At 42.0% G+C, this 144,179-nt stretch overlaps 1 protein-coding gene and 1 pseudogene across 4 annotated transcripts; one reads left to right on the forward strand and one right to left on the reverse strand.

Annotated features, from left to right (window-relative positions):
• Positions 1-9,942: 9,942 nt before the first annotated feature.
• LOC148024925 (uncharacterized) lies at positions 9,943-101,029 on the reverse strand. Of its 4 annotated transcripts, none has more exons than XM_087694606.1 (14): positions 100,775-101,029; positions 99,000-100,197; positions 98,025-98,844; positions 79,906-80,371; positions 79,660-79,817; positions 75,886-79,557; positions 75,524-75,754; positions 75,177-75,380; positions 61,191-61,394; positions 60,907-61,029; positions 60,007-60,354; positions 49,172-49,544; positions 14,356-14,443; positions 9,943-10,330 (listed from the first exon to the last, which is right to left on the reverse strand). In XM_087694606.1, exons 1-14 carry the CDS (start codon positions 100,971-100,973, stop codon positions 10,084-10,086), a joined length of 8,331 nt encoding a protein of 2,776 aa, XP_087550732.1. In that variant the 5' UTR covers positions 100,974-101,029; the 3' UTR covers positions 9,943-10,083. The 4 variants fall into 4 exon arrangements, with proteins under 4 accessions (XP_087550732.1, XP_087550730.1, XP_087550731.1 ...); XM_087694604.1 differs by having other exon boundaries at positions 14,356-14,440; positions 60,907-61,068; XM_087694605.1 differs by having other exon boundaries at positions 9,944-10,330; positions 60,907-61,068; positions 75,898-79,557.
• Positions 66,547-69,236, forward strand: LOC148024926 (uncharacterized; annotated as a pseudogene).
• Positions 101,030-144,179: the final 43,150 nt, after the last annotated feature.

Genomic DNA, 144,179 nt, shown 5'->3' on the forward strand with positions numbered 1-144,179 from the left:
CGGTGTTATGTTCTTTTCTCCGAGTAAGGCCATATCATGTTTCATCCGACTTGTTCCTGCATTGTTCCCCTTGTGCCGTATGAAATGTGATATGGTGTTGAGTTCCCTATGTCTTCAAGGCCTACTCGCATTTCATATGCCCTTGTGCCGTATGAAACGCGATATGATGTTGAGTTCCCTTTGTCTTCAAGGCCTACTCGTGTTTCATAAGTCTTTGTACTATTTTATTGAGATTGTATTTAGACTTTGTGATTATTGTTTGCCTACTGCTTCGTGATTGTAGATATATTGATATAAGAGATTAGGAGATCTTTCCTAATTTATTAGTATTATTTGGCTTTTTTTATGCTCCAGATGGCTAGAACTAATTCCACTGCAAGGAAGCAGAAAGTTGATTCTAGAGGTCTTGCTTCAAAGATACATCAGTCCGCCAAGCCTTCCAAACTTTCAAGGAAATCAAAGCCAAGAAGAAGGTTCTCACAACATGTGAGGTGCCTTAAGGAGATAAGAAGTGCAATGAAGGCTCTGAATAATGCAATTCCAAAGCTGTCTTTTCAGAGGCTTGTCAAAGAAATCTGTGAGACAAGCATAGTCTACAAAGTTTTAGATGGACTAGGGCATGTCTCAACTGTATTCAGGAGGCTACGGAGGATTTTTTGATCGAGTTTTTTCAAGATTATTATATATGTGCGGCTTGTGCACATAGGCTTATGCTTATGGATAAAGACATGATTATTCTCAGGAGATGGAGATACAGGTTTTCAAAGGTCCTTAAGCCAATCCCTCTTTCTGATATTAAGTCTTTCAATATTTTAAATGTGCCTCCATAGAGAAAGAAGAAAAATGATATTGGTCTGAAGGTTGAAGATGTTACACATGAGAAGGACACAAGACAACATGAGAAAGAGGAAAAGGCCACAGTAGAGCAGGGAGATAAATGGAAGGAGTTTAAAAGAAAGAAGGAAGAAGAAAAGGTAGCAGAAAATCTCCCATCTTTTGAAGAGGAGTTATCTACCCTTCTTGAAAGGGCTGACCCTAAGGGCTTCAATGTTTCTTGCTTTTTACATATTGATATTAACAAGAGATCTGATATGGCATTTTTGTACTCTAATTGTATTCAAATTCTTCAAAATAAAGTGAGAGAAATGACTCAATTCTTCTTGTTGGGATGAGGTATAGTTTGCTAAAATTTATCTAAACTCACCATATTTTTCTAGCAATAGACATTCATGTTGATGCTTACTATCTTCATTCTTTTGCTAGATGTGTAATGCATGAGCTCCCCTTCGATATACAACAAAAGATTGAGGTTCTTGATCCATCTATCTCATACTATATGAGGAGTGCCCTTGATGCAAGTGCTTTTGACCATTTGTTCAATTCAATTGACTTTGAATCTTTGGAGCTTCTTCTAATTCCATACAATGAAAAGTAAGTAATTTGATATTTTTTAAGATTTTATGAGATCTTGTTTTACTAGATTATTGAAATATTTTTGTTTTCAGTTCTCATTGGAGCCTAATTGGAATAGACTGTGTGGAGAGGCAATGGTTCCTCATCAATTCTATAAAAGGAAGCCATGGAAATGCCAAGTTGTAAGTTATATAATCTAGGGTCTCCTTGATATTTTGATCTTTTTGTTGCAGGTAATCTAAATATTTTGATCTTTCTTTTGTAATAACTCTAAATTTTATTGCATTTTTGGTACACAGTTTGCAAAAGATTGAAGTGCTAGAGAAAAGGCCTCCCATGCCTTCTGACTTACTTACAACAATGCAATATAGATAAGTTGCGGTAAGTTCTTGATTAATATGGTTGGAGCATACTAAGAAAATTTATTCTAAAAACTACCATAAACAAGTTACTCTTGTTGATTGCACTGTCCTCATCAATATGATAGTTACTCTTGTGGCTAGCGAGTAATTGTAAATGCCAAAAGATTAGTTCAGTTTATTTATCTCAATGATGATAACTTATAAAGGTAATGTGAAACATATTAAACTTTACGATAGAGTCTTATTACAAATTAGTCCATTGTAAAAAATAATAATGAACTAAAAATATTTTTTTACAAATGTATGATAGTTTTCAAGGAATTGCTATACAAGTGAGCACGTTTGGTATATAAGAGCAAAGCTCTTGAAGTACATAATGACCAATTATATACAACCGACAAGAAGTGGGGGCTTGGACATTAAAGGAGAGGAGGTGCATGTAGCTACAGCAGATGAAGCTATGCCTTCAACAACCAAAGCATCAAAGATAGGCAAAAGTACTCCTAGAAAGGATGTTCCTTCTCAAAAAAAGTAGCTTTGCCTCAAATTGTAAGCCCTTGTGTATAAGTCATGGAGATGGCTTACAAATATTTGTACATGTATTTTATATTGATAGTAAAGAGATCTTTTCTTCAATATCTTTGCATTGTATATTCTTCTCTCTCCTCATTCATATCTGTAAAAAAAATATGTTACAAATGTTTATTAATCAGAAAATGAAATTAGATATACATCTAAATGAATATAATATAAGCAAATACGTACTCGTTTGTTATTAAGTTGGAACACAAATGAGTATGGTAGTTCAATATCTTCATTCTGTAAATCCATCCTCACTTGATGTAGCATACATGATAATCTAACCTTTAGGATTTCAATAATATCCTCATTGTACCAAACATTAAGATCCACTATAGGATCTTTGCTAAAATTATCAAGATTTTGGTCTAAAGCAACCAGACTACCACCAACATAATGCCATCTACTATAATAAAAGCTAAGGATGAAATTTTGAGTAGCAATCATATATTTACAAGCTATAGAGTCTTCATCTATCTTACATATAATTTTCCCTTGTGTCGTAGTGTCCTATCCCTCATCAACAAATTGTATAACATGATCATGTGTTAGTCTCTTCACTGAAAGCATAGCCTTTGATTTTCTCATCTCAGCATTAGAAAAGAAGTCAACAAATATATTAATAGGCATGAACAAAGTAACTTTGCTTAGCCTACTTGAGATACTAGGTTTTAATGCTCTCTGTATCTCAAAAAATATTTTACCCCATTGGCTACGCTGCATGGGGACAATATAAGAATGGTCGTAGAAGAATATTCCATTCTCTGCAAGCTCTGTCTTCTTTCTACCTTTGTACATCTCTTCTCCAATTAAGCCATGCATCACATCAATCACATAAACAATAGACTCGACCGATTGCTATTCCTCAAGATTAGAGGGACAGACATCTACAAGACAAATGAACAAATGTTATAATGGAAAACCTTAAACCAAGTTCAAGAAAAGAAAGACTTTCATAATTAAATCCTTACAATTTGGTTTATGCATTGGAAGATTTGAACTTCCAGGTTCCAAATATAGCTCTCTATGCATAAACACATATTGCACCAAAACCTCTTTTATACTATTCTTACTTACTCCAAGCTTGAAATCTTAGATTCTACCCTTCCAAGCAGAGATGAACGAGCTATCATATCTTCACCTTTTCCCACATTTCGCCTGTTGCATGGTGATCCAAGTGCCTTTGCTAATGATCGTAGGAACCCATCTTCCATCTTTTTGGAATGAGTTAAATACTGATATGGATGTGATTTGAGAGCTTGGACGCCTTGTTGAAGGTCGAATTCTATATCCATAGCACAAAGAGAGAGAGAGAGAGAGAGAGAGAGAGAGAGAGAGAGAGAGAGAGAGAGAGAGAGAGAGAGAGAGAGAGAAGACTAGGCTACTACGAGAGGGACAAAAGAAAGGAGGGAAAAAAATATGTGCCAAGCTTTTTACTGATTTGAATTTAGAGTAAACATATCATTATCATTAATTCAGACATATCATTAAATAAAAGAGGCTGGGACTGTATATCATTAATGCAAAGATCATACATTATGTATTAAAATCTTTTAGTCTAGCTTTGCAACAATTAACCACCACAAATCAATAGTTTTTTGTAAAATAATTTTTTGTATTTTTTAAAATAGAAGTTCCGTTACGAAGGCTTTGCTCCTACTAGTCTACAGCACTCTCTTTCTATCTCCTAAAAGGCATTTTCGAGACCTCAACACTCCCCTAATGTGGGGGGTTTGGTGGGTATCTCATCCTCAGACAACTAGGAGGTTTACAAGATTTTCTTCTCCTACACTACCAATATTGTGCATGGTTGGCCATGTGAAGATCAGAAACTCATGAGTGGAAAGTCCATAGGAATCCTTGTGATTAGCCCAAAAAGATGCACTTCATTGATTTTTGTTCTAACTTGCTGCATTTTTCTTTTGGCACATGCACATAAGCTTCACAGCCAAATACTCTAAGTGATCATAAGAGGGCTTCTTTCCCCACCATGCCTCTTCAGGAATGCCATCATCTAAAGTAGTTTAGGTGACTTGGTTATCAAATGTACAACAACTACCATAGCCTCAACCCAAAATCCTTGATTAAAACTAGCATTAAATAGCATACTTAGCATTCTTTAATTTATCGCCTTGTTCATCTGCTTTGCAATAGCATTTTGGGAAAGATTGCCACCTAAAATGAGTTCCCTTTTTATCTTATATGCTTCATAAAAATTTCAAAACTCATGAGAGACATATTCTCCACACTTTAGCAATTTATATGTCAAAAGAATATGAAATCAACACATTTTTTTAAAGTTAGGGGATTCATTCTTGTGGCTTCTGCCTCTCTATAATGAAAGAATGAGAGAGAAAGACATAAAGAAAGAAGGGAAATACAATTATTTTAGTGTCCATTAAGATACCTCAAGATATCCAATACTATCGAATGCCACTTACACACAAGAACGTGATTGGTAATGCTAAAAGATTTACAACATTAATTAATGGCCGTGAAATAGTCTAATGCATTGGGTTTTTGGATTCTTACATGATGGGTTTTTCATCTCAATAAATTCCTCATTTGCTTTGTCTCCTAACTACCTTTATGTTGGCAGTCAGCCTACATGCTTTGAGTTTATGGTGTAAGTTCTTTTGTGATCCATTGGGGTGTGTGTGTGTGTGTGTGTGTGTGTGTGTGTGTGTGTGTGTGTGTGTGTGTGTGTGTGTGTGTGTGTGTGTGAGGGAGAGTTGCATTAATATATATTTAGTTCCCTCAAAGGCTTACAAGATGCCAAGGCACACTTCAATATTTAAGTTATTGTCCACTTTGGGTTGCCATGGTCACGAAAGGAAATGCACTTTGAGGTGCCATTGGGTCAGAATAGCTCATGAACTTAGAGAGAGAGAGAGAGAGAGAGAGAGAGAGAGAGAGAGAGAGAGAGAGAGAGAGAGAGAGAGAGTGTGTGTGTGTGTGTGTGTGTGTGTGTGTGTGTGTGTGTGTGAGGCTGCATTAACATTGTTTTAGACACCTCAAAGACTTATAGGACACATTGGCACACACTCGTGAGCTTAGAGAGAGAGAGAGAGAGAGAGAGAGAGAGAGAGAGAGAGAGAGAGAGAGAGAGAGAGAGAGAGAGAGAGAGAGAGAGAGAGAGAGAGAGGTTGCATTAACACTTTTTTAGATGCCTCAAAGGCTTATAGAACAAATAGGCACACATCAAAATTTTAGTTATTGTCCACTTTGAGTTGCTATGGGAACCAAAAAGAAATTACTGTGAGGTGTTGTTGGCACAAGACATTTAGTTTAAGATTCTCTCTCTCTCTCTCTCTCTCTCTCTCTCTCTCTCTCTCTCTCTCTCTCTCTCTCAAAATAGCAAGATCCAACCAACAACTAATCTCATTCTCTTCACTTTGCCATGAGTTCATGGCATTTAATCAAAGGGACAACGTTTAGGTTATCATGTGTCAAGTTCAATGGTAATGAGAAAGTTATGGCTATGTAAATGGAGGAAGATGCCCTCCCATAGATGAAACCACACTATTGGTATATCAATACTTTAAGCATCTTGTGTCAACTTTTGATTGAGGTCCAAGACGAGCTATTTGCTAGTTTGAGATATGATACATTGTAAATTTATGTTTACTATTTAAGTAAACTTCAAATTATATGGATGGGCATCTTGAGACTTGTATTTAGAAACCTTACCATGAACATCATCAATGATGACTGAGTGCATTTTGTACCAGGGATTAACAAAAGTCTTATTGACAAGCCAAAGTGGGGCTTCCTTTTACTAGTCGTGCAAGAGTCCTCACAAAGTTATCCCCCTTCCATACTCAAGAGGATAGGTGATTGTAGGTGGCATTAGCATTAATACATGACAAGGCAAAATACAATAATAGCATGGTTACTTTAAACAGTATGCATCCAAAAAGACTTTCGCAAGACCTTCCCAATTATGTTTTTTAAAAAAAGCAATCTCTGAGACAACAAAAAGTTGGTTAAAACAACCTTATCACACATTCACTCGAGAACTTGTTACTATGAGCACAAGCATCCCCAATAAAGAATTGTATTGTTGAAATGTAAATAAATACTGCAAAGTTTAGACTTTGACAATAACTCACATATTCTTGCTATACAATACAAAAATAGTGTTTATAGCCAAAATTGTATCACGTGTCCAACCAAGCATGGTACACAATTGAAATATGAATGGACAAACCTACAAAAAAGGGAAATCACCTTCAAATGAGTATTTTCACATACACAAGTGAAAGAATAAATATTATGCATATAATTTGTGCACATCCAAAGATCATCTATATGTATGTAGAAGTGATCACAAGCACATAGTATGCATCAAAAACGTATAAATTGCCTTATTGGAAGGAAGCATTAATATGATGTACTAAAAACCTCTTTAATTTTTAGAAAGGCATTAAGGTTGTATTAAAGTAAGGTAAAAAGTAATATGTACAAGCTTTTGGGATCCAAAAGCTAGCAATACGGATGAGCCAAGTTATCACTAGAGTAGGCATATTTCTAGCCAAGTAGGCCAAAAGGTGGATTGATGTATACATAGCTTTTATGGGATACATTGTAACATTTCGGATCCTATGGGAGTAGCAAAGAGCGCTTTGCATTAGAGTGGGACCCATTAGCATTAGACGGCCACATAAACTAGTAGCGGTGAGCTATGTCTCACATCGTGGTAAAACTGGATCCAACTCCTCAACTTTGGTCTGAGTTACTTTTTCCTCCATTTCTTGGTCAGAGTGGGGTGGTTCCTTGCCCTTGTTCTATTGCACTCGGTTCTCAACTTGGATCACAAGCCCATAGTGCTTGGTGGATAGCTATAAAATAAATCATGTTTTAGAGCAAGTGAGGAAGCTTTGAAATTACCTTTACATATTGAATCATTGCGCTGACACCAAATGGCCCCATAGGCAATGGACTCTTATGAAGGCCCAAAAATATCATAGGCTGCCCATTGGATTCACCCAAGAGGATTTCCTTCCAAGTGAATGCTTTCCAATGAAAGGCTTTGACAATGCCTGGAAATAATTGTTGGATTTCCTTAAGTACATGTCATGAATGAACAAGTGAGCAATAGTTTCTAGTTCTACCTTACGTCTGGGGCATTTCCCATCCCCCTTGCGAATCTTAAGAGCATTTTTACCTATCCATACCACCTTATGGATTATCAATCAAAGCAATACTAATTATTATGGGGAGATGACCGAGGACCAAATCTGCGACATACAAAACTCCCATTGGTATTTATCCCATGACAAATGTCACCAATCGTTAAGTTTATTTATGAGTTTAGCATTAGGTTTGCGACATACAAAACTCCCATTGGTATTTATCCCATGACAAATGTCACCAATCGTTAAGTTTATTTATGAGTTTAGCATTAGGTTTGCTCAGGTTTGGAAGGATTAGAAGAGGGTTGCCATTTCCCCAAACTAATGCTTTGTAATTCAATTTATTTCCAAGTTGGATCAATTTGACGAAATGGGGATTCCATTGGTTGATCCTTTGGAGGACCAAGGATATTTCATTTGTAATTAGCTGAAACTCTTGTTTGATTTTTGTTGGGACCATACATATTCTATTTTCATAGCCCTAGATGTCCTCCCATACTCACATTCCTTTTTTGTAAATTTTGAGACCCATGGACAACTAGTGAGCAGGAGCGGTCCCACACCAAAAGCTAAACCAAATTGAGTCAACTGCAATTCGTGGTACAGTGAGGTCAAGTTTTTTCACTAGTTTATGGGCTTGCATTTTAACCATGCTTGGCAAAGGCTTTTGGCCAAGGGAGTACTTTGGCCCACTTGTAACTCTATCTATGCAAAGGTGACAACTAGGACAAATAGGTGTTTCATCTAGGACAATCTTTTGGAGATAACTATTCTACATGCCTATGAAGGAGAACTGCCTAATTGTTAGAGGGGTGTATTATGCTTCTAGTGATCCACTTGGCAACGAGTTTATCCAAGACTTGTTCTAGATCTAGTAGGCCTAGACCTCCTTTTTTTTGGGTAGGGTACAAGAGCATGAAGCAACGTCAAGGACTTTGTTTTTGCCATTGGAACTCTAAAGGAAAGTACGTCAAACCACTTCCAACTTCTTAATAACTGTTTTTGGGAGTTTCCAACATGAAAGAAAGTAGATGGTGGTGACTATCGTGATATATTTTAGGACTATAAACTTACTAGCTGGGTTGCTTTTGAACACTTTCCAAAATTCAAGTTTTTTTTTTAGTTTGGCCATCATTACCCACTGCCATCTTTGGTTCAAACTGTCCATGAAGTCAATAGGGATTCCTAAACGTCTAAAGATTTTGCCGTCAAGTATTATTTCACACCCTTCTCTTATCAACCATTCAAAAGAGGTTTTTATCATACTCTTAATCCCTATTTTCTTTGGGTTTACAATGGAGTCTAAAGCTACGCAAAAATCTTTGATGCATTGCCAGAAGGCTTTGAACAATGAGTCCTCATTTTTAATAATGTTGTTGGTATCGTCTACGAACTAGTTGAGGACCATTTATTTGTGGTCATTGAGGGGCATACATTTCAAGAATCCTTGCTCCGCCTCTGATAAATGGACTTTCTAAGAACATGTGGCATTAGAACTTCGTTAACTAAGACTCTTGAGGCAGTGTTACCAAATAGGGTGGTGATGAACTTGATAAACAATTTCCCAAAGCCCATGTCATGTAATGATTGGAATCCCATTCAAGCCAAGGTCATAAGCTTTGTCAAAGTATCTCCAAGAAAACGAAATCATGCTTAGTTTCTTGGACATAGTCCATTCCCTCCCATTGAGTAATGATGGCATCTAGAGTGAACCTCCTATTGATAAAGCCTTTCCATTCTTTGTGAACCCATTGGTCCAAGTGTCCCATAACCCTTCTAGCCAAGGCTTTAGTGTATATTTTGTAAGCCGATATGAGACGAAGTGCTTGGGTGTCAATTGCTCAAAATGGTTTTGTTATCCCTTGTGGATTAGTTTTATGAACCCTCCATTAATGCAATTGATCAATGTGTTGATACTTGCCTTGATCAATGTGTGCGCCCACCACCAAGTAGGCTAACACTAGCCCTCCATGGCATTCATAGCATCCATCAAAACAATGAACTCCCCTTCAGACTCCAAAATGGACATTATAATGCAATTAAACACAACCACACAAATAATGAATCTATTCAACATCCAATAAGATTTATGCTAGTGTTCGACATCAGTCTCACCATTGAACAGCATTCATTCACTCGAGAACAATGTATTTCTATTGCATTGCTTAAGGCTACTAGCCACTGTGAATCTCAAGCAATCTCAACTCTGAATTTTGATATCCAGAAAGATAATTTTGCCAAGAGCAAACCACTAAGATGCAAGTGGCAGCAAAGCTTCTGCAAAGAACTCCTCAGCCACTCATACGAACTCCACTGATGCAAGCAAGATGCCATCTGAACTGATGCTGATAATACTCTTAACACAAGTTTCGTGCTGTTGTTCACAATGCGTACTTGTGCAAGCAAGAGCACTGTAATTCAATCCTGCTAGCAACATAACTTCTGGGACTTCAATTCAGAAAAAGCACACCCCCCTCCTAATTACATCATAAACAGATAGCATACTATAAATAGATAGCATATGCATGTGGAAAGTGTGAAGAAACAACTGGCAAGAACAATACACCTCAGACAAGAATACTACTCATAAACAATTAACAAACACCAAATATCTGGTTGATATCCTCTCTAAAAGCATCTAACTCAGGTTCATCAATCAAGTTTAAGCCAAACGCATCACAGAAATTGACCAAAGAATGATATTCACTCCTAAGAGTGCCAAGCATTGATGATAACTCATTAGGTGTTTGTGTATACAACAATTTCTGGAACAACACAATCAGCAGCATGCAAGCTTCAAACTCGCACTTTGAGAGATTAACCACTACATTCCACGGCTTCCTGCACAAAGAATAGTAGCTTGTCAGGGACAATCTTGAGTTTCAAAAGGGCCTGGAAACACTCAACAAAATTAAGGAAAGCACCATATTTCCACATGTAGAAAACATGAGGGTAGTTGTGGGGCAGATTCTCATCAAGAAAACAACTCTTGACCTTAGTAGCTGCTTGTGTGCAAAGATCCAGTGTATCATGAGATATGGGGAAAAAGAGGCAGATCACTCCTCAAGATTATGTATATGCACTTCAACAAGAAGGTAAAACCCATCCTCATTACCTTCTTCAGAAATGTTTCTTTCATTTTTGAAATTCTCCAACTCTTTTCAGCATGTATGGCTTCTAGGCATATCTCAGTCAACCCTCTCTAAGGTTCCAACAAACTTGTGCTTAAAGTACAAACACAAAAATGAGCACCTGTTTCTAAATGCATATCACATGATACATCAATACTGTCCAGATTCACATTTCTACTGCTTCCAAGCTCACATTTTGTACCTTTTGTGTTTTAATGCTCCCTGGTGTACTTCATTTTGTACCTTCATTGGTATTCCAAAGCTCCATTCAACCAGTGACACATGAAAGATGTTCATTCACCATAAATCAATTTGATTATTGGAAGATTGCTAAAGCTTGGGGCATTTATGTGCAACTAGCTTTGACTTTGGTACTCCAAGGCTCAACTTGAAAGAAGATTGTGCATGGTCCAACCCGCCAAATTTTGAACTTGTGGTTCTATTTTGGAGCATGAACTCAGTATTTGGGCTAAGAGACATGGAGTGAGAGCGAGGGGGGCAAGCATCCAGCAAGACTTCTCTACACTTAATCACATCTTCACCCTTCGGCACATCATCAAGGAGGTAGGGCACATGGGAGGGGGATCTATTGTTGCTTTGTGGATTTTGCAAAACTTTTGACATTGTATCAAGAGCCAGACTTACCAAAAGGCTGAAAGACTTGGGAAACCCTTATGAGACGCTTGGAGGCATCATATCCACCTACGACGAGGTAACAGGCAAGGCCTAGGCTCAAGATGGCAATTCCAAGGAGATTGCCAGTACTACAAAAGTGAAGGTTGTCTACTTTCACCCACACTAGTTGAATCATATAATGACAGAATGGAGTACATTGGTCACAGAGGAGGCCATAGAGTTGCCCTGTATGATACCTTGATCTTAATCCTCCTATAACCAGCAATATCATCTTACGGCCTAGAATGTCACCTTGATGCAGCACATGAGTTTTTGCAGACCTAGACCTCAAGGCAGATCAAGGCAATGGTCTTTAACATCATCGTCTTGGATCACCATACTTGAATTACAGTTGCAATACATGGGGCAGGAGAGATCCACAAAGCTAGTCACTCACACCCCACGAGGCGAGACGGAGACTGCTACCATGGATCCACGTCATGACATACAATTGCCCACTTCAGCCTGTTTCTCCTCACGGTCCCATTGGCATTGTTGTGCTCTCTCATAAGATATTTGCACATGTACCCTACTAATGCCTATCATGATTCTAGATCTAGGGTAGTCCAGTATGCTTTTGTCAGTTTCAGCACTTTTGCTCTAGTTTAGGTAACTTTTGATGTATTTTATCCAGGTGACATACGTATTGGAATTGTGACATTGTATCTACAGGGTCTCACAGGCCACTTTCGCCTGTTTAGAAATGCTAAAATAATCCATTTTTCACCTACACTTTTCCCATCCCAGCTGATATATTTATCGGACTTATGGCTTGTATCTATTGGGTCTCATGGACCACTTTGGCCTCTTTAGAGATGTTGACAGAATCCATATATCTATTTATCTCCGTCCCTCTTGCTCTGCCCTTAGGTGGGATTGAAATGCCACATAGGATGCATTGGGTAATTTGCACACAGAGAGGGCTCTTAGTGAACCTTGGGAAAACCAAGATCAAGGCCTTTCACACATCCAGACAGGTTATAAGAGACAGTGATCACTTACAGCAACAGCCAGGTGGAGGTGACATGCATACGTACACTCAGGCATCTCCAGGATGATTTGTGGTAAACTGTCAGTATACATGAGATCAACAAAGCAGACCTTGCAGCACACCCCATGATCCTGGAGGATCTATTTTCTTGCCCATTAGTTACATCAAATATATCACATCCATGAGCCTAGATAAGTTGCCACACCACGCTCTACAGGCATCATACAGCATTGCCATGCATGGACACCACTTAGCATGGTATGCTACAACTACTCCATTGGTTTGCCAAACATGAAGACAGACAGATTACCTTCCGGTATGATGAGCACCCCCCATACTCTAGGCCCTCCCAAGAAGAGCGCAATACAACTTTGAGAAAAGAACTGATACAAGTGCATACTTGAGACACTTGGTTAGGACCACTACTCACCAAGATGCAGCACTAAAATTATTTCCTTCTTCTCAAAGATGGTGGGTATAGACGACCAGGTTATATGGATGAGATCGAGAGGCACTTCTACACAGACAGAGATAGAGATCCCAGCCACAGAATACCAGCTTCTTCAGGCCTGCCAACAGACCATAGCCATTTCCTCCCCTATCATCCACTTCACGCCAGGGTCTCACAGTACAGTACAGAGAGCATCAACTATAAGGTAGCTACAAGGCCCAGACTGCCCAGATGGAGACCACCACAGCCCTATCAAGAGTCAAGGTCAGTCTGAACTGCTGATGAGGTCAATGCCAAAGTCACAAGGGGACAAATCAGACCAACACATAGCATGAAACTGACACTCACAGTCAAAATGAAGTGTAACACATGGAAAAGCATGCTGAAATGATATTGCAGCAGGCAGGTAAGTGATCATCTTACTGGCAAGATTTTAGACAGCAAACACAGCATGTAATAACTAAAGGGTATACAGCAAATGGTTCAAAATAGAGCAAAAAAGATGGCAAAATGCAAGCAATGGCAGCCTATTGGGAATCTGCATAGACCAGAACTGGAGCCAGTATCCACTTGGCACATTCAGGCTCACTTAACATATAGCTCCTGGCTGTGAAGGAAACTATCTTATACAGACTTCCTGCCCTTAACTACCCACTCAAAGGGCGCATGGCCTCCTACCTAGACCAGTGGATTGACCAACTACCTAGAAGTGCCCTCTAGACTAAGGTTTAGAAGACTGTTATAGAACCCCATTCCAACAAGAATTTACAAGATCTAAGCATACCTAAACAGAACCTTAATTCCCACTCACGACGTTTACACAGTTGGATACTAAACTGTCGATATTTGAAGTAAATTGGTTTCGTAAGCATTCCGCCAGCTGGGCGAATAGAGAAAGATCAAAGTCTAGGAATAGAAAAGACTCTGGAACCGTTGGCAAGGACTTGAAAGAAGTCCTCTTTGATGCACACACAAGACACATCACTGAAAGGGCGATCCTTGCAGAGGATACGGAATCTTGTACAAACAAATCCGTATCAATGAAATGAACTTATACGAGACAAGCCTCACTGGCTCTCTGAGACCGGACAAAGAATTGGTTGGTATTGGGGAGAAATTACTAAGGATCCACAAACTAGTTATTGAATCACATGATAACGTGCATTCTCACTAAGTTGGCTATAGTCATGACAAATCAATTGTTGAATGTAGGGGCACAATTCATTCAGTTTCTGAACAAGGTGTATTACCCCTTCTTCTCTTGTTACCGTTCAGTTTATCGCATATTACAATACACCCCGTGAGGGCGTCCTGTTCTGGTCATACGTTACAATCAAATATAACCACCTGCTCGGTCGGTAGGTCTCTACTTGTACCTAAACAGCACTGAATGTGAGGCAATCATGTTGCAGTGACGAGAACGTGCATGGTGCACATAATACAACACCATATAAATATCCTTGAGAAACTTATGAGCTGCACAGTGTGCTTATAAACTGCAAGAGCCTGAAGCAAAAATCTAAAATTTGAACATACCGGCTTCAACATAAAAATATGACATAATGCAAGATACAAATGTTACTGCACTTTGGAATGGCTCCAGAAAGAATAATTTTACCATCGCCAAGACCCATCTGCTTTGTATGGCCAGGAAACTTGCAAAAGTAACCGCTCCATCAACACACGCAACTCCTTTGGAAGAGCTTCTATCAAAGATCATTGAAGGAGAACAATTCAGGCTTGATAACATGACGGCATATAAAACACAAGGAAACTAAAACAATGAACAGCAATCCAGTTAGACAACCAAATAAATGAAACAATAGAAACCATTCATCCACAACAAAGCTATAGCGCAAGATAATCTCTTAAATGGGAAACTTGGAAGAACTAGAGAATCCAAAGGCAGGACTGATCCTCCTATTCATATATAAATTCTTGCTGTCATGCTCAGCTGAATACAAGTTCAACGCTAGAGCAAAGATTTAGCCTTTTGACCTCCAATCAGGTGCCACAGGCCCACCAATTCAAGGGAGTTGAGGGTATCTTAGCAATGGAACCTTGAGGCCATCTTCCCTCCTCGGATAAGGTGGTAAATAACCTGATTTAAGACTAATTACAGCAAGTAAATACTTCACATAAACTGAAATGCCCACATTACCACTTTCATCTTGGACAATGGATAGCCTATTGGCCCCATAGTTGGCGCCCCTTCCTATATTTCTTATTCTTTTATTGCAAATGGATGGAATACAACTAAGATTCTCTAACCTCCTTCACTAGTCCAAGTGCTATTCTCTATCGTAAATGACAAGCAAGCCTTCAAACCAAATTGCCCTTTAATTTGCTTAGGGAATTGGCCTTCACCCTACTCCTTGCAAGACAAATTTAGCCCCAAATTAAAATTGGCTAGCTAGCCTCTTGAATCTCCTCGAAATTCTTCAATTTCAGCTGTTGGAATTTAAGTCTTAGACCTTCAATTTTGAGCACACAACTGTGAAACCCTAATTTCTGCTATAAATTAGGATTTACAATAGAGATTTTCCAATATCTCGACCTCTAATGACTCAAATGGCTAGATTTTGCTACCGTTACTTGAGAAATGATTGTAGAGAGAATGCTATAGAGAGAGATAAATTTAAGAGTTTCATCGCAAGAGACGCTTGAAAACTGTTGCTGCCTTGCTCAAATAGACAAGGAAGCTCTACAACTTAGGACCACCAAAAAGGTTGTTGACCCTTATCACCTGCACTAAAAGAACCTTGGGCTACTATCACCTGCGTTTGGAGGGCTTCAATCTACAATCACCTACTATAGGATTGGTCCCTAGTGGCTGCAAATCACATCAGCAGCATCTCCTTGCTCTATAACAGCCCTCTTCTCTCTCACAATGGTTGGAATAGACTTCCACCAGTCCCCAAAAAACATCTTTTACACTAGTATGGGCAAATTTTGCCAAGAGGCAACCTTCGATTTCAACATTATCTAGCTTATTAAATTAATTTACAAAATATAATTTTGAAAATTAATTTAATAATTATTTTTGTGCCTAAAAAATCATTTCACCAGTCAATATTTAAATTGGCTAGGCCAATTTGTCTTCCAAGTATCTCTAAGGAGTTATTAGCCCTTAGACCGGAATTAATTAATTGATTAATGCCTAGTCTCTAATGTCATCACTGACATTAGCACTCAATAAATTGAACTTGGCCCAAATTTGACACTAGGTACCATCTAGTATCTATCAAGCATAACTTATTACAGCTTCTGCCTTTGCCACCAATTGACATTTCGAGGTCCTAGGTCCCACACTATGAAATAATTAACTTGCACCCCACATGTGCAAGTCACATTAGCACGTTTGATTAACTTTTAATTAAATGCTAAGCAAAGCAATAAAATTTCACATCCTTGTGGCATTAGCTCTATGGCTAGGAGGTGAGTCTAATGTCCAATACTCATATGAATCGTGGATATAGCTTGTATCGTGTCTCGTGTGCATGTTGGATCCTAGATGGATGTTTCATTCAACATGTCCTTGCATCTCTCCAAATTGTCCAATTGGCAAATCGATAGTCACATTTCAATTGCTATTACTCTACACTCTTGCCGTACCACTTCCCATATCATCAATCTGCCACACCATTGCCCATCGATGGATGATTATTTTGATATGAGTTGTACCGTCCATTACATTCCCCCATGACTCTTACTAGAAGCACGGCATCCTTGTAGACCCAAAAAAACTGCAAAAGAGCCATGGTCAGGGCAAAATAGCCCTTGAATTTCAGCAAATATTACTGATCCTTTTAGCCATCTTAGACCTATGAACTAATAGTAGCTCCAACAGCACAACTTCTAAAGCCCATCACATCCACTAACTATGGCTCCTAACGATCTAGGGTCACAATAGGTATAGGACAATCATGCTTCTTAACTCGACTAACATGAAAAGCCCAATGCATCTTCCAATTAGAAGTTAACTCTGACTAATAAGTAATAACACTTAGCTTCTTACCAATGGGGAAAGGGTAGAGCTAACCTTGGCAAAACCTCCCGAACTACACCACTTGCTAGTTCTGTTATATGAAGATAACACTCCTCACCTTCAAAGAACGTAACTCAAACTAACACTCCTCTTGGTTCAAGCAAATATTGTTATCTTGCAAAACTATGACTACTTTCCACAAGTGACCATAATGCTACTCTTAAGACTTAACATAAACCAAGATACTATAAAGGAAAACAATGACATGCTTTCCTAGGAGTGGTTCTTGCACTTGTGCCAAGATCCTTAAAAAGTATGCTTGTGCATTGAAGAGCCCAAAAGGTACTCAAACAATCCAAAGATTTTTGGAACATTGTCTTGGGAGTGTCCTTTGCAACAATCCTAATCTAGTGGTCACTAGACTTCAAGTCTAGCTTGCTGAAAATCACTACCTTATCCAACTACTCTAACAACTCATTGATCTACAGTTAGGAACAACTAGTCTTGGATGGTGAGTTTATTGAGAGCCTTGTAGTGTGCATAACACATAAGCTCTCGCAATTCCTTTTTACTAACAATACCAAAGCAGAACCTTGTACTCTACATACAACATGAGCTCTTGTCATCCTTTTTTACTAACAATACCAGAGCATCAAATGGGCTAGAGCTGCTCAAACCAATTCCAAGCTCTAAGAGAATCTTCAATATATTCTCAAAGCTCATCAAACTCTTTTTTCCTCTCAAGTAATAGGGTTCCTTTTATGGATGTTTCACTCTCGGAACTAGCTCATGGTGGCATCCTCTAATAGAGATGTAGGTAACACTAAGGGCAACTCCACCATGAAAAGAGAGTTGAACTCTAGCTTCTTCAAGAAAGAGATTCAAACTCTTGCAACAATGCAAAGTCAAGCCTCATTCCCATTGCCCAAGAGAGAGTCATCCTCGTGAGGCAACACATTATAGTAGAAGCCGTGATGGAAGAGGTTGAGGCTACATTCATGCTTTTCACTCATACCTTTGAAGTTGAGACTCCAGTTGTCATGAAGACATGTATTTTTTGAAACCTCACTTATCCTCCTGCGTTTTGAGCCCTGCTTAGCCAGATCCGACTTGACCGCACACGCCTGCCAAAGCCTTTTGTGTTGGCCCTCTCTGGCCCGATCTATCTCAGCAATGCGCAAGTAAATGCAAAGGCCATTGCTACAAGGTTGCCATACTGCGCCGGCTTGCAATAAGAGGCCCCACTTGGCCAGATTGAGTTGGGTCACCTGCATGTAAGTTAGATGGACTGGATGAAAGCCATCAAATCGTCTAGCTTGCAACACGAGGGCCATCTCTCTCGCTGTGTCCACCTCGAAATTGCCCCGAATGGCCTGATTTTGCAAGTAAGAACAGAATAGCTTGTACAAGTCGAAACGCGGGGTTGCCGCATACTGTCTTGCCCTCACAACCAAGTCCATTTCTTTGGTTGTAAGCATTGGCCTTCTCCCGCCGAGATAAACCTTATAGGCACCATGTTGAGACCAAGCCTTCACACTTGAGTTAGGCTCCTTGCTGAGCCGAATCTGTCTCTGATCCTCTGGAGGGTGAAGCCTCCGCGCAACTTGCTTGGTTCGATCATGAAGCCATCCGACCACGATTCTGTCTCTGATCCTCTGGAGGGTGAAGCCTCCGCGCAACTTGCTTGGTTCGATCATGAAGCCATCCGACCACGATGACGTCACCAAGTAGGTTGCAATCCTTTGGCCCCGAGACCGGAATGGGCTTGAATGCGCAAGTAGACTTCAAGTTTGAAGCAGACTCCTTGAAAGACACTCTCATCCAGAGTACAAGGTCCCCAGCCTCGTGCACCTCCGCAACTTGAGTCCCATTCCAGAAGATCCACTCGCCACTATCTGTCCACACGAGGGGCACCCCAGTACCCCTATCTTCTTTGCTGCATGAGGGCTCGCTTCCCTCGCAATCAGCCACTTGAGCGCACTCTCTGACCTCATCAGTTTCGTAAGAGAATAAATGTAGCTCATTGCTGAAGTGTACATGCCTTCCCTTGGTAACTGACTTGGTTTGTTTTAGCTCCGAGGTCGACTCAGCTGTCTCACCCTTTGCCTTGTGTTTTGAAGTATCATCAGATTTGACCCACTCCCCAGCGTGGGTTTCATCCTCTGTCTGCTTCTCCGTACATCTCCTCTCCTTTCCATCCTGCTCTTCCCTACACTCGGCCATTCGTTTATCCTCGCGGCTCACAAGTACTGTGCCTTTCCCTTCAACCTTCTCTCCACACCCGGCCGTTTCTTTATCCTCGCGGCTCACGAGTATTGTGCCTTCTCCTCCACTCTCCACTCCACACACGGCCGTGTCTTTATCATCGCGGCTTACGAGTATTATGCCGGGGATTAGTTTATCCTCGCGGCTCACGAGTAGTATGCCTTCTCCATCCCTTTCTCCACACATGGCCGTTTCTTTATCCTCGCGGCTCACGAGTATTGTGCCGGCCGTTAGTTTATCCTCGCGGCTCACGAGTACTATGCCTTCTCCTTTATCCCTTTCTCCACACACGGCCGTTTCTTTATCCTCGCGGCTCACGAGTATTGTGCCGTCCGTTAGTTTATCCTCGCAGCTCACGAGTATTGTGCCTTCACCTCCATCCTGCTCTCCACATCTGGCCGTTTCTTTAGACTCGCGGCTCACGAGTTCTTCCACAAGCTCATCATTTTTTGCCATTCGTTTATACTCGCGGCTCACGAGTTCTTCCACAAGCTCCTCATTTTCGGCCATTCATTTATTCTCGCAGCTCACGAGTTCTTCCAGAGTTGGCCATTCGGCCTCTTCCTTTACTAAAAGGGCCTCTCGCCCCGTTCCGCTCCTTTCCACTTCCCCTACCATCTCTTCAACAACATAATCGGGCTCAACCCGCTCTTCAATACCAAACGGTTCCACCTGTCCCAGATTATTTATACTCCCCCCAGGTGCAAGAGTTTCGGTACCTGTCCCGATTTCTTTATCCTCCCTCCAGGTACAGGAGTCTTCCCCTTCATCCCCGCCAACATCTTCGATCTCCTCATCACCCAATCTATCCACTGTATGTTCCGAAGTATCATCTGCTTGGGGCTTTTTTTCCTTTGCCTCGCCCCTCATTGTGCACTCCTCAAGAACCACCCCTTCCGGTAACAGATCTGACCCGCACGTCCTCTTCTCTTCCGCGCACTCCTCCACCAGCACTCCATCAAACATAAAACTGGACTCATTTGCCCATACTGGTTGTTTTGAATAAAACCTGTGGTTATTCTCTTCATAATACAGCCCGTAGACCTCCTCGTTTCCACCTTGCCACTCGTCCGCATCCGCTTCATACCATGGTTTGAAAGGTTGGTCATAATGATCTTGGTAGCATCCGCTCTCTTCCCAGGTCAACTTTTCATGCGCATAATTGGCTTCATATTCTAGATCAAACGATTGTTCTCCATAGCCTTCCAACTGTTGTTCACTCTCTTCCCATGTGTAGTCTTCGTATCTGGCATACTGATCTTCAAAAGGCTCCTCATACATGTAGTTTCCTTCAGGTTCGTCACAATGATCATGATATGGCGCATTTGCCACCCACTCCTCTCTTTCATCCCATGACTCCCTTCACACCCTTCTTTCATCACTGCATCATCAAACTGGCCTGAATCTTCATCTAGCATGGCCCTTTCTCTTTCCCTTTGATTTGCTTCTTCTATCATCTGGTCGCGGATTTTCAGTTCGGCCTCCCAATCTATTTCCTCATCTAACCATGGCTCCTCTTCATATGTATCCGGTTTCCCGGCCTCTGAATCTTTGTCTCCCGAGTCGCTCATGGCCTCTGGTAGCTTGGCCTTTTCTCCATGTTGAACTTTACGCTCCATCAGCCCCTTCTTCAATGTATTCATCACCTGTATAAATGCACTGCGTTGTTCTCCACTCAGTTTTCCACTAGATAATGCCTCTTCAACCATAGCCAACTGACTTTCTACAGTAGCATAGTCGATATTGTCTCCTCCATCATCCCTCATCTTACTCTTACTACTAGGATTTTTCCTTTGGGCACATGACTTCGCTTGCACTACTTGGGGTTTCACCGCTTTTCCTTTCTTATCTAGCACATTGTCTCCAGCATAGATATTGCTACCTCCATCATTCCTCATTTCACTCTTACTACTCGGATTTGACTTTTGAGCACATGTCTTTGCTTGAACTACTTGGGGTTTTGCAGCTTTTCCTTTTTCATCTGGCATATTATCTCCAGCTACCCCCTCCCCATACTCCTCAACGATTTCCATTCTTAATTCCCGCTCTATAAGTAGCAAATCAATTCTTGCGTTGCCTCTATGTTCTTCGACCCATTCATTGATTTTTCCATTCAACGGTCGGAGTAGTGTTTTGATGTCGCCCTGTTTGTCTCTCACTCTAGATAATCTATTTTTCAAATCACGTTCTTCTTCTTTAGAAAAAATGTACCCTTTCTGCACCCAATTCACCTTTGTAGCCCATAAGATTCTCCGTTCATCTTCGCAATCAAACCACTGAGCCAAAACCTTGTTTTTTAAAGCATACAAATTTTCAATCCTCAACTTCTCAGCTTCATTACGTGCTTTTTCTTCTTCTTTTTGGTCATTTTTCACTTTTTTCCACTTTTCTTGCTTTTTCCCATTTTTTGAATTTTTGAATTTTTTATGCTTTTTTCGGAATTTTTTTGAATTTTTTCCTTTTTTGTCCCTCCCCCGCCTCAGGACATCTCCGATGTGTCACGGGGGTCCGGCTCAGATACCAAGTGTGATAAACTCCAAAAACCATAACAACATGCCTCGGCACCATAACACAACATAACACGGCGTATCACGCCCCTTGGGACTCAACATGGCACCATAACATGACATATCACCATAACTCAACATGGTTCCCCAACATAACACGGCACCTCAGCACGACTTGTCACCACATCACAGCATGGCACCATAACACGGCATGGTTCCTCAACTCAGCACGGCGCCTCAGTGCGACACCGCACGGTAACGCGACACGGTTCCACAGTCCACCATGACATCTCCCCCCTACGGGCAAGGAGCTTTTCCTCAAGGCACTTGAAAGTTTCTGGTGCTTACGCAGGGGCTCATGCATGAAACCATTCACTTCGGGCCAACACCCCACTCACCTCTCGCCCCATGAAAAAAACTACCCCTCCCCCTCACTCTCACTGTTTGCACTCACCATCCCCACTCACCTATTCCTGGGGGAAGCCCCGAGCCACTTAACCATGCCCAAGCGACACGCACTACGGCCCCACGCCGCGACACGCCCAAGGAGAGCCAAGCCTCAAGTAGGGTACCTCCCCTATAGGCTGTGTTTTGATGCTACTCCTGCCACTTGGCAGTCCTAGGCTCTCTGCTGGCTGCATTTTGGAGATTTTTCTCTCCTATCTGTCCGCTGACACTAATCCACCATCACTGTTTGCTGTTGTCTAATATCTAGAAGCTGCCTTGCTGGGTTTTGGGATCCTTAAGGATTGTGGCACTCTCTCCAGCTCACTACCTCTACCTCGGTCCTCGAGACACGAGAATTCAAGTTTTCATTCCCTACATGGTTTGTTTGTTGCATGGGCATTGTATTATATTATTCATTCATTCAAATCATCACTTTGTTCATTGTCTCTCAATTACCCTAACCCTAACTGTGTTCTGTTGAGTTTATGCTTTGTCATACGCTTTCGTTTATGTTTCAGTGTTAGGATATTTCTTTACATGGTATCAAAACTAGGATCTCTCCGACAAAACCTAGGCCTTTGGTGTAAAAGCCCTTCTGAAGAAGTAAGAACAATAGGAGGGCAAGATAACTTCGAACACATCTTCACCACATCATGATGCTCCCGAGCCTAGCACATCAAGAAACAAGACAGAGTGGGCCTCCTAGCTTGCTTCTCCAACTTCCAACATGGTCGGAGAGACATCTAGACTACCATGGAGGCCATAGACCGTATGAGATCTCATAAGCCAAATACGATATCATCCTCATGTATCGGACTCAACAACAAATTGAAGGTAAATTTGATTTTTCCCCTTTAGATTCAGTGAATGGATCTAATGATTTTGCAAGAAGGACCGGCTCCACAAAGGACTAGCTATCTAGACATGGAACCTAGCATGGAGTACAAACCCTTTCTCTCTCCATCTATAGCTACACCCTACTCTTCTTTGCCACTTTCTTCTATGCCATACACATCCATTTTCATTCACTCCTATGTCAAGTGCACAAAACAACACTTCTCAATCTTTTGAATCGACTTCCTCTTTTCCGCAAGATATTAGTGATGGTCAAGATGAAGGAGCTCTTCACAACAAGTATTGGTTCATAAGCCTTGAAGAAGATAGATTTTTTTGCTTGAACTCAAGAGAAGGTAAGCAAAAGTTGCAAGATTCATTGATGAGTAATCCTTCTTATCTTTTCCTTCATCTTTTACATCTCACAGTCAATTTGATTTTGGTGAATCATCTTTTTCACCACTTGCATTTAATTAAAAAAAGGAACCTAACTCATTTTCCATATCTACACAAATAGTAAATCCATTTAATCTCTAACCCATCCCACCCACTAGTTCGGCTACACCTTCCTTTCAACCTCCATTAAGTGCACCTTTCATGACATCACACATCACACATCACACTAGGGGGTCCTTCATCCTTAGGCACTACCTTTAGAACCTCATCTTTTCCTAAGGTGGGTGGTATTTCCATGATGGAGGTTCATCCTCTCATCCACACACTTTCAAGATTTTTACGACCTAAGAATGCCACCCAACCATTACTAGGTGTGGATCAATTGGTTTCACAATTTGCCTCTTAGGGGGTTTCCAATCACACCACATCGTTGATGACAATGGCAATCGGTAAAGACCGATCATCCATCAAGGGGGAGTGTTTATATACATGGGAACTAGATCTATAAGAGTGAATAAAGGCAAGAAAGCATAACGATTGATGAAATGGCACCAAAAAGAGACCAAATGCATTGTACTTCTGCTAAACCTTTGCCTATTTAAAGAGGCATCAACTAATGCAAAATGCGCTATTTCTTGCTTGCATGCATTGCTACTATGAATGGCTCTCTCTCATATCCTCCATAATTTTCATCTATTGCCCACTCCTGACCTAATCGTAGATTCTTCAGCTCCAAGCCCTCGTTACCTCGCTCGTACCAATAGACCATGCAAGATACACAGGTCCTTCCACCGGATTCCACTCCAAAGGGTCCTAGAAGATTTGCTCGGCTTGCACCTGAAGCATCATTTGCATCATTGTCTACAACTGATTCCACAGGGCATTCTAAGCTGACCTTGCTAGATTGTCCAAGCCACAAGAAAGTCATTGGAACAAAGTGGATTTTTAGGACTAAGCTAAAGGCTAAAGAGACTTTAGACAAGTACAAGGCTCGCCTTGTGGTGCAAGGGTTTCAATAGAAGCAACACATTGACTATGAAGAGCCCTTTCTCCTACCGCGTTGTTGGCATCCTTTGGTCTGTTGGTTGCGCTCGCCACTCACCATCATTGACCAATCTATCAGATGGACATTAAGAGTGCATTTCTAAACCATTATCTGGAGCAAGAAGTCTATGTCGAGTAGCCACCCGGACTTTCTTATCCTGACTAGAAAGATAAGGTTTTTCGATTGCAAAAAGCTTTTTATGGACTAAAGCAAGCATCGCGGTCTTGGTTTCCAAGAAGAAATGAGTTCCTTCAAACTCACAGATACCATTCTATCCCTTATAATCTAAACATTTATACACACATACTTCAAAGGGAGTCAATACATCTAACTATACACAAGATTTACTTATCACTAGCTCAAACTCTATTGCCATAGCAAAAATTAAAGCTCAACTTTGCGCTACTTTTGATACAATGGATCTTGGTTTGTTGTCTTATTTTTTAGGAATGCAAATAGTTTGAATTAGGGTAAGTATTTTTGTGTCACAGAAGTACGCTCTTGAGCTAGTGAGATAGTATTGCTTCGATCAGACACAGCCCATAATCACACCACTTGATCCCATTGCCCACTTGTCTAAAGATAACCTAGGATAGCCCTTCGACAAGCACACCTATAGATCTATGGTAAAAAAACTCCTTTGGTTGATTCACACTAGGCCAAATTTAGTTTACTCAACTAGTCAGCTTAGTCAGTAATGACCTAACTTATGGTTCTGGTTTATGTTTGCAAGGGTACACTAACTCTGAGTGGGCAAGAGATTCTAATACCCAACGTTCCCATACTAGCTACCTCTTTACCTTGGGCACAAAACCCATCTCTTAGGCCAATGGTAAGCAAGAGACGGTGGCTGCTTCCACGGCCAAGGCTAAATATAAGGCTCTCTTTGATGGTACCACAAAGGCTATCTACTTGAGGAGCTTACTGGCAGCAGTTCAATTTCCATGTGTTGTACTAGCTATTCTCTACTGTGACAACCAAAGTGCGATTACACTAGCTAGTAACCTCATCATTACCCCTCAAACATAGCATGTTGTAGTTCATTTCCACTTTACCAGAGAGGAAGTTGAGCTACACACCATCTGCCTCTAGAGTTTGTACCCTCATCAAAGAACTTTATAGACATATTGACAAAGGCAATCAATCGACTAGTGCTTTTGTATTTGCTACCAAGATCGCCTTGGATACAACCTCCCCTACTTCAAATTGACAAGGAGAGAGTGATTCCCTCTAGCTTTCCCTTCCAATTTGAGAGGGGGCGGCTTTCTTTTCTCAATGGTAACAAGATGATGTTTATAGTTTCTTCATCCGCATCATCAAGTTAACATGATTGTAAAAGGATGCTTGGCAAGTGAACAATTCCCCTACGAGGGCATTGTCCAAGTGGCACTGTTGCATAGCATTTTACATGAGCATCATGACACTTGCATTGCCTCTTGCATAACTTCAATACATCGGCTTTCTATTCTTGTAAATATGCATCTGTGCGTATTTATTCATTTTCGTTCTTTGAGAGTGGTCGGCTCTGAATCCACCTTGTCTGTAACATTACACATGGTAGTCTCCAAGGCAGTCTCCCTTGCTTGCTTAGCTTTGCTAACTTGCTATCCGCACATCTTTTTTGCCTCTCCACATACTCCCCATATTTGCTTCATCCACCCTTAGCCCATTCCTTCATTATCAACAGCTAGCACTACTAGGAATGACTTGCTTATTTTGTGAAGGCCTTGGGTCTAGCCATTTGTTAGTCTCCCATTTGTTACTTAATCAACCACAACCCATGGATTTTAAACAACACTCCAAGAAAAAAAAAATCAGTGTGGTTCCATCCACATTTCCAAGACTTGGTAGGCCACTGGGCAGCCAACGTGCACCCTTTGTCCGAATGTCTTGGCCTCTCTCGGGTGACCAGTTTGACTCCCTTGGTAAGATTATCATCACCTCTCTAGTTTTGGTAGGCCACTAGGCAACCGATATGCACCCTTTGTCTGATGCTTTGGCTACTTTGGGATAGGATGCCTTGGGGTAAAAATCAAAACAAACAAAACTTTGGGTTGGCTGTCCTTTCTAGCTCTATTTTTGGGCCTAAGAGAGGGTGTTGAGCTAAAATATGCATTACATGCTGAATTAGCCTCTCGAACAACCCCAAAAATGCTTCATTAATGAAAAACCCTCAAACAGGAGCGGTTTGAGAGAGTCAAAACGAGGAGAGATTCAAGGTCCCGAAACTTTCTATAAATAGGCAAGCTACCCCCTCCATTCAATCTAATCTCGTTTTTGCAAGTTTCAGGTGATCTAGCTTCGCAGCCCACATCCCCTTCATGGAGGACATCTCAACCGAGGCTGCCCGACACTATCTACATCTCAACCGAGACTTCTCCCAACTCTCTGACATTGTTTACACCCTCTATTGCTGTTGTCTATTGCCGCCCACACCTCAGGAGGGCAGCATTTCAGCCTAGCAACCAACCTACCTGCTATGTTTGGTATTGTCTATTGTTGCCAACCCCTAATCACACCTCAAAAGGCTGCATTTTGTTGTTGTTGCTGCTGTTCTTCAAGCCCGGCAGTCCCAGGCCCTCTCTTGGCTGCATTTTGCAGATTTCTCTCTCTTGTGCATGTCCATATCCACCCACATCACTATTTTGCTACATTTTCTATCCAACATCTAGAGGCTACCTTGCTGCGTTTCAAGATCCTCAGGAGTACAACACACTCTCCATCTCATTACCTCTGCCTCAGTTCTCAAGACACAAGAGTTCAAGGTACAGTTTTCATTCCCAGAACGGTTTGTTTGTTGCATGAGCATCTTTGTCATATGCTTTCTTTTATGTTTCTACATTACAGTATTTCTTTACAATAGAGCCTTGAGTCCTATAAATAGGACTTGGCTGCACTAAGCCCAAATTGTCATTAGTGCAATCGCACAAAGTCACTTCATAACCACTATGACCAATGCTACGAGCACCCAAGGACATAACAGGAGATGTCAACCCTCGATGCTCCTATGGGTTTTGCTTTCACCCTTGGATCAAGAGCCATCTCATGGATCAGTAACAAGCAGCCTGGCATTATCTCCCACAAAGGTTGAGTACCAAGCCCTTTGTTCTATTGCACACAGGAGGCAATTTGGTTCTATCAAATGTTGGCCGAGATTGGCTTTCCACAGACACAACCCACAGACCTACGTGGATAACCACAACACCCTCAAAAGATCCCTATGTTTCATACTCGTAGGAAGCACATTGAGGTTGAGTACCATTATATTCGGCAATGGATCGTAGACTCTGAGCTAGAGGTGGTTTACTATCCCACGGAGAACAATTCATCAAACCTCTCTACGAAGCCTTATGCACAAATTTCTTCTTCCATTCTCTTCAATATCTCTCTTACCTCCTCGCTCTATGTTCATATCCTTCTTTCATTACGCACTTTCACAAGGATATGCCAGAGAGACTCTGAGAGATTGATCTCATTCCCAAGGGTCATGGGAGCAAATTGGAGATCATATAGTGGAGGCCAATCACTCTGATTGGAATTGCCTATAAGATCTTTGCAGAGGTGATTAGTCTCAAGCGGACCCCATTGATTATGAGCTCATGCAAGTTGGCTCCTAGGCGGCTGCAATTGTCGTTTGGATGCCCATTTGAGTTGTTGCTTAGTGGCTTCGGGTGCATTTGCTGTTGGTTGCGGCCGATTTGTTGTGGTGGGTTGAAATAAGTCACGACCCCCCTCCTTAGACTTGGCACTAAGTTGATCTACCGGTGGCACTACAGCCTTAGATGAAGCCCCGCTGCCTTTGCTAAAAGCAGTCACTATCCGAACATTGCCAATGGTAAGATGAACACGGTGTAAGTCGTAGTTGACATTGCAATGTGCATGTTTCTTGAATGCACGTCCTAGCAGCGATTCCTTACCAACGGCTTTGGTGTTCAGCAGCACGTAGAAGATCATTAGTATACTTTCAATCTCGATAGAGACTGCTACCTTACACTTTCCTAGCAATGAATAAGATTGCCCTCCAAATGGGCTGAGTTTAGCGTTAGTAGGTTGCAATTGGGGCCGACCAATGAGGGTCCAATGATCGTGTATAAGGATATTACAGTAAGCTCCCTCATCAATGAGCGCATCAAAGGCATGTGTCCTATGGCCAGTGATCGATATGCGCAAGTATGCAGGTGCCACTACTTCCTCATCTCCATCTTCTATCTCAATGATGGTGGCTACTCTTACGTTCACATGCAGGTCCAACATTGGAGACTCGTGTAGTGGGTGCGTTGGAAGGTAGTACTTCTTGAGGCGACTGCCATTAAAGAAGCCTATGCTCTCTTCCTCTAGAGTCTCAAGCTCTACGTTCCCGGTTCGACTAATGTCGCGGACCTTGAAAAGTCCCAATCCTCTAAACTTCATCTTTTACTTATAGCCCTTCACAGAGTGCAGGAGCACGAGGTTGCCCTACTCAAAGTCGTGTTGCTTGACATGTTTGTCAAACCAACTCTTATGTCTCGCCTTTTCACACATCAATGCATAGGTTGCTAGGAGTCGAGTTTCAAAGAGGCGTTCTAACTCCACCAGACGTTTCGTCCATGCTTCCTTTCCATCCCATCTCTCTTGTACTGCCACTCTCAAGCTTGGGACGAAGAACTCCACTGGCAGGATTGCTTTGGTCCCATAGGTCAGCTTCAATGGTTTCTACCCTACGGCCGTCTTATAAGCTGTTCTATAGGCCCATAGTGCTGCCATGAGCTTATTGTCCCAGTTAGTGCACGAGGTGGAGACTACCTTAGTTAGGACATTCACTAGGATCTTATTCATAGATTCCGCCTAACCGTTAGCTTGAGGGTAATATAGTGAGGACTTCCTATGGATGATCAAGAAGGTGTATAGTAAATGGGCAATCACTTCATTCATAAAGTGTGTTTCTTGATCACTAACTGGTTTGATGGAGCAGCCGAATCACGAGATCACCTGCTCCCAATGAAACTTAGCCATGGTTCTAGCGTCATTCTTTCTAGTGGTCCGAGCTTCATCCCATTTCGTGAGATGATCCATCACCACAATTATGTACTTCGCTTGTGAGTACTACGTTGCGGGACTGATCGGCCCAATGAAGTCCATTCTCCACTTTTCAAAGGGATATTGTACTATTACCAAAGTCAACTCTATCCTGTCCTTACAAATGGGAACTTTGGTTCTCTGACACTCGTTGTAATGCTTCATGAACTTGGCTGCATCGCGGAATAGGATGGGCCACCACAGTTGAGATTGCAGCACCTTGAGTGCCGTAGTGTCTCCGCTAAAGTGTTCTCCAGCAATTCCACCATGCGCTTCAGCAAGTGCATCATGCATCTTATACTCACACACGCATCTTCATAATAACCCATTCTATCCTAGTCTATAGAGCTAGCTAGCTATTAACCGATAGGGTTGAACCTTGAGAATAAGGCACTTTAGTCTAGCCTTCTGTATAGGTCTCTTAGGCAATCCATGCTCTAAGATTTGGACTATGTCATCTACCCAATACGGGATTAGATCATCTCTGAATAGATCTCTCTCACATTGGACATGCTAAAAAGGTGTGCATCTAGTAAGTTGTCTACGATGCCTTGGTCAACAAATTCTCCTATGGGTATACGGGACATATAGTCTATCATATAGTACTGCTTACCCTTATGTACAACCACGAAGAAGTCAAACTCTAGAAGCAAAAGTAACCATCTAGCTACGTGTCCTATAGCGCAAGGCTTGTTTTCTAAAATAAAGCAAAGCATGACGGTCAACAAAGAAAGTGAAAGACAGCTAAAAGATAATGACGGAACTTCTTCACAGTGAACACCATAGCTAGGCCTTCCCTCTCCGTCATAGAGTAATTCATCTCCATATCCATGAGTTGTTTGCTAGCAAAGCTCACACGATAATCGAGATTATGTTCACCAGGTTGGCACAAAACAGCTCCCACGGCAAACTTTGATGCATCAATATACACGTGGAATGTTATATTCCAAGTTGTGGGGCTCATACGATCAGTGCGGTCGTAAGAGCCTTCTTTAGTTCCTCGTAATCGCATTGGCATTCCTCAGTCCACTCAAATACAATCAACAATTTGTAAAGGGGTCTAGCAATCAATGTATAATCTCAAAACGAATCGTTGATAGTACCTTGTGTGTCCAAGGAAACACTGAACTCCCTTATAGTTCGTGGGTGGTGGTAAATCTACAATGACGCTAACTTTGGGGAAGTCGGTGGCAATGCCGTTCTTAGACACCACATGCCCTAGGATACATCCATATTTTACCCAAAACATGCACTTCAAGGGGTCCAAGGAGAGAATATACAGCCTACACCACTCAAAGACCGCGCGAAGTTTATCTAGGTTTCTTCCAACTAGAGTGGACACATAGATAGTCAACGAATACCTCGAATTCTCCCCTAAGCATGTCTTTGAAGATGGCACACATGAGGTGTTCAAAGATATGGTGCATTCGTCAACCCAAATGGCATGACTATGTAGGCAAGCATGCCCCATTCGGTCACAAATGCTCTCTTATGTCTGTCGCCAAGGAGTACCTACACCTAGTTGTAGCCTGAGAAGCCATCCAAAAAATTGTAGGCTTCCTTCCCCGCTACTCTTTCAAGCATGTGCTCCGTGTAGGGTAGTGGATAGTTGTCCTTGTTAGTTGCAGCATTGACCTTTTTATGATTCACTCACACTCAAATCTTCCTGTTCTTCTTCAAGACAATCACTTTAGGTGACACTTAGTCCGTATGCTCAATTTCGTAGATGAATCCGGCCTTCAACAGCTTATCTATCTCCTCCTTAACGGCGTGTGCATGCTTCGAATTCATCGGGTATAGTTGTTGCTTGATTGGCGTTCCATTAGGAGTCATACAGATGTTATGGGTCACATCCCTCCGGTCTACTCCTTTTAGTTCATCTCAGGACCAAGCAAACACATCTATGTACTCTCGTAGGAGAGCGACGAGATCAGCCTTCTCTTGCTCATTTAGGTCCTTAGCTATAAATACGGATCAATGCTTTTTATCTTCCTCTCCTAAGTTGACCTTCTTAACCTTAGGAAGCCCCTCTATTGATTCCCTTACATATCCTTGCCTCTTAGCTTCCAACAAGATCACCACCCTCTCGCACTCTTTGAACTTCCTGAAGCACTTCGATAGATCATGGGGCTTCCTTTGCTCTTCAGCTTTTGACCCCTTTGACTCCCTCCCCTTTTCCTCCTTCAATCGCCTACACCTTACGTGGACTCGTAGGTCCCCTTTGATGTGTTTGGTCTTACCTGGTCTAGGTGTCTTTGGATCGCTCCTGGAGCTCACTTTCAATTCCGAGTTAAACTCACAACCCTCGCTGGAAGGAGTTCCCCTAGTGGTCGCAACTCTAAGGCTAATTCAATTCTAAAGAGTGGTGCGGTACTTGGTTGAACTAATCCCACTTGCTCATAGTCTATTACATCTAGGTGGTCCAACCAAGCGGTCGCATTCCGTCCTAATGACTCCTCTTTCAATCCTAAAGGCATTGGCTTTCCGTGGCTTGCAATCCACTTGTATCTATTCGATCACTCGGCCGTCCATATCGTATTCTATTGTGTCTGCCTCTTCCTCACTTTCCTTATTCGTAGAGTAGCAATCTTCGTACTCGTTGTCCAAATCATCATATTCTGACTGCTGCTCAACTCCTAGGCTTCTACTCTCAACCTTATTTTTGTCCATGATTAGTACCCAATTATACAATAGGTTCAAGCCATGCACTTTGGTCCATTGCCACTTCGGCTCGTCCATGAGGTCCTTGAGGGTTTTGAGATTGGCAGTCTTACAAGCTAGCTCTCTCGTCAAGTATTCAAGAATCCCCTGGAGTTCGAGTCTGTTAGATGGGACGTAGAAGAGGTTAGGTATTAGTCGACTGCTAGAGCTCGTGGCCATCATGCAAAGTGGTATTGATAGTGGGATCCTACTCTTCAGCAATTGTGTGACTTTGTGGGACTCGCCGGCTACTTTGGCAGCCTACTTATAATACTCTTCAGCAGCTGAGATTGTGTGACTTTGTGGGACTCGCCGGCTACTTTGGCAGCCTACTTATAATCCTCTTCGTCATCTGAGAACAACAGATCAATGGTGGCTAGCACATGCATCCAATCCCACTTGTCCTCAGGGCAAGGGACATAAGATGCTACATGGGAGGCGGATATGTGGGAGCTTTCGCTCGACCACCAAGACCCACGAACCGCTTATTGTTTCAAGCGTTCCAAGCCGGGCACTAATGGCTACCTCTCACATAACCGACGCGCCATCCATACCTACGGTTGTAGTGAGCTTACCTCCATGCCGCTCGAGTTACCTCCTCTCCCGCGCACTCCGGTAGCTCCACGATCCAAGTGCAAGCTTCAAGCAAGCTCCATCTTCAAGCTCCACCCTCCAAGCTCCATTGCCGCGAGCAAGACAAGAGAAGAGAAGAGAAGAGAAGAAGAGAGGAGAAGATGGAGAGCTTCTCCTCCTCGGTCCCTCACCCTCACAGACTCACTCCCTCACACTCTCACACTCCCTCTCTCAAGCACAAGCTCAAGCAAGCAAGAACACAAAGAAGAAAAAGAAGAAGAAGAGAGCTACTTTTGGCCACACACAAGAATGAGCTTCTCATTCACTTTTCAACTTTATATACAAAACCCTAAATCCCTTTTGGGCGGTCATCCCCTTTTCCCCTTTTTACATGGCCAGCCGTAGCCTAGGCCCTTTTTCCCATTGTCCTTCTATCTTCCTAGCTTCCTTTCCACCGCCCGTCTACATTTACAAATTGCACGGGTGAGAGCCCGGCGCTCTTTTACAAGATCTCAGGGTGCGCCTTTTTATTTAAAAATGCGCCTTTCCCCTTTTGCATTTGCCTTGGACTTTTAAGGTTGCCCTTGCGCTTTTGGCCTTTTCTCCTAATCTTTCTTTAGTCGGAACTACCTTTTTTCCACATTTGCCCTGCGTCTTTTTTATTTCCTTTTGCTTTCTTCGTGTAGGAGTTAACATTACCCCTCTCCTAGACGAGTGCCAGTCCCATGGCACTCACCGTCGTAGGTAGCAGGCTGTAGCATGCACCGAAGACATGGGTGACAAGAACGCCTGTGGTTTCCGTAGAGGAGTGTTGGTGGTGGTGTGGCAGAAGGTTCTGGGGGCCTGGTAGTGGCCAAGGTGGCTGGTGGAAGGTGGTTGGAGTTGGTGGTAGGGCTATTCTGTGTTGGGGATTGCATTGATGACCAGCACAAGTGTTGGTTTGTTGGGGATTCTGCACATGACAATTCTTTGCGGGCTTGTCGGATGGTAAGGGATAAGCATTCAGAGTTGAGTGTTGATAGAGAGCGAACAACAACTTATACCTGCAATTGGAAAACCTCGCATGTGGTCTCTCCTTAAGGGGTAGTGCTAGTCTTATATCGTGCACAGAACATATTTTGATTAGTTTGGGAGATAGGTCGAACTCTAAGCAAGCCTAGAGTATTGTCCTGCACTTGAGGACCCAAACTGTGGATATACTTCGCTGCAGATATTATGTGAGTGCTCGTGCATACTTAGATATTACGTAGTTAGAAGACCCTGGGCTAGTTTCTCATAACAATGCGTGGATGAAGCAAAGTTGTCCATGTGGAGAAGAAGTACACGTGAAGATATATGAGATATCCTTTGCATTGTGACTGCACCACGTAGCATAATTGAATACAAGGACACCGCACTTTCAGTAGCTGGAAACTATTGGACTTGCTTGATGAGTACGGTGTACTTTTTATGGCCAATCGTGCGTTGCTTATCACCACTGATTGCAATGGTACTAAGGCAGAGTGCAAGAGAGAATTGTGCAAGTGGGTCAGGGTGACAGGTCTAACCATGGGCGAGACAAGCTCCCCAGGTATATCCTGCCCTTAATGTGCCCTGAACAATTGTGGGTGATGGTAAAGGGCTAGGGGACTAGGGACAAAGCCAGTCGACCAAGGTCACTAGACGTACCTAATTTGAGAACCCCTAGGTGCTGTGCTGTGATCGTGGGTGCCTCTTATCTTTTCATTTGTTTCTTTTCTTTTCTTTTTTTTCTTTTCTTTTTTTTTTGGGACTTGCCTGAGTACAACCATTACAATATGTTGAGGCTATCAACCTCCCAATGGGTTAGAAAATGTCAAGTTTCGAGGGCTCAAGAAATTGATATTATAGTGATGATTGTGCCCTAGCCTCGTTGTTAGAGAAGCAGTTGCCGAGATGGGGAGCTACACTTGAGATATTGCAAACCTCCTTGCGACACACGCGATGTTGGTATGATTGAGGTGACGACTGCCGTGAGCCAACTATAGAGCTTGACCGAGAAAGGGAGCGTGGCCCATGAATGTGCTTTGGACCATGCGATGGGGGAGGTTGGCAAGGGTGCTTTCGGCAGCGTGGCTTTGCCGCGGCTCCTCGTGGGGTTGATGGTCTTGCGGTGATCGGGCATTGAGCACTTTCGCCCAAAGACCTGTCGGATCCTGTATCCACTTCTCGCTTTATGAGAGTACATGCATGGTATATGCCGCAACTATAATAAACCAGTGCAATGCAAGGAGACACCACTTATCTGAATTCTATGGTGTTGACTTAGACATTTATCACCTGCGCTTAATTAGCTTTTTCTTTGCAAAAGACGTGAAATACATTAAACGCAGATATGAAAATTTCGTACAATTCGGGAACATGTCAACACTTAACCATTTAAAGACAAAAAGTTATGGCCAGGTAGCATTTGATGAGCCCTTTATACGACATGGGGCTACTCTATTTGTACGAGACGGGGCGAGTCTGGGTGGCCAGGACATGAACAGTGTAGTCTCGGGCCGCTACCGTTTCCAAAATGTCTTCTTCCCTTTCCTGAGCTGCCCTTGAGCATCTGGGGCCCGAGCGTGAGTTGGGGGTTCGAGCCACTAGTGCTGCCACATGTTGCGCGTTTTGAGTCTCGACTTTCTTGACTCCAGGATTCTTCGGCCTTCGCCCTGGACAGTGTCGCTTAGGGCCTCGCTTCTTGGCATACCTCTTGATGGTGGGCACATAGCACTCCGGTGGAGGGGCGCGTGCCACATGCTCCCGTCTTTTGCGAAGAGCGTCTTTGCATGCCAGATCTCCATGATTCTCCATGCGTTCCGCCAAAAAAGGAAACCTGCAAGACGCAATCCAAGGGTTAGACCTGGGTAGCGGATACAATTGTTTGCATGGAAGGGATTTTATTGTGGTTTATGAAACGCATATGACAAGAAGCGGAGGGATGAGGCGTGCGGTGGTTGTTGTAGAGGAATGGCCCCCATGCTAATGTTCACGTTGCCTCGAGTCATTAGCGGGTATTAGTTTATGCTAAGTCGCGTGGACTAGTTGTCGTGGAGTGGAACAGGGCACATCCTCGAAAGGATAGACCAAGAAGGGAAGCAGGTGTATTGAAAGGGACTGCACCCTGTCTACACCATCAGAGTTGTTGGTCAAGGCTTCCTATGGCGGCAATGTGGGTTGCATGCCGTTCACTTGGAGGTGGGGCTGGTCACACGGTTTTTGAATGTGTGATGAGAGGAGGACTTGAGGAGCTTAGTTTATCTAACCCCACTCTTCTCCCTACGCTTGACTATCATTGCTTGTGTGTGTTGACATTGTTTATACACGGTGACACAAAAAGCAGTGTTTATTTATATACATGTTTATGAATCCATGTCACTTCACGAGAATAAGAACCAAGTATAGAACTCGGGGTTGTACCGGAGCGTGGCACACACATCTAGTATTCGCGGTAGCTTACTTAATACTGATAGATATTTTGCCACGTCGAGTAGCATGGAACCTTGACCGAGTCTACTGGCAATCTGTAACTCCTCCTCAGTGAGAACCTTATCAATCAAAGGGCCCTGTAGCCTAGTTCCAGCTAAGTCCGTACCCCGAATGTCAGTCAGCACTCGAAGGGAAGTTGGTGCCACATAGGTTGGGTCTCTTTGAGACCGCCATTTGGCCAATCGCTCTTCTGAGACCGTCATGATCTGAGCCCCTAGTTCGGCCATTACAGCGCGGCTTTCGCACCAACGTTGCTCAAATTGACTCTGGCCTGCTGACATTCGCTTTAGTTGCACTATGTCTACGAGATTCGGTCGGCAGAGCATTTCATTGAATGTGACGGTTAAGCGCAGTCGTCAGCCTCCTCGTCAGGGATGAGTCGCATGCGTTCATGCAGGAGCCTGTCGTAGTGCCCATTAAGATGTTCTTGTTCTTCCCATGATAGGGAAAAGGTCAAGTAATCTCCAAGCTGCTCCTTGGGGATTGTGCCCATGTCCGCAAGGACGTAGATACGTGCGACCACTTTGAGCTTAGCATCCAACCCAGTTAAGCATTCTGTGACGCTTCTATGTTCAACGAGGGCTTGCTCGGTTGCTATCTCATGCAAAGTTCTAAGAGTTTCCTTAGGCTTTAGCATGGCTGGAGGCTCAAGCCTAGATGAGCAAGATTGGTCAACGCTAGGATTTCTTATGCTCTTGGGGTTCTCACGTTTCTCCTGAGGTTTTGCTGCTATTTCGTCATGGTTCTTTTTGGATGTGACTGGTATAGATTTGTCACCCTGTTGTGACGACGTTGTATCCACTTTTGATTGGTCAATGCAAGTTCCGTTGTCGGTAGATTAAGTGTTGCAAGCAACTATTGATGGTAACAGCTGCTTTGATTTTTCAGAACACACGGATGTGTCTGAGTTTTCACCGCTATTAGGAGAGGCATCAGTGGGCTCACTGGTGGGTGGACTTGATGCTTTATTCCCCAGCTCTCCAGCACTCTTGGTGTCAATGTTTTTGGGATCCACAACCACCTGTGATTGCTGTTGTCTTCGTTGTTTTCTCCTCTTTTTCTTGGTCAGTGAAGGTGCAGAACCCTGGACTAGGTCAACCATTGATATGCTTGGTTGGGCCTCAGCATTCTCTTTCTCTAGTGTGTCCTTATGGGACATGGTCGTGGCCTGCTCAATAGCCTCGCTAGGTTGTGAGGGTACAACTGTCTCCCTTTTGGGAGAGTCTAGCTCTTCATCCAACTCCCTTGTATTTAACTCCTCCAGCCTAGGCTTTAGGCACTTTGAAAGTGCTGGAGTTGTCGAGGAAGTTGGTTGAGACACCTCCTCCACAGTCAAACTATCAAGGACACGTTCCACAAGGGGCATTGTCACGGCCAAGGGCCGTGACTGCTGTGATCCCTGATTGGAAGTAGTAGCAGCTAGTTTAGTGGACTCGCTACCCTTGGTGGATTGCGGTGTCAGGTCCCTAGGGCGATCGGGAGTGGTCACGTCTTTTGTTGCCCTTTGCGCACTCATCTGTGTAGATCGAGCATGAGTTGATCTAGTCACCTTAGGTTGCTCATGTATATCCTTGGGTCGAGAGCTACAGATGGCATCATGTCCCACCTCTTGGACATTTGGAAGCTTAGATGGAGATAGAGATTGGAATTGAGCAGTTTCCCTTATCAACCGCTGTTGTGCTTCCTGCGTCCGTTTGGAAAAAGAGGATGTAGGAGATCTAGGACTCTTAGGTGGACTTGGCACTGGCTGAATGATTTGCTCGAGGCTATTAGACAATTGTGCCATTTGCTTTGTTGAGCAATCAGCCTTGTCTTGAGCAACGTTGTGCCCATGATGCTTGTTCTCCCCTTGGAAAATCAAAGGCTCCTTGGGTACTAATGATTTTTGTGCATGCTCAATGGCTACATATGACATCTGTCTATTTAGCATGCTAGGCTGAGGCTCTTTCTTCCGAACAATGATGTCTGGTTTGTTGCCTCGAGACCTAGAGTTTCTCTCAGATTTCCTCCTGTGCTTCGTTGCTTTGATGCACTCTGGCCTTCAGCTGATGGAGGCGGTTTAGCAAGGGATTTTGGTACCCAAATCCATCGGTTACTTGCGTAGTACCCTTGAGCACGTAGCAACGCTTTGGATATCCATCGCGGCGTTGTGCTGACCCTCCATCGATGCCTGCGTCTATAAGGCTTGGGCTTCTTTTGGGGTCTTCTACGGTATTTGTAAGTCCAAAGCCCGTCCTTGGCATTGTCTCTTGACCTTCTTGGTTCAGGTATGGCCTCACTCACTGGCTCTCGTTGTTCGACATGTGCCTGTATTAACTCTTCCAACAAGTCCTTGCTCTCGTCAGCACTTTGCTTGTCTTTCTCTCGAGGTTTGATGAGGTCACCCTTACTAAAGATTGTGACTATCCTCACACCCGGTAGTGTCAGGTGTATCCTCTGTGCTACATAGTCGGCCTCACACTTGGTCGCCCTTTTGAAGGGTCTTCCTAGGAGGGTTTCTTTCCCGCAACTAGCACTATTTGGAGAAACATGAAATAGAATAGGCAAGCTTTCTGTTTCAATTGTCGCAAGGATTTTGCACTTCCCTATGAGTGCTTGTGGGTGTCCCCCATAAGGGCTAAGAGTTGCACTAGTCGGTGTGAGCTCTGGTCGGCCTAGTAGAGTCCATGATTCATAGGTCAAGATGTTAAAATCTGCTCCTTCATCAATCAGAGCATCAATAGTATACTCTCTTTTCGCGGTGAGTTTGACCCTAAGATAAGCAGGTGGTACTATGTCTTCATCTTCCGGGTCCTGGCTTGTAAATTTAAGCCTTCTGACAGATGCCCTTGAGTCCCCACTTGCGTAACCAGACATGGATTCTCCACCAATGTCTTGGGTCGTTTGTGCAGTGTTGCTCAAGGTACATCTCTCGTCAAGAGTGTCATGTCTAGTCATCTTGGCATTTGTAGCTTGCTGATGTTGCATTTTGCTCTAACTAGACATGGTTTGAACACAATGTCTTTGTGTTCTCGTGGTGTGGCCTTTTTGCCCTTGATGGCTAGATTGGCCCATTGAGATTCTAGGGTCTTTGTTTGTCTCTATTCGGGTATGGGCTTTTGGCTGCTCTTTTGCAAGTGAGAATCCATGCTTGTGTAGAGCCATTACTTCACCAGGGTCCAATTTGGAGGACCTGTCACAGCGCGCGTTTTCTCTCCAACTTACTCGGGGGAGGTACGGAGGGGGCAGAGCCCCCTCTGCGGGGGTCCGAGGGGAGCAGTCCCCCCGGGCCCGCAAAGCCGTCACCGTAAAATCCATGCACAATTTGGAGGACAGTTTATAGCTAACTTTTGAACTATTTGCTCTACGTTTCAGCACAATGATCGATCTATGATATGGTTTCGGCTCTGTATGGTTTCTCAGTTGATTTCCCTGTCTTCAGGTTAAAATTTGAGAAAATCTAAATTTGGCCTAACAGGTCCGAATTGCAGGGTCCGAGTGGGTTACTCGGACGGGCCGAGGGCTAAGTTGGAAGAGCCGAATGTGATTGGTCCGAATGTCAAATTCGGCCAGTCCGAATCTGGATGTCCAAGGGCCGAGTCGGCCGGGCCGAGTCGGCCGGGCCGAGTCGGCCGGGCCGAGTAGGTCGCTCGGACGGGCCAAATGAGTTTTTGGGCCGAGTCAGCCGGGCCGAGGGCTGAATCAGGTGGGACGTGGCCAACGGCCGAATTTGAGTCTCGGACGGGTGTTTCCTCAGACGGTCCGAGGTCGACTAGGATTGGCCGAGTGGACCAAGTGGTACGAGGGCCGAGTCTGGGCCTCGGACCAGAATCGACGTGACTCGGAGGCGCCGAACGCCGCGCGTGTTTTTGGTGCCGCTCGCTAAATTCGACGTGTAGGGCGCTGGGGGTCTTCCCCCTTGTTGTGCAACTCCAAATTGGTCCTACTACTGTAGGGGAAGGTGTAGAATTACCTGGGCCAGCCGACGATCTCCTTGATGCCAAGATCGAAGCGGATTTCCTCGCCAAGCTTTCCTCTTCTCTCCTGCTCTCGTGAAACCCTGCACTGCACAATGTGGCCTTTCTTGCCACTTCTGGCCCTTATACCCTCTTCCAGGTATGGTATTGGCAACCCCAATAGCTCACTTACCGACCTTAGGCATCACAAGTTTTTTACCACTTTTGCACGATTCTTGCCCTGTTTTTGCCCTGTTTTGCGACAGTAACCCTAATGCTTATTTTCTTTGTTTTTCTTTGTTTTCTCCTACTCTAATGCATCCAAATCACAAAGTAAATACCTACACTACTCCATCTCACAACATAAATCTCAAGAAAAACAACAAACCTACTTGCCAAGGAGATCGAATACCATCTTCAATCCCCCCGCTTCCTACCTATCTCAAGCACCGGTTCGGGGAAACCCTTACTTTGATGCTCGATTCAAAGTGCGCAAGCGCTCAAGGCTTGAATCCGTTTGTCCCGGCAACGGAACCAAAATGTGGGAGCTTTCGCTGGACCGCCAAGACCTACGGACCGCTTATTGTTTCAAGCATTCCAAGCCGGGCACTAATGGCTACCTCTCACATAACCGACGCGCCATCCATACCTACAGTTGTAGTGAGCTTACCTCCATGCAGCTCGAGTTACCTCCTCTCCTGCGCACTCCGGTAGCTCTACGATCCAAGTGCAAGCTTCAAGCAAGCTCCATCTTCAAGCTCCACCCTCCAAGCTCCATTGCCGCGAGCAAGACAAGAGAATAGAAGAGAAGAGAAGAAGAGAGGAGAAGATGGAGAGCTTCTTCTCCTCGGTCCCTCACCCTCACACACTCACTCCCTCACACTCTCACACTCCCTCTCTCAAGCACAAGCTCAAGCAAGCAAGAACACAAAGAAGAAAAGAAGAAGAAGAGAGCTACTTTTGGCCACACACAAGAATGAGCTTCTCATTCACTTTTCAACTTTATATACAAAACCCTAAATCCCTTTTGGGCGGTCATCCCCTTTTCCCCTTTTTACATGGCCGGCCGTAGCCTAGGCCCTTTTTCCCATTGTCCTTCTATCTTCCTAGCTTCCTTTCCACCGCCCGTCTACATTTACAAATTGCACGGGTGAGAGCCCGGCGCTCTTTTACAAGATCTCAGGATGCGCCTTTTTATTTAAAAATGCGTCTTTTCCCTTTTGCATTTGCCTTGGACTTTTAAGGTTGCCCTTGCGCTTTTGGCCTTTTCTCCTATTCTTTCTTTAGTCGGACTAACTTTTTTCCACCTTTGCCCTGCGTCTTTTTTATTTCCTTTTGCTTTCTTCGTGTTGGAGTTAACAGGATGCGTCTCTTGATCTTAACTGTGTTGGCAAGACTAATGTGCTCACTCTAGAGAGCTAATTATCTCATCTTCTATGATAAGTTCAGCATCCTTGAGGTGCTCTTGGGCCTCTCTTATCCACTACTTCCAATTGGTGCCTCGAATCGAGATACTTTCCAATCTTGGCACTTCCCTTCTTTGCCATCTTGGAAGCAAATGTTTCTGCTTCTGTGTCCGTGACGTGCTTCCCCTTGGGTAATATGGTGGCACTATCTATCTTAAGCATTACCTTCGTCTCAGCCCTCTTTCTCCCTCTCCTATGGTTCTTCTTTCCTATTGAAGCTATGTCAAGGTTGCTAGGTCCAAGTAATGAGATACCGGCCTATTTCGTTTGTGCTCAGTTCATCACGTTCAACGGAATCCAAATGGCCTCACCATGAAGTATCTCGACTCTGAACAATCCCAAGGGTACAGATGGCACGATTGTTGAACTAGTGGAAGGTCTCCGCCTAGGGCACTCGGCATACAAGTGTGTGATCCCACACTCTAGACATCCCAGGTCGACTTTATCTAGATTGGCTTGCTCCCTTTCGAGGCAACGAGATGAGATATACCCTAGGTGACCACAAATCGGTTCTTGGTTCTGTCCTCCTAGACCTCTACCTCTTTCCCTGCCTAACGCCATCAACGACACTAGTTTGAAATCCATCAAGATGGGGTTACCCTCTTTGTCATATGAGACGTAAGGGTTCACGTATACTTCGTCTTTGTTCCGCTCCTCTATCTAATGTATCGAAGTGTCGATCGGTAGGTGGGTCACGATAGGTTCAGGTGGTCTAGGTATCCTTGTAGGATTAATGTCCATCCTAGGGACGGCTGGTTTTGAGTCATCAGGTGTTGGGAGAGCTGATGGAGCACCCCTCCCGGAGTGCGACAGCCTATTCCCTAGGTAATAAAACTGATTATATGATTGCGGGTATGCAAATCGTCTTGGCAATCTGCAATGCATCGCGTCGTGGCCAAACCTACCGCAATTAGCACATGGTCTTGGCCTAGGATCGAGGCACTCGTCCAAGAGGTGACTTCCACCGCAATGCACGCATTGCACATAAGGTCGTGTGGGCCTTCTCATCATCTCTTGAAGCTTAGCCAACTCTAGCTTCATGTCCACCAACTCCTAGCTCTAGTCGATACCCTTTCCCTTGTCTTGTGTACTCTAGCTAATGGCCGTAGCTCTCTCTGAGGATCTAGTAGTGTCATCTCGAGTCGTGGTTCTGGAGCTTCTTTCCTTGAGCAGGACATCCACGCGTATGGGTTCTTCAAAGACTCTAGCTAGCACGTCCCTTTGCAAATTTGAGTTGCTCACCAAGGCCTTATAGAGCTCTTCGCTTGGAATTCCATTTATAAACACAGTGGAGACCGCTCGTTTGTTAGGTCATTCTACCATTGGGATCCTCTTAAAGAGACTCTGCATGTGGGTGATGTAGTCTCGGATATCCTCCTTATCCTTTTGGCTATCATTCATCAACCTGACGATGAGGTTGTCGAAGTATCTCACTTTGGAGAATCTCCTAATGAAGAGACTCTTGAGGTTATTATAATTATTTCGTTGTCTAGGCTAGTAAACCGCATCCATCCTTTGTCTCCTAGGCAAAGTCCGAAAGCTTGTGCTCATTGAGCAAGGTCCGTTGGGCCGTTCTCCTCGCATACTTGCTCGAACAACTTCAAAAGCTGTACGAATCATTGCCGGGCTGATACTTGTCGGGTTGCTTAGCAACCGCATGTATTTTGTTATGGCTAGTAAACCACATCCATCCTTTGTCTCTTAGGCAAAGTCTGAAAGCTTGTGCTCATTGAGCAAGGTCCGCTAGGCCGTTCTCCTCGCATACTTGCTCGAACCGCTTAAGAAGCTGTACGGGTCATTGCTGGGCTGATACTTGTCGAGTTGCTTAGCAACCGCAGGTATTTTGGTCTAGCTCTTATAGTTTGGCATGATTTCTAGTCATGCTAGCAACGTAGTCGCTAGGGCTGCTCCACTCTGCTCTGCAATTATATTGTCTAAGAGTCACTTCATGAGAAGCTCGTTTAGTGTAAGATCACCCTCTAATGCTCTCTCTCTCTCTCTCTCTCAACATTTGGTCTTACCCTAGTTCTAATGGTGAGAGCCAAGACGCGCTAGACCTTGCACATTTCTTTGTCTTGTCTCAATCTCTGAGCTCGTTGCTCTTGGTTGTAGGCGGCAATGCTTTGAAGTGCTTTTCTTACCAATCTTCTCTCTTCGTTGAGATCGGCTATGATCTGCTCCGCTGGTCTACCATGATGCACCATTTTGATTCACAGGTCGTACTGCTTTTCTTACCAACTTCCTCTCTTACTTGAGATCAGCTATGATCTGCTCTCCTAGTCTACCATGATGCACCATTTTGGTTCACAGGTCGTACTGGTTTACCATTTGTTGAATGTCAACTGGAAATTCTCCCAAGTCGATCTCATCATCTACAAGGTTGGTGCTAGCACCCAACATGTCAGCAGTTTCTTGAGCAACTAGTGCATCGATCAAATTGATCAAATTGGGTAAAGTTGAGTCCCTAATCGTGTCGGCTCTCTTTTCCTTCTCCGTCACTTGACAATTTGCAATTGTTCGTTTCAAGGTCTAGTTCTTAGGTTGTATCCGGCTTCTCGGGGTTTGCTCTTATTAGTGGGTTCATTCCTTACTCAGACCCCGTTAGTGTGTTCATTATTATACAATCAGCTTGCAATGTTATATGAACTAGACACACGAGTGGTGGAGTGGACTTGTGCCAAATCAAGCTTTCTATGTTTCCTTATGTACATAAAGTGTTCATGCGATGAAGTGTATGAGTTCAATCATAATCCATGCAGATCACACTCCCTTCAATTAATTTCGGCTAGTAACAACTCTCCTGTACAAGTGGCAGCCACTCGTAGTGGTCCACTCCAGGTACCTACTACACATTTGAAGCGTGATCTAGGTTCAAGTTGTCAGTTCCGACCTCTATTAGGATATGGTCTCATAGGTCATTTTGGCCTTTTGTAAAGCCCGGCGCCCACGCCCCGCCGGCCCCCGTCCCCGCAGAAGACACTGGTCGAAGATACAAGGGATACTACGCCGCCATCGGAGGGCCCTGCCCCGCCGCTTTACCCTCTCCATGCTAGACCGACCCATGCGGAACATCTTAGGATGAACAACCCAGGAGCAGTTCCACACCACACTGGGAGTACCTCTAGATTGTATCTAGTCCAGATATCATTTTGTACCTACTCAATTTAGTTCAACATAGCATAAATGTTAGCTTCACTGGGACTTTTGAAATCTCCCAGACATTTGTATGCAACATTTTGGTCTCATAGGCCAACTTGGCCTGTTGTAGACGTTAATATAACTCTCTCTCTCTCTCTCTCTCTCTCTCTCTCTCTCTCTCTCTCTCTCTCTCTTTTACCCCGTTTTACAGCAATAACCCTACTGTTTGGTTTCCTTTCCTGAGTTTTTCCTACCTAAATGCATCCAAATCACAAGCAAACACTTCAACTAATCCAACCTATTCGCTAAACCTTAAAAACCAAAAAACTTACTTGCAAAAGAGATCGAATGCCCTCCCACTCTCTTGCTTCCTACCTATCTCAAGCATTGGTTCGGGGTAAAACCTACTTCAATGCTCGATTCAAGCATGCAAGCTTTGAAAGCTTGAATTCATTCGTCCCGATGATGGAACCAAAATGTGGGAGCTCTCACTCAACCGCCAAGATCCACGGTCTGCTTATTATTTCAAGCATTTCAAGCCAAGTGCAATGGCTACCTCTCACATAGCCATGCGCACTCTCACACCTACGAGTATAGTGAGCTTATATTCATGCCTGATCGAGTTACCTCCTTCCACAAGCTCTCCGGTAGCTCCACGATCCAAGGTGCAAGCTCAAGCAAGCTCAATCCTCAAGCTCCAAGCTTCATTGCTGCGCTCGAGACAAGAGAAGAGAAGAGAAGAAGATGAGAGAAGAAAATGGAGAGCTTCTCCACCACGGTTCCTCACCCTCATACACTCACTCCCTCTCTCAAGCACAGGCATAAACAAGAACAAGAAGAAAAAGAAGAAAAAGAAGAAGAGAGCTAGTTTTGGCAACATACAAGAATGAGCTTCTCCATTCACTTTTTGTCTTTTTTACATGTCCTACTCTTCTTTGGACATCCATCCCTTTTCATATGACCAGCCATTTTAGCCTAGGTCCTCTTTCCCTATTCCCTTCTTATTTACATTGTTTCTTCATCCATACCCATCTACAGGTACAAATTGCATAGAAGGAAGCCTAGCACTCTTTTACAAGGATTTAGGGTGCGCTTTTATATTTGAGATGTATCTTTCTCCTTTTGCACTCGCCCTAGACTTTTAAATTTGCTTCTTGTGCTTTTAGCCCTTTTCCTTCTGTTTTTTCGTTGGGTTGTTACTTCATGCGCTTTTGGCCCTTTTCCTCTTGTTTTTCCATTGGGCTACTTCTTTCCACTTTGTCCTATAGTTTTTTTTATTTTCTTTTGCTTTCTTTTCGCTTTCTTTGCACCGGGATTAACAATTATCCACCCCACCCAAATAGGTTTTGTTCGAAATGCACCATTAATAACAATATACTCTTTGGGAGTCCACTACTCTTTTTGGTAAGAACCAAGACCTCATAGTGCTACTTCTAGTCTAGGAGAAGTCATATACTCTTTTTGGTAAGAACCAAGACCTCATAGTGCTACTTCTAGTCTAGGAGAAGGCATATGATCATGTGTGGAATAGTACACCATGCTCAAGTTGGGAGTTTCTAAGTAGTGGGCTAGGAGAGTTATTGCCCTTTATTTCTTACATGAAAGAATGCTGAATACAATGAACCAATCTATCTCTACACACAACCCAAAGCATCAATGAGAGTATAAGGATCAAGCTGATTCACACATGTAAACCAGATCACAAAGAGTTAAAACCAACCTTCCTTCTTCAAATACGTTGTTAAATAACTTGATTAAGCACTTCCTTACAACAATTAATAAATTCACAAAACTAAAAATGCACGCTTTACCACTTTAATCTTGGACATTGGACACCTTGTTGGTCCCAAAACTAGTGCGCGTTTTTTTTACTTATATAATAAATGGATGGAGTACAACTTAGATCCTTTGGTCTCATCCACTAATCCAAGTTCCTCTTGCTATCAAAACTAACTAGCAAGCCTCCAAACCAATTTACCCCCTGGTTTGCTTTAGGATTGGCCTTCACCCTACTCCTTGAAAAACAAATTAAGCACCAAATCTGATATTGGTTGGCTAGCCTCTTAAATCTCCTTGAAATTCCTCAATTTCAGCTACTGGAATTCAAGTCCTAGGTCCTCAATTCCGAGCATGCATCCCAAGGCAGCTGTCAAACCCTAATTTCCGTAAAAATCTAGAATTTACAATAGAGAACTCTTTGTTGTCTACCAAATTTGGCTGAGATCTGCTGAAAATGGTTGAGAAATGCTGAGATCTCCTGACAATGGATTGGAGAAGATAAGAGAAAGCCAAGATCAGAGAGAAATTTCATTTTCTTTGCGAGAAAACCCACAATTCTGCCTTTGGCCTACTCTAGCTTACATTTAATGCAATCAACTACTGTCGGGCACCTCCAAAATGCTGTCACCTGATCAACCCTTGTTATCCCCTACCTACTAAGGCTCCCAAATGTGTGTCTTCTACAGCAAATTGTTGTTCTCTCATCATCAGAAAATGGACCAACAGCTCTCTCTCTCTCTCTCTCTCTCTCTCTCTCTCTCTCTCTCTCTCTCTCCCACCCACAAATTGTAAACTAACGGAATGGTTGAGATCCAATCCCCAAAAACGTTTTCTCAATATGCATGGGCATTTTTACCAAGTAGCAACCTTCTAAACCCATTTTTCAGCATTATCCAACCATCTATTTAATTTTCAGAATTGAATAATCCTAAAAATTAATTTCAACCCTTCTGACCGTGCCCAAAATTAAATGTGCCCATCCATGATTAATTTGGCTAGACCATTTGCAACCTAGAGTGGTCCCCAACCTTTGTTGACCCTTAGACTAGCATTAATTAATTAATTAATGCTAGTTCCTAATGTCACCACAGACACTTATTGGCCAAATAACTGTCCTAGGGTCAAAACTGACACCAATTGGCCCCCAAAGCCCACAGGCATAACTTATCACAACTTTTTCCTTTGACACCCACTACATCCTCGGGGTCCTTGGCTTGGTACCATGAAATAACTTTCATGTGCATCACATGTGCTAAATAACCTTCCACATTTGATTAATAACTTAATCAAATGTTATAAGCAAGATTAAGGCATCTCAAAATTTTACGTCCTCATGACAAAATTGTCACCAGATGTCAAGTGGGATTATAGCATTTCAATGGATCAGCTTAACCAAGAAACATTTCAGCCCTGAAATGTTTCACCCACGAAACAAGTCATTTCACTCGAAAATGTCTCACACTTGGACCTTGGTCAACTTACTGAAGCATCTAATCTAAATGACAATATACACAACACACGTGATATGTATGTAACATATCCATGCACACCCTTTATTGTCAACAAATGACACCTTATTTTTGGACGCATACATACATATGCACATCAAAGAAGAGTAGAGATTTCATCCTTCTCTTGGCAATGTATCTACCATGGTGAGGCTGGATTTTTTTCTTTAGCATATCTTTAAGGTTTCAATGGTAGTTCATAGTGTTCATCCATAATCATGGTTCATATGGTTTCAACACAAGGCTACAGTGCAACCTCTAATTATACAGATGACTAGTACCAGGGTATGCTACATTCACATAAATGGAGCAACACTAGCCCACTTTCAAGTGCCTCACACAAAGGGATAGATTTTTGATACATTAGTGACCCCAGCTATGGTGTATGCAGCACCTGCATGCACTCCTAGTCTCTCTACTTATCACTGGTAATGGATGGAGAGACCTTCCATCATTCTGATATCCAAGATGATTTGCAGTAAACCTTCACTACCATGAGATCATCAAAGAAAACCTTGCAGAACCATGAGCCCAAGTACACTACGACATAGAGCCCCAGAGTCACCACAAACTATTGCCACACACTTTCACCATCTGTCATGGTATCCTGCAATACAGCAATTGTTCTCAGAGCATGGGCTAGATACACACAGATTACTACCCCTCCAGTATAATGAGGACACCTCATAGTTAGCACTTCCGAGAGAACAGGAACATACTTTCTGAGACAGGATCTGATACACCTGCATGCTCAAAAGACTTGGTCAGGTCAGCTATCCCACCACGATGCAGCACTACAGAGATCACTTCCTCAGAAGATACTTCCTCAGATTTACAAATGATGGGTTTATCACACAACAGGCTACACAAATCTAATAATGTCTCCTCTTCCCACCCAGCCCATAAATCAAATATCAATCCTCGTCCCTCCCTCCCTCCCTTTGTCATTGGTGCCTATATGATTCCTTTGCTCAAAATGCCAAAACCTGCCAGTACTTTGCAGCAATGTATAGAAAAGTCATGATACGACACCAATAAGAGCACTTTAAGCCTGGAAACTAAACATGAGTCAAATATAGAAGATGCTAGGACAAAGGTGTATCTATACGCAGCTTGGGCAGACACAGCTATAAAGCGCTAAGCTACACAAAATCATACTTCATGTAGATCTGCAGGAGCCATATTTCAAAGTGTCTAACAGTACCATTAACTTTCACCCAACCATTGCAAAGAAATTATCAAGGACACACAAGTTGCAAACATAAGCACATAAACAATCAAAATACTAATGTCTCGGATGACTTACCAAAATAGTTACTGCAGAAGGTTATTGACGCCATGGTCAATACTACTGGCACTAATGATGCACTTGTTGCTGATATACCCAAAAAGCACTGAAGATTTATGATCAACCTCAGCAAATCTTTATCAAATTGTGTGTCTGGAAATGTGGTATTATTCAACATGCTCAACAAGTCTAAAGCAGTTCGTGGATAATGTACAAGTACACTAGTTTGTAACCTGCCCAAAAGTACTGACTGAGATATCCAACAGAGAAGAGTAACAACAATATCTGTATTGTTGGAGACTATTTCCTCTTGTGCATTGTCAAATATGCCTATGTTTTCAATTACTGAGGTGACTGCCCATCTTCCCACTTTGCAAAGCCATTCCTTGTCCTGAGGAATAACAACAAATTAAATTTTGAACTTGCTTCCTCCTCACTCCCTTCCCTCTATGTTGTAGATACTTGCTCTCCTTCACTCCCACCCGTAATAGTAATGGAACGGGAATGGGAATGGAAGCGTAAGGGGGACAACTTGTATTGTGTACATCATTCATATATTCCAAATTTTGTACATTAGTATATTATTTAAAAGTTCTTAAAGGAATGCATGTACAATAGTTTTTTCCATAGATGAAAGATCGGTTACATTGAAATGGCACATAAGATCCAAAGCAGATGCTAATCTAAGAACGAACTACATAAAAGAGTCAAGAAGCGCCAACTAACATCTACAATGGACAAAATATAGGAGCCTGGAATTTGGAAGTCTCTCAAAGTAACCATTGGACCATACATGGCTGCTACTAGCAGCAAGACGATCAAGAAGACTATCATCCACATTGTCTAAGAAAGACACCAGCATTAACAAGATCCAAAGCAACCTAGTCATCAACAAGACTCATAGGCATAGGTGTCTCCCCATCCTCATCATCTGAGGACTCCACTTCCTCGAGCTATAAACTTTTTTACCTTGAGGGAAGCCACATCTACAAGCAAGCGCAAGTTTGAACTCACAAATATGAAGTCATGAACTTCTTGTCCCAAATCTATTCCCCTTTTTAGATGCAACATGGCCAAATACACTCCACAGTTGCCTGCATCTTGAGATAGAATCCACACTCCCAATCTTTGAAGCTCAAGTCTACATCCCCCAAGGTTAGGCATCCCCAAACATTCCCAACTTGTTCCTATAAAAAGCAAGTTGATCTTTCACTAATCTTCTCTTAGTGTCAATGGAAACCAACCTAGAGAGCACTTTGTCCCAACCTTGCACTACCCCATCATCCTTCTCTTGACCTAATAAACATTCTATCTTGCCTCACAGAATTCTATTGTCTCGGACTTCCTAATACTTTACATCATCCAAACCAAGCTATCCTAGTTTCTTCATATGAGAAAGCCATAGCCAAAGCACATCTCATAGTACTTTAAGAGATCTATGGATGAACCGATGGCTTTAGATGAAAGTGATTATATCCTCACCTTTTTTATGAAAGGATCATTCCATGACAAGCTATCGATGTCTTTCAACAAATTACTCAAACAAGGAGCAAGGCATGGACTCAATGTGATATGTGGTTGTCTCCTCAAGTCTCATACCTACTACCCTATTTGTTGCCTCACCATTAGCAATAAACTGGATGACATTTTTAGACCTTCAACCAATTCCACCACAAGTTGATCTCTCCTTTTTACTATACTTGAGGCATCGTGTGAAGAAATTAATGGCATTTGTCCTCCGGAATAAGCAATCATTCCATGGATAGACTATTTTTCGAATATCACTCCACCTATCTACTATGAGATAGACACCATTATTCACCCAACTTTCTTGCTCACTAGCCAAAGCACACTCAATTGCATCCATTTTCTTTTGCAATGAAGTGATACACAATGTCTCATATGATGAAGGCTTATAGGTTGGACCATACTTTGCAATCTCCTAGACCATCTCAAGGAAATAGGGAGATCTTATAATGCTGAATGCAACATGATCATGGTAGAAAAACCTTGCCGTAGTTGCATCCACCGTCTCTTTTTTACTAGGATGTTTCCAACATTTGTTGCTTACTGCATTTTCCATAACAAGGCTGTGAGGATGCAAAAGTGACAAGCTCCCATATGTGATTCCATCACCCATGACCACATCATCAGCTTGTCCACTAAAAAAAGAGGCATCAATTGCTTGATTTTTCTTTACAAATGTCTTCTTTTCTTCACTTTGATACTTTGCGAAGAGCTGCCTTTGAATTTTCAGCGTGATGTTTGGGCAAAAATTTATTTGGGCTCCAATCTCAACATGGTATACCGTATAAGTGTTGCTTCACATGATCGGATCCTCCTATTTTCAATTGCTCGCATCCTTTGCATTTTCATTTCTTTGCACCTCTCTTTGATGCATAATGGTCTACTTTCTCAACCTCATCCTACTAACTAGACTGAGATCACTTTGTGCCCAAACGCTTTGATCCTGAGGAAGCCATGACTTTTACAAATTCACAAATAAAAGCAAGAGTCGACCCTCCATGAAACTCTGAGAGAGAATGAGAGAGAGCAGCAACAGTAGAAGTTGAGGCTCTCAGCCTATGGGGGGAGAGAGAGAGAGAGAGAGAGAGAGTGTGTGTGTGTGTGTGTGTGTGTGCTATAAAAACAAAGAGCGGATTTAGTGGGAGAGAAGGGGGGGGAGGAATGAATGAATGAATGAATGAAGTATTTGCATCTCCAGAAATCCAAAATGGCCTATGAGACAAAGAAATGAGTGCATCTGACCATGTCATCTTGAATGGAAAACAACAATGAAAATGAAAACGATTGACCATAACCGCTACAAGTATAGGCTACCATCATGTACAAAATGATCTCTCGATGACCCTTCAGCTAACCTGTAGAATCCCACCCTAATCAATATGACTCTCTAGAAACAATGTACCCTCCTAGAGGCAATAATATCTGTCATTGGTGGTCCAAGTCATCAAATCCACTTAAGGGGAGATACTCATCTCTGATGGCAAGCAATGATGGCTAGAATTTGCCAAAGGTAAGGATAACATGCACAACGACAGGATGGTCTAAAGTCTCTTATTCTCATTTTGGGGTAGAGGCGAAAAAAATAAGCAAGTACAAAAGCTAGATCCCCCACAGCTAGATGCCCTTTCATGCATAAATAGGGGCAAAGTGCTCTACAATCCACGAAGTGTGGTTATTTGGTCTATTGTGACCCCTCTGAGTTGTGGATGGTGTGGTGGCATTGTTGTAGCAGTAGCATCTGTAATAGCAGCATGTAGTAAACTAACTTTGGAGCTAGTACTAAAAACTCTGTAAGAACCTGCTCACTCACTAACTCTGCCTCTATTTTTGTCTTGCTCCTTAGAATCTTCTCTCTATATGCCCAAATTTCCAATAAGAACAGTCCTAGGCATCTATGGTCCTCGTACTCCATCATCTTGCAGAGAGGCCCAAATCCCTCTTGAAAAAGGCAATGAAACCTCCCTCTAATCTCATAACATACAATACATCTACAAATAAAGTGCTTCTTAGACTCAACCTCTTGGTGGCATAACTGGCAAATGTGTCCATCCTCAAACATGTATGCATACTTTCCTATCTCAATCTTGAGCTAGTGTGATTATGTCTGTATCTGTCCAATAGCACTATGTATACCATGGGAGAGGTGGACGTCCATGTATGCTAACTTGACAAGGAATCCCTCTACCACATATGTCAAAAATGATGATGATATTGTACCATCTTCATACCAAGGGGCTCTAGGGGGATGCACCATCTACGATTTGTATCAATCTTCACAATATCTGCCCTAAAAACTTGATTCTGATCTATGTGTGATCTAAGTATGGGCAATCCAAACTGTACTGGAGTGGTTTAAGTGCATCCATCACTAATCCATGTGTTCTGAACCATGACCACATCTCCACAAACCATGACCACATCTCCACAAACCAGCAATGTGTATCCCCACTCTCCACCAATTGCTTTATGGGAGACATTGCCAACTAGAGATTTTAATGCACGCACACGTATTGCACACATAGTGATTGAGCTTAGCACACAAACATAGAGACATGGGTATAGAGCACAAGGACAGGCACGCTTCAAAAGAGGGTTCACTATGCTTGATCATATATTGACCCTCGAAGCTATTATAGAGAAAGATAGGACACATGAAAAGAGGATATATTGCTACCTTCTAGGTTTTTGCAAAGCATTCGACACTTTGCCCCAAGCCAAGCTCATGCAGTGACTACATGATATTGGCACTCCACAAGAGCTATAATTGGGGATTTATTCCTTGTATGAGTCAATGACAAGGAGGGGCATGCTCCAAGAGGGCTTTGAATATTCAAAGGCCACTAGTGATGATTGCTCACATGATATGAAGCAAACCATCAATACCTCATGAGATTATTCGAGTAGAGATTAAAGTAGCACCTATGGTCAAGGAGGCATTATTTCTTGTTGTAACTTGCTTACAGAGAATATGGGAGGTCCCTAGATAGAGATATCCGCGATTGGCATTGACTTCCTCCACAAATTGCAACCCATAAAATATCCTCATATAGTCGCATGTAAGGAGACTCCTTTGTTGCATCTTCTAATGATGCATACGTAAAAGTGGCTGATGGAAAGTAGCAAACTGCTATGTATAGATCTCTAAGTCCATCCCTACATACTCGGATCCATAGGTATCGTGCCTTGATATCTCTATGTATGACATGTACTCCATCACAGAGCTCCTTGAATAGCACAACTACTCTTCTAGATCCTCTGGTCCCCCCCAACTCCCATCTATATCCTCGTACCTCTAGCAAATGCCTACTATTGCATTGGTGTACCTCAGTATACATGGCAATATCTACATTTTTTAAAGTAATCTCAACATAACTAGCATCTATTCAAAGAGCTCCATTACAATTCCATACTATAAATCTCAATGTCTCATAGGCCGCACAACGTCATTTGGACCAATGATTGGTGATAATCACCTATCCATCACCATACAATACTCCTTACAAGCTTCAAGGACTTGAAGCATCTGCTCTTTTCTATGTGCCACATGGGCCAAAGTGAGGTCTTTAGCCAAGTATATCTTCTTCTCTCTTAAGGCTCCCCTCTTGGACAAGAAATCCTTCTATTAAGACCTTCATTGTATACACACACCAAATGATCATACAAATAAGGGAAGCCTAGGCTCTAAGAGAGGAAGAGGCTAGAGAAAGAGAGAAAGGGGAGGGGACTTGACAAAGAGAGATGGAGAGGCTTGAGAGAAAAAGAGGGTGTCAGAGGCTTGAGCGAGAGAGAGAGAGAGAGAGAGGCTTGGGGGAGAGAGAGAAGAAAGAAATAAGGAAAAAATAAGGAGAAAGAAAGTAAGTTGTAGACTTGGGGGAGAGTGACCAAAAGTGGCCTACTTTTTTGTACTAAATCGTACAAATACGTATGGTACGATACTGTACAGATCATATCGAATATATGTGAGGTGTAACTAGGGTTAGAGTAAATTTACGAGCCCGGGACCGGAGGGAATCATGAGATGTCAAAGGCAAAAGTTGCTAAAAGTTATGCCGCACAGGTACTTGGTGGTATCTCGTGTCAATTGTTGACCTAGGTCATTCATTTGGCCATAAGTGTCAATTGGTGACATTAGAGAAGTGGTGTTTAATGGTACTTAATGCCAATCTAATGGTCAAAGATGACACGGAAACACTCAGGAATGGAAGTTGCCTAGCCAATTTAATTATTAGCCAGTCTAATTATTTTTTCAAGGCACCGAAAGAGTTATTAGATTAATTTTCAATATTTAAAAACTAAAAATTAATATTTAATTATAAATAATACTGGAAAAACCATTTGGGAAGGCTACCACTTGTCAAAAATGCCCTTTGCAAGACTGAAAAACGTCTTTAGAGGTTGCAAGAAAGAGGGAGGAGATGTTGGTCTGATTTGCAGTCATTAGAGAATCTTCTGAGGCAGCCAAGGGCACAAGAAGACCAATCAACAGCAGGTGACAGCATCTACCAGCTGTTGAGGAAGGACAGCAATAGTAAATGATTGATTTTTTTCAATTCTTTGCATCTACAAGCTGTTAAGACAGAGCAGCAGCAGTAAATGACTGATTTTCTTCAGTTCTTCATGAAGAAAGTCTGAATTTTCTCTCTCCTCAGCACTCTCTCTCATCTCCCAACCTTTCCACAGCCTTGCTTTGAAGATTACAATGTTGAGATCACCAGAGGCTGAGAAATTTCAGATTTCTTTGCTGTAAACCCTAATCTACAGCAGAAATTAGGGTTTAGCAACAACCTCGGGAAGCATGCCAGAAATTGGAAGCTCCAAGACTTGGATTCAACAGGGCTGAAGCTGTTTTCAGCCAAATTCAAGTGGAGGAACCACCAAATCAATGAATTTGGGGCGTTTTCCATCTCCATCAAAGTAGGTGAAGGCCAATTGACTGTCTGAATCAAGGAGCAAATCAGATTGAAGACTTGCTGGTCATTTTAAACAGTAAGGGGAGTTGCAATATCGAAAGGGATTGGGAGAATCCCATTGTATATCAACTTCTTCTTTAATTAAGTTAAAGAAATACCAAAAGGAGTGCCAAATTTGGGGCCAACAGGGTGTCCATTGTCCAAGACTGCTTTAACTAAGTTGTAATCAAGGAATTACCACCCGTCCATGGAAGGAAGGCTAGTTAGATAGAGAGAGAGAGAGAGAGAGAGAGAGAGAGAGATTACAATTGCTAGTGCTTGGAGCCTCGCAGACGCATGCATGTAGGCTGACAACTGGAATCTGCACACACACATGATAATGGCTACTCCCAACATTGTGCACAGATGCCAGCATGGATGCGACAGGTTTTCCTCTACCCAACACGCCCCATATTGGACGGACACTTTTCCCGCATGTTCCACCAAAAGGGAGCAGTAGCCCTCCAAGCTCCCCCCATGTTACCCCTAACAACTGTTCCCTAGTCCCATTGCTGTTTTTTTTTTTAGGGAGGGAGGGGATGGGTGAATGATATGGTGGTGGAATGCGTTCCCATGTCCCCAAGAGCGTGGAATGCCATCCCCTTGCTACTATGCTTCCACTTCCCCTCCCTCCCACATTGCGCCCCCACCCCCAAGGGAGCATTTCTACCCACCCTCCACTTTCCCCCCACGCCACCCCCGCACCCCCTTTTTTTCTCTCCCATTTGGCAAAATACATAGACATAAATGAGAAAACCTCACATAAATCATTGTACTATATTAAATCCCTTAGCTTTCACACTCTTAATTTCAAGATGAGGTTTCTATGGACTCCATAACTACTCTACTAGTATCTCAAGCTTCTAACCTCCTACACCGCTCCCCCTTACCCCTTTGAAAGAAAAAAAAATGTCAATTTCCACCACTCTCCCCCCTTTCCTACTTTACATCATTCCAAAATCTCCCATACTTTACCCCCTCTCACCATCTCCTAGGGCCTATACCGATCTCCCACATGTTGTCTCTCTCTTTTGGCTACCAAAAAATGCAAAAAGAAAATGAAAGAAAAAAAAACATTGCATTTTCCTTAAAGTCATTTTCCTTCTCACGTTTTATTCCTTGGACTAGAGCCATAGGACTAGGACTGGCCTTAGAAAGTAGCTAATTACACAAAGCTAGAGATGAAAATTGAGCACTTGCAACAATTCAAATACCTAAACATTAAAATGAAGCAAAAATAAATGATTACACAAATAATTGATCTAATGCATGTGTCAATGAAGCAAAGCTAGATAGCAATGCTTTGATAAGTGGCCTTGTCACAATTAAAACATAACACCATACATAAAATGACCTAACAGAGTAAATCCTTCACAAATTTTAAGGTATTATTTGTTGCTTAAAGTGCTCATGCTACAAAACCATGTCTGCCTAGTGGAATCTATCCTTTATGTCATTGGCCTAATCTACATTCTCTTTATGTCTCTCCTAAAATTCAAGATCCTTCAATCTTAGACAAAGGTACAATGCAACATACTAGACACACTAATTAAGGTCCTAAGTAACCTTTTAATCCAAAGAGCCTAAGATCTTTGAGATTCAAAATAGATTGGTTATAATTATTAAACCTTGGAAGAGGCACAGAGACTTAAATTTAAAAATTTGGCATTGGATTGCATTCTTATTTCCAAAGAAGAGAAAACTATACTGTCAATGAAAACCTCAAAAAAAAGGTTCCTAAGATATAATTACATAACAAGCCTTATAAAGGAGATTGGATTCCATTTACTTGAGTTTAGGGCTCTTCTTTTAATGTGAGATTGAGAATTGTATTCTTTCATGGAGTGATTGGTTTGCATCCACCTACGCCACCATGTATTGCTCATTTCTAATGATCCGCTTCTTGGAAGAAACTACTAATATAGGAATAACCATTGATCTCTTAACTTTTGCATGAGAATTCATTTGATACAATAATCACGGATCTCTTAGCTTTTGCATGGGGATTTCCTTGCTACAATTTCACGTAAAAAGCTTAGTGTGTTCAAAAGAATTAGGAGACGATGGACCATCAAGGACACTTTCAAAGACAAGGCGGGCCTAGCTACATTGGCTCATCTCCAATCAAGAGAAGGTGCTAAACTTCTCAAAGACTAAGAAGCCCAAGCTAAATTGGCATCGACTTGTTCTTAGGAGATACCTTGCAGCGCACACGATTGAGTATCTTATGGATAGAGAACACATCCAGAGAGGCAAATCTCAAAATTCAGAGTAGGTATAACTCATCTTACATGGGATACTTCTTCTTGCAAGTCATAGGTGCTTTGGTTTGAAAATTATCATACAAGCTCATTTTGCCCCAAAGTTGGGCTTCCCATAGCATCGTGATGACAACTTCCTACAATCAGAGGAATTATACAAATTGATATATGAGAGGGCGATCACTGCCCATATTTGAAACTCCCCTTGGAGAATGCTTTGTATTTCACCCCTCTTGGGTATCATTTTCGGCGTATCTCCTTGCAATAATCTAGTATTGATGCTTACAAGTTACAATGTGAAACATGAGTCAAGTCTTCATATTGGGACATAACTCTACTTTTCAACGTTGCATGATGCTCTAGATGCACTTATAAAACTATTCGATGGTCATATCGAAGCTTTGAGCAAGTTGTACTTTGACTATATTACAGATGACTACTATTTGCGGGGAATTGTTCTCTCATTCCATGCTTCATTCCTGGGGAGTCTTCTTTGTGCTTTTCCTAGGTATATCCAATCTCTATACAACTAGGGTATTTTTAGATTGATTTCTTTGAATCGTTCTCTGTTGCACCTAGTTATTTTTCTCGTCTCATGCTTGAATGCTTCATATTTGAGCAATCTTTGCTTTTTCCTAGGTAAATCCAATATCTACATCTACAATTATTGTACTTTGTTGATTTTGTTGAATCATTGTGTCCTCTTTGTACTTTCAGTTTATAGAGTATCAAGAAGCAGAAGAAAACAGAAGAAAGAGAGAGGGGAGGAGATAAAAGGAGTTTGCACAGAGAAAATGCAAAATGTACAAACACAACTGAAACACAGTAACTCACACAAAAATGCAAAAGGAGGGAAGAGTAGAATGCGATGAATGAATGAATGTTAGATGTTAATAAGTGAAGAAGATATAGCATCAAAGAAACATGTTTCTTTGAGTTTGAAACTTACAAAATGTTTCTTGAAGTAAAAAACGTTTCTAAGATTTAAAAACGTGGAAAAAAAAATTGAGTTTGAACCCAAAAGCACGCCTTTTATGACAAAAACTATCAAGCAATGTTAAACATAATGATGATGATGATGATGATGATGATAAATAATGACTCATGAGGGCTCAAGATTTTGGATGAGAGACTCGTTTTTTTGGGATTTTATTTAGTTATTGAACTTTGTCACTCTATTATCTATTCTTTTCTTGAGAGTTGATTATTATACGGCTTTAATCTTATTTATGAATTATCTATGATATACTATGATTCACTCTGGATTTTAATATTTTGTCAGTTTATTTTGAAATGAGAATCATAATGTTGCAACTTGGCTCAGTCCATATTGCACATAGGCTATTTACATGTTTATTTTAATTTTCTTTGTCTGATATATATGAATCATAATGTTTGAGTTATAAACCATAGTATAGCTTGCTCAAAGTAACTTTGACATAAGTAACAAGTCAATAATGGATCATGGATATGTAACGTATTATTATCAATTGACTCTCATGTATTATCACTCAAGCTCAATTGGCCTTTCTTTGTTTAAGACAGAGTTCCATAGATGTTTAGAACCTCTTTCACTAGTTAAAACTATTAAAAATCCCTATATTTAAAAACCCATGTTTCTTATTTTACCCCCTCTTGAAAGAAACGTACGTTGTTTCTAACGTTTCGTTTCTAAACGTTTCTGGCTGCTATGGAAGAAGATGATTCAAATGTGATGCTCAAGGAGTGAATATGCCCAACCACCACTACTCTCTTGAGAGCAGACTTAAGGGGAGTGCTGAAGAGTATCATTCTCTGTGTATCAAACCCAAGTGCAGCAATACCACAAATTCTAATGTAGGCCGATTAGAGCCGAGATGCTAGGATAATCTAATAAAGAAGTGAGTTATGACCCTTCAACTCATTAGTGACCAAACCTGAGTACTTGCATATATACATGAACAGCAAAGGTTCAAAATCTAGCAAATGCAGCACTTGCTATCGAAGTGCACATAAATTGAGGTATGATGACTTTATGCTGCACTTCGAATAATTAAAATGATAATTGTCAAAAACTAATTATGTGGAGATAATACTGAAGCACAACACTGATCACCATTAACAATTTCAAAAGTACCTGAACAGAACATATTGGCAGTGGTGAGGTCTCCAGAATGGTTTTCAATGCCAGCATTCGCAGTTCAGATATTCTAGGATGTTTCCGCATTTCAACAAAGTTTATAATTCCAACTAGATCTTCTAATGGAAGACTCAGTCGACTCTGGTATCTTTTGCGTGACCTCGAAATGCTGAAAGTGATACCTATAATCCTTAGCAACGATTCTGTTATTACCACATGCTCATGGGAAGACACATGCTTTATGAACTGTAAGTGCAAAGTCACTGCCATGTTTGAGAGCTCCTCAAAACCATCCAAAGTAAGCCAACGCCTGACGCTCTTCCAAGATAGAGCATTCTCTGCAATCTGAATGATTGAAAAGACAATCAGTAAGGTTGGTTCTACAAATGCTAATATCTTAGCATCATTAGATGACTGGTAGGCATGGTAAATGCAGAGACCTGACTAATAACATTAACTTGCCACTTGAAAAGAAATACCAACAATCAAAAAGATAGATGTCTACTGTCTCGAAAACATACAATAAATCTGGTGTACCAAAGGCTACACATAATATCTATATCGATTCCCCCCAAACAGATTCATGATACTAATGTATTGCAGCGGCCCAATGCAGAATGCAAAAGTTTCTCTTTCTTTTCACCCATCCTTAAGCACTTGCAAACTTCTGCTTAATAGAATATACAAATATGGATCCAACAACTTACAAGGAAGAACTGAAAATTTACAGCAGATAATCTAAGTAGATGTGCATCAATATATCAGAACTGATGTACATGAGACATTGAAAGCACCATATCAACTGTCCTAGCCACATTCATGTTCATTTTTCCACCTTTGCTAATAACTGAGAATCCAGTTACTTATACACAAGTTCTTCTAATCAGTAACCTGTACCTGTAAAGCCTTTGCAGCTAGATCAACAGAGATACCAAGACCATATTCACCAGATTTAGTTGCTCCATTGGTTGAAATGACAGACGTCAGCCAAGATAGTAGCCCCGTGTGCTCTATCAAATGCTGCACAAAACTACGTAGCTTTGAGGCTTTATGAATAACCTACGTGAAAACATACAAAAGTCATGTTTAAATCCTAAAATAATGATAAATTTACATCTATAAAGATAATGAAGATAGAAAAGAGAGGCAACCACCAGCACCAATTTGTGAATTGGACCTACCTCTAATATCCATGTCCGTGTGTTATGATCTGCCAAGGGTGAGCTGTAAAAGCTCATGAGAATCTCTAGAATGAAACGGCGACGATAAATTTGAGTATCAAAGGAAGTTTGTAAGCCAAAAGCAAGAAGACGAAGAATCCATACACGATCCGCTCGGAAGTGGACAGACCCACTCCCAAACATAGGATTGAAAAGTGGCACAGCCTGAAAGAACAGCATAATGGACACTTGAGACAAGCCTTCAAATTTAGAGTTCAATTCTACTTGTGAAATAAACAGTGTCTCATAAAAGGGCAATTACAATCCCAATAGCTCAATATCATATACTGGTGTTCAACCACTGAAGCCTTCAAATTAAGAGTTCAACTACTTGTGAAACAAACAATGTCTCATAAAAATGCAATTACAATCCCTATTCTTCCATATTGTGTACTGCTGTTCAATCCCTATTCTTCAGTATCATGTACTGTAGTCTCATAAAAATGCAATTATAATCCCTATTCTTCAACATCATGTACTGCTGTTCAAACACTGAAGATATCCACTTGCTGTAATCCATGTTGCAAAGTGGTGCATGCAGCCTATCTCTCCTAGAATCGGCCTGAATCTGCATATTCATTACATTTTATCTGGAAAAAAAACTGATAGGAAATGGAAATGAGGGGACAATAAAATTAAGACAATTCCTTTAAAAACTAAACAAAGAAAATGCATGTTTTATACTATTGTACAAATTCTAAGTTGTAGTGAAAGAGACTCAAGGGGAAAGCATTACTAGATGTGAAAATGAGCAATGGAAGCGAAAGAAACACAGTTGCCAAACACTTGGAAGTATGACCAATGAAAGAGAAAAAACCAAAAAATCCAAAAGTGCATGAATGGGCAATGGAATCATAACAAAATAAAAGACATATCTCCCCCTCTCCAAGTTGATACAAAAAAGAATTGGACATTGGACATTGTTGGCCCCAAAAATGGCGCCCCTTGTGGTATTTCTTTATCTTATATTGCAAATGGATAGAGTACAACTGAGATCCTCTGACCTCCTCTACTAATCCAAGTTCCTCTTGCTGTCAAAACTGACTAGCAAGCGTCCAAACTAATTTGTCCCTTTGGTTTGCTTAGGGATTAGTCTTCACCCTACTCCTTGAAAGACAAATTCAGCCCCAAATCTAATATTGGCTAGCTAGCCTCTTGAATCTCCCTGAAATTCCTCAATTTCAGCTAATGGAATTCGAGTCCTAAGCTCTCAATTCTAAGCGCGCATCCCAACGCAGCTATCAAAACCCTAATTTCTTTTGCAAATCAAGATTTACAGTAGAGATTGACTGAAATCTCTCCCTCCGATGGCTCAAACTGCTAGAAAATGCTAAGACAACTTGATAGATGGCTGGGGAATGAGAGAGAATGAAACCAACCTTCCTTCCATGGATGGGTGGTAAATCCTTGAATACACCTTAATTATAGCAACAAACAATAAATGCAAATCTAAAAATACAAATTTACCTACTGATATTGGGCAATCCACACCCGATTGGCCCCAAAATTGGCGCCCCTTTCGGTTTTCTTTAGCTTTATTGAAGAAGAAGTTGATTTACAATGGGATTCTCCCAATCCCCTTTGCGATCCAAACTCCCCTTGATGTCCAAAGTGACCAACAAGTCTTCAATCTATTTTGCCCCTTGATTCGGGCACTTAATTGGCCTTCACCCACTTTATAGACAATGGAAATGCCCCAAATTCAATGGTTGGCTAGTCCTCCACCTGAATTTAGCTGAAATTCACCTTCAACCCTAAAAAATCCAAGTCTTGGAGCTTCCAATTTCTGGCATCCTTCCCGACGCTACTGCTAAATCCTAATTTACAACTGCTAAACCCTAATTTTCCATTGTAAATTAGGATTTACATCATAGAAATTTGCAATTTCTCAACCTCCAAGGGTCCAAATGCTGAGATCTTCGGAGCAAGGCTATGAAATGAGGAAGAAAGCTGTAGAGAGAGAAAATTCAAAGTCTTGTCTCGCGAAGAATAACTGAAAATCAGTCAAATGCAGTTGTTGCCCTGCCACAACAGTATTAAATGTTGTCGCCTACTGCTGAGACATCCAAATCAACTATCACCTTGTACCTAGATGCAATCGCCCAGCTGTGGAGAGTCTGAATATGCAACCGCCTCCTCAAAACTCACTCCTGTGGCTGGCTGCAATGGCTGAAAATAGGCTGGCCATGGCTGCTCACAACTCTCCCACATTTGCTACAGCAAGAATGATCTCGTTTTTTCCTCTTCTTTAGCCTTTTACTAGCCTGTATGGGCAAGTTTGCCAAGTGGTAGCCTTTCCAAATGGTTTTTTCAACATTATCCATCATTAAATATTAATTTTCAGCCTTTAATTACTGAAAATTAATAATTATTTCAGTACCCAAAAAAATAATCTAACTCGTCAATAATTAAATTGGCTAGGCATTTTCCACTCCCGAGTCTATCTGTGCCATCTTTGACCATTAGATTGGTATTAGGTACCATTAAACGCCACATCTCTAGTGTCATCAACTGACACTTATAGCCAAATGAATGACCTAGCCAACAATTAACACCAGATACCATCAAGTACTTGTGCAACGTACCCACTTGCATGGCTAAGTTTTGCTAAGAAACAACCTTCTAATTCCATTTTCCAACATTATCCAAGTTATTAAATTGATTTTCAGAATATTAATTTTGAAAAATAGTTTAATAATTATTCTAGTGCTCAAAAAACCAATTTTACCAATCAATAATTAAATTGGTTGAGCCAATTTGTCTTCCAAGTATCTCTAAGCAATTAGTAGCCCTTAGACCGACATTAATTTATTAATTAATGCCTAGTCTCCAATGTCACCACTGACATTACTGGCCAATAAATTGGTCTGGGCCCAAATCTGACACCGAGTGTCACCTAGTAACTGTCAAACATAACTTATTGCAATGTTTGTCTTTGACACCCACTACAACCTTGGATCCTTGGCTTGTTACCATGAAATAACTGCTATATGTATCACATGTGCTAAACAACCTTACACATTTGACCACGGCACCGCAGATAGACCAAGCGAGATGCAATTCCTGACCCAAACGTTGAGAGTCACCAGGTCTAGCATGGCACATAAAGACAACAGCAGACGTGCAAGTGTGGGATAGCAGGCGTTGCATAGGAGTTGAGGCGTAAAGATAACGGGCTAATGGTGTGATTAGCACCAGGTAGGTGTCACGAGGACATGAAATTTTGAGATGCTCTAATCGAGCCGATAACATTTAATAAATGAATATTTGTCTACCCTGTGACACATGGCCCGTCATCTATTAAGCATCATCCTACTCGTTGACTCGTCAACCTGACCCAACACGCATCTGACACTTGCGTAGTCTGCCACATGTAAGTCTCCATCTCTAACATCACACTCAGCAATCCATCTTAGCCACATTATCCAGCCCCACACCTAATAAGATAATATTTCATTATTAAAACCTTGATATAGTAAAGATTTTAAACTTTACTCAAGGAGCTATTTACATGAAATTGGGGATTTCAAATTTTTGGTCAAATTTCACAAATTTTGTCATTAAAATTTTGGGATTTTCAAATCTGAGCTTGCGTTCTTTAAATTGCTTCATCAAAACTTCGTCTTTTTTCAATTCAAGCTCTCTCTATGGCATCTACCATTGCGATGTCAAGATATGCCATCATAATTGAAAAATTTTCGAGCATCGGCTTCTCCATTTAGAATACAAAGATTCAGCTCGTACTTATGCAAGAAGGTGCTTGGAGAGTCATCTCCACGAATGAGCCGGAGCACATTCGGAAATGCACAACTTCATCAAAAATGGCTCGAGCAAAACAAAAGCGTACTCGCCATCATCGAGTTTGGCCTCTTAGCAACCTTCTTCATCACCTTGATCTTACAAAAACGACAAAAGAGGTATGGAATGACCTTCAAACCACATTTGGAGAAGATATTAATAATTCCAAATTAATTGTCAAGCTATAATTGTTTAGTATCCCCCTATAATCCTTCAAAAACTCTAAGTAGCATCTCTATCATTTAAGTCTTATTTACCAACAATTGATGTCATGGGATCATGAAACTTTCAAATGCTTTAATCTTGTCGATAATATTCTATTAGCACATATGATACACATGGCAATTATTTCATCATAACAAGCCAAGGACCGTGAGGATGCATTGGGTATCAAAGACAAAAGTTGTAATAAGTTATGTCTGACAGATACTAGGTTACATCCAAAGTCAGATTTAGGCCTAGAGCAATCTATTAGCTACTAATGTCAGTGGTGACATAAAAAACTAGGCATTAATTAATTAATTAATCCCGGTCTAAGAGTTAATAATTGTTGAGGGATACTTGAAAGACAAATTGGCCATGCCAATTTAATTATTGGCTATTGAAATTAATGTTTTAAGCACTAGAATAATTATAATTTTAAAATTTAATTTAATAAGCTAGACAATGCTAGAAAATGAGATTAGAAGGTTATCACTTGGCAAAACTTACCTATGCAAGTGGAAAAAACGTTTTTAGGGATTGGTGGAAGTCTATTCCAATCATTGTGAGAGAAAAAAAGACTATTAAAGAGCAAGAAGATGCTGTTGATGTGATTTGCAACCACCATAGACCAGTCCTATAGCAAGTGATAACAATTTATAGCCTTCCAAGAGCAAGTGACAACAGCCCAAGGTCCTTCTAATACAAGAGACAGCATATAGAAGGGGGCAACAGCCTTTTTGGTGATCCTAAGCTGTTGGTGACAGCTTCCATGGTTATCTGAGTGAGGCGACAACAGTTTTTTGATATTTCTCACAATGAAACTCTAAAATTTTTCTCCCTACATCATTCTCTCTCATCCCCTAACCATCTCTCAAGTTATCTCAGTATTTTCCAAGAGTTTGACCCATCAAAGGAAGAGATTTCAATCAATCTCTGCTATAAAACCTAATTTGCACTTGCCACTTTAATCTTGGACATTGGATACCCTATTGGCTTCAAAATTGGCGCCCGTTGCGGTATTTCTTTATCTTTTATTGCAAATGGATGGAGTAAAATTGAGATTCTATGACCTTCTACACTAATCCAAGTGCCTCTTGCTGTCAAAACTGACCAACAAGCCTCCAAACCAATTTGCCCCTTGGTTTGGTTTAAGATTGGCCTTCACTATGCTCCTTGAAAGACAAATTCAACCCCAAATCTAATATTGGCTGGCTAGCCTCTTGAATCTCCCTGAAATTTCTCAATTTTAGTTGCTAAAATTCAAGTCCTAGGCCCTCAATTCTGAGCATGCATCTTAAGGCAACTATGTGTTATTAATACGCTGACCCAAGCTAGTTCTCGCACGCGTAGATGGCAGTGCAAGTATTGCAACTTCGAGCTCACGAGCACAATTTCTCGTGTCATGATACACTTGACAAGTATTGGCACCACCAACAATTGTGGTGGGTGCAAGCAGGTGCTGCAAGATACCAAAGACAAGCTCATTGCTAAGAATTCATCAACAGCAAAGGGCTCAAAGAAGGTAAGGGGCAGCCAGCACACTCAAGATGCACTTTATGATGCGCTTGTAGGGGAGATGGGTGATTCTTCCACACAAGATAGCCAGCCTACAAGGGGCAAAAAGAGGGCCCGTGTCATGCAGGAGGTTGATGAGGATGATGATGATGCACATGTGCTGACAGAGTACTTTGCTTTCACATGTGTCATCTCTTTCGTTGGTGAAAGAGAGACAAAAAGTGGTTGAGATGGAGATTGCTCGCACTCTTGTGGAGTGCAACATCTCCTTCAATGTACTGAGGACTCATCAATGGAAGAGAATGGTGAGGGCCATAGCAGAGGTTGGCCACACACACTCGTGGTCCGGGGTGGAGTATAACAAAATGCGTACCATGATGCTTGAAGAGCAGAAAGCCTTGATAGACAAGGCATCGGTACCTATCAAGCCAAGATGGCAGTCTTTTGGGTGCACCATCATATCTGATGGCTGGAGTGATATGCGTAGACGACACATTATCAACATTTTGGTGTCCTCTGTCTTGGCACGTACTTCTTGCGGGCTGTAGATGCAAGAAAGGCAGGAGAATCCATCAGTGCTGAGTTTATTTATCACCACATCAGACAGGCAATTTTGGATGTTGGGCCAGAGAATGTGGTCCAAGTGGTGACAGACAATGCTTCAAATTGCAAGCATATAGGTGAATTGGTCGAGGCAGAGTTTCCTCGCATTGCTTGGACTCCTTGTGCTGCACATTGCTTGGACCTGCTGATGAAGGATATTGGAAAGTTGCCATGGGTGCTACCTCATGTTGCAGATGCCACGAAGATTACTACATTTTTCCGAAAAAAACATCAAGCTCTGGCCATCTTCAGGAGCCATAGTGCACTTGATATGGTGAGACCCTCAAAGACCAGGTTGTCTTATATATTCTTGGTCTTGCAGAGGCTTTTTAGATTGCGGGACCCAATACTACAGACTGGTGGACCCGAAATGGAGATTTATGCACTATGCGCAGACAGAGGCCACTAGATACATTCAGCGGAAAGTGCTTGACAAGGCCTTTTAGACAGAGGTACAGAGCTTGACAGTGGCATTGTAGCCTATCCATGTCCTCCTCCGAGTCACAAATATGGAGGGCTCTACTATTGGACTGGTCTATCATCTCTTCATGGAGATGAAGCGCCATATTGCCGCCTGTACGACATTGACGAAGTCTCGGTGAGTGTACACTTGGATATTGTTCTTGGCTGATTATATTAATATTAAATAATATGCACATTGCAACAATATGTTTAAAGTTATATTATACAATGATTGTTGGAACTTGGAATATTGGCTTGTCAATTTGTAGCCGGGGTGGCATCCTAGCTATTGTAGAGCGGCAATGGACGTTTATGAGCTGTCCCATTCATGGGACAGGATGGCTGCATTGCTTCATCCCTTCTACAAGAAGCTAGAGCTGTTTAGTGAGAGTACTCTCCTCACGCAAAAAGATCAGTACATCAACATAATGTACGACAAGGATGAGCAACTTGAGGTTGATGCAAAGATGGTGAGTTTTATGAACAATCTAGGACTATCCTTTGCTAGAGCGATGGTTTTGAGAGAGGAGGAGATGAAATTTCCTCTCATGTGAAAGCAAAGCTATGGAAGACAAGGCCTTCCAAAGCTGACTCATCTTGCTCTCCGAATCCTCTCGCAGGTACTCTTGACTCTTTCACAATCGCATCTATCTTTAAAGTTTAATTCATTAAGGGTTTTGACTTCAAAATCGTATCGTGATTCGTGATCGTAGGATTGTTCTACTGGTGCTTGTGAGCGCAATTGGAGCGGCTACTCCTTGGTTCACACAAAAATCTGCAATCGACTTAGTACCGCTCAGTTGGAGTGATTAATGTATTGCTGAGCTAACATGAAGCTCGTGCGAGATTATCATGCTTTGGGGACACCCAAGCAAGTATATTTAACTGTCCGATGTTGTACGTCTTTTGACACAATTCAATATAATTAAGTCATTTATTGTGGTTCTGACTTGTCGGATTTTGCTTTTCCACAGGCATATCTGACCCGTGTGAAGATGGTGCCAGCCTCTACTGAGGACGACATAGAGCAGCGTGTCAGAGATGAGCAAGCAGATATTATACGACTCCTTCATAGAGAGTTGGAGAGCATCGATTGCCGTGTCACGAGGTCACGCGCACGAGCTTTGGCGATACCTTTGTGTGAGGAGGCTGCAGATTCAAAGAGCGCTAGATGGAGGAGCATTCGTCGGGGGAAGTTGCATGTTTGTACGCAGCGGACTCTGACGAATGAGGCTGTCACTCTCATTCATACTCAGAGAGATCCAGGAGATGATGATGTAGCACATGCATCTCACGATACATCTTTCACAGCATCACATGTGCCCGTGATGGCAGAGCTTGAGTATGACGAGGGCAATGTCCTGACAGATGGGGACTTGCTCTCTTCTGGTGCATCATCATCATCATCATCTAATGAGGAGTTGACTCTTAGATCACGTTTCATTGTGGATTCTAGACTCTGAACTAGCCCTTATGGGCCTTTTGAGGACATTTCTATGATGTAGTGTTGCATCTTGCTATGTAGTATGTGCATTGTATTCAGTTTGTTTTTATGCATTTGCAACCTTTTAACATGGATGAGAGTCGAGACTTTTGTTGTGTAAGCACTGATTCATTAGTTTATATAGAGCTAAGAGTGGGATTGGTGATTGAAGATTGATCTCTAATTGAAAACTGGTTTTGGTATCTGATGTTTGATTTTGGAAGTAACAAGTTTTACAACGTGTGGCAAGGGTTTTGTGATTACTAATCAAATGCATATTAGCAAAGACCTTATTAGATTGTCTTGTAGGTCTCTCTCACAATTTAAAATGTATTTGGATCTTTTTATGTTTATTTTGATATGAAATGCCATATAGATTGATATTTTTTACAATGGTACGTATTTTTACGTACACAAAAATTTTATCTGTGTACGGAACAACGTACAAATACGTACCGTACATTACATACAGTACGTACACATCAACCTTGTTCCTTGCTAGTTGCATTCTTTGTATCTCAGTTACTACCCAAATATCCCTGGCAGTGGGACCTTGCTTTCTTGGCCATTTGCCCACATTTGGACTGACATATACTGCTGTCTTTATTTCAGCATTGTTGTAATTAAAGTTTTCAGCATTCTTTTGAAGAGCGGACAGTTTGTTTTGGCACTTTTTGATTGCAGTTTATGGACAATTATACCCTCATTTGTTCCTACCCTATTGGATCAGTTTTGGAGCTGTTTTGTTGTAATTACGGTAGCCCATACTCTTGTCATTTGCATGAAAAGAGTTCTCTACTGACAAAAGAAGTAAACATGAAGAATATCGATGCAACCCGCACTCTTCATGCATTGACTATTAGAGCAGAAATGGAGAAAATAGCAATAATAACCATGGTAGAGACTCATAGTGCAACAGGGGTGAGCCTTAGTCTCGTGGGCAATCTCGCAATAAGTCCGCAGATGTAAGTCCCCTTTCACATGTCATTATTGTGGACAGTAGGATCATATTAGGCTGCAATGCCATAAAATGCGCAAAAATAAACACAATGAGAAAGCCAAGGGAAAAGTACATGAAAATGCAAAGTCCATTGATACCCAAGTCCAATGTGAAGAAAGAGGAGATAAATGCATTGGAGTAAAGCTCTAATGATTATACTCTTGTAGCTTCATCTCTTGATGGTACTCAATTGACCATACACTATTTGCTTACTCTCAATGTTAGCTTCTTGATTCGGGGGATTCCTTTCATGTTACCCCACATCGCCATTAGATTCACAACCACCATACTGTTACAATTTCTTTAGACTGGGGGATGACACTGCATTAGATATCATTGGCATAGGTGATATTAGATTGCAGTTTGGTACTGGTGCTTCATTTCTACTTCATGATGTATGCGATGTCTTTACTTTGACGAAAAGCCTTATTTCAACTAGACAGTTGGATGATGCTAGGTACCATGTATGCTTTGGTGGTTCTTCATGGAAGATCATTCGTGGTAGTTTAGTTTTTGTTAGAGGTGCCAAGGTTGGCAACATCTACCCTTTGCTTGTTTCTAGGTCTATTGACCATGTATTGATTGTGACCTATCTTCCGCATGTATCATTATGACATCATCACCTTGGGCACATGTCTTTGAAAGGAATGAAAGTCTTGACCTATTTGCAGTATCTCCCTCCCTTGGATTATTATTGCTTTGACTCATGTGATCATTGTACTTATGGCAGGCAAACTTGTAATTCACATAAGAAGTCTGGTTCTACGGGTATGGGTAAGCCTTTGGCTCTTGTGCATTTGGATATTTGTGGCCCCATGCCCTATTAGCCCTTGGGTGGCACAAAGTATTTTATTACGTTCATAGATGATTTTTCTCATAAGGTTTGGATCTATCCCATTAAGTAGAAATTGGATGTCTTGTCTACCTTTCAGTGCTTTCTTGCCATGGTTGAGAACCAATTTAAGTATAGGCTGAAATGTATCTGGTCTAATAGAGTTGCACAAGTGGTATACTCTAGGAAACCTCCCTTGCGTACACACTTGCAATTCTTTGGATATGAGGCTTTTTGTCATATTCTCAAAGACAAGCGCAATAAGTTGGATCCAAAGTCTTCCAAATGCATCTTTCTTGGATATGGAGATGCAGGTGAGATGGGCTATCGTCTTTTCGGAATCCACACGCTCGAAAGGTTATCCACAGCCATGATGTTAACTTCCAATGCATCTGTAACCAAAGCAGGTGATTAAGGTCCACAGGGTGATCTTTGAGGAGGATCCCCCTATCACCGTACAACCACCTCCAATAAGATAGCCTACTGCAGTTGATGATGTAGTGGCCTACGATTCACCCCTTGTGCACGATCATGCTATTATACACAAAGGGCATGCTGTATAATCCTCCTAATCGCTAGAAGCCCTCTATGGATTATGTCATGATGATAGACTCTACTGAACCACTTACCTATGAGCATGCTATGCGCAGAGATAATTCTCATTCTTAGGAGAGGGCTATACAGTCAAAATCTAATCTGATGCAAAAAAACCATACATGGGACTTAGTTTCCTTGCCTAATGAAAAGCGTGTATTGCCATGCAAGTGGATGTACAAGTTGAATAGTATCCTTGGCCACCCTAAGCCAGCCTATAAGGCCAAATTAGTTGCTAAGGGATTTCAGCAAGAAAAAGAAGTTGATTTTCATGAGATTTTCTCTCTTGTGGTTAAGATGACTACCTTACGCTTGGTTTTGGTCTTGGTTGCTCAATTCAATTTGGATCTTTATCAAATGGACGTCAATATGGCTTTTCTACATGGGAACCTGCATGATGAGATTTATATGCAACAATCTAAGGGCTTTGTGGAGAAAGGCAGGTAACACCTAGTGTGTGAATTGAAGAAGAGTCTTAATGGGCTTAAGCAAGCACCTAGGGAGTGGTACCATAAGTTTGATGCTTTTATGCATTCGCAAGGGTATTCTCGTAGTGAGATGGATCCATGTCTATACACGAAGGCAGCCCGTGATGGTAGCATTGTTAACTTGGTGCTTTATGCTGATGATATGCTTATAACTAAGAGTGCTCATACTGAGTTGGATGCTTTAAAGACTCAACTTAAGAAGAGCTTTGAGATAAAGGACATGGGACAAGCCACACATATACTTGGTATGTGCATTACATACAATCGCTCTAAGGGACTTCTCTACTTGTCCTAAAAGGAGTATATACACAGATATTTTAGCAATTCTATATGCAAGACGGTAAGCCTATTGGTTGTCCTTTACCTTCTCATGTGAAGGTTGGTTAGGCCAATTATCCACAATCAGATGATAGGAGAGCCAATACAACCAAGGTTTCCTATGCATCCACAATGGGTAGTTTGATATATACCATGATAGTCACTTGTCCTGACATAGCGTTTGCAGTAGGAGTTATGACACGTTATATGGCTACACCTAGCAAGAGACATTGGGATGCCATGAAGGATATCATGAGATACCCTAAAGGCACAACAAATATGTGCATTTACTATGGCAGCCAAGATAGAGGAGTCATGGGTTACACTGACTCATATTATGCAAGACATGTAGACAATAGGATGTCCACCTCTTGATATGTTTCTACTTATGTTGAAGGTGCTATCTCTTGGATATCCAAGGTGCAAAAATGCATAACCTTGTCTACTATTGTGGCCGAGTATATTACAACCACTGAGGCTTGCAAGGAGGCCCTATAGTTAGGCCGTTTGGTCGTAGATCTTGATATGACTATGACTCCTACACTACATTGAGATTCAATGAGTGCCATTCACTTGACTCGAAATCCGGTCTTCCATATGAAGACAAAGCACATGGAGGTGCGCAATCACTTTATCAAAGAGGTGGTAAAGGACAAGTCCATTGAGCTTGTCAAGATTCCTATGAAGACGAATGCTATAGATCTACTCAGTAAAAGTCTCCCAAAGGAGCGATATACCTTCCTTAGAAGATTGATGGGCATAAGATGAGATGATGTCTTTCCTTATCCTATTATACTCTATGTACATGTTGCACTTTTCTCTTTTTCTTTTACTCCTCACTAAGGCACATTTGCCTTTAAGTGGGAGGTTGTTGGGGGTTAAAGGCCGCCTATGCCTAGCCACCTTCAAGTGTTATATACGACCCACACACTTGTATACTACAAGTGGTGGGCGCCCATCACTATCACTTTATTCTTTATTCTTTTAATGACAAATAGGATAAGGAAAGGTAGATCGCACAGTGTGACTACTGGAGTTCCCACACACCGGTCTCTCTTCTTCTTACTTAAACCTCCATAGTTATTGCACTCTTCTTGCTTCCACTCGTGCTTCCACCTTCCACTCACCTTTCAATGTGAATTTGAGACGATCCACTACAAGTTATGTTTTCTACCTTGGATCGGGAGCTATCTCCTGGAGCAGTAAGCAGCCGCCTACTATGGCACTTTCTTCTACACACGTAGAGTACCGTGCCCTTTGTTCTATAGCCATCGAGGCAGTTTGGCTCCATCGGATATTAACAAAGATTGGTTTTCCATAGATACGATGCACTCAGTAGCACGAGGATAACCAGAGTTCCTTACCTCTAGCAAAGAACCCCTATTTCATGTTCGCATGAAGCACATAGAGGTTCAGTATCATTATGTATGGGAGTGGATCATGGATTCCGAGTTAGCGGCCTACTATCCTATGGCAAACAATGCGGCAGATCTCTTCATGAAGCCTTTGTCCAAGGCTTCTATGCTTCATCACATGAGATTGTTGGGTCTTCAAACACCATGATCTGAGAGGGGGTATTAGCCTACCTTAATTTGTCAGTCTATCACCTCCTGGTTGTGAGCCCTAGTTAGAGTTTGCTAGGGAATTTGGAGCTCTAACTATGTTTTCTCCTCCATTTAGTGTGCATTTCCAGTATTTGTGTTACCTTGTCAGCTGCTATCCACTCCTTAGACTGCTGCAATTTTTCTTGGCCTGCCACATCATCATCTCACTGCATTTATTGCACTTGGACTGCATTAAATGCAGTCGGCCAGTATTTTCAAGTGGGTCAAATCATCAGTCTGCCAGTTTTTGCTATTTTCTGCTTTTTATAGCAGGTTTGCTAGCTGGGCAGATCATTCTTCTCTGTCTCTTGGAGGTGCTCCGACAATTGGCTGCAGTCTTCTCTATCTCCATCCTGGTCTACAGGCTGCACACTCTCCATCCCTGTCACCATCACTGTCAGAGATGCTGTCATCATGATTCAGCCTGATCTGGTTCCCTCACTGACACCTTGGGCTGTCTATTGGCCACTTTCCCATCGCTTAGCCTAGATTTTGGGCTCTGTAGAATTTCTACACTGCAAAAGGGCACTTGATTTTAGCCTTTAGGTGTTCTCTCTCTGTATCTTTAAGACTCCTTTGATCTTGGAGATCTTCATCAAAATCAGCTAAAATTGTTTCACTATTGCTTCTGAGTCTTGACTATTGGGTGTGTCACCTCCAGAGATCTACCTCTCACAACATTACTATCTCACCTTCAAAAGTTCTCTCTTACTACAGTCTCTTCAAGAATATTTTGATCTGGGAAATCATCCTCGGAATCAGCTACAACCGTTTAACAAGATTCTGCCTTTACCATAGCATATGTGAAACAATCCATAAGACTATGGAGGTAATGGCTATAGTCATAAGCACTTTGACTCTTTTTGTTGCTTGAATGGCATAGCATTTGTAGTTTCTTGCTCAGTCTCATAGATCATTTTGGTCATTAAAGCAAACTCCCTCCTTCCCTGTGTCTGTGTCTGTGTGTGTGTGTGCGTGTGCACATGCACATGCACACGTGTACTTTTATAGCAGGTTAATGAAACAAAAATGGTAAAGGGATAAACCTCAACATTTATGGCAGATGAACGAAACAGAAAACGATTCACTGAAGAATAATGGACATCTGCTGGACTCATCAATATACAAGATGCATCTGCAGCAAACAAGGCAATCGCAAAGGGCAGCCGTTGCCATGGCTCTAATATCGCATTCTTCATGAATGTCAACAGTAATCTGATCTGTGGCTTTCCTTTGAAACTCAGGCCGTCCTGTGAATAAGATCATTCTTGTTATATAGTATCCATAACCAACAAGAGAACAAGCCAGAGCTAATTCTGCAAATTTTGCGGCAAGAAAGACACCCAGAAGGGTGGCCAAAATTGGAACTTAGTCACAGGCAAGGGTAATCTACCTCAAGGGCTGTAGAAAACTTTCCAAGGACTTCATATCCAAGTTTCCGCATCCCCTCTTCTGCAGAAGCTAAACTTGTAAAAGCTAAAGCTAGTAAGCCTTTTCGGACAAAGTCTTCTGCACCCATCAAGCCAGTAGATAAGGTATGTAATGCGAAAGGTAACATAAAAGATGGATCATAGGCTGCCTCTGCCAATGATAAATCATCAAATTCCAACGAGCCATGTGAATGCTGCAGTGCAGGAAAAGATTTAGCACAACAATTGGCACAACACAAAAATGTACAAAAGTATAAAGCACACCATGTAAGTATTTTCCTTTCCCTGTTTGAAGAAATGGGCATCAATAAACACCAGTACAAACTTCAAAAGAGACCTCTTTATCGTGGATTCCTCCTGCCCAATGAGATGTCCCAGATAAAACATTTCTCCTTAGTGGGAAAAACAGTACGCTAACCCCACACATTGTTGCATCCAGTAGTAAATCCTCCTTGAACCGCACTTTCCGAAGTTCTTTAAGTGTTTCTTGGTCCCTGGATTCAAAGGACTCGGACACTTGATCATTGACAGCTGCTTGGCGCCTTTTCAATGCAGCTTCACCCCACACATAATCCATTCCTGCAAGCCCCAAAAACCCCGCTCCTTCACACAACTCTATCTCATGCATTAACATCAAGGTCTCCTTATCAGCTTTGCTCATTGAGGCACCATATGATGCCAGTAACAAAGATAATAGCTGAGTTGAATTTAATGACACTGCAGCCTGGATCCCAGATGCAGCCTTTTGATGAATTTCATGATACAGAAGCCTTAAAAACTTAAGAACCTCCAACTTCTTTTCATTAATGTGAGTATCATCTTCCTTTGACACAGAGATTGCTTTCGACAAATCAGGCTCCACCTGTAACTTGATTGGCTCAGGGCCTTCCAACACACCGAATTGGCCTTCTAAGTTATGCTTGGAAGGAAACCTCAATGAATGTAAAACAGAAGAAAGAGACCTTGCACTCTGATCCTTCAGATTGAAATGCTTAACAAGCAAGTCATGCTTATAAGAAGCCCCAAATGACAAAAGCAATGGAACAAAAGAAGAATGCCCCACTAACAAATCAAATGCATATCTGCTATAACGTCCTGACATAGCAGGAAATTGACTCAATTGCAAAGCCATGAACCGTAACACTTGCATGGGAAATTTTTCTCCATATCTATACTGAAGCACTAGTTTTGTGAACTTTTTTATGACAGAAGTGAATTGGGCTTCACATAGCAAAACACTAGATACATCTTTCAGATCTTGCAGCAAACTTGACTCTAACAAAGACAGTAGTCGACGTTTGGTTAGGATTTCAGGAGTTTCCAAAGTGCCATCACTTAGTTTGCAAACACTTCCCTCCAATATTTTCTGTTGGTACATAAAGCCAAGTGTTTGAACTAGAACATTAGCAACATCTAAAGCTGAATTAGTGGAAGGATGACTATTTTCCTTTTCTTCTTTCCTTTCACCACAAGTAGTTCTCTCGTCATTGCTGACTTCTGTACCAAGTGTTTGAGAAGTAGTGGAAAATATCAACATCTTTGCTATTCCAGCTTTAGCAATCACAACGGAGACCAATTTCATCATATCCTCCGATGATGACACTGCAAGGTTACTGAATCCTGCGGTTAAAAGCGGATAACTTTTTTGGCACATTGTTCTAAAAAGTTTTTCCCTTTCCTGTGTGCTCAGAGAATGGTAGCTGAGGCAATGTTTTAGCATTAAAGCAATCTGCCCAGCAGTTGTTGAACCAAGAAGTTGAGAGATTTCCTGTCTTTTAGTATTATTTTGAATGTACAAAACAGCATCATGAATATCCAAACCAACAGGCAAACTTTCAACATCTTCTATTGCCTGCATCACAACCGTAAAATAGATTGAAGTAAGCTGCTCAAGCATGTCTGATACTAGTGAACATTTGTTGTCCTCTATCACACTGATAAGCCAATTCACAGCTGGCAGTAAAAATATCATATCTTGAGTTGAGTATCTTCTATTTGTACTATCTTCTGTGTCTGATGGTTGCAATGCTTTAGAAGCATGTGTATAACAGAAGATGCTTGAAAGATGACTTCTTGTTATCCCCAGATTTAAGCATAAAACTTGTGTGAACTCCATCAGGTAAAGGTAACTAGCTCGGATGTAAAGTAAGACTATGTTTGCTTTTCTCTTGTCTAAGTCTGTCATAAGTTGCTCAAAAACCTGTATTGAAGTTGTATAGATGCAGCAAGTCATCACAAGCATCAAAGGTCTGTACAAGTATTGTTGAACAGAAGAAACGCTATAGCCGCACTGAGCGTGCAGAGCAGACAAAAAGGAAGTAACCACTCTTTTGGATGGTCTCACTGCCATTAGATTCAGCATTTTCTGATAAAGCAAATGCAGACAAGGGTCTGTAAGGAGGTTAAGGAGCTGTGAGCCTCTTTGCCATGAGTACACATGATCATCTGTCTTTGTTGACATATCTGCAATCCTATCAAAAACTTTGGTGGCAAAATAAATCCCCACCTCTTGACACATTACACTTGATCCATGTTCTACTTCTCTATCAGAAGGCTCTTCTGACAGCAAAGCACAGGAAACATGCATCAACGAGTAAATATCCACAAACGAAATGAAAGTATCAGCAAAATAAAGTCTGATAAGTTGGAGCTTCCTATGAGAGAGATTGTTTCCAGTCACAAAGGCATTGCGTGTAAGGGCAGACATAACACTTACAAGAAAAGGTTTACATGATGCCAAAATAATCTGCTGAATGACCTTGCATCTCTTCAAAACTGCATCTGACAAACCCTGTTTTGGTGATTGCAAAGTCCATTGTAAAAGCTCTAATAGGATATCAATAACATGACAGTCGACTGGATGAAGTGCAATTCTACCTTCACAAAATAATGACTCCACCTTGTTGACCATATTTGACTTACAGATGTCCATTTTCTTCTGATTCTCACCACCTGTGTGGCAATAATTACCTTCCTCCAGTATCAGGTGAACACTCATTACAGGATGTGCTAACACTCCCATAACAAGATCTTTGATCAAACTCAACTCAAGCTCTGTACAGCTCTCACTTATCGCCAGTTTGAACCAGCCTTTATTGTCATTAGGGAGAATCAATGTTTCCAAGAGCAAAAAGCAAGTCTCCAGTGGACATGCTGCATTTGAGCTCTCATACTGTTTTAGTTCTTTTATCCAGAACAGAATCAAGCAAGCTGTACTGTGCCACTGTCTAGGAGATACTTTAAGAAGTGCTTCTTCAAGTACACTTCCAAGCATGTCAGATGTCAACAATGCTGCCTTGTGGCTGTTGGCTGCAGCAGGAAAAAGAACTGCAAAAGGTAGGCCTAACAGAAATACAGAAAATGCAAAAGTCGTAATGTTTGAAGGGGATGAAACTGCTACCTTGTGCTCACTGCCTGTACTTGCAACTGAAGTATGGTCAGATGCAAGGCTTTTAAACTGACCTTGAGTTTCTGTAACTTTATGGTGGAACATTCTAGAGCGTGCCAAGCTAGATGCCAAGTTCACACAGTCTTGAAAAAATTCAGACCACTTCTCTGCTATGGCTGATAATAGCCATTTATATGCACTAAAAAGTTCAACCAAAGCAGGAAGTTGCCCCTTGAACAAATCAAAAAAGAGCTCCATCAATGACAAAAAATTGTCAAGCACATCTTGGACAGACACACAAAGCATACAGGAACTAAGAGCAACAGCCTTTGCCTTTATTGAGCTCTTCTCATCAGTCTTGCAATAGTTTAAGGCCTTTCCAAAACTATGAGGAAAGCGATCATTCTGCTTAAACTGACCAGAACTCAACTGTTCCCAAAATGAGGATTTCCTTTCTTTGTTAAGAAACCCTTGAACTTGAGTTATCAAATTTGCCAATGGATACCATTCAAAGCTATAACCTCGCATTATTTCCACCGGATCACAATTGGTTTTTTGATCAGAGCACAATAGCTTATGTATAGCGAATGCTAGAACACGGGGGTAATCCTGGGAATGGAAGAATATAGGGCCATTAGCATGGGCACTGCATCACGGAATCAATTTTCACAAAGGATCGAAGTCACAGCTTAAGCAACTGGAAAGACAGACCTGTGATTGCAACAGCAACTCCAAGGAGCTTGCAACGTATATAGCAATACTTGTCCGCTGAGGAAGCTTTATGTTCTTTGTGCCTGAGGCTAAAACTCGATGACATTTTTCAAGAATGCAGACAACCAGGGGCCCAAACTGAGGGACTCCAGAAATATCTGAAAGTTGGCAAGTGCAAAGCTGGATTAAAACTTGAAAGTCAAACGCACATGATGCTTAAAAAGTATAACAGGTAGAAAGCCATACCATCTTTAGCAGAAGAATGAATAATTGACACTAAAATATCCAAGTATTTGTCAATGTTTCTTCCAACTGTACCGATAGCATCACAAAGAAAAGATACCACCACATCATTTGAAGATGGAAGGAATTGCAGCCACACATTCACTTCATTGGGACTGCTTTCAAAGGCTCCACAGCTGAGACTTGCTTCATGAGCAAGATAATGAGCCTGTTCCCTTACACCATCATCCTCAGTTGCAAGCATAAGTTTTATTAGAGGTTTCAAATGCCTGTAAAAATGCCTTCTATGTGAGCTTTCAATACCTGCTCGGAAATTGGAACCCATATTAGGAGTAGAGGTATGCCCTGTCACTGCCTGCAGAAGAGCTAACAAAGCTCTTTGCTGAGATAATGAACACAAGTGCGGCTCTTCTGGTAAAAATTTGTAAGCATCAAACGAACTTTCAGCAAGAGCTACTGGAACAGTTCTCTGCATTATAAGGGGTGCATGTGTTAATATAGGAGTTATATAACTGAAGAAACTTGCATACTCTTTAAAATCAGCAGAAATTCATGTCGATATAGGGGACGGGAGCCTACATTATCACTGAAGAAACTTACATTTTCTTTAAAACAAACATAACTCGAGTTAAACAATGTGCTCCTAATGAATGAAACTTGCAAAATCTCCATTCCACAAGCAATTTGATCTTTACTGAAGAGAAGATGATTAGTATTGTAAATAATTTTAAAAAGTGATACTCTTAATCAATGAATTGATAGAAATTACTGCAATATAGACCAGATTGGGTTCTAAATTAGTCCCTGGAGGAGTTACATGCTTTAGTCATTGCTTTGTTGTAGAGTGAACAAATCTACTCTTTTACAAGCATGTTAGATTGAGAACCCCAACATTGATAATGCTTGCAATTGTAAGTTTGCTTGTTTTCAGTCCTTTCATTGAGTGCTAGAGCATATTTTTCTTAGAGTTTCAATGGAAGAGTCAAGTGCTGCCCTTCAAACCATTCAAAGCATTAGATAAGAAAATCAGCATATTTGCGAGAAATCTCACAAACTAGAAAAAGTTGAGAAGCCTAAAGAATTTAATTAAAGAAGCCCACCTGATTCAAGGAGGCAAGGCCATAGCAATGAAAGAAGCCAATCAAGAATCTCAACTATTTCCAAGAGATGTAATGGAACGAATGAAAGGCCCCATTCTACTTCAAGACATATAAAAAGATCACGTCAAATCCCATCCTCTTATTCAAAATCATCTAATGCCTTTCCTGATGGATCCTAATCAAGTGACAAAGAATCACATCCTTCTCGTGTAATCTTCATATTAAGTTTATTCATCAATTTCAAATCTAGTACGGTCGTAACAATTATAAAGAAAAAAAGACGAGTTAAGTTTGCAACTCTACATTTGACTGACCTAGCCTACACTTGGTGGGCGGCGGCGGAATATAATCATGCTGCCCCAAAATCGAAGAGGTCCTTTGTTTGCATGCAACATGATACAAAGCCAATTTCTTCCTACTCATTTCAAATACAAAAATGGAATGGGATCCATTGTGGCAATGGGAAAACAAGTCATTTGATGATGACACAAAGAGGTCTTGTGTCACAACACAATAGGAAAAGAACTTGTATCCTTTTTAATATATTTGCATAGTCATTTTTATTGTATGTTTTTCCTTTGCAAATACCAGATATTTAGAAAGTGCATTAGAGCTGGCCATTGATGAGAGTGGTCACAAGTTATGGTGGACCCACACATTGAGTTAGAAGAGAGAGTATACACTTCCACCTATTTGACCACATTGAACACTCCTAACCAGAACTCAAGCACATCACAGTCAAACTCGCACACAAAAAGGATTAATGCCTTGAAGTGGCTAGATCCATCAAAATAAATAGTGAAACCAATCTTCCTTCTCAACAAGGGTGGTGATAATCTGATTTAACTCAATTACAACAAGCATCAATACACAAATCTGGAAATACACACTATATCACTCAATGTTGGACAGCCTACTTCGGATTGGCCCAACCGACCGGCATCCTTTGCCGCATTTCTTTATCTTGTATTGCTACAAGGTTGAAGTATACTAAGATATGGACCAATCTCCTGCAATCTTCAATACAATAGTTGTCATAAATGACCCGCACTTCTTGGGCAAATTCAAAAAGTGCCTATGGAAACCCTAATGGTTTTGCTCTTCACCAATGGTTGGAAGGTGTTGAGAAATCATGAGGGAATGTTTAAGGATGAGAGAGAAAATAAGTGGAAGGGAGTCTCTTTTGAATGGTAACTTTGATTGCAATTCTGATGGTCCTAACAACTTCGTAAGGGAAGTAAAACCCCTGTGCAATTTTTGGAGCCCTCCTCTTCTATCACCACCTCTCACTCAGGCCGAGAATGAAACTTGATGTCTCTGTCCTATAGGCTGCCATGCTGCTCAATCATCTGTCGCCTCTCTCAAAGCTCATCCAATGGTGGCTCCTTCTGCCCTCAACCTCTAGACCCTAAGCCAGCCCAACGCTGCAATAAGGGTTCCAATCATCATTGCAGCTTGCGTGCCCTCAACCAACTCACATTAATGCTACCATGGCAGCCCTACCATGTTTGACTATAGTGGTAGAAGAAGAAGAACACTAACTATTGCACCAAGTCTGCCTTCAGCTACTCGACAGCCTACAACCTATCTGTCAGAGTGAAGCAATGCGGAAGCGAATGACCGTAACAAAAAGTGAACAGAGAGAGAAGAGAGAGAGAGAAAGAGACAGTGAAATGTAGAGAATCTACAATGAAAAATGCTGGATAAGGATGCAAAATTATACACGGGTGCAGAGAGAATATATGTGTATGTCTCCACCTTGAGGACTTCGATCTCCGTCACCCTCAAGTATTGTCTCCGTCAACAACAAGCTGCAATCTGTCAAATACAAGTATAAAAGTCTCTTGGAAACTCAGCCTTAAAAAGGCTGAAAAGAATGCCTGAGAAAATGCCCGAAATATCTGGGTCGGCTGCATTTAATGCAGCCGACTACAGTCGGATTGTCCGTCGGAATTGTCCGACTGCAGCCACGTGGCACTGTTGATGATGCGCAGATCGGATGCTGTATACTCGCGTAGTGAATGCCGGAAGGTCCCCAAGAACAAAAGAACTCTACTTTTTGCACAAAACTCAAAGTAAAAAGCATGCACGACATGAACAAGAGACCAATTGGGTGCAATCTCCCCCCATGCCTTGTGTGAGTGCTCCACAAAGCATGTATTTTATGTAATAATCATCTTCAAGCTCAAATAATAGCCCAAATTACAAAATAGCAAGCTTTTGGCTTTTGAGTTTGCTTTAGCACAAAATAGAAATAAAGCTAATGGGAGGTGTCCAAAGAGTCAGGCGTATCCAATACAATGTCCAAGTACAAATAACATAATCGTACGTCCATGCGCATACAAAATAATAAATAAATATCAACACCTCAATAAATAGGTGCGACAAAATGTAGGCGCCATGCCTAAGGTATGCGCCCATCAAAATATAAGTGATAACTCGAATACTCGCTATCCTCCAATACTTTCCTCCGCCACTGCTGCTATCTCTACACATCAACTGAAGCATTCACAATCGTTAGTAAAATAATACAATTAAACCGACAAAAGTGAATACCTAGCAGTCTTCAGCTACATAAATAAATCAACCGGTTAGAAATCAATCCTAACATTAATTTATTACAAGTGCGCACTCTAAACTCATAAACGTTTGTTAATTTAATATGCATTTTGCGGAATCACCCGCTATGGAATCACCCATGTACACACTAAATTAATGAAACGCCAGAAAAGGATAGGCATCCCCATCAACTTCTCGCACAAAGAATCCACTTTGTGTATGAGTCCCGGTCATCAAAGTTTACGGAATCCACCGTAAAACCTCACGGAATCCACCGTGAAATATGCCTCCTGGCATCAGTTGACGTACAAAGGAAATGACTCTCAACACCCCCTCTTAGATCCTAGACAAGGCAACAGATATAGGGATTTGGAATATCGATGAAGTAAAGCCTTGGGAAGTGCCTTCATAAACAAATCTGCAAGATTGTCTTCAGTCTTATAGTACCCCACATCAATGGTCGCATCCAGAAGCTTCTCCTTGATAAAGCAATATTGGATCTCTATGTGCTTCGTCCGAGCATGAAATATGGGATTTCATGCCAAGGCAATGCAACTCTCATTGTTGCACCGCAAGATAGTAGGACGAATCTAGGAGCAACCAAGCTCCTCCAACAACCACTGAAGCCACACAGCCTCACAGGTGGTAGAAGACGCAGCCCGATACTCTACCTCAATCGAAGATAGGGCTACCGTGGGCTGATTCTTGCTACTCCAAGAGATAGCACCAACACCCAAGGTAAAACAATAACCTGTAGTAGACCGCCTTTGATCCACATCACCAGCCCAATCTGAATCGCTCCAACCTGCAAGAACAAGATCAGAAGCACCTATACTTGCTTCAGTCTTATAGTACTCCACATCAATGGTCGCATCCAGAAGCTTCTCCTTGATAAAGCGATATTGGATCTCTATGTGCTTCGTCAGAGCATGAAATATGGGATTTCGTGCCAAGGCAATGCAACTCTCATTGTCGCACCGCAAGATAGTAGGACAAATCTAGGAGCAGCCAAGCTCCTCCAACAACCACTGAAGCCACACAGCCTCACATGTGGTAGAAGACGCAGCCCGATACTCTACCTCAGTCGAAGATAGGGCTACCGTGGGCTGATTCTTGCTACTCCAAGAGATAGCACCAGCACCCAAGATAAAACAATAACCTGTAGTAGACCGCCTTTGATCCACATCGCCAGCCCAATCTGAATCGCTCCAACCTGCAAGAACAAGATCAGAAGCACCTATACTTGCTAGATAGAAAATCCCAAGGTCGAAGGTCCCCCTCAGAAACCGAAGTATCCTCTAAGCAGCCTGCCAATGCACCTGTTGAGGTGCACTCATAAACCCAGCCAAGAGACCTACAGCAAAACATAGATCAACCCGTGTGTTGAGGAACCAAATCAATGATCCAATCAGCTGATGATAATGAGTAGCATCTGCCAAAGGAGAATCTGCGTGTGAAGTGGCCTTCAAGTTCGGATCCATAGGAGTAGAAATGGACCAACAATCCTCCATCTCAAAAGTCACCAAGAGCTCCTGTGCATATCTTTGCTGAGAGATGAAAATCCCCCTCTGAGACTAATAAATCTCATGGCCCAAAAAGAAATGGAGAAGTCCTAAATCAGTCATCTCAAGCTTCTGATGTAGGGCTGCCTTCGTCTCTTCGATCTTCAAGGTATGATCACTTGCAACAACCAAATCACCAACATACAAAACAAACAACACACGACCTCCCTCAGAAGTGTGCACACAAAGCTACGGATCGGCCCTAGAGCGCCGATATCCCAACTTGGCCTAGAGAAACGAATCAATCTTCTTGTTCCAAGCACGCGGAGCCTGCTTCAAGCCATACAAGGCCTTCTTCAACTTGTAAACTTTCCCATCTAAGGAATCAAAACCAGGAGACTACTCTACATAGATCTCCTCCTTCAAATCACCATTCAAGAAAGCCGACTTCACATCCAACTAAAAAACAAGCCATCTCCTATGACCAACCAAGGCAAGAACAGCACGAATAGTCACCATGCAAGCTGTAGGGACAAAAGTATCATGGAAGTCAACACCTGGGCGCCATGCAAAAGCTTTAGCAATAAGGCGAGCCTTGTGCTTGTCCAAAGAGCCATCACTATGATACTTGGTCTTGAAGACCCATTTGACACCAATCACCTTCTTGTGAGAGGCACGAGGCACAAGAAACCAAGTGCCATTCCACTCAATAGCCTCCAACTCAGCTTCCATCGCCCTCCGCCAATGATCAGACTATAAAGCCTCCTTCACTAATGTAGACTCTCTATCATGCATAACACAGGACATCAAATAGTAGTTAGAGCAAACAAGCTCCATAGAATGTGCATGGTGCCTTCGAGACCTCCGCGGTCCATCCTACGGTTCCCACTCCTCAAGGATCCCCTTATCCCTGAATCACGGAGTGTGTCACAGGCCCAACAAGAAGGAGGCCGGATCTCTCCTCGACGCTCCCCATCTACTGAAGACTCGAGTACATCCACTGGCGGGAACTCCACTGGGATAGCCGTTGGAAGAGAAGACTCGAAATCTAAAGAAGAATCTCCATCAAGAGCCTCTAGCTCCAAAGGAATTGTCTCGAGAGCCCAACTCTCCCCTGGATCTCCAAGTACAGGTTGCTCCTCACCCCCCTCTATGGCCAGAACCGCACATCACAGGTCATGTAGATATCCTGCTTTACGGGATCATACAAGCGATAACCTTGGGACTGGGAGCTATAGCCAACAAAGACCTGTCGTCGAGAAGTCGCCTCAAATTTGTCACGCTACGTCTTTGGGATGTGCACGTAAGTGTCACACCCAAAGATCCTAAAATAAGAGATAGTAGGCTTAGTCCCAAAGTAAGTCTCAAAAGGTGTCATTCTATCAACGATCGAAGTGGGGGATCGATTTAGGATGTGGACTACAGTAGCCACAGCCTCGGCCCACAAAAATTGAGGTGACACCTCAGAAGTGTGGGTACCACGTCCATCTGGAATCAACTGCATCTCACCCTATGAATAGACACTGAAGAGTTGTCTCCTATGAGAATCTACCCACGCGAGGGTCGCAAATGGGCAACACCAAACTGTCGAAGGAGTCATGTGCCGTGAAGCACCACTGTCCATGATCCACTCTCGAGTCTGGAAAGCTGTCATCATAGCATCAGAAGTTTTCAGCGTAGAGTCCCTAATGACCGCTAAGTGTAGAAAAGCAACCAATGAGGGTCCAACCATCGCTCCAGAATCCTTCATGTCTTTCTTCTCGGTGTCCTTATCCTTGTCAGGGCAATCCTTCTTCCAATGGCTGATCTTACCACAAATATGGCAAGTCGATTATTTCTCTTTGTTCTTAGATTTGTTGTCCTCCTTTTTCTTTTGGTCCTTCCCCTTCTTCTTCTGAGAAGCTTGACCAATCAATGCCTCCGATTTGGAAGCATTCTGTCCCTTCAACTATTCTTCTTGGTCCAAGACTATAGGAACTAACTCTTCTCAATGAAGAGTCGACTCTCGCCCTGAAGCAATAAGAGCGGAATAAAAGGTACCGAATCGTGGCGGCAACCGGGACAATAAAGCGATCGCCATGTCTTCAAAGGAAATGGCCTTTCCGCATTTTGAACCTGCATCTAAAGCTGCCGAAGCTTGTTGATGTGTTCCAGAAGCGAAGAAGACTTATTCACGAACAGGGTCCCCATCTGCACCTCCAAAGAAACCCTCTTCATAAGGGTCATCCGGTTGTACATCTGGTTAAGCCCCAGCCATATCTCCCGAGCCACCGTCAAGTGCTCTATATGGGCTATCACGGCTATTGTACAAGACAAAAAAAAAGAAAAGAACGAATCCTAGCATTCAACTTATCCCAATGAGACTGGGCTTTAGTCAACTCCGTACAAGCACTTGAAGAGAGTTTGGACTCATCTCTCACCGAGGGCCGGTTGATCTCCTCCATCACAAGCTCTGCCAAATCATAAGAATCCAATATGGCCAACATCATCACAAGCCATATGCGGTAATTGTCACCATCGAGCTTTTGATTTGATAGAAGAGCCAGTAAGACAAGCACCTTTTAGTCCATGATCGCCTGGAACTCCACGTCAGACTCTGTACACATCTTCGCCTGTAATGCCTGCACAAATGCAAAAGGAACCCCCTCTGACTGTGAAAACACAGCCTGCTAGGGCTCTTGGCTCCGATTCCTGAACCTTTGTCAGCCGCCGCTAGAGGCGATGAAAATGTAAAATCTGCAATGAAGTCCAAAAACATAGCCTTCTTCCTTCTCTAGCAGCAAAAAAACAGCAGCAACTTCAGTAAATCTTCTCTTTTCTCGCACGCCCACGCTCACCTCAACCTTGTAATGATGCGCAGTGTAACTAGCCTTCCTTTCGTGGATGGGTGGTAAATCCTTGATTACAACTTAATTATAGCAGAAAACAATTAATGCAAATTTGAAAAATACAAATTTACCTCTTGATCCTGGGTAATGCACACCCGGCCCCAAAATTGACGCCCCTTTCGGTGTTTCTTTAGCTTTATTGAAGAAGAAGTTGATTTACAATGGGATTCTCACGATCCCCTTCGCAATCCAAACTCCTCTTGCTGTCCAAAGTCACCAACAAGTCTTCAATCTATTTTGCCCCTTGATTCGGCCACTTAATTGGCCTTCACCCACTTCATAGACGATGAAAATACCCCAAATTCAATGGCTGGCTAGTCCTTCACTTGAATTTAGTTGAAATTCACCTTCATGAAAGGGAGCGATAGATCGAAGGCTGGACTCGAGAGCTATGGCGGGAGAGCAAGAGCAAGAAAAGGAGAGACTAGAAATGGGAACTCCAATAGTCACAATGTGTGGCCGGGCCTTCCTTTATTCAAACTGTCACTAAAAGAATAAAGAATAAAGTGACGATGACGGGCGCCCGCCACCTGCAGTGTGCAGTGGCGGTGACTGTCAGTGTAGTAATACACGAGCGGCTAGGCAAAGGCACCTTTACCCCCAACAACCTCCCACTTAAAGACAAATCTGCCCCAGTGAGGAGTGAAAAGAAAAGGAAAAAAGACAGTACAACATGTACACATGTATAACAGGATGAGGAAAGACGTCATCTCATCCCATGCCCATCAACCTCCTGATAAAGGCAAAGCGCTCTGTAGAGAGGCTTTTCGTGAGCAAATCTGCAGGATTCTGGTCAGTCAAGATCTTGACAAGTCAACAGACTTGTCCTCAACAACCCCACGTATGAAGTGATACTTGACCTCAATGTGTTTCGTCTTGACATGGAAGACCGGATTCTTGGCTAACTAAATAGCACTCATAGAATCCGAATGCAGTATAGGGATAGCATCAATATCAAGGTCAGCAACCAAACGACCCAACCAAATGGCCTCCTTGCAAGCCTCATTGGCTGCAACATACTCGGCCTCTGTAGTAGAAAGGGCCGTGCATTTCTGCACCCTGGACATCCAAGAAACAGCACCTCCAGCATATGTGAATACATAGCCAGAAGTGGACTTCCTACTATCTGCATGTCCTTCATAATCAGAGTTAGTGTACCCCACGACTCATGTATCCTGGCTGCCATAGCATATGCACATATCTGCAATGCCCTTCAGGTACCTCATGATACCCTTCACGGCATCCAATGCTTCTTGCCAGGTGTAGCCATATAGCGTGCCACAACACCAACTGCAAAGGCAATATCTGGACGAGTGGCTATCATGGCATACATAAGACTGTTCACAGCAGATGCATAGGGAATCTTGGCCATCTCGGCCCTCTGCTCATCTGTCTGCGGACAATCAACCTGTGATACCTTCACATAAGAAGGCAATAGACAACCAATAGGCTTTACGTCCTGCATGCGGAAGCGCTCAAGGACTTTATGAATGTACTCCCTCTATGACAAGTAGAGAAGTCCCTAATGCCTGTCGCGTCTAATTGCGCATACCAAGTATGTGAGCGGCCTGTCCCAGATCTTTCATCTCAAAGCTCTTCTTGAGCTGAGCCTTAAGAGCATCTAGCTCATCACGAGCTTTCCCTGCTATCAGCATATTATCCACATAGAGTACCAAAATCAATAAACAACCATCATGGGCTTTCTTCGTGTAAAGACACGGATCCATAGCACTCCGGCTATAGCCCTGTGACTGCATGAAGGCATCAAACTTATGATACCACTCCCTAGGTGCATGTTTCAAACTTCTTATGCGTAGACCTAGTCTGCCTGTCATAAAGACAATGCTCACATGAATCAAAACATGCATAATCAAGGGGCGGTAAGTATTGCAAACCAGAAAGCATTTTTATTTCCTTCAAAGACATATGGCCCAAACGGACATGCCAAAGAGATACATTTGGGATAGAAATCAAGGAGCGGTAAGTATTGCAAACTAGAAAGCATTTTCATTCCCTTCAAAGACATATGGCCCAAACGGACATACCAAAGAGATACATTTGGGATAGAAGCCACAGACAAAACATGATCAAGGAAAGAAGCTGATACAATCAAGGGGTAGAGACTGCCAGCCTTGGCACCTCTCGCAATCACAAGTCTGCACGAGTGATCTTCCATGCAAAGTCTCCAAACCATACATGATATCCTGCGTCATCAAGCTATCCAGCTGACATGAGACTGCGTGTCAAAGCAGGTACATGACGTACATCCTGTATAACAAAACTGCTGCCAGAAGGAAACTACGGCCTAACATCACCAATGCCCACAATATCAAGAGAGCTGTCATCACCCAAGCGCACAGAACCTAAAATAGTATGGTATGAATGAAACCACTCTCGGCAAGGTATCACATGAAAGGACGCACCTGAGTCCAAGAGCCAACATTGTGCATACATAGAGTGTATCTCTATCATCTACGAAGCACTAGAAGAGGCTGCTAGGATATAATCATCATCATCAACATTCTCAGGCTGCATAGCATTGATCTCTTTAATTTTAACACTAGACTTTGCAGGTACTATGCTGCGATCAGAAGACTTATCCTGCACTTTGTCTTTCCCCTTATCTTTGAGCCTTTCATTGCGCAATTCATGGCATTGTGGCCTAATATGGCCCTTTTTCCCACAATGGTGACAAGTAAAATCTGCATTCCTGCCATGGGATTTGCTACGTGACTTCCCACGAGACTTGAACCGAGATTTCTGAGAATCCCGTCCACGACCACTACCACTACCATGCTTTCCATATCCATCATTCTTGCCTCTAACTATCATAGCATGAGACACACGAGAGGCATCCAAATTCTTACGGTTAACCTCTTCCTGCAGAAGAGCACTCTCAACATCAAATAATTTCAAGGTAGCAATAGAGGCACATAATGCAGTGCGGAATACATCCCATGACTCATTAAGAGTACCAAGCAAGAAAAGAGGAGTGACATCCTCTGCAAAAGTGATGTCCTGCGAAGTCAAGTTCTTGAGTATAGCATGGAATTGGCTCAAGTGAGCAAACATAGTCACATTCTCCTTCATGCGCAGATCCATAAGCTGCTTTAGCCAATACATCTAACTCGCTAGACTTTTCTTGTCATAGAGATTTTTTATCTTTTCCCACAACTGCCATGCACTCTGTTCTTCCTCAAAGACATTATAGTGAACTTGTTATGTGAGAGACAATACAGTAGTGGACTTGCATAACTCATCAAGCTCAAGCCATTTCTCATCTGGCATAGTTGCAGGCGAATGCCCGCTTAACCTCAAAGGTTTGATCTACGATTTCTGCACCGACACCTGCCAAATCTGGCTCTTCCAATAAGAGTAATTCGTACCATCAAGCTTAGTGATGTTGAAAATAGCATGATCAGTGGACGAACTCGCCATAATGCAGGCTGGAAGACTGTAGACAGTTCAAAACTGCTTGCTGCTTACTACAGAAAATGACCAAAAAATCACCAAAATTTAGGAAAAACGGCGAAGAAAGTAAAACCAAACCTGCTGCCCACCAAGTACTAGTGAAAGTACATCATTTCAGAGTGTTTCAGCATGAAAAATCCATGTTAGTCCATACATATATGCTTGCTGTAATAAATTTCAGATTTCAGCAAAAGAGAGCTAACAGTGCCAAAATCGGATCCCAAGGCAATCAGATACTGCCAAGACCAAAGCCGGCATCATGCGAGCATAGCATAAGCATATGACGGTCGATAAGCATAAATCCAACACCCAAGTATGTCATACAAACATCTGCCAGTGAGTAGGCACACCTCCCAGGCAACGGGGCAAAGTGTTCTTGCCACTACCAAAACTTGACACAAGTAGGTGTCAGTTCACAAAGATACGGATCCAAAACTGAGACTTAGCTCATAAGCATACAGTAAACCAAGACATATGATGTATCATCCCAAAAGGTAAAAAGTCCCAAAGTCTCAAGTGTCTATAACTGCTCAATAGCATGTAACGGCTCAATGCATAAAAGTACCACCTGCTCAATGTCTGATAAGCATTCAAGAATGCTTCCACTGGCACAAAAGCCGTATGTACGAGCTCAAGAGCTCAAGCCAAGGCAAGACACAATGCCAATGACATAAGTCCAAGACAATATATCAATAGTACATCCCGAACATGTAGGCGGCAAAGCATCCGTATGTAGCATCCATAAGCATGTAAGACATCAAGTACATCCCAATATACAACTCTGGCAAGCCAATAAATAGCTCAAGTAAGCTCCGAGAATCCAAGGTCAAGCCAAGACTGAGCTCCAGTAGCAATAGGCTCCAAACAATGTAACTAGCATGTAGTAATGGCATAGGCTAAGCATGTCAAGACCGGTCAGACATAAGCAACATACATGCCATAAGTACATCCAAGAGGAAGCATCCAAATGCTTTGCAAAGCGAGCTCAAGCTCAACCAACAATCGCGAATCAAAACCAAGCTCTATGTCGAGCCCCAAGTGTCAATACATCACCATATATGCCCAAAACATAGCCCAAAAAGCATAGGCATAAGTATACATGAGTAAAATGACTTCAGCCCAACTGTGTACAGCAATGATTTATTGTTCAAAGCTGAGAATTTCAGTACCAAAATCAGCTCCAAATGGTTGCCGAACAATAGGCATACATTCCCCTAACATCCAGGTATCAAACGGGACCAACCGGGTATCAAATGACAATGTCAAACAAGCTGTAGCATCAAATGTCAGTGTAACACTGTCATAAACTGCCTATGGACTGTTATGATAGTCCCAAAACAGTGTTAAATCAGTCCAAATGCTATGCCAACACATCAACCATCAAAACCAAGTATCAAAGCATGTTTATATGCCCGAAATGAAGTCTTTCCAAGTGCCAATGGAGGGGGAGAGCTGCTGTTGTGACTGTCAATGCTGAAGACACATATAGGAGAGCTACGCGATTCCGCCAACTATAAATGCTGGTCCTGGGGCTGCAAAAAATGGTGGCCAAGCTTCGGAGGGGTCCGGTTAAAGCCAAGAAAGGCCTCAAACAAGCTCCAGCAAGTCTTGTTCAAAGGCAAGTGAGATATAAAACAAGGGAGCTTCAATGGTGGCTGTCCCAATCTTGTTTACAGCCTGAGAGACCTGAGAACTGAAGTAAACCCTGAAGAAAATGATCAAATACGTCTGATGTAATGCCCTGAAGGTACTCAACAATGCCAGGACGGTGCTCAGGAAGTCGGGGAGTGACGGGAGCTCGAAGCAGTCGGATATGGTTGCCAAGAAGGAGACCCAATGCAAGTAGGGAGTCAATGGGATGCTGAGAATGCCACGAACCAAGCTCAAGAGTCGGAAAGCAAAGCTCTGATACCAGTTGAAAGGGAGCGACGGATCGAAGGTTGGACTCAAGAGCTATGGCGGGAGAGCAAGAGCAAGAAAGGGAGAGACTAGAAATGGAACTCCAACAATCACAATGTGTGACCGGGCCTTCCTTTATTCAAACTGTCACTAAAAGAATAAAGAATAAAGTGACGGTGACGGGCGCCCGCTACCTGCAATGTGCAATGGCGGTGACTGTCAGTGTAGTAATACACGGGCGGCTAGGCAGAGGCGCCTTTATCCCCAACACTTCAACCTTGTTGAATCCAAGTCTTGGAGCTTCCAATTTCTGGCACACTTCCCAAGGTTGCTACTAAATCTTAATTTATGTTGTAAATTAAGGTTTACAGCAAAGAAATTTGCAATTTCTCAGCCTCCAAGGGTCCAAATGCTGAGATCTTCAGAGCAAAGCTGTGAAATGGCTAGCAGATGAGAGAGAAAGCTGTGGAGAGAAAATTCAGAGTTTTGTCGAGAAGAATGACTGAAAATCAGTCAAATGCAGCTGATGTCCTACCAAACAGCTTATAGATGCAAAGTACTGAAGAAAATCAGTCATTTACTGCTACTGCCCTGTCTCAACAGCCTGTAGATGCTGTCACCTGCTATTGATTGGTCTTCTCCTGCCCCAGGCTGCCTCAGAAGGTCCTCCAATGGCTGCAAATCAGACCAGCAGCATCTCCTCCCTCTCTCTTGCAAGCTGAATCTACTAAAAATACCTCTCTCCAGCCTCTAAAGACGTTTTTCAAATTTGCATGGGCATTTTTCACAAGTGGCAGTCTTCCCAAATGGTTTTTCCAACATTATCCATAATTAAATATTAATTTTCAGTCTTTAAATACTGAAAATTAATCTAATAATTATTTCTATGCCCTAAAAAATAATACGACTGGCCAATAATTAAATTGGCTAGGCATCTTCCATTCATGAGTGTCTCTACACCATCTTTGACCTTCACATTGGTATTAGTACCATTAAACACATCTCTGGTGTCACCAACTGACACTTATGGCCAAATGAATGACCTAGGCCAACAACTGGCACCAGATACCACCAAGTACCTATGCGACATAACTTATAGCAACTTTTTCCTTTGGCATTCCATGATTTTCTTGGGTCCCAGGCTCGTAAATTTACTCTAACCTTAGTTGCACCTCACATGTGCAACATTTACTTAATCATGTGCATTGTGATTAAAAATCAATCCACATGTTAAGTGAGGTTTCAAAAATACATATCCACATGATACATAGCCCACTTGCTCACACTTGAACGTTGAAAACACAACCTTGTGTCACACTGAAAACTCCTCTTCAAATAAGTCCACCCTAGGTCACAGTCCTTCAATGCTCTGATACCATGTCAGAGTGAACCAATGCGGAAGCCAATGATCATGACAAAGAGTGAACAAAGAGAGAAGAGAAAGAAAGAAAGAGACAATGAAACACAAAAAATCTACAGTGAAGAATGTTGTATAAGGATGCAGAATACACACGTGCAAAGAGAATATCTGCGTATGTCTCCGCCTTGAGGACTTCAATCTCCGTCAGCCGCAAGTGCTGCCTCTATCAACAGCAGGCTGAAATCTGTCAAATACAAGTATAAAAGTCTACTAGAAACTCAACCTTAAAAAGGCTGAAAAAAATGCCTGAGAAAATGCCCGAAATAGCCAGGTCAACTGCATTTAATACAACCACGGATTGTCCAACTGTAGCCACGTGGCAAACTGCCACGTGGCACTACTGACGTGGTAGGGAAATGACACTCAACAAGAAGTTGATCACTTGTAGTAGTGGGAGTTTGCGTGACACCTGTAGACCACGTAACAGCAATCGCTAGAGGCTAGACAGCTAATGGAAGAGGGCTGATGGCTAAAGCCTGCAAGACAAGGATGGGGCTGAATGGTGGGCATCCTGTCTATTTATAGACATGGAAGGATTCTCCCAAATTAGGGTTTTGTATGTAGGACATAGAAACTCTTTAGAACCACTCCCCGTTTGATGAAACTTTTGGTAATTTACTGTTTTGGGGCTATCTTAAAGAGCTAATCAATGGGTAATGAATTTTTAGCTCAACACCTTCCTCATTCCCACATGGTATCACATGTGTTGATCTTGGTACTTTTTGTTGTTTTTGTTCTCTGATTACAGATCTAAGCTCTCTATGTTTTCCCTTCTTGAAGCTGCCCATAATTGCGTGTACTACTAATGTCATTGTTTGTGCTTGGCAACTCTTCCCCATAGCCTAGATGAGTTTTTTTCAGTTGTACACAACTATGTTTGATATTTCAGCCTCTTCATGTAGTTCTCTCTCTCTTGTAACCTAGCCGTCGCACAAGGCACATCAATAACTCAGGTCTTGCTGTTTGCTCACAGCCCCTTGACATAAGGTCTACTGCCGTCCTTCACATTAACCAAAAAAAGGTATCAAACCTATGATTTGTACACCTATGACACAGACTCTTGCTGATATTTTTCTTCAAACTGCTGCCGTCATGATCATTGCATTGTACATTAACGTCTTGGCATTCCCGTTGATGCTTTGTTCTTCACGTGGCTGTGCATTTCTATGGTTGGATATACCTTTGCTTCAATTTATCTTTAGATAGGATTCACGCGTATCAATTTTCGTGTTTCTACACTACGCTCTCTTTACTGTTGATCCTATGTGCCTAATTGAACTATGATTGAACTTTTGTTAAACATTTTCTTTTGATCGTTCAAACAAGTTGACCACAAGTATCCTTGGTATCTCTTATTCTCTATTCCCCGTCATCATTTTGCATCTCACTGTATTTGTTTTACAACTTTTCTATCTTTTGATCTTCTAAAGCTTTCTTTTCAAGCTTCAAGGATGCTTGGTCTTTGATTCATAGCTGCAGATTCTTCACCTTCTACTTTGACCATGTTTCAAGCCTCATGGATTCACTCTACATCTTGGGTGCTCCTAGTGTCGTCTTCGATGGGCAATGGTTTCTAGCATGCTTCATCAAGTTCTCTTAGTGGCCGCTTTCCGGTGGCTTTGGTGGCCCCACCTCTATGCTATCTAGATAAGATGGTGCCATGCTTCTTTCATGGTGATCTTGGTGCGCAATAAACAATGGTGACTCAAGCAACAAGTCACCATGTTCTTTGGTGCCTTGGCAATTCTATTTGACTACTGGACAAATGGTTGCTCCATCCCTTGACCCCTTGAACCAACCCAATGGTCGTTCCTATAAGGAGGGGAAGCTAATCTTTCTTATGACATGGTTGGGTTGGCATAGTGCCTAGCAGGTTTGCTTTTATAGGTTCTAAAATTCCCTGATCTCCTCTACTACAACACCCATTTTCCTCAGATGCATGACTTGGCACAAAGAGGAAATATCCCTACTCTATACCGGTGGAGCGACACTCCTCACCTATTCCCAAGCCACAACGGGATGCTTATGAGAGGGCGACAATCAAGCATGTTGATGCTTGTTATACATTCATATGATGCACTAGATCTTGAGAGAGGCTTTCTACCTGCATCTACATAGCCTAGGAATTTAGATCATGGAGCTCGTTTGACTTTTAGGTCCATGATGGAAGGTGACAGTGAGCGGTGTTTTGCTATTCACCTGTTCCTACATCAAGGGCCACTTTGGCTGTTTGACTAAAGGGAAGGAATCCATGGTCATGATGTGCTTCCACAAGGCATTAGTGACAAACATCACGATTTTAGCTATTTGCACTTACCATGATCAAGGTTTGAGTAGTAATCAACATCAACTTGGTGCATCTTCTTTAGATGTCTTTCAGACTAGGAGTTAGGACCTAGAGCTAGAGTTTTGGAGTATTCCCAACGATGCATTCAAGTACTTTGGGCATCTACTTTGAGAGTCACTTTTAACTGTTGTATGTACTCTAGTGTGCAAGCTTCTAGCATATCATTGTTGTGGTATGGGACATGTGGATGGTTACAAATAGGGCTTGTTCCCTATCATTGTACAATTTCTTGTACTAACCACCCATGATCTGAGAGAGGTTGTTAGTGGTGTATATTTCATAGGTGTTAAGACTCTTCATTAAGCATCGTATTAGGCACCTTTATGGGCAATAAGCCCACTTAGGGCTGGCTCATATGTCTCGGGCCTCGCCCTAGGGCCTATATATACTCCACTCCTCCATTCTTGTTGTATCGGATCACATCCATTTGGAGAGCAGGAGTCTATAGAGGTACTGTTGCCAGCTAGTCAGCACACATGCCATTCACCTGTGTGGCTTGTACAGTACATTCTCTTGTATTGTGTTATAGATTCCATTACCCATTTGTTCATTGTTTGAGTTCTTGTGTTCTTTCTTTCACTGTTCATTCTTCGCAATGTTCAGCAGTTGTGCTTCTTTCACTTATGTTACTCATTCTCACAAACTGCAGTGGCGACTTTAGCCTTCTTCAAATGCCCGCACCTAATGCATACACATTTGTGAGCCCACACAAGCAGTGGTGCAATACCTTAATCAGTAAACCCTTCTTCAATCACTAACTAGGTAGAACAGTTAGAAATTGTAATGTGCATAGCAACACGATAGAGTGACACCATACGGTTAAAGAGTTTTACAGATTATAGATTGAAATTATTTTTCAACATCAAGTTTTCCTTTAGAACAAAGTATAAAGATGTAGACAGATATAGACCAGCAACCCCCCCAACCTTAAAATACCTGGTAAGCTGCTAACACTTCCATAAGCTTTGCATTGAAAAACCTTCCAGAATCCTCCAGATCACCCATCTGAATTGGCTGTAAATCTTTGTTCCAAATATGCTCCAGCTTTACCTCTTGATAACCCACAGCATCATCAATCACTTCATGTTGGAGCCCGAAATTGCGGTCATCACTTGAGTTGTTCAACTCTGCAATCAAGTTGACAGAGATGTCTTCAAGTGAGCCCTTGTTTCTTTCCCTTTGTGTAGAGGAAGCACCGTCAACCTTTAAAGTCTTGATGGATGATACTGTAAGGAGCACTTGAGGATCAGGCAGCCAAGTTCGTAGTTCATTCTGAATAAATTCCCCTAGTGCCAACCACTTACAGTTCACAAATGAGTCTCTCTCAAAAGGATCACGAATTTGAAGGTCTATCAGGTCTATCTCTTCAAAACGGGAAGCATCAGCACCAAGGCTACAATCAAAGATCTGCTTTCTTGCCATCATCTCATCTGACAGATCAAATGAATCTCCAAAACTTGAACATTGAAGAGAAATTTGATGAGCACTGGCAATTAAAGTCAGGTAAAATTCAACAACATCCAGTGCTTCCAGTAGTAACCGCAAACATCCATGCTTGACAAGGAAATCTTCATGAAGCAGGCCTCTGTTTATCACCAACCGACTCAGGTTCTGTGGCAGTGCACTCCTAATTATGCATTGGATCAAGGAGCTATTCACAGATGGTGGAGGGAGACCATGAGCTGCCAATGAGGTGAAAGGAGGCCGAATCCTTGTTGTCGATATGATTTCAGAAACAAGAGAAACCGCTGTGAACCTGCATACTGCTCCAATGTCATTGGTAAGATCTCTGACCTGAACAAAAGATAAAGTCAAGCTGCAAAATCACAAGCAGCTCTACCACAAGATTCCAGACAATTACAAGTAGCTTCATCCAGATGAAATAATGTTCCTATGCCAAATTGAACTCACCACGCAGGAGAACACCTTGGCTCCAAGGAGTAGGGAAAAGACTCAAAATATGCTGCAACTAGCACTGGCCTTCCTGATGCAATAGCTAGAAGTAGCTTTCTGTGATTCTGGCTTTCCGTTGCTCTAAGTTTCAGCATCAATCTCGTTAGCCTTCCTGGGCCACCTCTATATGAGCTTATAATTCCTTGTCGGGTGCTGCCTGGTAAGGATGAATCTGGACAAATTCCATGACTAGGATCTGTGCAAAGTAACAAAAGGGTGTCATGTGCCATTTCTCCTGCCTCAGAAGATGAATTGGATGATATGATTGCTAGTTGCTCAAGAGCAGCATCACCAAATACTGCACTTTGAAGTCCTGGGGGGACCATGGAAGCTGAATCTAAAATTTTTATTCTCACTGTCTGGAGCACAGTCACTATTGTTCTCTCATCATCACTGGCAAGTCGATGTAGTAGACCCATGTACAACGGCCTTATTTGAAGGACCCATCGTAGCAGACCTGCATTGCTGACCTCCAAGAATGACAGGGCAAACTCAATAAATGCAGAACGGGTTGATCTTTTCAGAATAGCCGTATTTAGTGCTCCCCTCTTTTCTTGGATGGTCTTGGGAGCTTTTGATAGCTTTGACAAAGCACTTAGAGAGAAATCAAACTTTGTTGCAACCTCTGATGCTAGTGTTTTACCACGTTTTACAATGGATGCCATAAGAAGCAAGGCTGCATTTTGACGACTCCGCTCATTGGACATTAAATGTGCATAGATATCTTTAAGCTTCGTTGATATTATAGAGTGTGCCAATTTATCAAGCCGAAATCTGACTACAAGCAATGATTTTTCCCACTCCATAGCACCAAGATCTGAAGTATGACCAGAAATAACATCTGGAGAACCCTTACCTGCGGGATGGATCATCAGTTCATACACTAAAAGCAACAAAGGCACTGATGATTCTGCACCAGGACCTAAAGACCATGCAGACATAATTTCTGAGCATTTTGGAGAAAGTAATATGTACTGCCGAAGAATCTCCCCACTCTCATTGGCTTGTAGAACCTGCCTAAACTCGATAAGAGCTTCAGTGGGTCTTTTTGAAGACATTCCTGCAAGAACTGTCTTCACGTTCTCATCCATGATTTCAACATGAACAGAACCAGCTACACTTGCTTCAAAATCCATATCTTCTTCTTTGCCTTGTTCTGAAAGAAGTACAAGCAAAAACGGTATGCAACTGAGAAATTCGGTTTATAACCGAGCCTGATATACAACCACAACTTTCACTCTGTACAAAATCTCCTAATCGCTGCAATTCTAGGGCGTACTTTGCAACTTCCAGGTTAGCAAGGCCAAATCCAACTTTTAGTGCTAGGTTCAATCATAATTTCACACACAAAGCATACTTCAGCAAGTCACCATGTGGAGTGCAGTGATTATCATCCATTCTCCATATCCAGTTAATGTCAGTAACAAAGATAAACCCAATTTTTCAACATCTAGACTGCGACAATGAGCCGAATGAACACAAAAAGACTCCATTTGTTTCTTGAATGATATAAAACGGAGAATTTCAGTCATCTAGTTAACGTCAGTAACAAAGGAAAACCCAATTTTACAGCATCCGGACTTCGGCAATGAGCCTGACTGACAGAAAAGACTCCGTGATCGTTCCTGAATGATATAAAATGGAGAAGTTAAGTAATTTCCCTTCATCTCTTAGCATGTTCTCTTTGTTTCTTAATCTACTTGTACTTATGACATTCATGAAGCAGCATATACCAGCAGCTTCTCGTTCAAGAAGGTCCTTCCTTTCAAAAGCATCAAAGTCGAAGCTATCGTGTTCTGATTCTTCGTCAGAAACCGCTCTAGCTGTGAGAGACGGCCGACTATCGGAAGAAGAAGAAGAAGAACGCCGCGGGCGCTTGAGGCTTGGTCGCAGCTCCACATCGGACGCCATCGCTCGCTTGCTCCCTGCCATGCGAGGGTTCAGGGTTTAGCGTTTTGAAGTCCTAACTCTAACACCAAGACCTTCAGGGCGAGGAGAGAGCCGAAGCAAAGCAAATTCAAAGAAAGCAGATTAAAGTTTAAAAATTTACTGGAGAAGTGCCAACGGGGTCCAGGTATAGTGGATCATGTATGGGTTGAGTTCAAGGGCTACATCAATTATATCCTATGTTTCCGTCCAGATATAGTGGATCGTGTATGGGTTGAGTTTAAGGGCTACATCAATTATATCCTATGTTTCCATCCAGAGGCACAGAGCTAGCTATTCACGTCCAAAATTTACAAAAGAAGTCAATTTACAGATAAAAAGCGATGTTACAACAATTTCACGAAAATTTACACATAGAACTAGGCACGATTTTCTGATGCTTCACACCGATGTTTAGTAGTATTAGTAATCGTTAAAGTACTTCATATCATAAGGCACGCTTCATGTGGCAAGAAGATTCACACATGTATCATATTTTTGTTTTAGGGCTCGCATACAAAATCACGTCATATTTCCTCCTAGACATCATAAACTGTTGTGAGAGCAATGGGTGGTGCAAGCACAAAGAAACCCCAAAGATTTGCTACAATTAGAAAAACTTAGATCCTCTATATGTAAAGTACCAAGTTGTAGGCTTGAAGCCCTACACGTGGAATACCAACTTGTAGTACCGATTAGTGAGTCGTCATAATGCTACATTCATTATTGCTTCTTTTTAGCACTTCATAGGATCCTCTATTGGCACCTCAAGTTTGATGTTTAAAAATGGAGTATGGCATAGCCCTTGATTGTAGCACCTTCTTTGGTCCTTCTTTTTCTTTTTATGCAACATTGTATATGATGTGGCTTGTCTATGATTAATGTGGCTTCCATCTTTTTTTTTTAATGTGAATGGTGGAAATCACACATCACTTTGAAGGTCAAGGAAGTCTGTAAGGATCCTTAATATCAAGCTTATTGAAGCATGAATGACTAACTATTTATTGATTGAAAAGCTATAACAATGGGTAATAGAATTTAGTAATAACTCTCAAAATTGAAACCTACTAAGTGAGCATATAGTGTAATATGCAATTTGGAAAGGGAAGGATACTTACATCAAAGAAGTATATCAATGCATGTGCTTGACATAGATGCAAAATATCTAATATGTGACTCTAGCCATTACTATGGACTAGGTTCTCTCTCACTAAAAACAATCTAATAATATTACACTTAAGAGGAATTGATTTGAATTCTTTGTGACAAAATCTTGGAGTATTTCATCCAAAAGTCAATGAAGTACCTTCCTCAAGTTGCTTTAAGTTATGATTAGAAAGACCTATGGGCTACGGATAGACCCAAACTTGAATATGTGGAATAGGGGGAGGTGATAGGAGGAGGGGAAGATGTTGAGCAGACACTTAAGCAACAACCCCTTAATTAAGGTGGAGGAGAGGGATCACAAAGTCTATTGGATGGCCACAAAGTGTGACAACCTTACAAATATATGTACCCATGTTAGATGGCATGAAAGATGGACAGCACTAATTTGCTCTTGGTGCCTAAAACCTATAGTGGCCATGTACCATGCTACGAAAGCAAACCTTTGAGGCATCCTTCTCTACTAATGAAAAAAGAAAGGAATTTAGGAAGGGCTACTCGCAAGCCTCTCTTTTATTCACATCGACGTCATATACAATTATATCTATAAATTTCATTGCTCCTCTTGAATTCTCTTCGGTGATGTAATAACTCTATAGAGGGATCCTTGCTATTAGATCAATAAGAGATTAAAAGAGCCTTTCATGGACACCTATCGTCAATAGTTGGTGAGCCCGAGAGAGGGCTGATGACTACGACAACAAGATTGCCACCTTCTTTGATGGCTATCAAGTGGCAATCACTGAAGCGGATAGAAGACTCCTTACCAAGCCTTTCCTTGGGGAGGAGGTAGAGTTCGCTTTGAAGTTCATGAAAGACGACAAGTCCCTAGGACCTAATGGACTACCAACTAAGTTCTACAAGACTACTTGGGATACATCCAGTAAAGACTTTGTTGCTTTCTTTAATACAAGTATGGAAGAGGGAGTTATCCCTACTGAGATCAATGCAAGGATGATCAAATTGATCCCCAAATTGGTGGAGTGCTTCAAGATGAATTGATGGAGGCCACTCAGAATGTTAAATGTGGCTTACAATTTAATGTCAAAAACTAACAGCATCATTTGATTGGGCAAATACTAGCAGGCTAAAGAAAATGTTGGTGAACGTGGGTTTCAACAAAAGCTTATGATTGGGTAAGGTGGCATTTCATCCTAACAACTCTAGAAGTGATTGGCTTTGGGCACCAATGTGTGGAAATGGTTAGGATGCTATTTACTAATGTTGGTGCCCTTGTGTACATAAATGGATCACTTATCCTACCTTTCTCACTACAAAGGTCCATAAGATAAGGGTGTCCCTTGGCCCCACTACTTTCTACCATAGTAACTAACCCATCGACACACCGCATAGAGTGGCTAGTCCAAAGAGGGACACTCAAGTCGCTTAGGCTGCTAGAAGGAGACCACTTTGTCATGTAGTTTTTTGCGGATGACAACTCTAATATAGTAGAGGCAAACAAAGTCTATCTAGATGAACTCCTTGGGGTTTACCAACTCTTTTTTGACGTGTTAAAGCTCCATGGTAAGCCGCACAAGATAGAGTTCCTATACTTGGGTTTGGATGACGTGCTCGATTGGTTGAAGGATTATGGGGGCAAGGTGATCCAAAAGGTCAAGGTCTTCAAATACCTTTGGTTGCCCAATGGGGTTGGGCCTCACCCAGTAGAGTAGAGATTCAACTTGTTCTCAAGGAGAGCCAAGGTTAAGGTGCAAAAGTGGGCAGAGAAGAAGGCCGTGATAGGGGAAGACCGGTCATCCTCAACTCCGTGCTGGTCTCACTTCTTGTAGTGTTCATAGCAGCCACTTTCGATTTCAGTGCAAAGTGCTAGAATGAGTTGGAGAGGGCTTTTAGAAATTTGATGTGGACCAATGGGGAGTCACACCAATGGCACTCCATTGCATGGGACTTGATCACTATAGAAAAACAAGAGGGAGGATTGGGAATAGAACCCCTCACACATAAGGCAACAAGAATGCTTTTGGGAGTATTAAGTAGACTCCACATCTATCAGCCATGAGCTACTTTAATGAGAAATTGGCTAGGGGAGAGTAAAATCCCTAGTTGTAAGTGGCACAACCTTAATAGGCAGGACATACTCTTTTGCCAAGGCCTTACAATCAAAATTCTAGGATTAGAGATAATGAGCAATTTGGCGAAGGAGTGGAAAAAGGTGATAGATGATGCAACATGGATAGGAAGCAAGGAAGGGAGGAGTGACCCTAGCCTTTCAAGAAATATTTGGCTCTCACATGAAGCATTCAAGGATGGATACACCCTAGTGAAGAACCACCCCAAGTTGGCATGTAGAGTTTTTAACAAAGGGCTCAAGACCTAGGTTGATGCATGGGATCCAAGCTCACTAGATTGGCTTCCAAAAGTGGAGGTGAGAAGACGATACACACTAAAGGAAAACAAGTTTGCATGGCTGAGTAGCATGATTACAAGGGTGAAGAGGGTCTGGCCCACATCCTACGTGCACAAGGAGATGAGTTTATTGAGATGCTTCCAGATTGAGCATGGAGTAGTAATTGTCGATGCCAAAAAAGAGGAAGGACTTTCAAAACAAAAGTGGCAGATTCATTTTTAGCTTGAGTGAGCTTGGGAATAAAAGGTACCTTGAAACTAAGTTAAGGATGTGGAAAAGAAGAGTCCAAAGGATCTAGAGCTACATCCCCTCTGGATGACTCAACCTAGTGCTCTAGAAGACCATCGTGAATAAATGGCCAATGAGGGAGAGGTTGGCCAAAGTGCGAAAATACTCTCCCATATGTGGACTTTGCGAGAGACATGTGGAGACACTTCATCGTCTCTTTTGGGAATGTCAAGAGGTGAAGCCTCTACGGAGAAAGATGATGGAATGGGTAGAAGAGGCTCACTTCTATGGGAAGATAAACTATAAAGGGGTCTTATTTGGTGACTTTGGTACATTCATCATCAATAAAAGAACATTTACATTTTTGAAGGCAACATTAAAACCATAAAAGGAAGAGAATCTGCTTTTAATTTTATGACTTATAGGCTATTAGTATGACTAAGTAACATGCATTGCCCCATAAAAATATACATGTTAATCGAGCAACCCAAAAGAGCCTACCCAAACACATTAAAAGCTAAATAAGGAAAAATCAAAGGATAAATATGTTTAATTTCCAACTCAAGATGGAACCAAGATAGTACTTCTTTTCCAAATCAATCTATACCTGACAACACCACAAGCCTCTAATACCAAAAGCAATAACAAAACCCTATAACACCAAGAGAAGCAAGCTTGTTGGTATTGAGTAGCCCCTTCGAAGGGGTACAACTCAAGCAATTGCATGTGGATAGAAGTAAAGTTATTATGTGAACCATCACGTGTTGTGCCAACACATGTTTAAATCTTACTACAAAATACTCAACAAATGTATAAACCAAATTGAAATGAAGAACTCAAAGCATTTCTCCAAATTGATAAATGAAGAACTCAAAGCAAATTGATAAATGAACAACACAAAGCATTTTTCCAAACTATTATTTGAGCCAAGAATCCCTAGCTTGGGGTGGTGCAATGATGACATGAAATGGAAGTAATGTGGATGATGGTTTTTTTTGGGGGAGAGAGAGAGAGAGAGAGAGAGAGAGAGAGAGAGAGAGAGAGAGAGAGAGAGAGAGAGAGAGAGAGAGAGAATCTCTACTAGCACACTTTCTCCCTTGATTGTTTTACAATTTCATCTCCTTAAATGTGAATTTTCTCCCTTGATTGTTTTTGAATTTCAACTCCTTAAATGCCAATTTCTATTTTTTCTTCTCGCTTTTTCAATAGTGCTCTTATACTAAACGTTTTTAAATCGAGCATTCAATTGCATACTCTAGAAAATACTAAAATCAATAGAGAAAATTTGCAAAAAAGACTCAACAATTTAATGTTAGTAGAAGTGGGAATTCAAGCCTACATAGCTTAAGATATTAAAGGGTAAACACCCCATGGAAAAAACTTTTGTATTATATTGTGAGAGTAGATGGTAAGAAGTCTTCACATGGCATGCAACACTTTTTTTATTGCATTGCACTGTGAAAGTTGGATCTTGTTATGCCTTCTGAAATGCATTGAACCAAGATTCACATTCCAAAACTTATGCTTACTAAACTTAAATATCCGAATGTGGATGTGTGTGTGTGTGGAAGAGGTTTGTTATGCTCTTGCATCATACCCAACCCTATCTGGTCACCCCCTCCAGTCATGCCTATGTGTAGTGCCATTCAACCAAACTCACCTCACTACTCTTCCTAACTGCCTTGCTAGCGCTACCCTATTTAGTAGTGTTGTCTACCTAGATCTCTCACTCTATCTACTTATTGGCCGCTTGTAGCGCCTCTTGCAAGCCTCTCATCCAAGCACTGTTAATACATTATCAGTCAATTGCTCCTTTTTGGCATTTCCCTCCACAACTCTTGTAGTCACCCTGCCCTACAACTATCTTTAGCACCATCAAGGGCCACTTGCTACCACCTAGGCATGATTAGTTTGTTAACCTACAGGCTTTTGCAACTCTGCAACAAACCCAATGGGTGCCTCTCCACTATGTGCTCATGCAATAAGACAATGCCCAATGCATTAATGTGTGCTATAGCCTACAAAAGTTGACAACATCTTGTGACCCACCAAATCCACCAATGCCAAGCTATCAATGCCCCAAATTGAGTACCATGTTGCCAACTAGTAATACTTGGTTCAAATCACCCTGCCAATCATAGGTTTATGGTTGAGTGGACTATATATTGTTTCGATAAGCTAAAAGATTGTTGAGAATTGATCGTCAAGTCAATGCTCCATTCACAATTGCCCTTGTTATTCTGGATGCTAAAATCAACACATCAATGATGCTCATAAGCTATGAATACTATGGATCACTACAAAGAATCCTTTTCATATAGAATGACATGCTTGATTCGATCTTTGTTCACATGATAGGTCTACATTTCCTAATCATGATGTCCACTTTGTGTTATCGGCAAGTGAGAATAAGAATGGTGCCTAAGAGAGCTATTCAAATTTCATTAGTTCCATACAAGCAGTAGTATTTTGTAAGACAATGATCTAATGTTGCATTGTGACTACTCTACAAAGTAACAAATATTTTTAGAGTGTCGATAATTCTTGCATGTTTAGTTTCCTAAGATAATTCTAGCTTGTATATATTCTACTATTTGTAGCACATGGTTTTAGCAACATTTTTTTGAAAGTCATAGTTTTCCTTTTCCTAGAAGATCTTAGTGAGGGATTTGACAAACTGCATAGCATAAAGCTCATCATTGTGGTATATTCTATTAGCATAAGAAGGTGTATTTATTTGTGATCTCAACATGAATTTATGATTAAATTTGGTTTTAAATATTCATTTTTATATTTGGAAGCACTTGGTTTAGAATGATGCTTCTAGCTCAAAGATAACTAGTATATACTTTAACTACAATACTAATGCATGTAGCAACTTAATGTAGTAATTGTAACCCTACCTACATTAGCACCGTGTTTGGCATGCATGTTGTTATGTTTGGCATGGGTTTCTTTAATAATATTGTGGTGGAAGCTTTGAACAAATGTGTTAGAATTAAAGCAATTGGGTAGAAGTGAAATGACTGCCAATGTATATGGGTTTTGGGTATGCAGGGGATGATAGCTAGTTGATGAAGAGTAGTGTAGATTGGTAGTAGCTAGTAGTTCAAACCATCATCATATAATGCATAAACCATTTTTTGAATATTGAATTGACAATTGAGGATCAATGATGGATTTTCTTTTTTTTGAGAGGGGGGTGGTGGGGGGAGGGGGAGGGGGAGGGAATGTCGGTGGTCAACATTGAAGCTTGTAAACTATAATGGTGAATATTATAGCATTGAAGCCTTTAAGCTACAATTAGTTACCTTTAACTAAAATATTACTTGAGATACTATTGCTAACAATAAACTATTATATATAAGTTAAGTCAAACCACTTTCTAATCATAATTTATGTTAAATTATGTATGTGTAATAAACTATTGATTACTAGCCAATTTATTAACAAAATATGTTAAATTATGGAGAGTAAGTAACTAACCTATCAACTAAATGACACTACCAACTATAGAAGCATACTCAATAGTAAGTTAAAAGTGTTATAGTGATTAGGTTTGTTATATCTTTGTGTTAATAGTGGTAATAGTGATTATTAGATAATATTCAACAATTTGGTTAGTTTAGATATTGTATATTAAATATCAATTAGGCATTATTAGTTAATTCTAATAATACTTTAACTTAGGTAGTTAGTATAGTCAATTACTAAAATAGTTAGCTTAGGCATAAGGTTGACACATGGGGTAAAGGAGGCAATAGAGTGTCATCTAGTAGTCCCCCTCATATCTATTTGTTCAGGTGGTTACTTTTGAAAAAATTGATAGTTGAACTATATATATTATGTGGTACTTTAAAAAAAGTGTATTTTGATATTTTTTATCAAGTAGACTTAGAAGGATGAAGGGTTCACAAAAGAGTGGCAACAAGGGGCCAATACATTGATGCTCAAGGATGTATTGTTTTAAGGTTTTACAAAATCCAAAATATAAAAAGATTTACATGACTCAATTGTTTCAATCACATTTAGGCTTATGTACAACACATTAGCATTTGCGTCATAACTTCAAATGATTAAAATTGATGCATCTTTTATGCAAAATATGTCACTCAATTGGGGTGGGTTTTGCTTGTGGGGGGTGTCACCTTATTGGCCCCTTTACTCTACGTGGCATCCGACATCCAAACACATAAAGGGAGCATAGAAAATTTGGGTGCTTGTGGTTCATAGACTTGAAAAATGTTAAAAGGTTGTGCATGGCTTATTGATTAAACCATTTTCCTTCCACAATATTGCTAGGAGCCCAAATCCCATACAATGAAAATTTTAATTGAGTGAAATGATTATCCTAACGCTTAAAGGTATCATCCATGCAGGCATCGTTGAGTGTTGCATGCTCATGTGCTTTAACGAAGTGTGTTGAGATCCTATTGATTCTCTAGTTTGGTTTGTGTGTGTGTGTCTGTGCGTGCGCGTGCACATGCCTGTGTGTGTGTTCTTTATGATGGCAATAAATCAATAGAGATAACCAAAAATGTTTGGATTTGAAGGAAGCATAATTAATAATGTTTATTTAATCATAGCAAAATATGTTGATGTTCAAGATATTTTGAGTAAAGAAAAATCTAGAATAGAAATAGTTTAATGATAGTTTAAGATGAAAATAATTGATTGCCTTAATCTTAAGATAGATATCTTTTTAAAGACAATGAATAAATAATGATATAAGTAGTATTTTGCTTGATGTGATGGGTGGGCTGGATGGGTTCCTCTAACTAGTGATGGATGAGATTATGATGAGAACTATATGCTAAGATAGGAATACTTTGATGCTTTGGTATTTGAGATAGAAAGAAGCACGACTAATAGTAGTCTAGATGTGATAAGCAATACTTTTATAATAACATTTCACACACACACATAGAGAAAGAATCTAGACACTCCTTAACTTAAAGAAATATTATCCTCTTCCCAAATCCTGGAGCTCTCCTTAATACCCTTACCCTTGTATATAGCAGAGGAAAGTATTTGTAAGATTGGGGGATTAGGATTAGAGTTCTTAAGGTGGGAGGGGGTGTCTGTGTTAGAGTTAGAGTGGGTAGGGGCTTTATGGGCACATGGGGACTTCACATACTTTCCCCTATGAATCACACTTCTAACTTAATATTTTCATGAAAATTGAGTTGGTGCATGGAGAGAGAGAGAGAGAGAGAGAGAGAGAGAGAGAGAATCAAAACATATGACGATTATTGTGTTCATGCTAAAACTCTAAGTCCCTTGGCTCCCTTAAAACACTGCCTCTACTATCATGAGCATATATAGGTGGAATTGTGAGTCATGGGAGAGGATGTGGTCCTCATTGGTCCATTAAGACCCTACCCACCTCAAACTCTAACACTTGTACCTCCTCCCACCTTAAGAACTCTAATTCTAATCCACAATATCACAAATAATTTCCTTTGCTAACCGTAGAACAATTTTCTATTTTCAAAGAATTTCCCAAAACCCTAACACCTCTCAACACCTCACCTTGATAACCCTAGGATAATCTTTGCCCCTAAATTCATAAACCCCCTTTCAAAATTCTAACACCCCAAAACTCTGACCTCCACCCCCTTAATCATGACCTCCCCCCCTGAGTGGGAAAACATGAAAAACTTAGGTTTTCCCCTTCCTAAAACTCACATCCCAAACACTAAGCTTTAACATTCACCCTCTCATAAACCTAACCCCTCATAGCGTTACCACCTTGTATGAAAGCCTTAGGCCTCTCTCTATCAAAGTTAACATGGCATTAGCTCCCCAAAAATTATTATCTCCCTCCTAGTACTAGATATGTAAGGAGGATTCAGAGAGAGAGAGAGAGAGAGAGAGAGAGAGAGAGAGAGAGAGAGAGAGAGAGAGAGAGAGAGAGAGAGAGAGAGAGAGAGAGAGAGAGAGAGATGCTTTGTTTGTGGTGTCTCCAACTCGTCTCCAATAGCTCTCTTGTGACCAATACCTTATTGTCTTATCACTTAAAGAATATATAATGAGTACATACATATATAGTTAGGGTTAGTGAGTAAGAGGGGCTACCAGCCACATTGGCCTTTACTCCAACGACCTCCCACTTTAAGGCAAATGTGTCTTTAGGGGGGACACAAGAATGAGAGAATATGTGAGGCATAATACATGTGAGTTATCCTCACCCAATGGCCATCAAATCCATATAATGTACATACTTTTGGGAGGGTAGATTCTTGGTAAGAAAGTTTCTAGGTTATCATCAGTATGAACTTTGATAACCCTAGCTCGCTTGTCCTCAAGCACTTGATGAATGAAGTGATACCTCACTTCTATGGGTTGGTTTTTTGCACAAAACATAGGATTCTTTGCAACATGATAACACTTTGACTATCATTGTGCGAGACCAATTATCAAGGCCCAAGTCTCCCGATAGACGAGCATATCTTCATTGAGGCCCAAGTTTTCCACTAGATGAGGATGCCATATGGATTCTTTGCACCCCTCTCTAGCTGCAACATACTTAGCTTCTATTATAGACAATGCATGCATTTTCCAAATGAGACATCCATGAGATTGCACCACCATACAAAGTAAAAACATATCATATCATGGACTCTCTATTGTCAACATTCTTTGTATAATCTACATCTATGTATCCAAGTACACCACCACTACTACTCCCAAAGCATATGCACATATCTCTTGTACCACACAAGCACCTTAAGATACCTTTCATTGCTTCTGAGCACTTCTTGCCAAGATTTGACGTGTACCTACTCACTACTCTTGCTGCAAAGGCAATGTCCAAGTGAGTGGCAACAATAGTATATATGAGACTACCCTCACATGATGAATATAGAACCTTGGTCATTTTAGTCCTCTCCTCATCAGATTTGGGGCAATAACTAGCACCAAATTTCACATATGGAGGCAATGGAGTAGTAATTGTCTTCCCCCCTCCATACTGAAATGCTATAATGCTTTGCTAATATAATACTTTTGGATAGATAATCTCTTTGTCCTATCCCTAATTATACGGGTCCTAAGAATATGATTTTCATATCCCAAATGCTATAACACTTTGCTAACATAATCCTTTTGGATAGATAATCTCTTTGTCCTATCCCTAATTATATGGGTCCTAAGAATATGATTTTCATATCCCAAATTTGTCACTTCAAAGGTTTCCATTAACAATATCGCATGTAATCTTCAACTTATAGATCCAATTGGATGGAAAATGCTATAAAGAAATCAACTCCCAAGTCTAATTCTTCATAATGGAATCCATTTTAGAGTGAATATCTAGCTCACACTTAAGCTTATCATCATGAGTCATGGCCTCTTTATAACAAGGTGACTCCCCATAATCAATATCACATAGTCAACCCTATGTTGATATCTCTAAGGGGGGGGGGGGGGGATAAGAGATATAAGTAGACCTACGTAACATAATGGGTTGACTTGGAGCACTAATTTTAGCCTCCACTCTTTCTTCACGAGGTACCATAGGGTTCCCAACTTGCTACTCAATAAACCTTATTGATTCTTGCTCGCTAGCTAAAGCATCACTAGTGCCCTCTACTTATACACTTGGTGCACTAACATTTGCCCTACGTGACAAAATAATAGGTTGCACTATATCTTGGAAATTAACCTTTCTTATTTCCACTTCCTTAAGAGGTTGCTTATGCATCTTCTTCTTCTTGAAGATCACATCCTTACTATATATGATTTTTCTATCTTTTGGATCCCAAAGGTGATAACCCATCTTGCCACTTTGTCCATATCCTAAAAATATGCACTTAGTTGATTTTGGTTTTAACTTGCTGCACTTTTCCTTTGGCACGTGCACATAAGCTTCACAACCAAATACTCTTGAGTGATCATAAGAGGGCTTCTTGCCCCACCATGCCTCTTCAGGAAGGCCATCATCTAAAGTAGTTTAGGTGACTTGTTTATCAAATGTACAACAACTACCATAGCCTCAACCCAAAATCCTTGATTAAATAACATACTTAGCATCCTTTAATTTATCGTCCTATTCATGCGCTATGCAATAGCATTTTGGAAAAGATTAACACATACAATGAGTTCCCTTTTTATCCTACATGCTTCATAAAAATTTCAGAACTCATGAGAGACATATTCTCCACAGTTATGAGTTTTGAGACACTTAAGCCTCTTGCAAGGCTAACCTTTTGCAAGTGCTAGAAATTTTTGAGAACATGACAAAGCCCCATCTTTTCTACCCATCGTGAAATCCCACACTTTCTAGTTGCATTGTCAATGAACATGATAAAATAGAATTCCCCCCCTCTAGACTTTGTAGGCATAGACCCATAAATATCGCTATGCACTAAGTCAAGCGGCTCAGTCCTTTACTTATTTAGGTTGTTCTTATGAACTGAACATGCATGCTTTCCATTTGTACAATGCTCACAAATAGATTGATCAAGAAAATCAAGAGAAGGCAAGTAACCCAAATGAGATAGCATTTCCGTTCCTTTTCTCGACATATGTCACAATTGGCAATGCCCGAAATATACATTTGGCTACTCCATTACTATAATTACATGATTTTTGATAGAAGATACATGAAGGGGATACAAAGTGCCAAATGATCTCTTATGGACTTTTCATGTCTAACTTCCCAAAGTTGTAGAGTATCCCAAGTCATCTAGCACACTAGTAGATATTTGACTCTTAGTAAGCTTGAGCACATGATGCATATTCCGAAGAGTAAATATACATCCATCATAAAAAGAAAATCGCACATAACTTGTACCAACTATATCACATACCTAGTCATTACCAAAACGGACTGATCCACACCTGTGGATGTCATAAGGATAAGACTACTCCTTATGAGAAGTTGCATGAAAAGTGTTACAAATCGTGGATCTAGAGCATGGTAGATACTATGGCGGGTGGAAGATGAGGACCAAACTCATGATGACATAAACAAGTAGAGACAAACTGTTACACAAGTGAATTACGTTCCAAGATGGCAACCTGGACTCATAAATACAATATTGTGTAGGATTGACAAAGTCAAGACACTTAACTAAAAGTACAAAAGCATCATGACATTGTATTTATTCCATATGAAAGTGATAGTCTAGTACAATGCTTTATAGAAGTTGCGTTGTTCCACTCTCTTCACTGTGCATATGGGATTTAGTACATCTCTTCTTGGAGCATACATCATTTGTCTATTTCTCAACACCCGCCTCAAATGATGAGTACCCTACACTTGCTGGCTTTTGCTCCCCCTACATGATAACATGACCTAGAGACTAGCTCATAGGCAGCCTAGTCAAGTTAAAGCTTGAGACTTTACATCTTTGGCAAGGGTTTTTACAAAGTAAATCCACTAAGGAAAACATAGAGATCAACTATGGGAACAAATTCCTTAGAACAATTTGTCAGAGTTATTGATGGTAGCGGAAGTATCTTCTTCTTCTTCTTCATTCATGAATTGACCTTGGTGGTGGTCATTCTGCATCTGTTGTGCTCTTTTCTTGTGATAACATTCACTGGCAATATGGCCAGTCTTACCACAGTAACAACATGCCAACCAACTTTTTTTGTTAGTGTTGAATCCTCGACCTCTTCCTTTGGGTCCAGTAGCTCCTTTGGTGTATAGGAGATTTGCCCTTAAGTTGGTCTATTTTACATCTTTGCTTTTAAATTTTCTTTCCCCCATCAAGCAGTAAGTGCTCAATGTCTTTGAGTGAGAGATTGGGAACATTACTTAAGGTGGATACAAGGTTTTCATATGGATCCTTATTTACACTTGCAAGCAGTATTGTTATTGCTTCATCTTCATCAATATTCTTCTTAAGAGTACATGGTCTTCTCCTTCCAGGCATGAAAGCCTTCACCATTAAACTTTGCTATCTGTTCCACTTCAGTCATCTTAGTAGGAGGTCTTACCAGGACAACTCTCGGGCAGTGTCCATCCTTTTACAAGAAGATTGAGATTTACATAGGATTTTATCAATGTGACTTTAAATCATCAAATAGACTGGGAATAATCTTTGAAGCATGAATCAGAAGAAGGAGAGTTATTTCTTGAATGTGCTAACGAGCACAAGTGAAGGGAGATCTCTGTAACTTAGCCCCCGAGACCTATAGATAGCTTAATGGTCAAGCGTTTCAAGCCGAGCAGCCATGGCTACCTCTCACATAACCGATGCGCTATCCCTACCCATGGGGTGTAGTGGGCTTACCTTGATGCTCGATCGAGTACCTTCCTCTCTCTTGCACGCCGGTAGCTCCACGATCCTTGAGGCAAGCTCAAGCAACCTCAATCCCTCTCCATCGAGCTCCATCCTCCATAGCCGCGCAAGACAAGAGAAGAAAAGGGAAGAGAAGAAGATGAAGAGAGGAGATGGGGAGCTTCTTCTCCTCGATCCCTCACTCTCACACACTCACTCCCTCACTCTCTCACTCTCCCTCACTTCCTCACTCAAGCGCTCACAAGAAGACAAGAGAAGAGAAGAAGAAGAATAAGATTTTTGTTGCGCACCCAAGAATGAGCTCTGATTCATCTTTTGAACTTTATATACAAAGCCCTCAATCCCATTTGGGCGGTCATCCCCTTTTTACATGGTCTGTAGGCCCTTTTTTTCATTGTCCTCCTATCTTCCTAGATTCCTTCCTACTGCCCATCTACCTTTACAATTTGCATGAGTGGGAGCCCAGCACTCTTAAAATAAATCATGGTGCACCTTGCACTTTTTTACAAAAGTATTGACTTGCATTTTTTCTTGGTGCGACCTTGTCCTCTACTTTAGAGTTTACCGATATTTCACCTTGTTTGTCTGAGGGTTAACATTACTCCCCTCCTAGACAAGTGCCAGTCCCATGGCACTTGCTGGTGGTGAGAGGGACGGTGGTGTTGGGTGGCCGGGGGCTTCTCGAGGATGTGGTCATACCGTGTTGAGGGTGTGCTGGAGGGATATCTGGAATTGGAAGGTTCTTGAGGCTAAAATGAGCCCTGGTATTTGGATGGATGGTGAGGTGTGGGTCCATCATTGAAATTCAAAATGGTGTTAGATGGATCCATCATGTGACCCTCCATGGCTAAGTTTGTTTGGGCTATTCCAAAGGAGCTTCTTCATGCACTTTTTGATTGTGGCTGTTGCATCCACCCCTTGCTTGATTGTTCTTTTTCCTGGAGGTGCATTGCATGGATGATGGGGTCCCTAAAGTTGGTGGTGGGGCCTGGATGTGTACCTAGAAAGAAAAGGTGCACTACCTGGGGTGTGTCTGCCTTACCATGGAGTGTGTGGTGCCGATGCTTGTGGAACGGGGATATGGGTCTACCTTGCAACAAGCCCTTGGTGGTGTCCCTCACTTGAGGACCCAAGTGGTGTGGATGGAGGGTGCAGTGCGTGGAGGTTAGGGTGACAAGTCTAACCATAGGCGAGTGGTATCTCCCTAGGTGTGTCTTGCCCTTGTTGTGTCCTAAGCATGTGTCATGGGGGGTGGGCTAGGTATGAATACACTAGATGCAGTGATTTGTTGCGTGTAAAGTGCTTTTTTTTTTTGGATACTAGGGGTGCTCTTAGACTCTATCCTGATCTTCCTCGAACGAGTCTTGAGGTGGTCTTAGGGATTTAGTTAAGAAGGTGTGGCTTCGCACTCTAAAAAATCCAATAAGCTTGCCCAATCATCAAACCAACATCCAAACATCGAAATACCATCACATAAGCATAAGAGTTTCACACTTCCTAGCATTAAAGGGCTTACTCGATATTCTTCCCGAAAGAGACAAGCCTTGATGAAGGGGAAAGTCAAAACATACCTCAAGAGTGAAGGGTTGGGGCACTCATGAAAGCTTGAAGTCAAGCTCTCTTCTTGGACTAAAGCAAAGACTAATGAAGCTCCTTGAATGCCTACTTTGACACAAGTTGAAAGGTGGAGCAAGAGTGGAAGCACAAGGAGAAACAAGAGCTATGGAGGTTTAAGTAAAGAAGAGGGAGATCGGTGTGTGGGAACCCCAATAGTCACAATGTGTGATCAACCTTCCCTTATTCTATTATCATAGTAAGAATAAAAAATAAAGTGATAGTGTGATAGGTGGCTACCCCCTATAGTGTATGTGTGTGGATGGTAAGTATAAGTAAATATAGGTGGCTAGGCATAGGTGACCTTTAACCCCCCAACATTTACATTGTGATACTATCGTGAAAATATGTTAGGATTTGGATTCCTTGCATGTGCAAGGAAGGCCTTTTTATAGAAGGCAAAGATACCAAGTTTCATGTCCAAATATTCTTTAACTAATAAAGTCTTAGCACTAAGCAAGCTAACCACTCTTCTCACACCAATCATGGATACGATAAACAATGAAGAGGTTGCTACATATACATCTACAATGAGCAAAAGAAATGAGTCTCATGCACATGTGTAAGCTACTACAAAGGGATTTAGTTAAGAAGGTGTGGTTGATAAAAAGGGTGGTTGCACCTCGTAAAGTGGCTATCATTCATGTCTTTAAGGATCCTCATGCAAAACGAGGGAAGTAGGGTTGCCCTCATCATGAGCCTAGCCATAGCATAGCTATCTATTCCTAGGTTAATGTAAAAAAAGAGTAGGGGGAGGTGGGCTTCCTCAACTACTGGCTTTTGTTTAAGCAGAAACCTAATAATTCTCAGGTAATTACAAGTGGTTATGAAGACTGGGTCTAGGCAGGAAGAGAAATCCTCGAGGAAGCGATTAATAGAAGGGTGCAAGTCCCCTACTCTAAAGGTCATGCATTCCTCGGGAGTTATTGCATTGACATTGTAGATCTTCAGAAAGTCATACCTGCCATGCATCCCCTATCGTAATCTACTCCGTGTATGCGAGGGTAGGGCATGTAGATGGGATCATTCCGTTCTTCCTGTTGCTTGCCGTAGAAGGCCATCCATGAATCAAAATTGGTGTCCCAATTCCTCCTTTGCCACTTTGGTTGCGCCTCGTAGCCTTGGACAGTTTTGGAAACCTTATAGACCTTGTTCTGCCAATAGTCCGTGGGCTCCCGCCTCCATTGTGTGATGATGATGCTCTGCTCCTCAACCCATTGGTTCGCTAGAGTATTGCCCAAATGAATGATTCCTTCCACTACTTCCAAGGGTAAGACTCGGTTTAATGAAAGGTGAGAAGGATCGAAGCTTGCTTGGAAGTGAGCTATGGTGGAGAGCAAGAGCAAGAAGAGAGAGAGACACAAATGGGAACTCCAATAGTCACAATGTGTGACCGGGCCTTCCTTTATTCAAACTGTCACTAAAAGAATAAAGAATAAAGTGACAGTGATGGACACCCGCCACCTGCAGTGTGCAATGGTGGATACTATCAGTGTAGTAATGCACAGGCGGCTAGGCCGAGGCACCTTTACCTCCAACAACCTCCCACTTAAAGGTGAATCTGCCCCAGTGAGGAGTAAAAAGAAAAAGAAAAGACAGTATAATATACACATGTACAACAGGATGAGGAAAAACGTCATCTCATCCAATGCCCACATCAATCTCCTAAGGAAGGTAAAGCGCTCAGTAGTGAGGCTTTTCGTGAGCAGTTCTGCAGGATTTTTGTCAGTGGAGATCTTGACAAGGTCAACAGACGTATCCTCCACGACCTCACGTATGAAGTGATACCTCACCTCAATGTGTTTCGTCTTCGCATGGAAGACCGAATTCTTGGCTAGCTAAATAGCAGTCATAGAATCCGAATGCAGCATATGTATAGTATCAATCCCAAGGTCATGAACCAAATGGCCCAACCATATGGCCTCCTTGCAAGCCTCAGTGGCCGCAACATACTCGGACTCAGTGGTAGAGAGAGCTGTACACTTCTGAACCCTGGATATCCAAGAAACATCACCTCCAACATACGTAAAGACATAGTCGGAAGTGGACTTCCTACTATCTGCATGTCTTGCATAATCGGAGTCTGTGTAGCCCACAACTCCTGTATCCTGGCTGCCATAGCAAATACATATATCTGTTGTGTCCTTCAGGTATCTCATGATACCCTTTACGGCATCCCAATGCTTTTTGCCAGGTGTAGCCATATAGCATGCCACACCAAGTGTAAAGGTAATATCTGGACGAGTGGCTATCATGGCATACATCAAACTTCCCAACGGCTGATGCATAAGGGATCTTGACCATCTCGGCCCTCTGCTCATCCATGTGTGGACAATCGGCCTGTGAAACCTTCACATAAGAAGATAATGGACAACCAATAGGCTTTACATCCTGCATGCGGAAATGCCCTTCTTCAGCTGAGATTTAAGAGCATCCAGCTCATCATGAGCTTTCCCTGCTATCAGCATATCATCCACATAAAATACCAAAATAAGCAATGAGCCATCATGGGCTTTCTTCGTGTAAAGACACGGATCCATAGCACTTTTGTTGTAGCACTGTGACTGCATAAAGGCATCAAACATATGATACCACTCCCTAGGTGCCTGCTTCAAGCCATAAAGACTTTTCTTCAACTTGTACACTAGATGCTCCCTGCCAGGTTTTGTAAAGCCCTTAGGCTACTCCATGTATATCTCATCATGCAAATCCCCATGCAAGAATGTAGTCTTGACATCCATCTGGTACAAGTCCAAGTCAAGCTGCGCGACTAAGGCTAAAACCAAGCGTAGGGTGGTCATCTTGACCACAGGAGAAAAGAAAAGACTTCATCAAAGTCAACTCCATGTTCCTGTTTAAAACCCTTAGCGACAAGTCTTGCCTTGTAAGCCGGCTTGGGTCTTCCAGGGGTACTTTTCAGCTTGTACACCCATTTGCATGGCAAAGCCTTCTTGCCTTGAGACAGTGCAACCAAATCCCAAGTCATATTCTTATGCAGGGAGTCTATCTCAGACTACATAGCCCTCTCCAAGGAGTGACTATCACCCCTGCGTATAGCCTCATCATAGGTGAGAGGCTCTCCTGTATCTGTAACCAAGACATAATGCATCGAGGGCTCAAATCTATCAGGTGGACGTCTATCTCTAGTAGACCATCTCATGGCAGGCTTTGAGACCGGTCCAACACCTTGGCCATGTGTACCAACTGCTGCTGTAGGCTGTCCAATTGAATGTGTAGGAGCACGTGGATCCTCCTGGAATATAATCTTGCGTATCTCTATTACCTTCTTAGGCTGCCTATGCATCTTGTCTTTATGGAAGACTACATCATGGCTGCAGATGACTTTCCGCGCTTGCGGATCCCAGAGGTAGTAACCCATCTTGCCTACATCCCCATAGCTAAGGAAAATATATTTGACACTCTTAGGATCCAACTTAGTACGCTTGTCTTTGGGCACATGGCAGAATGCCTCACATCTAAAGACACGTAGATGCGCATAAGATGGAGGTTTCCCAGTCCATACCTCCTCTGCAACTTAGAAATCCAAACCACTTGAAGGTGATCTATTTATGACATGCACAGCTGTATTGACTACCTCAGCCCAAAAGCTCTGTGGTAAGCCTGCATGGCTAAGCATACTGCGTACATGCTCCTGGATGGTTCTATTCAACCGCTCAGCCAAACCATTTTGGGGTGGGGTATATGGGGCGATCAATTGATGCTTAATACCCCTCTCGTCACATAGTTGCTCAAAAGCACACGACACATATTCTCCCCCATTGTCAGTCCTAAGGCATTTCAACCTATGCCTAGTCTGGTTTTCAACAAATGCAAGCTATGTCTGAAATACATCCAAGACATCGGACTTAAGCTTAATGGGATAAGCCCATACTTTATGCGAAAAATCGTCAATGAATGTCACAAAATACTTTGCACCACCCATAGACTGACAAGGCATGGGCCCACAAACATATGAATGTACCAATGTCAGGGGCTCACTCATGTGTGTCCTACCAGACTTCTTATGTGTATTCCTAGTCTATTTGCCATAAAGACAATGCTCACATGAATCAAAACATGCGTAGTCAAGGGACGGTAAGTATTACAAACCAGAAAGCATTTCATTGCCTTCAAGGACATATGGCCCAGATGGGCATGCCAAAGAGATACATGTGGGATGGAACCCACCGGACAAAACATGGTCAACAGAGGGCCCATCAACTACAAGAGGATAGAGGCTGCCAGCTTTGGCACCTCTAGCAAGCACAAGTTTGCCATTGGTGATCTTCTAGGCAGAATCCCCAAATGAAACATGAAATCTAGCATCATCAAGCTGCCATGTAGACATAAGACTGCATGTAAGCGCAAGTAGATGATGTACATCTTGTAATAGAAAAGTACTGCCAGTAGAGAACAACAACAATACATCCCCAATGCCAACAATAGTAAGTGACCTGTCATCACCCAAGCGAATTGAACCAGAGACAGTGCGGTAGGAGTGGAACCACTCACGGCATGGTGTAACATGAAATGAAGCACCATAATCCAAAAGCTAGCACTGCGTATACATAGAGTGAACATCAGTTTGCATGACATTTATCTCCTTGATTTTCACACTGGATTTCACAAGCATAGTGCTGCGATCAGATGACTTTTCCTGTACTTTGTCTTTCCCCTTCTCTTTGCGCTTCTCATTGTGCAACTCATGACACTATGGGCATATATGACCCTTTTTGCTGCAATGATGACATGTCACATTAGCATTTCTCCCAAGAGACTTGCTGTACGACTTACCACGTGACTTAGACCTAGACTTATGCCAGTCTCTGCCACGGCCATTCCCACTGTCATTCTTGCCATTACCATCTCTACCTCTAACAATCAAAGCATGCGACACATAAGAGGCATCCAAGTTCTTATGGTTGATCTCTTCCTGCAGAAGAGCACTCTCTATATTAGGCAAGTTCAAAATAGTAGTAGGAGCACATAAGGCAGTGCGGAATATATCCCATGACTCACTTAGAGTCCCAAGCAAAAACAATGGAGTAACCTCATCATTAAAGATAATACCTTGCTAAGTCAAGTTCTTGAGAATAGCATGGAACTAACTTAAATGAGTAGACATTGTCATATTCTCCTTCATGTGCAGGTCCATATGCTGCTTCAGTCAATATATCTGACTTGCTGGACTTTTCTTGTCATAGAGGTTCTTAATTTTATCCCAAAGCTGCCAAGCACTTTGTGCTTCCTCAACCACATTGTAATGCACCTATTTAGTGAGAGATAAGATGAGGGTGGACTTACATAACTCATCAAGCTCATCCCATTCATCATCAGTCATAGTTTCAGGCTGCTTGCCATGCATTCTTAGTGACTTTATCTGCGATTTCTGTGCCAATACCTGCAAAACTTGGCTCTTCCAATAGGTATAATTCGTACCATCAAGCTTAGTGATGTTGAAGATAGCACTGTCAATGGAAGAAGAACCCATAATGCAGTCCAAAACAGTGCAGAAAGTTCAAAACTACTTGCTATTTTCTACTGTAAATATCCAAAAATACCACTAAAACCAAGGCAAAATGACCACGAACTGATAGCTACTGATGCTACCCACCAAGTACCATCAAAAGTACATAAAATTAGGATGATTCAACATGAAAATTCCACATCGGTCCATACATAAGTGCTTGCTGTAATAAATTATAGCCAGGTACAATGAGAGCAAACTGTAGGCAAAATCAATGCACCAAGTCAACCACTGACTGTCAAAGCATAACTAGCATCAAGTGGGCATAAATTAGCATATGTCAGTCATACGAACATCGAGCAAACACCCAAGCATGTCAAACAAATCTGTTAGTAAGCTAGCACACCCCCTATGTAATAGGACAAAGTGTATACAATACTAGCAAGACTTGACACAAAGAGGTGTATGCTCAGGGAGTGTGAAGCCTAAATCAGCCCAAGTACATGTATGTGGACCACGGCATATCAACCATGCAACATCCAAGTGAAGAAGATCCCAGTCTTAGAAGACTCAAAGCTCAATAGCATAAATCACCTGCTCAATGTTTGTCAAACATCCAACGATGCTCCCACTAGCACAAAAGCCATATGGATCAAGCCAAGAAGCTCAAGAAGGGCATATGAGAGCACCAGTGACAAAAGATCCAAGACCAGACATCAATAAGTCATCATGAGCATATAGGCTCTGTAGCCTCCAATTAGAGCATCCATAGACATCAATTGTATCCCAAATACAACTTTGGCAAGCCAAGAAATATTCCAAGTAAATTCCTGGAAGCCAAATGCAAGCCAAGACAAGGCACTAGTAGCAATCGGCTCCAAACAATGTGAGTAGTATGTAGTAGTGGCATAGGCCAAGCATGTTAAGACCCCGGTCAAACATATGTAACATACATGCCATATGTACAGCCAAGACGGAGCATCAAATGCATTCCAAAGCTGAGCTCAAGCTCAAATGAAGATCTGGAATCAAAGACAAGCTCGATGTCATACCCCTAAGGTCAATACTTCATTGCATATCCCAAAGACATAGCCCGAAACCGATAGGCATAACCAAACTTGAGACAAAATAACCTGTCAACCAAGGTAGCATAAATCCCAACCAACAACGAAATGTACACATCCAAATCAAGGCTCAATAGCTCCCAAATAGAAGATACGGGCATAAACCATGATGACCAAGCATCAATACATCCAACAGGATACCCGAATGTCAATAAAGAGCATTATGCATAAGCCGTCCCTGATAAAACCTTGCTGCCCAAACAATGTACAACAGTAAATCCGTGCATAAATCGAGCTATGGAAGCTCAAACCAAGTCCTAAAGCATATGAAAACATTGGGCAAACATCCCCAAAGTATATGGGCATCAAATACCAAGCCTTGGGAGCATCACATAAGCTAAGAGCATGACATTTTCTTGCTGTAAATCAACTTAGATCTATTGCAAAAAATATTGTGATCATAATTTGGTACATTTGACATTGCCATCGCGTTTGGACCGTGCCAAAACTCCAAGTTAGACTCTTATCTTGTCTAAATCGAGTTTCGAATGCCCGAGATATGAGAAAAAATGGGATTTTTGAGCCAGATTTTGAAACAGGCGCAAAAAAAACGTGAGCTGACTGTGAGGCTTGCTGGTTATGCTAAGGATAAGGAGTAAATGGGGGCATATAAGGTGCCCAATGAAGCCAAGGAACACCTGCAAAGAGCCTATGAGGGCCGGGGAGAGGCGGGAGATGAAATCTTACCTTAGGGGGAAGAAGCCATGGCTGGCATTGAAGCTCCAAGCTCTAGGTCTTCAATCCAGGCTGAAGTAATACCAAGCCAAGCTCCATGATCAAGATCTAATCCAAAGCTTTGATACTAGTTAAAAGGTGAGAAGGATCGAAGCTTTCTTGGAAGTGAGCTATGGCGGAGAGCAAGAGTAAGAAGAGAGAGAGACACAAATGAGAACTCTAACAGTCACAATGTGTGATCGGGCCTTCCTTTATTCAAACTGTCACTAAAAGAATAAAGAATAAAGTGACGGTGATGGGCGCCCGCCACTTGCAGTGTGCAGTGGCAGATACTATCAATGTAGTAATACATGGGCGGCTAGGTAGAGGTGCCTTTACCCCCAACATTTAAGGCCCATGGGTAGAGGAAGAAGAACTCGAAGGGTCAGGATTGGCGCTCTTATTGTTGCTAGATAATCAGCTCCTACAACTAGTTGATGGGGTGGTGATCCTCGCATGGCAGCATGGGCTCGTTAGGAAGTTGCTATGGCCGTGCTTTTGCCCTTTGCTGGGCTTGCTCGTCAGGAAGCTACTATGGCCGTGCCTTCGCCCTTTGCTGGGCTTGCTCGTCAGGAAGCTACTATGGCCGTGCCTTCGCCCTTTGGGCTTGCTCTACAAGTTCCCATATTCTTTCTTGCAGCAATAACGCGCTCGGAAACCTGGGTGCCCTCTGGTTCTTTTGGGGGTAGATTAGGTAAGGGTAGACTAGCCTCCCCGATTTGTGGTTCTTCTTCAAATTCTTGCTTGAGGTTGGGCCCTTCCTTGGTGTGTTGTTCCATAGAGAGTTGGCTTGGAGGTGGGTGGGATTGCTCTTTTTCCTTGAATCCAAGTTCCCTAAGCTCATCGGTGGAGAGGCTGGCTTGTCGCAAGTAGCTACGTTGCTACTCCTTAGTTATGCCCGTGCTGGCTGGAAGTGTGCACTCTTGCAAGCCATATCTTAAAGCTCTGGTTGTCAGTTCCAACTTCCTCCTCATTCTCTCCACCAAGTCCTCGCCTTCAACTTGTGTGAGGTGAAGCACAGTGCTTAGAAAGGCTTGCCTTTGCGTATTGGAGGACACCTCAGCGGCCTCAGCTCTGGACTCTATGAGCACCCTCTCACATTCTAATACTGCCAGGCACTCTGTCAGTCCTCGCACTCTTTCAAGGTTGCATTCCTCCCATTGCTGTGCCTTTTCTTCCATGTCTTCCTTACCTCGTTCCATCTCCTGAGACAACATCATTACCAGCTGTTGCTGCTCGCTCAAGATTTCCATCATCTGGGTCTTCTCTTTATCCCGGTGGTTCAGCTATCTTCCTACCTTGCTCAACCATAGAGTACTGTTTGTAGGCTTTTGCGATCCATTTTGATAAATCTTCAGTGGTTTGCGCACAAGTTTCAAGCTTTGCCTGGTGTAGCTTCTTTTCTGTCATGGCCATGGCCATTAGTGTCTCCACCTTCTCCCAGGCGTTCTTCAGGTCGTTTTTTAGGCTTCCTATGGCTTTGTCGATGGCCTTGGCCCTCATTTTTGACACAGCTTCTATTTCTCTCTCTAGCTTTCCTTACTCTTCCATTGCCATCCACAGCTGGAATACCAGGGCATCCTCCTGTTCTTGGCGTGGTTCTTTTGGTGCTTGGTCTCCTTCTTGTGAGCTTCCCTGTAGTTCTGCATGCATAGCTTCCACCCATGCCATTTGCTACTGGAGCTCAGTATATTGCTAGATGAGCCACTTTGGCCCCGCTACTCCGCCACCAAGTCTTGGGCTTCATCCTCTTGTCTTTGCCTTAGGCGATCTTCATTTTCTTGAGCCTTCTTTTCTTGGGCACTAACTTGCTCCTTCAAGCTGCGAAATTCCTCCAGCTCCATAGCAGTGGCCTTCTTCTCTTCCTTGGCCCTGTCTAGTTGGGCTAAGAGTTCTGCCACATAGGCATCATAGTCCATGGTCAGGGGCATTGTTAGTAGTGCTGTGGTGGACGCTTTTAGCTTTTGCCACTTTGGGTCTTGCCTAGACTCGGTGTTCACCACAGACAACCTTTTGGCTCCTGTCCCTAGCGCCATCTCTTGTACTTTTGTGACTAGGAACTGCATCATGGTCATGAGTTGAGTGGTGTCCATGTGGCAGACGTTAGCTCCTATGTGGTGGAGGAGGTGGTGGTGGTTTGAGGCATGAGAGTCAAATGGGGCCTTGCTCTTTCTCGCGACGACTGGGGCTACTTCAGCACTATCACTTGGTTCACCTTCATGCCATGGGGTCAAGGTGGCCATTCCTCTAGGACCATAGGCCTCCTCTATAGACCTGTGCATGGCCTCCACCGTGTCTTCATCTTCCTTTCTTTTTAGCTCTTCTACCTCTCTCTCGGCTCTTCTCTTTCTCTCATCTTCGGCCCTCTTGGACTCTTTTTGGGCCTTCCTCAACTCGGTCCATTCCTCCCTTGTCATCATTTCTTTTGCCTCCTTAAGCCTTGATGGGGTTCCCTTTGTCTGTGCCTTCGACTCTCCTTGGCTGGAAACTGCCTCTCCTCCTCCTTATCACTTATAGTCCTTATGATTGACTACATTTGTTCATGGTGAGGCAGTCAGTCAGGGGTTTTCCCTACTCCCTCTCCACCTTCCTCTGTGTCCTTCAAGGCCTCCTGGATGATGGCCGTTAGGATCCCATTGAACTTGATGGTGGATGCTTTGGAGGAGGACTTCTTTTGAACTGATCTTGATGTGGAGGTTGGGGATTCTCCTCCTACTACTGTTCTACAAGTGGTCAAAGCTTTTGTTGAGCTCTCTATAGTTTTGCACACGAAGGCGTTCCAATCTATTTTGTTTGGGGATCCTGTTGCTACGATGCTCTCCACAACAGCACCCTGATTCTATTCATAAGGGCATTGTACCTTTGGCTGGAGAAGAGAGTATGGACTATCTTTGCATGCACCTTGATCTCAGGATTTGGAATATCTGCTAAACTTACCCCATCCACTATGCGTACGGAAGCCTTGTTCATCCCTAGCATGTTGTACACGTCCATTTTTGGGCATCGCTTGGTCCTGTTGGTTAAGCCTAGGGCCTTCTCCACCACCTTAGGGCTCAATTCCACCTCTACTTGACGGGATTCTTCCCCTTTCTTGATTGTCACCATGCCACAGTTCCTTTCGGCATTGAAGTTCCTTAGAAATTTTGCACATTTTTCGTAATTGATCACTTGCCCAACCTTTTCTACGTACTTTTATAGGCTATAGTGGTCCACGAGTCATTTTATGGGCGGCTCTTCCATGACGATGGCTCTAGGTTTATGGCGTGCTTGAATGTGAAATGGATGTAGCCCCTTGTTTCTACCATCAAGCCATACTTAGCTTGCTCTTCCTCCGTGAATGGAAGCTTGTTGCCTTTATCTTGCCCTGCCATTTTAGGTTCCTATCATATATCATGATTCACCATTAGTATTCCTAAGCCATTTTCTTGCTGAAAAATAAACAGGAATTGATCATGCTTTTAAGGCAAGAAGAACATGCTTTAAACAACAAAAAGAATTTCCCCTTGAGTAGTTCTATTCATTTCCAAGATCTTATGACACTTTTCCTTGACTTCACCTTTCTTCATGTTTACCCCCTCCCCCTGAGAAGAATCCTTCCTAGGACTAGACATGGGAGAAGCAAGACATTTGAGCACCGTGGGGTGCTATCTACTTTGGCATAAGCCAATCGTAGAAATCAAGGTTGTATTCCAAGTGCACATGATGATTGAGATTATGAGGACTAACACATACTTGGGTAACACATCACCTGAGTTGATGCAGCTAGCCACATGTAGCTCTTCTCCATAAGGATATGATCAATGTAAGGATAGGCCAAGACCTAGTCGTCCAAGGGTGGATCGAGTGGTGGCCAAGACCCTAAAAGAGGTTGGTGCTACGTAAGTCCGGTCATACTCTATTGTTTTGATGGCACGTCGCTACTCAGTATTTGTCATTATTTAGCAACCCCGTTTCTCCCATTGGGGAGACGTAGGTTACACCATTTTTGTAAGAACGATGAGTCAGAGTCAGCGAGGCGAGTGAGTTCCTCCAGCTCAACGGTTGATGCAAGCCTTTGGGGCTTGCGGTATGAGGTTATTAGTCATCTGATGACTGCATGCTCTTTTGAGATTTCACCATTATCCATGAACTCCTTTGAGACCTTGGGGGATGTTACGGTCATGAACTCATATTTTTCCCAAGTGCAAGGTAAGGAATGAATTTTAGAGGGTAAGGAGTTCATCAAGCAAGCCAAGGTCAAGTCTTTCATATCTCCTAGCAAATGTGGCGAAGGTGTTATCCAAGAGCTTGATGCAAGTCACCAAGTCATCTCTCGTATTCTTAGCAAGGTCCTTGGTTGACTGATAGAAATGAATGTCACTCGTAGGAAGGCCTAAGACCTGTTGGTGGTTGGGGTGGAATTGAGTTAGACGGTAATGGTTCGAGGGGTGGTGGATTAGGCAGTGTTGGATCTAAGGATAACTTCGTAGTTTGATCCGCATGTCCAGCGTTGCTCTGGGGTACTGAGGGTGGCTCTAGTGGCATGGACGATGCATTGCTTCCCTCTTGCACAGCCATTGGGATGCCAAGTTCTCTGGACTTAGATGATTGCTATTTCGGTTGATATATTAGTTGGTTTTTTTTTACCGCAACCGTCATGGGTTTTGTGGGCTTTGCAGCTCGGGTTTCCTGGGTGTTCCTTGCCTTAGCAGGAGTGAGGCTTCTCGGAGGTGGGATGGCAGTCGATGGCCATGGTTGGGCTATGCTTCTAGGATCTCTAATCTTGGGCACCCATATCCATGTGTTGCCTTGGTAGTATCCTTGGGCTCGCAGCAGATCTTTGGGAAACCATCGCAGCTTGATTGTGCATCTATGTCGATAGCGTTGGATCGGTCACTTAGGTTTCGAATGATAGCTGCTAGGCCCTACGGGGCCGTGTTTGCTTGGTGTGCATAGGCCATTTTTGGTGCCTTGGCACCCATTTAAGTGTGGGTTCTATGGCCTTGGAAATGGCCTTAGTTAGCAGTGATTTTGTGGTCTGGGTGGGTTGTGATAACTCATGAACCCCCTCCTTAGGCTTGGTCCTAGGTGGCTCTGTCAGTGGCATAGCAGGCTTTGGTGGAGCCTTACTGCTCTTGTTGGAAGTTGTCATGATTCGAACGTTGCCAATAGAAATGTGAATCCGCTACATATCATAGTCCACGTTGCAGTGTGCTTGCTTCTTGAAAGTGCATCCTAATAGTGAATCGTACATTAAGTTCAGGTTATGCACCTTAGTCCATCTCCACTTAGGAGCATTCAAGAGGTCTTTGAGGGTCTTGAGATTAGCAGCAAGATTGCCAGTCAAGTTGCCCCCTAGATTCTCGAGGGTCTTATGCAGTTCTAGCTTGTTGCTAGGAACATGGGAAGGGATAGGTCTAGGTCGGCTACTTGAGCTCCTGGCCATCATACCGAGGGCCACTATGGGCTCCCTCCTTGAGACACTTGTGGTTTTTGCAGCCAGTTTGTATGTCTCCTCCTCATCTGAGAATGGGAGATCGATGGTTGCTAGTACGTGCATCCAATCTCGCTGATTGTCAGGGCAAGGAATGTATTTGGTCAGGGGTCCGTGAGACTTCCTTATTGGTGTGTCACCTTTGAGCATGGCAGAGATGACATCTAGGTCGATAGGGGTTGTCTTTCACATGTCCATTTCGACCCTTACTGCTTCCGTTTGGTTTCCTAGGAAGATTAGACAGTTTCCCCAGTCTTCAATGACTCGAGCGTTCCTCATCCAGGGTCGGCCTAGCAGAATGTCATAATCCACTCCCTTCATGACAATGAAGTTCACATAGAATTGGACACTCACGATCTTCACTGGCCAATTCTTCAAGACTCCAAATGGCCTTACTTTCATTTTGTTGGCTAGAGTGACAGTGAACCTAGTGGTTACGACAGGTGGGTTTCCCCAAGCCTGGAGCACAATATGACTCAACACACTCACTCCTGCCCCAGTATCTACGATTCCCTTTCGCTTTACATCTCCTAGGGCTAGGATAAGAAAAATTGCATGCATCTTAGTGCCCTCCCAAAAGGCGTTAACATGTAGTGACTTTGGCACCAAGTGCAACGTCAAACTGAGTATCTGCATGACTACATCATGATCTTGCAAGTCAGCATCAGCATGCTCCATCAGTTCTTCTATTTAGTATTTCAATTCCTACCATAGCGTGGGGTGCTATCTAAGTAGGTCTCCTAGACTCAAGGTCACTGGGGTAGTCATTGAGGTTGCAAGGAGGTTGCTGGTTGTTTGTCTCTCTCCTAGGTTTGTGCTTCTTGGCCACAGATTTTGACTGACCGTTTGGCCCATGGGATCTAGACTTGGCCTAGGTGGCACTGCCAGTGGCATGGGTGACCCTCTCGACCTTGGTCGTGTAGGTGAGACTGGCATGCTCACACTAGAGAGATCCTCGATCTCATCCTCTAAGACATGCTCAACATCCTTGAGGTGTTCCTGGGCTTCCTTTACCCACTCCTTGACTTTGGCTATTGCCTTGAGTTGGCACCTAGTGTGAGGAAACTACCCTACCTTGGCACTCCCTTTCTCTATCATCTTTGGAGCGGTGGCCTCTGCCTTTACATTTGTGACTTAGTCTTTTTTTCCTTCTCCTTCGGCTCTTCCTTCCAATTGAGCCTGCATCTAAATTGTTGGGCCCTGGTAGTGATATGCCTGCCTGCTTTGCTGTGCTCCAATCATGACATGCACTGGGATGGGTGTATCCTTGCTGTCGAATGTCTCAACTCCAAATAGCCCCAAGGGCACTGATGGCACCATTTCCAAGCTAGGGGATGGCTTTCGTCTAGGGCAATCTGTGAAGAGATGAGTGATGCCACACTTAGCACATCTGAGGTCGGCTTTTTCCCTATTCGCTTGCTTTCTCTTTGGAAAGTGCAATGAAGTATGGCCTAGGGGTGACCGCAAGTCCAACACGAGATCGTGGCCCTGCGAATCCTCTTCCCCTACCTCTACCTAACACCATCACTGGTAGTGGTTGATAGTCCATCAGAATTAGATCACCCTCTTTGTCGTACGAGATGTAAGGGTTTACGTAGGCTTTGTCTTCGTTAGGTTCCTCCACGTAATGGACTGGAGCATCACTCGGTGGCTGGGTCATGTAGGGACTTGGTGGCCTGGGTATGCCTATTGGGTTGATCTCCATCCTAGGGATGACAGGTTTTGCGTTGTTTGGTGCTGAAAGTGCTAGCTGGGCTCCTCTTCCAAAAAAATTTTGCGGCTTGTTCCCTAGGTACAATGGGGTGTATTGCTGGACATAGGGGGATCTCTTGGCCAACGTACAATGCATGGCATCATGGCCGAATCTTCCACAGCTCATGCAAGGCCTAGATCTAGGATCTTGGCACTCGACCGGGAGGTAGCTGCCACCACAATGCACGCATTGGATGTGCAATTGCGCTGGTCTCCTCACCAATTCCTGTAGTCGTGCTAGTTCCATCCTCACCTTGGCTAGTCCTGGCCTTGATCTACACTCTTCCCCTTGTCCTACGTGCTAGGGGTTGATCCCTCGTTAGAGGTTGTGGTCCTCTAATTGGAGTTGTCGCAGTTTGAACTTCGAGAGCTTCTCTCTCTCAGCTAGTCATCGACCCTAATTGCTTTGTCAAAGACTCTAGCTAACATATCTCGCTATGCAAGCTAGAGTTACTCACTAAAGCCTTGTACAACTCCTCGCTATGGATTCCATTTATGAACACGGTGGAGACTGCTCTTTCATTGGGTCGCTCATTCGTAGGGATTCTCTTGAAGAGGCTGCACACATGAGTGACGTAGTCTCTTATGTCCTCCTTGTCCTTTTGACTGATGTTCATTAGTCAGACTATGAGGTTATCAGAGTATCCCACTTTCGAGAATCTCTTAATGAAGAGATCTTTTAGTCGGGCAAAGTTTGCTCACTCTGCCGCATCTAAGCTAGTGTACCACATCCTACCTTTATCGCCTAAGCAGAGCCCAAATGCTTGGGAACATTGTGCAAGGTCCGTGAGACCACTGGCCTCACAAACTTGCTCGAACTTCTCTACGAAGCTGTACGGGTTGCTACTAGGTTGGTACTTGTCCAATTGCTTAGCTACTATAGGGATTTTTGATTGGCTCTTCGCCCCTGAGTAATTCCTAAGCTTGAGAGTAGAGAGGTTGCTAATGCTATTGCACTCTGTTTGGCAGCCGTGTTGTCCATGAGCCGCTTGGTCACAAGCTTGCTCAGCGTGAGCTCTGCCTCTAGCGTGCTCTCTCTCTCTTCATGTTTGGTCCCGCTTTGCTTTTATCGGATAAGGCTAGCATGCATCGATTTTCATACACATCTACGTCCTACTGCAGCTTCCTAGCTCTCTGCTTGCGGTTACAGGTCGCTATGCCTTGTAGCGCTTTCCTAACTACTTTCCTTTCTTCCTCTAGGCTCTAGGCTTGCCACTACCTCCTCTACTAGTCTACCGTGGATTACTGTTCTGGTTAGCATGTCATATTCATTGACCATGTCTTGGACCGCGATTGGGAATTCATCCATGTCCAGTTGATTGTCTTCCTAGTCTATGTTTGCTCCTAACATCATTCCTGCTTCTTGCTTCACGAGGTTGTCAATCAATCTGAGCAGCTTTGGCAGCACTTTGCCCTCAATCTTGCTATCCTTTCAGTCCCCTTGCCATCTTTGTGGGTCCTATTAATGGGGCTCTGAGGTACCCAACTATGTTTCGGGGTCTCCTCCTACTGGAGGGTTCCTTCCAGTTATTACATCTGAGTGTGTTCCTTGTTATTGAAAACAATCCTCAACTTGTGTACACTCAGTGCTGGGTGCTCTATTGTACATGGTGCAAATTCAGGCTTTCCATCTCTTTGGTGTACATATGTAAAAGAAATCACTGTGGGGTGTGCAAACAAAACAATCTTACAGGTATGGCTACCCCCCCTTACTTGTCTATGACCTAGTATGGCTCGAAGCATGGTCTCTAGTCACTCTTGGGGTCTATGCTACTCCCTCTTCACTCTATCAAGGCTGGGCTACCACTAAAGGTCAATCTCTAGCTTTAAGTTAAGTAAGTCCCTTGGCTAGGCTGTTGGGGCCGCTTCTAGACTATTCAATTGCAGCTTTCTCCTGTTCTTAGCTTCAACAAGCCGGGTCGGGTCTCTAGGGGTGTTTGTTTGGGAATGTGTCCCAATTGGTTCGATTCCTAGAATCGGACGATTCAATTCTGGGAATTGAATGGTCCGATTTTGGGTGGTCCGACTTATAGAGTCGGACGGTCTTGACTATGGTGGTCCAATTACTAAATGTGGTCCGATTCCTACTGGGTCCGATTGCTATGGCAAGGTCCTATTAACACGGGTCCAATCGAACGGTCATCTGATTGGACAAATGGGGTGTTTGACTGGACGAAATGTTTGATTGGATGGTTGGTTGTCCAATTGACGGTTGGTCGGATCCAAAAAAAGGGGTTGGTCCAACTGTCAAGTGTGTTTGACTGGATAGACTTTTGGCAGTCGGACGGTCCGATTCTTCCAGTTGGATGGTCGGATTGCTCGACTCTGGGAATCGAACCAAGACACCTTGCAGCTTGACAACGCAACGCGATGCATTTCGATTGATTTCTCCACGCAGCGATTGGGGCCACCTACAGGACTTTCCAGATCAAGCAAATACACAGCTAGAAAGGTTTGTATCTACTTGATATGATCGAAAAACTCTGAATCAATGGGCATGATCTCTCTGTGACGTGCAACTCTCCCTCTCTCTCTCAAGCTCTCTCTCTTTCACTCTCAGTGTGTAGAAATGAGCTCTTTCCCCCTATCCTTGGGGTTTTAGGGACCTTCCTTACTCAGTCCTTACCTCCCAACTCACCCTCCTTAGTTATTAGACCTGGAAGCCCATCTTTCCCTAGCTCTTTTCTTGGTTGTGCCCTGTTTATAGCAGCAAAACCCTACTATTTTGTCACAATCTCTTGGTCCTATCCTACCTTAATACAAACGAAAATCACAAGACAATGCTTGGGATGCATCAACCTACTCATCTACACATCACTCTATCAATAGTGGACTTGTCTACTATAGAACGAGATTATGTATACCGGCAAGCTAGTCACTCAAGAAAAAGATACTTTGGGAAGCTCATGATTCCCCTTTTTCAGGACATCCTGGCTATGCCAAGACCCTCAATGCAGTCAGAAAGAGCTACTATTGGGAGAGGCTTAAAGGTGACATTCTCAAATATGTCATTGAATGTTTGTCCTGTCAACGTATTAAGGCCAAACATGTCAAAATGCCAGGAAAGTTGCAACCACTTAACATTCCCCAAATGAAATGGGAATTCATTAGAAAATCCAAAATACTTACTTGTTTCACAGATTAAAATGTCTAAATCTCCTATCTACCTCAAGCACCGGTTCGGGGATGAAACCCTACTTCCATGCTCGATTTGAAGCATGCGGTGCTCAAGGCTCGAATTCGTTGGTCCCGACAATGGAACCAAAATGAAGGGAGCTCTCTCTAATTCAACCCGCGAGACCTACAGACCTCTTATTGGTCAAGTGTTTCAAGTCGAGTGGCCATGGCTACCTCTCACATAGCCGATGCACTATCCCTACCCATGGGGTGTAGTGAGCTTAACTTGATGCTCGATCAAGTAATTCCTCTCTCTTGCATGCCGATAGCTCCATGATCCTTGAGGCAAGCTCAAGCAAGCTCAAGAAACCTCAATCCCTCTCCATCAAGCTCCATCCTCCATAGCCGCACGAGACAAGAGAAGAGAAGTGAAGAGAAGAAGATGAAGAGAGGAGATGGGGAGCTTCTTCTCCTTGATCCCTCGCTCTCACACACTCACTCCCTCACTCTCTCACACTCCCTCATTTCCTCACTCAAGCGCTCACAAGAAGACAAGAGAAGAGAAGAAGAAGAAGAAGATTTTTGCCGCACACCCAAGAATGAGCTCTCATTCATCTTTTGAACTTTATATACAAAGCCCTCAATCCCATTTGGGCGGTCATCCCCTTTTTACATGGCCGATAGGCCCTTTTTTCCATTGTCCTCCTATCTTCCTAGTTTCCTTCCTACCGCCCATCTATCTTTACAATTTGCACGGGTGGGAGCCCGACACTCTTAAAATAAATCATGGTGCACCTTGCACTTTCTTACAAAAGTATTGACGTGTGTTTTCTTGGCATGCCTTCGTCTTCTGTTTCAATTTTGCCTTGGCATTGTCCTCTCCTTTAGAGTTTCCCGATGTTCCACCTTGTTCGTCTGAGGGTTAGCAACAAGTGATGGGGCAACGTCAAATCCCACTATGTAGTATCAAAAGATACTATGGTTTTGAAGATGATGATTCTTGTTGCTTGATGTTACCCCTTCAGTTTTGATTCTCCAAATCTTCCAAAACTTGATGATTGGTTGATGAAATATTTGCTAAACACAGAGTGATTACTCAATTCAGTGTGGTAGGAGCTTGAGTGTGCCAAGAGGAGTGAGAAAATGAAGAAAATTGAAGCTTTAAGTAATCTTGGCTATGGCTTCTTGGATCAGGGTTTTGACCTAGGTCTGGTTTTTCACTGATTGTAGGAGCTATAATGGATCATTTTTAATTTTTTTAAAATGGAAACGAAGCTCTCTTTATGCTCTATAAAATCCCTCATCTAGATCACTGCAACATCGCCATGCACAGAGTACGTAAATGCAGGCAGGTGCAATTTCAGATAGATTTGATATTTTTTGGTAATGGTGGGTTGAATGATGAACAATGTCGGGCTTTGATGCTATAGGAGGGAGTGCCTTGAGGTTAGAAGGATATCATTAGAAGGAATCTTGTAAAGATATTGACTCTAGAGAGAGATCCAAGTCCTCCATGAAGGGTATGTCCTATAGGCCACATATTGAGTTTATGGCAGCAAAATTGATAGAAGTGACAATGTTGAGCTCTAGATAGGGCAATGTCAAGTTCTTATGTGATGTAGAGAAGCCTGGAAGCCAAGGAATAAATCTTCAGAAGGGATCTTGGAGAGATATGCCATGTAGAGAAAGTTATAGAAGCTTGAAGAAAGATAGGTGTAGACCTGGCTATGGCTGCCAAGGTGGAGCAAGTGGAGATGAGTTGAGAGATAAGCTCATTGAGCTGACTTGAGGTTTAAGAGGGATTGAGAGAGTAGAGAAGGGAGTCATGCCATGCTTGATTGGGCTCTGATACCATGTTATAGATCGTGGATCTAGAGTATGGTAGATACTATGGCGGGTGGAAGATGAGGACCAAACTCATGATGACATAGACAAGTAGAGACAAATTGTTACACAAGTGAATTAGGTTCCAAGATGGCAACTTGGACTCATAAACACAATCTTGTGTAGGACCAACAAAGTCAAGACACGTAATTGAAAGTACAAAGCATCATGACATTGTATTCATTCCATATAAAAGTGATAGTCAAGTACAATGCTTTATAGAAGTTGGGTTGTTCCACTCTCCTCACACTGTGCACATGGGATTTAGTACAACTCTTCCTAGAGCATGCTTATTTGTCTATTTCTAAACAAAAGATATACCAAAATCAAATATCCAATATTGAGCCAATTGTCTACTTGTTGTAATTAGCATATGTGTAGAAAAAGCAAAAGCACATAGCATTTCACCATCATGATTATGCATAATCATTGCATTGATTTCTTTAGTTTTTACCTATTATTTACTTTATTTCGTGAATATACTTATCCTCCTTATTTCTATCTTTTTGCTCTCACTTCCATTTGTAATGATGCTTCTTAATATGACATGTTTTACCATAATGGCTCTGGCCTTTATACTATTTTCTACCTCTTTCTTCCCGAATTTCCAATGCCTGACCATTTTTGCCTTGGTCTATGGATTTTTTTTGTGCTTCTTTAGCCAATAAAAAAATCCATAACAACATTAAGCTTCAACTAACTATCTAGACTTGTATTATTGCTAGTTGTTCTAAAGGTATCCCATTATGCAGGCAAGGAATATAGTAAAAAGATTGCCTTAACCTCATCTTCAAACTATAACTTTTGAGCCTGCATTTGACGGAATACAAGATTGAATTCATTAAGGTGGGAGGCAATCGTAGAGCTCTTCTTTATTTGTAGCTCAATAACTTTTGATGCATGAGATATGCCTTGCTAAATATAGTTTCTTCCTAATAAGTATTTCATATCTTCTTCCATGGGTCATGTGTGGCAATCTCATTCACAATCATGAAATACATAGATTCTACTAAGTGTAGCCTAATAGTTACATCAATCCCGGAATAGATATGTCTGTTGGTTTTGCATCTATGTCTCTTATGGGCATCAACTGATTTTTTTGAATAAGGACATATTGGATTCGCTCCTTCCACAAACCGAAGTTAGTACTATTGAACTTTTTGATGTTATAGAGTTCCATGTCCATTGTAGATGATGATGCCATTTGTGCAAAAACAACAACTAATTATCAAGTGACAACAACTAGAAGATCAACAATTAGGATCATAATTTAAGGTCAAAAGGGTATGTAGGCCTAGAATTCAAGGTATATATGGTATTTAGGGGCATAGGGGACTTCATATCCTTTCCTATGTACCACATATCTACCAAGTGAACCTTGGGATATTGTTGGTGCAAGGGGGTGTACCTACTAAGGGATGAGATTTTGAGCAAGGAAGTTTACCATTGTGGGCATTAGGGGGTTAATATTAAGCTTAAGAGATATTGTTTTTAAAAGAAGGTGAGATTTGATTAGTGTTTTTAAGAGGGAAAATGTAAGGGATGTAGTATTTCTCATGGAATAAGGGATTGAGGTTTTGAAAAGGAAAAATTTTATGGTTTTGCAAAGGGGGGGGGTAATGTTTCTTCAAGACACATCATATAAGGCTTATGTATTTGGAAGGGAGATCAACATTGTCATAGGATTTTTGACATAGATTCAGAAAGTGGGATATGCTTTGTCTTGTGGAAGAGTTCACGCTTTGTCTATAGAACAATAAGTGACAGGCTTCTTAGTCAATGGACTTCTCCAACTTGCTCATTGTCCTAATAATAGGAGTTAGTCAAGTGGAGTCTTGGGAGTTAATGATAATGTGGCTTTGAGTAGTAATTAGTAGTCATTTAAGTGATTGTTTTGTGGGCTATATGGTGGAGAATGAAGGTGAGATCAAGAAGACCATTAACCATAGATTTACAGGTACCAACATGACTAATTGGGTGGCCACTATCCAACGTGGCCAAAAAGGTGAAGGCGATGGTATGCTAACTAGGCGAGAACACAAGAGGAAAAGGGAGAAAGAGTAAAAAAAAGTAAGTGGGCTGGAAGCTCATGCATTAAAGAGGAGAAAGGAGAGTATTAGGACTATTTTGAATAAGGAAAAACAAGGAAACACAGGGCAACAAGCTATCCTTGAAGTTCTTCATCTCTTATTTTGGGGATGGGGCTAAGATTTCTTCGAGGTGCATTAGATAGCTTTATGATTTTGGGAGGGGATCAAGGTTTCATCAAGGCAAAACATCTTGCAAATGAAACCAATTAAGGACCTTCTAGATGTACTCCTTCTATGACAACTAGAGGACCCCCTTAGAGTGATTGCACATAATGCATATCCCAAGAATATGTGAGGTATGTCCAGTGTCCTTCATCTCAAAGCTCTTCTTGAGCTAACCTTTCGAGGCACTCATCATGAGCACTCCTAGCAATCAACATATCATCCACATAGAGGATCAAAATCATATGGATGCCATCACAAGCCTTCTTTGTGTATAAACATGGACCCATATCACTGTGGGACTATCCCTATGAATGCATAAAAGTATCAAACCTGTGGTACCATTTCCTAGGCGCCTGCTTAAGGCCATAAAAGCTCTTCTTCAATCTGCACTCTAGGTGGTTCCTACTAGGTTCGGCAAAGCCCTTAGGCTACTCCATGTAAATCTCATCATGCAAGTCCCCATGAAAAAAAGCCATCTTGATATTTATCTGATAAAGATCTAAGTCAAGTTGAGCAACCAAAGCCAGTACCAAGCGTAGGGTAGTCATCTTCACAATAGGAGAAAAGACTTCATCAAAGTCCACACCATGTTCCTACTTGAAGCCCTTAGCAACCAATCGGGCCTTATATCCCAGCTTGGGGCATCCATGGGTACTTTTCAACTTGTTCACCCACTTGCATGGCAAAGCACTCTTGCCACTAGGCAAAGGAATCAAATCCCATATATGATTTTTCTTTAGTGAGTCATACTTTGATTGCATATCCCTCTCCCAAGAGTGACTATCACCTCTATACATGGCCTCATCATAAGTAAGTGACTCACCAGCATCTATCACCATAATATAATCCATAGAGGGCTCAAACCACACAAGCTGTCATCTATCTCTAGTAGATCACCTCAAAGCTGGCTATGGGGCCTATACATCCTATGGAGCATCAGGGACTTGGGCCACTAGGGCATCAATTGCTACTCTACAAGCTGTCTAGTTGGTTATACAATACCAAGAGGCTCCTCCTAAAATGTCACCCTGCATATCTCAATGACATGCTCAAGTTGCTTATGCATTTTCTCCTCTTGGAATATTACCTTGTGTACCTCACCGACATGCTCAGTTTGCTTATGCATTTTCTCCTCATGGAAAACCAACATCATGGCTGCAGATAACCTTTTGAGCTTGTAGATCCCATAGGTAAATCATCTTACATTTTGGATAACAAAGTGATAGCCCATCTCACCTGCATCCCCGTAACCAAAAAAGATGCATTTTCTAGACTTAGGATCCACTTGGGAATATGCAGAAAGTGTCACAATCAAATATACGCAAATGAGGGATGTGAGGGAGGTTTTTTAGACAATACCTCCTCTACAACCTACAGTTAAGAGCAATACATGGGGACTGATTGATCAAGTGTATGGCAGTAGTAACTGCCTTAGCCCAAAAATATTGTGGTAAGCCTGGTTGGCTAAGCATACCATGAACTCGCTCCTAAATTATAATATTCGTGTGCTCAACCATACCATTCTAGGATGGGGTGTATGAGGCAGTCAACTGATGCTTAATACCCCTCTCATCATAGAACTGCTCAAAGACTTTAGAGTCATAGTCACCCCACCCCCATTATCTAAACTTAAGCATTTCAGCCTATACCCAAAGTAGTTCTCAACCAAAGCAAGCTAATGTTGAAATGTAGCCAAGACTTCCTATTTATGCTTTATAGGTATGCCTAGACCTTACACGTATAGTCATGAATGAAAGTAACGAAATACTTCGTGCCACTTAACAACTTGTAGGACATGGGACCTGCCATATAAACAATGATCATAAGACTCAAAGCACTTATAGTCTAGAGGCAAAAGATACTGCAAATGAGTAGGCATTTTCATTCCTTTCAAGGACATGTGCCCAAGGTGACAATGCAAAGAGATCCATGTGGAACTATATCCACCACCAAATATGGTCAACTGACCTAGATACAAGTAAGGGATAGAGAGTATTGGACTTTGTACCATGTGCAATGACAAGATTCCCACTAATAATCTTCTATGAGGAATCACCAAAAGAAACTACATAACATGCATCATCCAAAGTGCCAAAGCAGAGATAAGGTTCTTTGTGAGAGCCAATACAAGACATATATCATGAGAATGCAATATGGACCAAGGCATCACCAAAATCAATTATCTCCAATGCGAGGCCATTACCCAAATGGGCAGATCTAGCTAAACTATGATAGGAGTGTGAAACCACTCTCTATGAGGGGTCACATGAAAAGAAGCCCTTGAATCTAACAACCAACACTGTGTATACCTTGACAAAGCATCAACTAATTGTGAAGTATTGAGAGAAAAGGATACAAGTATGAAATCATCATCAAAATCAGTTTGAACAACATTAATATCTTCAATCTTAACATTGACTTGCTAGGAACAATGCTACGATCATCATTTTTTCCTGTACTTTAGCATTTCCCTTTTCTTTGCACTTGTCCTCCTGCATCTTATGGCACTATGACCAAATATGCCCTAGTTTTCCACAATATTGACAAGTCAATGAGGACTTATGGCCACATGACTTATTGCGAGACTGTCAATATGATGAGAGCAAGACTGTCCATATGACTGAGAGTAAGACTGTTGAGAGTCTCTCCCATGGACTTCTTTCTTCAAAACCTTGATCCCCTCTCCACTATAGAAAAACTCTCCATCCTCCATCTCTCCCCTCTTCAAAACTCTTACTAGAAGCCCTAAACTTTTCCCTCTTGAAACTATAACTAATTCTCCTATTCTAAAACACTATCCCTAAAGTCTCTTAGCCCACATCCCTAACTCAATGTCAACCCACTTTCCTAACTCTAATGTTAACCGCCTAATGCCCAAAATGGTAAACTCCCCCTCAAAACCCTAACATTATAGTGATCACACCCAAGTTTGCTAACATTAACTAAAGGATCACTTGCAAAAAGTATGATTGTAAAAGAGGATGTGAAGCCCCTAAATGTCCTAATCACCTAAATTTGTAACCCTAAAATCCCCCCTCCCACCTTGAGAACTCTCATCCTAACCCCCTAATGTCACAAAGCACTCCTTTATTATCCCCAAAATCATTATCCCCTTTAAAAAATTCCCTAAAACACTACCACCCCTTAACCTTTCCCTTTATAACTTTAACCCCTAAAATCATCGACTCCCCACAGACTCCTCCTCAAAATCCTAACCTACTCCCAATACTCTGACATCTACACTATCATAAGGCTCAAAATCCCAAAATGAAGCTAAGGCACATGTCTCTTTCCTAAAACTTAGGCCTTGTGCTTTAAGATTTAACCTCCACCCTCTCATAAAGCCTAGTTTTCCATAGCCTTACTCTCTTGTAGGAAAGCCTTAGGTCTTTCTCTATCAAATGAAACATGTTCTTATCTCCCCCAAAACCCTTATAATTGAGAGAGAGAGAGAGAGAGAGAGAGAGAGAGAGAGAGAGAGAGAGAGAGAGAGAGAGAGAGAGAGAGAGAGAGAGAGAGAGAGAGAGAGAGAGAGAGAGAGAGAGAGAGAGAGAGAGAGAGAGAGAGAGAGAGAGAGAGAGAGAGAGAGAGAGAGAGAGGTATATATGAGTGAGTGGTTCCCTCCAAGCTTAACTCCTCAAACATCCTTATCCTACTCGTGTGTGTGTGTGTGTGTGTGTGTGTGATTATTCTTTAAAGAATTAAAACATATAGGATTGTTGAAATTTAATGAGTAATATTAAATTCAATAGCTAACTCAAGAAATATCTTGAAACATAGAATTAAAAGTATACAATGAGAATGCCTTAAAAAGTAAATTAAACTAAATTTGATATATGTTTTTCAAGTAATAAGTAGATGAATAAATCAATCAATTAATAACTAAGTACTAATATTAAGAATATGTTAATAAGTAAAATTACAATTTTGACTATGAGAATGTCTAGTAATTATACTTGGAGAGTATATATTAATCAAATTTTCTTGTGATGTGCAAAATAGGGGATAAATTTTGATTTTACCCAAAGTATACAAGAAATGTTGAATTTTTCCAATAGTAGTCCTTAGGTATAGTCCTTGCAAGCCTAATTGTGGGAAGGGTCCCATTGTTTCTTGCATCCATATAAAACAAGAAGGTGAGAACCTTACCTTCTAATGTGTATTGCAAATGTCATCATGGGACTCGATTATCATCTTGATCACACTTATGAAGTTGCTAGAAAAACAAAACCCTAAGGGCTCATATTTATCAAAATGTCAGTAACTCTTATTGACAAAAGTAGGTTTCTTAAGAAAGAGCAAGTTTTCGTTGCTCTTATACTATCTCATAAAAATACAATTCAAAGATAAGAAATGGAAAAAAATCAATCCTCTCTTTAATAATTTCTACTACATTATAAATCAAAACATAACTATGATCACAAATTTTTTGGGAGTTAAAGCTTAACTTCTCAAAGTACCATACCAATATGTAAAGTGACTATGCTAGTGAACAATGACATTGCCATAAGTAGGTCATGCCAATCTAGTAAGAATCCAATGCATAGATATCCAAATCCCAACATTCTCTTCTTACAACAACATTGTCATTATAGTATATGAGCAAAAAATCATACCATCCATGACTACTACATCTTTTAATTATGGATGTAGTTATTGGAGATGATCATCCAATTTAAATAATTGATAAATTAATGAAAAAATTTCTCAACTGATAATGCATATTGATGATACTTTGAGATAGTAGCCTTATTATAGCAGGTGTATGAGTAATGTCTGAATGACTCTCTTAAATTAAAAAGTAAGAGGTATATACTAACTTCTTATATGGAAGTCATTATAGTTCTATGGCTTACTTCAAAAGGTTAAAGTTTATGTCTTAAAGTATCAAAAGAAATTGAAAGTTAAAATACCGAACCATGTGAGTGCTTGTAGCCCCAACTTACAAAAGGAAACAATAGTATCCTCTTGGTAAAAAACTTTAAAGCGAGCTAAAAGAACTTCCCCTAAAGAAGGATGGTGAAAAAAGCTGTGCTGTAATGAGAGAGCCTCCACACAAGGACCTAGCATAGTAATGATACTACCCATGTATGTAGCTAGGCTAGCAATGTGCCAATCTCCTCAATGGTGTGTCTCTATCTATCTAGCCACATTTAGACACCATTTGATTTTGAAATGGGGACCTACTAGGTGAATGTGTTGCTAATAAATGCCTTCTCCTCATATGGAGAGCGGGGGGGGGGGGGGGGGGGTGGCCTCACAAAGATAGAATCAACAATTACCTATGTGGTTACATGAGCAGAGGAATATTGATCTCTAAGACTAAACCTCAATGTTAACCCTGAAGGTCAACTACTCGTTTTGTCTAATATCAAGCTAATGAAGGTGTCACTCTAAGGTACTCCTTTATAAGAGTGGTGAAAACATCTATGGAATTGTCTTTAGTATGAAAATCCTCTAAATCTACCCTTTCCATCCATAATAAGATGTCACACAAGATGGTGGTAGACCTCAATATGTTTGGTGCAAGCATTGAACACTAGATTTCTTGCAATTGCCATGCAACTCTGTTTGTTATGATAAGTAACTTTGTAGGATCCTTTTGCCCTACTTGCATATTGCCAAAAGCCTTCCTAATGATTGATAAGGCATTGTATGTAACAAAGCATGCTGCTTTGGACTCCACTTTGGTCGAAGAGGGAGAAATTATAGGTAGCTTCTTGCTAGTCCATGAGATCCTAGAACCTAGTGAGAAGTGACAACTTGTCATCATTATTTTGATAAATATGAGTCCTTAGG

Source organism: Lygodium microphyllum, chromosome 15, assembly GCF_053477565.2.
Source record: "Lygodium microphyllum isolate KBCC chromosome 15, Lygodium_microphyllum_v1.1.10, whole genome shotgun sequence".
Classification (NCBI taxonomy): domain Eukaryota; kingdom Viridiplantae; phylum Streptophyta; class Polypodiopsida; order Schizaeales; family Lygodiaceae; genus Lygodium; species Lygodium microphyllum.

Excerpts from the sequence above, each read along its gene's own strand:
- LOC148024925 (XM_087694603.1), bottom strand. The coding sequence starts at position 100,973 with ATGGCAGGGAGCAAGCGAGCGATGGCGTCCGATGTGGAGCTGCGACCA. Across the intron at positions 79,818-79,905 it reads TCATTCTTCTGCTAAAGATG|ATATTTCTGGAGTCCCTCAG; the intron begins GTATGGCTTTCT and ends GCCAACTTTCAG. Across the intron at positions 79,558-79,659 it reads AGTTGCTGTTGCAATCACAG|GATTACCCCCGTGTTCTAGC; the intron begins GTCTGTCTTTCC and ends TTCCATTCCCAG.